Here is a 144,179-nt window from a genome sequence, read left to right as displayed (position 1 = left end):
ATTTGTTTGTCGCACTTACAGCTAAACATTGGAATCTACGTAAAATTAAGTCAAATTTTAAAAAAAGATAAGAAAAAGAAAAAAAAATAAATGGAATAAAGGCATCCACCGTCACACTAAAATGGAAAAGAAGAAGAAACGAAGAAGAGAAAGAAAAAGAAAAACATGAAGACGAAATTACAAGACCATAAGGACAGACGGAAACAGAAGGTAAAGACACAAGACTCGCAAACACATCTACATACGCACATATACACACAAAACACGCACACACACACGCAAACATACACATACACACACACACACAAAACACAAATAATAGCAACTACACAAGCGAGAGGAAGCAGGTATTCGACGACGGAGCAATGGAAAAGAAGAAGAAACGAACAAGAGAAGGATCAAGGAAAACAAGAAGATAAAATTATGACACTAAGGAAAATAAGTGAGGTTGAGAAAATGAAAGGCAGAGGAGCAATAAGAAATGAGAAAAATGTGTCAAAGCCCTAACAAGGAGAAAGACAAGAGAAATGATTAGTAAGAAGGAGAGCTAAATCAAAAGAAAGGCAAAGGTAAAAATTACAGTAACCCGTGTAAGAATTGCCATGACTGCAAAAACGGCCCAATACTGTTGGAGCACTGGAAACCGAACCTAGTTTTGTCAAGCACTGGACCGGCTTTGAGTCAACATTGAATTGATAAGAATGGTCCGAGCACCAGCAGCCAATACTGTACCAATAATCTATTTTTGAATGATTTTAATATTTTTTGTTTTCCGGCGCTGGCCCAATACTAATCGTTAATCATGATGCGCATGTTTATAAAGAATATTAATAATAACATTTTAACCTAAAATATATGATAAGTATCGTGTTTTCCGAGTAGCTTTCATTATACCACGCAATGCTGAACAGTTATTCATATCTCAAAAAATCAAGATCCTTGAAAAGGAAAATTCTCTGTTCATCGTCGAGCAGCAGTTGTAGCGACAATGGCAATATTTTTATAAAAAAACTTGATGCGCTTGACTTATCCCAAACACGTAATGATCGATGCTCGAGGTAAATTTTATAAGATAATTGACATTTTTTATCTATGTGTTTACTTTAATTAGGTTGAGTGCACATACTATTGTTCGTTACGTTTTACCTCTTAGTATTAACATAAATGTTGTATAAATATTGTTGTTACCTAATTTGTTACTCGTCATACTTATCTTGAAAATGTTAGTAATTAAATTTTAAATAAATAGTTACATGAGTATGTAGTATGTAAAATAATTCAATAATAAATAAAGAAAACGTTGACGCTAAAAAATGCGTTCTTATTTATTAGCTTGATAGTGTGCTTGTCCGAGAATGACAACAAATATTGCGTTACCAGTACTGAACCATGGTCAATGCGTCGGCAATGGCTCACTACTGAAAATATAACCTTGGCCCATTCTTATCATTTCGTTACCCGGATGACGTTGGACCAGCACTGGCGCCCTGTACCGGAAGTCTTGGTTAACGTTGCTGTGCCAATGTTGGGCCGTTTTGACTTTCTTACACGGGAATGCCGAATTATGCATCATTTTGTATTTAAAACATTAAGTAACCATTGTCGACGAATAATATTTAAATTAGCAAATTTTTTTTTAATGTTTGAAGTATATAACACCTTCCATGGTAGTATGTCTGGATTAACGATCAATTGAGGGCTTGGGTAGATGTTAATAAATACAAAAAAACAAGTGATTTTTTCTATTTAGCGACGTTTTGTTAGCGGATTTGCTAATCTCATCAGGCTTTTATTTAAATAAATAGAATACAAAATGTATTAATATAAATTAATACATATAAATTGAAACGTATATTCAAATAACAAATCTTACCGAGAAAAAATAAAATAAAGACTATATTATTTTGAAAACTAAGAGAAAGACCGGCTTAAGAGTGCAGCTTTCCACAGCGATTTATTATATTTTTGAGAAATACAGTCCACTTTTAATTATCTGCCTTTCCTCGGCTGTAGCTCGAACTTCACGCAGAGTTGCAGTCAACACCACGTGTTTGTCAGGCTCCTCAAATCCTTTAGGCGCGCCTATATAGAGTTCGATACACGATACACTTTTCGCTTTTCTTAAAACAAGGGAGCAAACCCATGCGATTATTGTTCAGTCAAAGTCAGTTGACTAAGGGCATTCGACGAGCTTGCACGCTCTCAGTACTTTTGGTCATACAATATACAAATCACTTTACCTTATGCTTTGTACCTTCAGTTATTTAAAAAATATTACCTTATATAAATTAAGTTTTATATGAGCGCACAGAAGTAGTGCGATGAAACAACTATCTTTTCTGTAACTTGCCGTTGTCGCTTGATAATTTTTTATCTATGTTCAACAAAAAAAAGTGATTTACCGTGAAACACACGTGCGAATAAAATTAATAAATCTGCAATTTTAGAATCTCTTGATTCTCGAATCAGTGCTTACGTTCGAAAAAAATAGGAAAAAATCGTAATTGGCCAAACCATCAAACTCTCTTTCTTACTGCGGCAGGAATAGAGTGGCCGCTTGCCATAATATGCTTTATTTTTACACGCGACTATGTATAAAACGCTCTATTTCAGTAATTACGTATCAAATCGATTTCAAACATTGCAAGAATCTTCATTAAGGTCTGCAGTTTTCAACTTCCCTGCATCTTTTTCGTTTCTAAACATACTAAAACAAAGTGAGTATAATATTATTCACTTATGAAACATTAAATTTGAAGCAGATTTAACGGTTAGAAAAATTTTTACAGCTATTTCTCAACAAAATTGCTCAACTATGGTAAATAAGTCAATCTGAACTTGTACGCGTAAATTTCTATAACTTTTGATTGAAATTGAATTTTTTAACGTTGTGTGACTGATCGTTTCAAAGCTTCTGAAGCAGATTTTAAAAGGGTTCAGGTTGCCGTACACTGAATTTCGTAATATCTAGCTTAAAATATCGTTTTATATATTGGTTTCTGAAATGAGGTTGTTTATCTTATATAAAATTAAAAATTCATATGCGTAAATTGGTGCTATTTTCGGTTATAAATGAATTTTGTGACTTATGACAACTTGTTTTACAGTTAATGAGAAGAGCTTTCAAACAGTATTTAAATAAATTGTCTTATTATAAATTTGATAATATATATCTTGAAATATAAGAATTTAAAAATCTCTATTATTCGAGTATATACATAAAACCAAGTGATTAAATTCACACACTAATGCGCATAAATTTAAACATGTAAGTGTTTAAAACTAAATAATACGTGTAAGGTGTTTAAATTCAAACAGGTTAGATTTTTATTCGTATAGAGCGTTTAATTTTACACAGATAAAGCGTTTATTAGTTTTACACATATAAAATGTTTAATATTCAATATTTAAAGTGTGCAATTGTAAGCTTCATAATTCCAAATATTGATAATGTCTTAGTTAATAAAATTCAACGTGTTCATGGTTTATCAATGGGATATAAGTTCTATTCAACGCTCTGAATGAAGACAATGGGCGTAAAAAAATTAAATCTCTTGTATTTAAGATGATTGTGTTTTGGTCCCCTATGATTTTTTTTACGTAGTATGCATTCAGCATTTCATTGATGTTACAGTTTTTAATCGTGAAATCAAAAGAATTTTTTCGTTATTTAAAATATAAAGGTTTTCGACTTCTCCGAAAGCAGTTAAGTGCTCTTTCGTAAGTTCAAGTAGTACAATACTTTTTTGTATAAAATGAGTTTCATGAATAGTAATTTTGGAGGTACACTTAATTTTTTGGGTTTTCCATAGATCTTTATTGACAAGTTCACGAAATAAATAACCATAGGGTAAATTTTGTAGAAGTATAGTTGGACCAGGGGAAATAAAATCACCGTTATACAAAAATTTTGGAGACGGCATGCCAGGATTTGCTGTTAACCTGGAGCACATCCGTGCTTGATATCGATAGCAAAAAGTTGATGCAATATTTTTAAAATTCTTGACTATTGGAAGAAGACTTTTAAAGTAGGCATGTGTAGCTTCACATCGAAAACACCATTGCTGTCTAGCTGGACCAAATAACCGGACATATTTTGGAACGCGTACCATAAAATTATCTTTCGGTATTGCATAATTAGGATATAAACGTGTAAATGTCTCAAAATACCTCGCTATCATCACTTCTAAAAGATTGATACTATCTTCATGATTTTTGAATGCCAAACTTACATTCATAATTTGCAATAAAACAACAAAGTTTTGTATTCGTTCATTTAATTCTCCATGATCAAAATTACTCGACCATTCGGCAATTAAGAATAAAAGAGTATAAGCTAATGTAATCATCTGCCCTGCACTTTGTCTCAAAATGTTATTGCCATCCAAATATTCGGCTAGTACAGGTGCAGATTTATCCTTGTCAAAATGACCAAAATTGAAGTGCTTTATTCTATTATTCAATTCATCTAATGTAAATAATTCAATTTCTTCAATGCAGTATTTTAAAAATAATTTACATGTTAATTCCAAAGGCCCTTCAATTAATATGTGCATTAAATCTTGAGGTAAACACTGAGTTACGTCAATGATCTCTGTAAGTGGACTTCTGCTGTTTACACCATATCTACGTTTCCAGTATTCTCGAGCGCTTTTTGTAAGCGTCATATCAGTGATAATTGAAAGCTGGCGTTCGTGTTCTAATTTATTTCGAGACTGAAAATCATTTTCACGAAAGTTGTGTTACCAATCTTCGTTTGTCGCCATACACGATCGACATAAATGATAAGCTGCAACTGATTCTTTATATCCTCCCAACATAGCAGCTGCAGGTGTATCACCGGAACAAAAAAGTAATCAGCCTATACGGTATAATTATTATAAAGTTTTTCTAGTTTGATCATTAGATTTTTCACAAACAAAGAGTAAAAATATTTTATAAACCTTTATAATTTTTTTTAACGTTATCAATCTCAATATCTATGCCGACAGTTTTTAGTTGCTGGATGCTGTCTATAAATGGTTTTAATACTTTTGTTAGAACTCCAGGCTTTTTTACTGAACTTGGTTTTTACAATAACATATAATTGCACACTGTTAGGAGATGACTGATGTTCAGGATAAATATTAGCTAACATCCAATAAAATATTGATACTTTATAGTCTTTGGAAACGCCAGAAAAAAAATTTGTCATGCCAACATCATCTTGATAAAAGATTATCGCTATTGCATTTTGGTTATTTTTAAAAAATTCATCTGTATTATAATAATTACTATCCAGCACAGTTTGATAAATAGTATTATGATGAGCTCGAGGATTGTTTATGTTTGAGCGAACATCTTCATTTTTTAGAAGATTTTCTAAATTTCTTAGAAAAGGTATGATATAAGCATTTTCTTCTACTGTACATAACATTGGTTGGATTTTACCATGAAATTTTTTCTTTTTCCATTTATACTCAATATCTATAACTAAATACTCTGCTGAGACCATATTTAAATTTTCAATTAAAAATTTATCCATTGATTTTTTTGTCTGTACAAAATAGAATATTGAAGTAGGAGAATTTGTTTCTAGTAACATAGCTTCGACTTCTATATTAATCAAATTCGTTTCTTGATCTTTTTTGTTTTGTAATTCCCTCTAAGAATTGTATAGGTTAGGAAATGTATTGCTTTTGAATAAATTATGAATAGTATTTAACCCATTAACGTGCAAAATCGCATTTTTGTGCACACAATTTCAAGCGCCCGACTCATACAGAAAAGATGGTTTCTTTTTCCCAAAATACTACCTAGGGGGTTTTCGAGGGTGTTCTTTCAGAATCTGGTATCAGTTTTATGTCAAATTGTCAACAACCCTATTTATTTTGCGTTTTAATAAAAAAAGACCCATTTTTTCCGGTTTTTTAAAAATGTTTTCTCGATTATTTTTTTGTTGCGGCATTCAAATCAATATTCTATTAACAGAAATCGCGATCCCGATGTTTGAGCTTTCAGAAACCGCCCGAGGACATTTTTTTTTCTTCCAGCATTTTTACAAAATGGCTGTTTTTTATGGCAGTGCTCTATGAAAGTTTATAATTTTTTTACTCCAAAAGTATCAACTTTACAAAAAAAGTTAGTACTATAATAAATACTTTTAATTAATCAAAGAATATGTGTGAATTTTTTCAGAGCTGATTAAAAAAATTTTGAATTTTTTTATTTTGACCATATTTTAAAAAATAAAAAATTTACGTAAAAATTCTGGAAAAAATCCTATGAGTTTTCTGACTAATTTTAAGCATATTTTTGTAGAAGAAATTTTTTCAGTTCAGTTCATTTTTTTCAATAAAAAAAATTCTGAAATTTTTTCCATACTTTCATACACGTTGTTCGAAATCACTTTTTTCCAAAATATCTGATGGTTTCATTATATCAGCTTGAAAAATACTAACTGGCTTTTGTTAAAATACATAAATGATGCTTGTAATGTAAAGCAAAATCTCAGTAAGTCATTCATATTATTAGGCCATTTTTGGAGTAGATTACGGAGAGATAAATACATTGATGGATTATAACTAATATTATCGGACTGAAAAGAATTGTCCAATTTTTTACTTTTTAGTTTTTGATTAATGACCGACGCGGGCCATAAAATCGCTGATTTCGGATTTGCCCACAGGGAATGGGCCCAGAGAGTAGGGAGGAGTTTTCCGTGCTTCCCTCGGTTCCCTCGATGCCAAATTGAGTATTATGAGTAAGTTCGATTTGAACACTCAACAGTTAAGCACGGCTAACTCCGCTTATCCTTGCCAGTTCGTAGATCGCTTAGTTCCGCGCCGCGCCTGCATCAACTAGAAGGTGTGTGGTTGAGAATCATCGGACAACGAAAACTGTGTGATCTGAGAGTGATCGAGCGTGTTTTGTCATCAAAGGCGTAGAGTGTAATCGTCATTGTGAGTAAGGGCCAATTGCGTTGGCTGATGACGTCTGCGCGTCCCTGAGGTGTTGCCCGGTATTCAACTCCGCCCATCAGCTCGGCAACCTAGGTGTTACCGCAGTTCGTGTATGTACCCGAGACGTCGGGACTGCGGTGCGCCCGTGTGTGTGTGGGGTAACACCTTCCTTCCTAATCACCTGCGAGGACGAGTGAGTGTAAGAACTACCTGAATGGCCATTCAAGCGTGCGAGGCGACATAGGCTTTGCGAGCCTCAATTGACCATCGTATGTACCTATATTTATCAGTTGAGGGCTGCATTTCTTGTGCTAATGTAATTCCGTCCGCAAAATTCACTTGTAGGTGTTAATAGTTTACCAACGTAACAACTATTTTGTCCGGTTTGCATCTATGTAATTGTTATATCATTAGTTGTACTTGTGGCTTGTATTTAAATGGCTTTTCCCCCACTCATGACTGGGGTTTTTTATGCCGGCTAAATATAACGCATTCATGCATTTTCTCTTTTTTCGTTAAATAAATTACAATCATTAGTTAAACTAAATCTCAGCGTATCTATTATAAATTGCACATGCCTTCTCATCCTGATCTGAATTCCCTTTTGTTTGTTATTTATGAGACTTTTAATTAACATCTCATTTATTAGCATTGATAATAAACATAGATTCATGCGCTCACTTTGCAAGGCTAGAAGTGAATGCTAGCCTGTGCAATAGTGGGCGTATTTATACACAGATTTTTCCGCCTATTTTCGCAGGAGCGTTTTCTTCGAGAATTTTTCGATTATTCGAGAAACATTCGCGAATTTTGAGAAATGAGTTTTCTTAATTTACAAGTAAATAAACATTAATAATGGGCTTTCAACACATGTGAACTTTACAGAATTCGTTATTTGTTGATTTATTGTAATTTACAATTATCGCAAATAGTGTTGTCAAAAGTTATTCACTAATAAAGTTAATTAATGTAATATTACAATATTTACAATAGAAAATTATTAAATTTTTACATAACTTTATAGTTTATTAATTCTAGAAGTATTTTCTAAAAAGAAATATCCAAATTAGTTAATAACATTTAAATTATAACAAATTTTTATATTTGTAACGGTTTTTTCTATAATTTTATAACGCCATTATTAGATTAATTATCTAAGATTTATAAATTATAAAGCTGTCATTCTTAAGTATAAAATTAACACTTTCGTTCTATATACAACTTATTGTTTAAATAAATTATTAATTGTTTATTTATTAATAACAGTTATTATTAAGCTGTTATTAATGAAACCAAATCTTACTCATGTTCTATGATTATTCATTTTGCATATGGACTATTTACATTTTGCTAATAATTCATATTTTTAGTGTAATAAATAAATTAACTTTGCATATTAAAATTCCTTATTATTTAATAATTAAACGCAATTCGTATTACTATATTCTAAATCTACGTACTAAAATCTATATAAGAAATACCTTGTTATATCAAAATTACATCTAATTAACATATTTTTCTCAAATAACAAAAATCATTATATCTATATCTATTACTTTGTGACGTCACGCTCATTATTTTAGTTATGAAATTAGACTATTGTACTAATACAATCGAATAATCGGTGAGGTGGCGCCTTTTAATGTGCTGATTTGAGTAAACAGATACATGCGTTTGACGGGTTGCAGTAATTCAGTAACATAATCACCTAGCTCATAGATAGGACCGTTATAACTAATAACAAACACGACAATGAAAATGCAGCACATAATTTGAGTAACGATTCGGAAAACCAAGTAGATAATTTTAAGACTGATATGGATAATTGCACTACAGCTGAAAGTAATATTGATATGGATGATTGCTCTACAACTAGCAATAATTCTTTAGATTCAAATCTCAGTGATGAGTTGTATTATAATAATTATAGTTACAATGATGATAATTGTTTGTCTGAAATAGACTTCGAAACGAATACAGATATTATTTTGGATTGATTTGAAGATTTGAAATCTTTTTTAACTTTTTGGAATGTCAATTTTAATGTATCAGAAGCTGCTTTCTCTAGCCTTTTAAGAGGACTAAAAAAGTTTGGACATAATGATTTGTCAATTGATGCGAGAACAATTAAATCATCTGCTAAAAAATTAAATGTTTTTAATGTAGAAAAACTTTGGTCAGGGACGTATGCTCACTACGATTTAGAAAAAGCTCTTTTAAATCCTTTAAATTTTCTTGATATAAAATATTATAACGGCCGGGGTCGTTTTCGCGGAAAGTTGCCCGCGCGCGAAGCCGAGCACGGCCAAGCGGGCAAGCGAGCGCGAAGCGAAGCAGAGAGAGAGAGAGAGAGCGAGACTCGATGAGGCGCGTGCCGCAGCGGTAGAGTGGGGAGAGGAGACGATTTTCGGAGACTTGGACTGAGACCGGCGAGCTCGAGTGGTTGTCACGTGCGCGCGCGAACGAAAGAAAAAGAGAAACAAGAGGAAAATAAGAGTGAAAGTGCGCAAGGAAGTTGAAGATCATCCCCGAAGATCGCCGGGGCCTGCGGATCGTCATCTCGAGTGGGCGATTACCAAGGTCAGAACTTGCCCGCCCGAGCAAGGGCGGTAACGAGGGCGATTAGCGAGGAGTAGTCCGTCTGCAGCAGCTACTTCCCGGTGAGTTTCTCTCTGATTGTAAGCGACAACTTAGCGTGCGTAAGCTGCGCGAGCGAGCGTCTCTCTCTCTCTAAATTGGTACGCGAAGCGAAATCTCGGCATGCGGTATTGTATGAAAAGTTCGTTTAAGTAAATAAAGCCCGATTTAACCTGTTCAAGCATTGACATTGTGTTGGGCGTACCCAGGAAGGCACCTCTGTCCCTTCCCACGCCCGTGATTAAAACCCACGCACGCTCTCGTGCTTGGCCGCGCTTTCGCGATCCCTTTTCAGGGCAGCGCGTGTCCGCCCGTATTCGGCGGAACGCCAGGAAACGGCTAGCTGATCGGGGTGGCGGTGAGCCCCGCACCGACCAGTGAAAACAAAACTCTTAACGGGTCGCGAGAATAATTTGATTATTTTCCGGGCCGTTACAAGATATACCAATTAACATTGATTTAAATATACATATTGATGGACTATCGGTCGCTAAAAGTTCAAATAGCCAAGTGTGGCCTAGTTTGGGTAAAATGATTAATTCTAAAGTTGTTTGTGAACCTTTTTTGTGATAGGAGCGTACCATGGAATTGGAAAATCCCAAAATGCCAATACTTTTATGCAAAGTTTTATTGACGAATATTTAAATTTGCACTTTGAAGGGTTTATCTATAATAATAAATTGTATAAAGTTAATATAAATGCAGTTATAGCTGACACCGTTGCTAGAAATTTTATCATGTGCTTTCCAGCTCATAATAGTAGATGTGGAAAGTGTTTGCAAGAAGGTGAAACAGTGGATAGAAGAAGAATTTTTTTAGATAATTTTTCAGCTCCACGTACTGATCAAAATTTTAGAGAGAATGTAGCCGTAAAATTAAAAAATTGTATTTCACCTTTGGAGGGAGTTATTAATTTGCAGTTTCAGTATTTTCAGTAAGTTAATTTAATTTGTTACTATGTTTTTTAGATTATATCGTGAAGCTGCAGAGGACGAATTCTATACTAACGAAAAGTGAACAAAAGTCAGTCCATGAAAGGTCATTAATAATTTGGAAAATAGTACTCACTTAGCAATTAACAATTCAAATATTCATTCAAAAATTAGAAATTACGGTATCTTAAATGAAACTTTTTAATAATTGTTTGAAATCATTTCATTAATGTAATTATATGCTTTTGTGTCTTTTAGAAAATACGGATTGTTTTAAACTATAAGTTAATGTTACGAATATTATTATTATTAACAATGTATTATACTCCGGACGGGCAAGCTGAAGGTGCCGAGGAGATAATACGTGGCACTAAATAAGTTCGGAGTTAGGAATAGATGATTGCGTGTGACAAATGATAAGTCTTAATTAATGAAAATACACAAATATGACTTTAATGAGATTATTAAAGAAGGGGATACTCATCCGGCATAAAAACCCCAGTCGTAAGTGGGGGAAAAGCCATCGAGTTCCGAGCCAATAATTACAGAGCTTTTCCAGTTATTAGTTTCTATAAATAATGTGGAACTGAATCATAAAATAGAAAACTACAATACTAATACAAAAAAATAGAGAGAGAAATATTGGATGCGCTCACAATAAGTTACCTGAGGCTCGCTAAGCCTGTACAATTCGCACGGTTGAATGGCCATTCAAAGCAAGAACGTGTGTTCGCTTACCAGTCGACGCTAACATAGGTATAGGGAGGGAAGGTGCTACCACACATATACATACATCGACGCACCGCAGCCCCAATGTCTTGGGCACACAAAGCTGCGATACCACCTGGTTTGCCGACTGATGGGCAGGAAAGACCTGGTAGCACCCCGGAGACGTGAGAGCGTCCTCCACTGACGTAGTCAGTCCCCTTGAAATGCGTCACTGGGATCACGAGACACTGGCGAGTCAGTCGCACACAAACACTCTCACCCAGTTAAGCGCGCACAGTTTCTTTTGGCTCGGTGTCGCGGACACGCACCTGCCGTAGGTGAAAAGAACGCGTCTCATACAACCTTTCGAGATATACAGAATACACGATAGAGAGCAGAGAGTGTCGACCGTAACTGTCGGGTTTTTCAAGTAACTAACTCTTCGTCGTACCATTCGAAGACGCGAAAAAGAATAGGCGGAAAAAATTCTCCCTACTCTTGAGGCCCTCCGAGAAGGGCCTAATGACTACATTGGGACATGTGGTGCGCAGATGTGGGAAATGCGCGCTGCAATTGGCGACATGCAATAAACAACAGACGCGCGCGTATTCCCGTCTGTAAACATGACCGAACGCTGACGTCGATGATTTATTGCCCGTGCTTCGTTCCTTGTATTCTATTACCGGTCGCTTTCTCCCTTTTTTTTTTTTTGTCTCTTTTATTCTCGAAGCGCAAATGACGCGAACACGGATAAGACTATTTAATTAGCTGAAAATGTACAACCAGTTATTAATCCACATTTATTGTATATGCCAAGAGGTGATATATAATTGTTATCCTTTGTAAAAAATAACTATCTATACATTGAAGAAATAGAAAAGACTCCCAAAAAATAATTGAAAAAAATCAAAATTAATTGAATAATTATTTTTTCACGCGTTAGTCCAGATAATAACACTCATGTTGATGAAACTAATCTGCAGTCACCGTTGAACAGTGATGATAATATGAATGATGATGAGGAACTTTCCAAAGTTGATTATTCCAAAGATTATAGTTTTCATGAGAAAGAAGACTTTTTAGATGAGGAAAAGATTAATACTGATGATGGTGGTGATGATACAGAAATTGAAGCAATTGATAATACCATTTTTATTGAAGAAAATAACAATTTTATTAGAATAATTAAAAATAATGATAAATTAAGAGATTTATTAAATAAACGCGAGGAGCTGCATGATGATTATAAATGTTGTGGTAAATCAATTTCCTTGTAAATATATTAAAAGAAAATAATTATAATTATTAATTCACAATTATTAATAATTTGTTTATTAATTTTCTTGTTATTTAATAATTTTTCCTTTATCTTTTTAGCTCAATGCAGAAAAGATAGGCTATTACTTGAGAGAAAATGTAACGAATTGCTTATAGAAATAAGAGATATCAAATCTATACTACTAAATCAATATCGTGGTGGTTATGCTGTTCAACACGTGGAAGATATTCACTTTGATAATTTACCTTAGTTTGCATTCAATAATGTTCATAAATTCATTGCCTTTAGCGAGTCATTAAAAGAAGATTTTGTTAAAAAAGAATTTGTAAGTTGAAATGTAATTTGTATAAACGAGTATTTTTATAATATTTATAATTTCTTTTTATTTTTTTTCCAGGAAATCAAATTATCTTATTTAAAATGAAGTACGTTGCAAAATACAGTGAACTGTATTATGTCAACTTTAATCACCGATGAATTGGCTGATGTTTTGACTTGGAGTATTAAAAAAAAAAGCAAAGAGAAGATTTGCGACTGGTTGTTTATTAAAATAATTACCGGTAAGCATAATCAATGTAAAAGTTAAACAAAATTATAATAATTCCAAAAGTTAATGAATTAATTTTTGTTTTTTTCAGAATATTTACAAAAGATACCTGACGATAATACTTACAAAGATGTGGATAAAATAACTGTCTATATGAAAGAATGGATACGAAGATCTTCTAACCGTATTAATAATAAAAAGAAGAAACTGGAAAAATCTTATAATAATCCATCAGAGTTTGCGAATTTATAATTTAACTATATTGTTAGCTTTTTATTTTGTAGTTTATAAAATTGCTGCATTGTACGTATAATAGATGCGTAAAAAAGTATTATACATATATAAGAATTAGTGACTCAGTTTATATAGACTGATGTAATGATTAATATAAATCGTCTGTGTTATATATATATTGTGACGGTAAACGTCAAATTAGCGCTGATAACCTAATTTAATTGCTGTCTGGGAGGGCAGCACCTGCCGGGGGGACGAAATTGGTAGCGAAGGAATTCGGCACGCGAGCAGACGGAACGCGCGCGATTGAAACCGAACTAGTGAAGCTTCGACTATCATTGAGTCCGCCCGCTTTCGCTATCGCTATCGCCGATCCACGAGCCGTCAACATCAACACGCTAAAGCAGCAACAGCCAGTTATCCGTGATTGTAGCCGCCAAGGTGCCATCCAGCTACCAGTTCGAGGCCAGGACGAGAGTGTGTGTGTGAGGTTTCGCCATCGAGGGCGAAACCATAACGTGCGTGAACTCGCGACCCGCGAAATAAACAGTACAACTGTTCCGCTCTGTGCGATTTGTCTGTGTTTCCTTCGATCGCCTGCAACAATAAGGTAAGCTGGCCAGTTTAATTTCGCGATCGCGGATGCATGATTAATTATTAATTTCCGACATTCGAAGCGTGCATGCGACGGCTCCAATAACAAAGAGCAGCGAGCGTCCCGGCAATACGTGTTGTCGATGAGCGAGCGCCAATGTAAACAAACGCGCGGGCCGAACTTGTATAGTATTTGAGGAATAATAAAAGGTTTAGTTCGTATTGCTAACAAGTGTTTTTCAACTCACTTACACCTCATAGCTTCCACTCAATTTATTATAGGTTATTTACAATTACTGGTTGACTGACGCACGTTTCCACGTGCTCTCCGATTTATGTATTGAGCATAAATAATTACGCGCGTCCTTTTAGTATAATTGCGCGAATAAAATATAATTAAACGGTTTTACCCCGTTACAATATATATATAGAAAAACATGCTACTATTATACGTACAGTGCCGGTCAGCCACTTTTACCCCCCCACGGGCAAAATCAGTCTAACTTCAAAGTTTTATATCTCTGGTAGAAATTAACGTACAGAGACGCGCGTGGGTGCGTTTGAAAGGTCTTTCGGAGAGCTTTCAAATGATATGACTCACAGTTGCCATCGATTGTTTTTTTAAATTTTGCAACAATTATGCAAAATTGAAAATTCTGAAATTTTTTTATTATTTTTGACAATTAGCCAATTTTGGAAAAAAAATCGTACGAAAATTTGAAGTTCACCATTTTTTAGCTATTACCAAGCCCTATCTGAATCACTCATCAAAAATTTATTTTCGTCAAATATGACGCGCGCACAGGCATTTTTTCCTGGAAGTGACAGTTTTTTTCAACATTTTTTATCTCCGTCAAATTGTAACAATCGAAAAAAATTTATAGGAGAAAAAATGTTTGTTTTTTCACGTAGAATACTGCAATAATTTTTTTTTCGGTTTTTCGAAAAATTTTTTATTTCGGTTTAAATTATTTTTCAAGGTCGAAAAAAAAAAAGATTTTTTTTTGATGTAATTTACGATACTTGTTATGTAGTATTATTGAATGGGTGAAAAAAAATTTTTTTTTGTGGTTTCTCATCTTTTTAGCGTACCGACTGTGAGAAAAAAAAATTGTCACTTCCAGGAAAAAATGCCCGTGCGCGCGTCATATTTGACGATTTGTTGTTGTTCGGAGGACATTTTGTAAGAATACAAATTTTTGTTTATTAATCTTAAGCCAATAACTTTTAGTTGAGGGTCCATAAACGCGATATATATCGGTCTTTAGTATTTAAAAAATGCAAAAGCAAAAAAAAAATTATCTCCAAAAGATTCTATTCCAAAAACTGTTATTTCTTTTAATTTGAAATTTTCACAGGAACCTATTTAAGAGACTTCTAAATATCACCATTCAAACAAACGACCTTCAAAACATATGGTACAGTGGTTCGGAAATTTTTTTTCGATCGAATTCATTGAACAGTGAATCTCTGAACTGTAATGTCGAAAAGTATCCTTTCAGACGTTAATTGGTTGAACATTATGTAATAAAAGTAATTTCTATTGAAGGTATTGCTGATACAAAGGTCCTACCCCAGTTTCGCTATTCGGAATCCATAAAAAACGGTCTATATACGAGGTCTGTCCGGAAAGTATCGGGCCTACCTTTATATTTTCGTGCTAGCGTTATTCTTTATCATCTGGTAGGTGGCATCCTTCAAAGTAATCCCCACTTGATTGAATAACACGGTTCCATAGATGTTTCATCTTTTCAAAACAGTCCTGGAACTCACTTTTAGGGAGAGCCTTAAGTACACTCGTCGCATTATTTTCAACCGTTGTTTTGTCATTAAATTGGTGTCCTTTGAGTGGTTTTTTTAGTTTTGGAAACAGCCAAAAGTCACAAGAGGCTATGTCGGGACTGTATGGAGGTTGTCGAAGCAATGCGATATTATGTTTGCTCAAAAACTGCTGCACAAGATTGGATGAATGCGCTGGCGCATTATCGTGATGGAGAAGCCAGTCACCACTTTCCCAAAAGTGCGGCCGTTTTCTTCTTACTGCATCACGCAAACGTTTCAAAATTTGAACGTAGTATTTTTTATTGATTGTCTGACCTGTTAGTGCATATTCGTGATATACAACACCTTCACAATCGAAAAAAACAATCAACATTGACTTAACATTGCTCCGACTTTGACGTGCTTTTTTTGGTATTGGCGATTCAGAATGCTTCCACTGTGAAGATTGTTGTTTTGTTTCAGGATTATAACCAAAAACCCATGATTCATCACCTGTAATAACTTTTCTAAGCACATTATCATCATTATTGACCATTTCCAGATTGTCCAAAGCGATTTCTAAGCGAATGTTCTTCTGCTCTGCTGTGATCAATTTTGGGATGAATTTCGCACACACGCGTTTCATTCCTAAATTTTCGGTTAAAATTTCTGAAATGATAGCTTTGATATCCCAAGGTCTTCTTCTAGTTCTCGCACAGTCATACGACGATCTTGTTCGGTTGCAAGTCGCACCCGCTCAATATTATCTGCGGTTTTTGTTGTCGAAGGTTAGCCGAAACGAGAATCACTACCGACAGAAGTGCGACCATCCTTGAACCGTTTATACCACTCTTTTATTCGTGTTTTGCTCATACACTCGCTTCCGAAGGCCTTTTGCATCATTTCAATAGTTTCCGAACTCGTTTTTCCGAGTTGAAAGCAAAATTTGATGCAAATTCGTTGATCTCGTCTTTCAGTCATTTTTGACAATATCAAAATCCGACGAACGCGAAAAAGCCACTGTAAACAAAGACATGCTGCGCATGAACTATACGTCCGGCAGGTGTGAGTAAGTAGCCAATAAATTCGTGAGGCTTTACTGTTGACGTTTCTGTCCGGTAGAGGTCGCTCGAACACTATAGCGCGAAGATATAAACGTAGGCCCGATACTTTCCGGACAGACCTCGTAACCGCTTGAAATACAGGATTTTGTGAAAAAAGTTTAATAATTGTCGTTTATTATTACGCTGAGACGTGTTTTCGAGTACACACACGTCGTTAGTGTACTTTTAGCAAACGAGTGACACTACAACTCGTTGTGGTGAATTGCTGCATGTATGAGACCCCGCTCACTCAACGCTCGCAAGTTATTTGATAAATATAACTTATATATATGTATATTTATGGGACATAAATAGTAATTAAATAAAATCAAATAAATAAAATATATTTATATAGGGGTCCTTCTATTACTATCGCAAATATAGGCACAATTATTCATACATATAATAAAATAATGATATAGATCGAAACTCTTATTAGTCTCGACTGCACTGGTTAAAGACAAAGATATAAAAGGTAGTAATGGCTGGGTTTGACGAGCGATTTGAAATTAAGTTCTTTTAAATATAATCAAAATATTGCAGACATACTATTTATCCTATACACATGCATATCATATTATCCGGCAACGCGCTTAATTGTTAAACACTTCGTCAGCGTAAGCTATTATACGACGTTTTCGTAGAGGTCGTATGACGCTAATCCGACCGGTCGGCGCGAGCGGTATTTATAACAATAAAATAAAAAGAGTCGCGAGAATAAAATGCCAAAGCCAAAATAGTTAAGAATTTATCAATCACGCATATATATATATATGTGTTCACAAATATATATATATGTAGTTATACACAAAATGAATACGTGGAATTTGCAAAATGGTAATTACTCCAAGAATAATTATTATTATAGAAAAATAAGTAAGAAGAAGACAGTTTTACGAGGTGTGTTCAAAAAGTAACGAGAATTTTTAAATTTCGCGGGTTTGGAGAGTCCGCTTGTATAAAAGTTTTTTTTATTATGTTGGTACACATGCCCCTGAAGTACGATAAAATTTTCAGCAATATTCATTGCTTACTTTTTAAGTGTCAGCCGCTAACGTTAGACGTGTTTTTCGAGCTCGGCGATTTTCGTTTGTGAAAAAAAATGGATCAAAGAATTTGTATTAAATTTTGCGTAAAAAATGAAATAAAGTGTAGTAAAGTTTGTCAAATGTTAACAAAGGCATATAGTGAGTCTGCTATGAGTAAAGCAAGGATTTATGAGTGGTATAAGCGTTTCCAAGATGGCCACGAAAACGTTGAAGATGACGAACGACCCGGACGCCCAAGCACATCAACAACCGATGAAAACGTGAAAAAAGTGAAAGAAATGGTTATGAACGATCGCCGAATCACAATCAGAGAAGTCGCTGATGATGTTGGCATATCAGTTGGCTCATGCCATCAAATTTTTTCGAATGTTTTGGGTATGAAACGTGTGGCAGCAAAATTCGTTCCAAAATTGTTGAATTTCGAACAAAAACAGCGGCGAATGGAAGTTGCTCAAGAGTCGCTAAATGAAGTCAATAACGATGCAGAACTACTAAAACGTGTTATAATAGGTGACGAAACATGGGTTTACGGATATAATGTCGAAACTAAGGCTCAATCGTCCCAGTGGAGGCATTCTGGATCGCCAAGACCGAAAAAGGCTCGACAAGTGCGGTCGAATGTGAAGGTTATGCTCACTGTGTTCTTCGATTTTAATGGCATAGTGCATTATGAATTCTTGCCACAAGGTCAAACAATCAATAAGCAGTACTACCTACAAGTTCAACGTCGTTTGCGTGAAGCAATCCGAAAAAAACGCCCGGATTTGTGGCAAAACAATTCATGGCTTTTGCACCACGATAATGCGCCTGCTCACACTTCATTGCTTGTTCGTGAATTTTTGGCCAAAAACGAAACTGTAACGATGCCTCAGCCTCCATATTCGCCAGATATGGCTCCATGTGACTTTTTTCTATTTCCAAAAATAAAGAGAACATTAAAAGGCCGTCGTTTTACAAGCATAGATGACATTAAAAGCGAATCGCTGAAAGAGCTAAAAGCTATTACAAAGATCGAGTTTCAAAAGTGTTTCGAGGATTGGAAAAAGCGTTGGCATAAGTGTATTGTATCCGAAGGGGACTACTTTCAAGGCGACAACATTAATGTAGATGAATAAATAAATATTTTTTTCATAAAACGAAAATTCTCGTTATTTTTTGAACACACCTCGTATATAATAAATCTTGAGTTACTTACTTGTTAAATGGTTATTTGTTATTATTAATTGGTATCAATTATATCGCTATGTTTATATATGTATTAATGGACTTATCCTTGCATTTATATTGCTATATATGTGTATATGTTGTTAGAATGTTTGTCCAAAGGTATAACCATTTATCTCGACTGGTCCTTATAATAATTCTTGTCCTTACAATAAGTAATTATGCTTGAATTTTGCCGCACGTAAGCCGTATACGTATATATATATATATATATATATATATATATATATATATATATATATATATATATATATATATATTTTTTTTTTGATTTTAGAAATTAATGACAAAAACTAATTGATAAGAAAACTGAGATAAAAACCGATTACAAACAAGAAAGACAAATTTACAAAAGATCTGAATATAATCTGTGTAACGTAATTCTGAAGAGAACAAAGTTGTGGCACGACTGTCCGTGATTAACTCTCGCACGGGAATGAATTATTGGGCGTGGGTGCTACAGTAATGCAGTGCGGGAGCGCCACCACGCGCGCCCAATGCGTACAACTAATACGCGCGGCGCAATTATACATAATACTAATACACAATATTAATCAGGATTAAGAAAATTTAAAAGTTGTCACTTAACATACGCAAAAATTTCCAACTCAAATGAAGTTTATCTTATCATTTAATGATTGATATCATAGTAAAAAATGTATCCTGACTCTGAATGACTGGAAACTACTCTCAAGCTATATATTTCTGCATTCTAATTCAGCTAGAATAGGTGTCAGCTTATGATTTCATCTTATTAAAAGATTATGCGTTCAACAGTGATTCATATTTTTGTTTAATAAATGATTAAACTTTAAGCAAAATAAGTCTGCTCGTTAAATTTACCTAGTACCTTTAGAGACCTTTACAAAAAATGATAATTAGCAAAGATTTTAGTTTCAGACCCCTGCAGTGGATTATAGTATTATTGATACTATACAAAATTATCTTTTATTCAACGTATGTCATAAGTAGTAATATTCATAGTTATTACATTAAAACAATTTCATGTAAAGGTTTTCATGTAATTCATTGCATTGTAAAAATCGTATAAAAAAATTCGAACTGGCCGTAAAAATCCAGTAGTCATCAACGCTTATGAATACGACTTGATGAAATAATTGATTTATACGAACCGGCTAGTTATAAAAAAACGTATTTTATACGTATACGAGGGGAGTCAATAAGTCTTTACAAAATCCAAGAGATGGCGCTCGTCACGCTTAAATTATGATGTTTTTGGCAAGCAATAATACTAACTAGATATCGTACAAAGTTTCAGCTCGGTTTATTAAGTCGTTTTTTTGTGAGCATTGGTTGAACAAAAAGTTATTGGTTTATTTGAAAAATGGAAAAAATAGAGGTTCGAGCGGTGATAAAACATTTTCATTTAAAAGGCCTTACACCAAAAGAAATCACAGTTGAGTTGAACGCCGTTCATGGCAAGTCTGCTCCTGTGTTTAATTCTTAGGGTACGGACTGGGTTAGCCACACCCGAGCGAATTTTGAAAGTGGCGGCAATTCGGAATAAACGATGGGACGGAATCCGGACCGGGGGGGGGGGGGGGAGTTTGAGGTAGGGAGAGTCCGAGAGTCACTTGGCAGCATCAGTCGATGCCTACCGGCTAACCTGTGTGGTTATAAAATTTGCTGTCGGGTGTATTTCACCCAGACCGTACGGAACGTTACAAAATCCAGTGTTTTAAAAATAAAATAATCATCCTAAAGGTTTGTAAATGTACAGTAATTTCAATAAGTTCAACGATTATAAATGAAAATCTAATGTTTGGTGCAATTGATTCTTTTTATAAAGATGATGACGCGTCGGGGAGTTCGGAATGTTGCGAATCTGGAAAATTTGTATGACGAAAATGAAGATATTTCAGATGAGACAGATCACGGCAGTGACACGAATGACGCCGAGGATATAGAAGCTGAGAGTTTCCACGCTTCGGAAACCGACGCTGATGGTAGTGACATAGATCATGAATCGGGGGAAGAGGCGGCGGAGCTAGAAACAGCCCCATCACCTGGCGGCTCTACGCGTAAACGCGGCCGTCCGGCTTACCTGCACTCCAGAAGCGGACACAAATGGTCTCTACATGGACCCGAGTCGCGAGGTAGACGATCACGTGTTGAGTATGAGCCAGCTGCTAAAGGTAACGCATTGAATGCCAAATCACCAGTTGAAGCATAGAGCGTTTTATTAACTGATGATATTTTAGACATAATTTTTAAACATATAAATGAAGAAATAAACAGAAGGATTGATCAACTAATAGAAAAAGAAGTAAATATTGATAAAACTGTATACAAAATTACAGATTTAGTTGAATAAAAAGCTGTTTTTGGTTTATTATATTATGCTGGAGTACATAAAATAAACAAAAGCAAAGCAATCAACTGGTGGGGCATTCATTGCATGCCTTTATTCAAAGCAACGATGCAGCGAAACTGATTTTTTAGTAGACTGTATGGGCTTCGATGACAAAAACACTCGAAATGAAAGAAAAGCTACTGATCGTTTTACACATGTCAGAGAGATTTGGGATTTGTTCGTAGACAATTGTATGAAGAATTACGAACCAAGTACAAACATTACTATAGATGAACAATTGCTTTCTTATCGTGGCAGATGTATTTTCAAAATGTACATTCCGTTTAAACCGGATAAATATGGTTTGAAAATTGTATCAATGAATGATGCAGATACGCATTATATGATAAATGCAATGCCTTATTATGGAACTGTCACTGCTAGATTAGAAGGTGAACCTAGACCTTACATACTATGTGAGAAAACTTAGTACACCCATTCATCACACAGAACGCAATATTACTTGTGATAATTGGTTTTCATCATATCCACTTTTTGAAATGATGAAAACAGAATTTTCTCTCACACTAGTAGGAACGATGAAGAAAAACAAAAGAGAAATACCAGCTTGCTTTACAACTGCATCGAAGGATGGTCCTAAAATTCAGTTTGGTTACTGTGATAACAAAACTTTGCTATCATACAAAGAAGAAGAAAATTGTATTGGTTTTATCGACGTTGCATCAATCTGGTAAAATAGACGAAGAAACAGGCAAGTCAGAAATAATACTTTTTTACAATAAAACGAAGGGCGGAACAGACAGTTTCGATCAGAAGTGCCATGAGTACAGAACTGCTAGGAAAACATCTAGATAGCCATTGAGATTGTTTTTTGGTATACTGGATCAAGCTAGTATGAACTCTTTCATTCTGTATAATTTAAACGAAGGTAATGTCGCTATGCGAAGAATGGCGTACATAATGGAATTGTCGATGCAGCTTGTGAAGCTGTTATTGATAAAAAGATTAGCTGTTCCCACTTTACGTGTCACTCTCTCCGTACGTTGATAAAAAAGTTTCTGCATACTGGCGATGTGCCAGAAGTCATGAATATTAGGGATGAATTTGTTGATAATAAAATGTCTAAACATAAACGCTGTAGTTTGTGTCCTAGCTCTCTTGATCGCAAGACATTTTATAAATGTTTACGATGCAACAAACCTATGTGTAAGGAACATGTAGCAAAGTTATGCTGCGAATGCGGGAACTGAGTTGCACTAGCTTTTAAGTTTATATTCATTATAAAACTAAAATTATATTCAGTTTTTTTGTATGAGAATTCGATTGTATTAATTTAGAATCTTTTGTACCATTTTTTTTTCTAACTCTTGTAATTTTTATAATAAATTAATAAAAAAAATTTTTGTAAACAATTTCCATCAGTTAATAGCATTATCCTCACCTATACCATCCATTATCTAAGTACTTTTTGCTTTATAAATTTTTTTTACTACATTTACGATACACTTTTCAAAGAACTTTTTTTTTTTAAGTACAAAAAACCCTTACTTTCAAATCTTCAAAAAAATATACTTTTTGAAGTAAATGGAAAAACTAACCACACAGTTTTAAAGTACAACTCTTTAGCTATCCAGCGGTCACCTACAAAATGTTTTTATCCTATTTTTTCATAAAAATATAAGTCATAGAAAAAAATAATTTTTTTTAGCAAATTTTTTGAAACTTGTTTAAATTTTTAGCTACAGCTTTTATTATTGCAAAAATATCACAAATCTAATAAAACCTTCGTATTCCTGAGAAAATTTACGATAGATTTAAAAAAAAAAAGTCTAAATTGAACTATTACAGACTGATCTACAGTCGATCAAAGATACCGGGTTAGGCTGACCCATGTTCGTAAGGATCAAGACTTTTTTATAGTCCGTACCCTGAGGGTTAGGACTGTTTATAACTGGGTAAATGAATTTGAACGCGGTCGTACAACAACAAAAGATGAACCTCGTTCAGGACGCCCCATAGAGGATAGAAGTGAGTATGCCCGAAATGGTCAACAAAATCCACGATATGGTGTCGAGTGATAGAAGATTAAAATTGCGAGAATTAGTTGAGGCCACAGGGGTATCAGAGGGTACAATCATTTCAATTTTGCATGAAAAATTGGGGATGAAAAAAATATCAGCAAGATGGGTGCCGCGTTTGCTCACTGTTGAAAACAGAAGAACCCACGTGGTCACCTCTGAGGCTCTTTTGGCACGCATACGTCGTAATCCGGAAGACTTTTGGCGTCGACTCGTACGTGTAGACGAAACATGGGTACACCACTACACTCCTGAAACTAAAGAACAGTCCAAACAATGGATTACCGCAGGAGAACCCGCCCCAAAGAAGGCAAAGTCAGTAAAGTCAGCTGGCAAGATTATGGCCACGGTTTTCTAGGATGCGTATGGAATCATCTACATCGACTACTTGGAAAAGGACCAGACGATCACTGGACAATATTATGCGTCATTATTAGGTCAGATGAAAGAAAATATCAGAGAAAAACGTACTGACTTGAACAAAAAAAATGCCTCTTTCTTCAAGACAATTCTTGAGTTCACACGTGTGCAGTTTCGATGGCAAAAATTAACGATTTAAAGTTCGAATAATTTGATCGTCCACCATATTCGGCTGATTTGGCTCCCAGTGACTTTTTCTTATTTCCTATCCTCAAAAAACGGCTTGCAAAGAAAAAAAAGAAAAGAAGGATACCACGGGGTTCGAACCCACGAACGCAAAATTAGTACGCAGAGACGCTACCGACTCAATCGCCGATGTATCTAGAAAGAATAGTTTGGAGGTATAATATAAAAACTTGTAGCCTCAGGGGCTTGGAATATACTACCTAGTATTACATAATTGGCGTGTAAATGTGCGAGACGATAGAGATAAATTAATTAAATAAAATATTAGAGCGAGGTAAAACAGCTAACGGGCAAATAAATGCTGACGAAGCAAGGAGACGGGTCGTCAGCACAGCTCTTGAATGTCTGCGTAAAAGGGCCTAGCCGGATAAGATGATCCAACCCCCCCCCCCCCCCCTCCACTCCCAAAGGTTTCGGCAACGGAATAGTAGCTTCTGGTAGGGCTTGATAAAAGACTCTTCTAGCCAAAATTTCAGACCCCTAGGTGCCCAGGGGGGCCCTATAGACCCAAAAACCTGACAAATAGTTTTTTGATGATATCTTAGTCAATTTTCGAGCTAGAAAAAAAATTAAAAAAAAGCAAATTATAGGATTTTTTAAGTTATACAAATCTATCGGGTCGAAAAAAATTTTTGGCGCGTAATTCAAATTTTTAAATCAGTTTGAAATATTTAAAATTCATTTAAAAGAAAACAAAAAAAGACAACGGACTGGAAAAAATATATTTTGTTTATTTTACGTTATTCTATATGTCTAAATTTTTTCAGATTTTCAGAAGAGGTGAAGCATCGATAAAAAAATTAAAAATCCATTTTCCATGTATTTTTCCGGTTATAAGGAAAATGAACAACAGAGGATCCTCGTGCATGACTGATTCTTTTGCATTTTCTTGAAGTGCCGTTCCAGCAACTACTCTCGGGCTACTTTGCGATTACACATAAACAGCTTGACCTATATCAAGCGCTGGTCGAATCAATCATTTAGGTACCTACACTTAATATTGTGACGGCGGGCCATATATGAATTTCGCTGAACGTTCCTGTCGTCAAGCACGTATTGTACAGGTCGAGAAGTATCTCCGGCCGTAGACGAGCCACGAGCCGGAGGATCTCGGATGGTACTCCGTTTGGTCCCGGTGCCTTACCCGTCTTCATCGCATTCGTTGCTCTGATGAGCTCCTCAGCGGCAAAAGCGGGGGGCATTTGTGCGTCCACGTCATCCATCACGTTTGTCCTAATCGGGTGCGTCGGAAACAATCTGTCAACAATCCGTCCTGCTGTTTCGGCATCTTTAAGTTCCGGTGAGACTCGGGCCCCTAGTTTCCCGGTCACAATCTTGTAGCCGGTTCTCCAGGGATCCTCGTTCACCTCCTCGCAGAGCTTCCTCCAGCATCGCGTCTTGCTGTCCCGTATTGCTTTCGTCAGCGTCTTCCGTGCTGTTTTGTATATAGCTTGGAGGTTTTCCCTATTGGGTCCGCCCCCTGCCCTTGTCATTCGTCGCTGATTTGCCAGACATATCTTGCGTAGCTCGGCTATTTCGTCCGTCCACCAGTATTGTGGCCGTCTTTTTTGTATCTGTCGTCGTTTCGTCATTGTGCTGGTGCTGTGATGTTCGTATCACTTATAAATAAAATAATTCGAACTCTCGTAATCTAGCTAATGAGTAAGAATTTGTTTCCAATGATTTTACTCTAATTGTCAAGAAAATAGATAAATGAATCAAATATAATAAATAAGTAAATCAAATATACATAAGTAAGTGCAATATATCGAGGAAAGTCAGACAATGCCCTTGTTTCTTATGGTGCGAATTGTCCCATAAGCAGAGCTAAAGTCTTTCTTTGATAGGATATAATTCGGCCCAAGTTTCTTATAGCGCGAGATGTTCTATAAGTCGAGCTCAAATTATAAGGAAGGAACAGTCTTACTCAGTTAATTACAATGAGAGAAAGAACTTAGGTATTAATCCAAGTTTATTCAGACTCATGCGCTCACTTTGCAAGGCTAGAAGTGAATGCTAGCCTGTGCAAAGGTAGGCCTATTTATACATAGATTTTCCCGCTTATTATTGCAGGAGAGATTTCATCGAAAATTCGAGAGACATTCGCGAATTTTGAGAAATAAGTTTTCTTAATTTACAAGTAAATAACCATTAATATTAAGTTTTTAACACATGTAAATTTTACAGAATTTGTTATTTGTTGATTTTATACAATATACAATTATCGCTAATAGTGTCGTAAAAAGTTATTAACTAATAAAGTTAATTAACGTGATATTACATTATTTACAATAGAAAATTATTAAAATTTCATATAACTTTATAGTTGATTAATTTTGGAAGTATTTTCCAAAATTAATTATTTAAATTAATTAATAACATTTGAATTATGACTATTTTTTCATATTTGTAACGGTTTTTTCTAATCTTAATATGCAATTATTAGATTAATTATCTAAGATTTCTAAATCATAAAGTTATCATTATCAAGTATTAACTTAATATTTTCGTTCTATATATGGCTTATTGTTTAAATAAATTATTAATTGTTTATTTACTAATAACAGTTATTATACAGCTGTTATTAATGAAACCAATTCTTACTCTTGTTCTATGTTTATTCACTTTGCGTATAACTTATTTACATTTTTGTAATATTTCATATGTTAATAAATAAATCAACTTTGCATATTGATATTCATTATTATTTCATAGTTGAATGAGATTTTTGTTATAATATTATTAATCTACATGCTAAAATCTATATAATCGATACTTTGTTATATTAAAATTATCTATAATTAACATATTTTTCTTAATATCATGAATCATTATATCTATGTCTATTATTTTGTGACGTCACGCTGTTTATTTTGATTCGACTTTTATTTGTATACAGTCGCGTAAACAGTGAGGTAGCGCCACTTAATGTATTGTTTTGACTAAACAGATAGATACGTTAGACTAGTTGCAGTCATTCAGTGATTTAATAAATAGCTCATATATAGGACCGTTACAGTGCACAAGTTGTTTATTAATTTCGCCGTCTCGTCTGTCAGTCTTTCCGTTCTTCGCCGGCCCGTTAGCTCAGGAGGAATCTTCGACCCCGGGGCTGATGCCGCCATCAACTCCTCCGAAAATTTTTGTCGGTCAAGTTTGTTAAGGTTCCACCGCGGGGGTTGGTGGATTCTCGTTTGTCTCGTTTCTGTCCGTCCCGCCACTTCGAAGACGATGTATTGATGGTCGCTGGCTGTATAGTCCTCGACCACCCGCCACCCCCTCAGCCGTGGCAGGATTCTGTCCGACGTCATCGTCACGTCAGGGATGGAGTCTCCAATCCCTGGTCGTCTGTACGTCGGCGTATGTCCCGTATTTACTACTGCTAGGTCCAACCTTGCGGCCATTTCCAGCAGCAGTCGTCCACGTCGGTTCGTTTCGTTCATTCCCCACTCGATCGCCCTCGCATTAAGATCCCCCGCAACGATGACATCTCCGGGCAGGTCCCTGATCCCGTCTTCTAACAGCGTCGCCTTCCTTTCAAACTCCGCCGCGGTGCAGTTGGGTGTCAGGTAGACGCTGACATAAGTGACAGCGCCGACTGTAGCCCAGACCTAGTCGTCCCCGACTCCGCGGTTGGAGACTCTAAATTGAGCGGCGCCCCTTACCCAGATAGCAGTGGTCTCTGTCTTGTTTGTAATGTATGTCTGGGACATCCTTTTCCTGTATGGTTCACACAGGATCAAAATATCCGCGTCATGTTCGTCGGCTATCTACGGTAGGAGCATGTCTGCAGTCTTACTTCTGTTCAGATTTCCTTGTACTACTCTGTCCGTCTTCCGGCACGCCTCCTGCACTCCTCCAGCGCGGCCCGGAACACGGCACACCTGCCGTTTCCGGCGAGGTAGGCGACGCTTCCATGCCCGGCCTCGGAGCACAGTGGGCAGACCGGTTCTCCTTTGCATTCCGTCGCGTAATGTCGCATTTGTGGCAGCATTTCGTCCTGTCCTTGCCTGTGCATTGAGCTTTTATATGGCCGAAGCCCAGGCATCTGAAACATTTTGTCACCGTCAGTCGTTTCCGAACGCGGCAATGCACCCAGCCAATTCCGATCCGACCACGCCGAAGCAATGCGTCGGCTTCCCGCGATTCTAATTCGCAGACCGCCATATACTGCTCAGCGCTGTTTGGACAGAAAATGTGGACTCGAAAGTCCGTGTCTCGTCCCGTCTCTCGTCTGAGCGCGTCCGTCACGTCTTTCGGAGTCGCAACGCAATCCAGATCCAAGATCTCCAATTGGACCTTGGAGGTCACTGCCCGCTTCCCCGATCGTGTCTTGGATCTGTCGTCCAAACATCTCACGTCCGTCCGGCTTGTCGGCGTCTACCTGTAGCTTCAGAAGACATAAGTCGTTCTTCGTCTTCCTCAGGGTTGTCACCTGCACGTGGTTCTCCTTCGGGTCGATCGTCGTCCGTATTTTCCGTACTATGTCAGAGTACGTCGCGTCCGTGCCCGGCCTGATCAGGACAGCCAGACCCCTTTTCCGGTGGGCCTGTCCCCCTCTATCAGGCCGATTCTTTACGTCCGTTTTCTTTTTTGTCTTGTCTGATCGTTTTCGTGTTACCGTCTGCCAGTCCTTGGTCGGTTCGATCGTCGGTGGCCTCTTTTGTGAGGGCTCCGGCGTGGTTCCAACCGGCGAACGTTTTCGTTTCGTCCGTGGTGTTTCTTCGTTATTCACCGCTGTCCTGTCTGTATTGTTGTTGTCTTGGAAACGTCTTTCCGAAACTGTGTCCGATCGTTTGTGCAGCGCGATGTCCACAGTCTCAAGAATTGTCTTAATTCCCGTCTTCACGGTCATGTTCATGTTCTTTTGTATGTTTGCTGCCTTGGCCATTTTCGTCACGGTCTCTTGTATGAGCCGCAGCAGTTCCGTCACGTCTCGTGTATCGTTTGTTATTGTCGGTGTTCGTCCTTTCGTTGGTTCTTGGCTGTCAGCGGCAGAGGCATAGCTCACCCCGCTGACGCCGCTTGACACACTGTCCGTCCTCTGTTGTCTCGGTAAGTTCAGTAGGTTCGTGTCGTTTTTCCGTGTCTTTCTCCCCATTCCCATGCACAAAGTGCGGCCCTCAAAATCCGTGCCGCTGCCCGTGGCCACCGGGGCTTTCACCCGATCGGAACCCGGGGTGGATTCCTCCTGAGAAGGAGTTACCACTTGAGGTACATTAGTGTTTTCATTGTGCATTTTTCATATTTATTGTTTTGTCCCGTTGTGCTGAAGGTCCCTCGTGGTCGCGACTCCACGAACCGCGCTGGGACAACGCACGGCCCTTGAGGTCCCCCCCCTGCATGTTTACCCTGTATGTTCAGTGTTCCCCCCTGTGGTGTGTGCGTGTATGTAAGTGCCCATAGGCAAAACCGGGCTTCGTTCACGGGGAGAGCCCATTTAGAGAGATCCCCTTCACTCGCTTTCGGGCGGCTCCGTTTATAGGAGTCCCCTACCATTCGCTTTTCGGTAAGACCCGTTTATAGGGTTGCCGAGCATTCACTTCCCCGTTTTGCCAGAAGGCGTGTGTGTGAGTGTTTGCGTAGTGTGTGTGTGTGTATGTGTATAAGTGATTAATGGTTGGACACATCGGCAGAATACCATTATCTTTTGCGTCATTTGTGAGCCATATCTTCCTCTTGGTCGTGTCCGTTATGGCGTTGCTGCTCAGAGCATTGACGCGACGGACAACGTTTCCACCGGGCACGTCGTGGACGTTGGAAGCTAGCATTTGCCCAGTGAGGTGTTACCACTCACTGAACCAGCCCGGCATTATTATTATTATTATTATTATTATTGACCATTTATTGTGGGTGTCTTTAATTTGTGAGTTGAACGAACAATTTACGTTTGTTGCAACGATTGCCGAAAATCGTTAGGCCTCGCGTAGACTGTCGAGCGTGGCTAAGTGTTATAGCCGTGATCGGCTTAGGTTAGAAAGAGAGAGAGGGCGCGTTAGGGGTAATGACCGGGAGGGGAGAGGTAGCGAGCCAGTATGACTGTATTCTTCAGTTTGGCGACATCGTACTTTTTTCTCCTTGAGTCTAACAACGTGTAAAGCCGTGCCGAATGACCAATTGGGATATTTGATAGATACTTTGTGCTACGAGTGGAGTGACGAGTGCGCACACTGCTTAACGTGTGCAGCATCGGCGGCAGCGACCACAACCTCAGTTGCACCCACGGCGTAACGCAATAACAGCAGTGAAGGGCGGTTGCAAAGGCAGTTTGTCGCCTGCGTAAGTGGATACGGTTGGCCACCGTATCCTCATCAGATCAGCGGTAAGTGCGCTGCACTTTGTAATACGTTTGCGTGCGATCCCGCGCAGCGTCCGCGGTGAGTTTTTAGGTAGCGTGCGTGCGATTAGTCAGACTCTCGGCAAATCGTCCCTTGTACAGGATTAAGTTCGTCCAGTAAAGTGGTTAGATATCAATAAGAGACGATCTTATTATTTCATCTCCCCTTTGTCCGGTGTCGGTGTTTATGTTTTCATTTTGATTCGAACGCGCCGGTAATCCAACACAGATCGCAAAAGCTATAGAAGGAGCTGTTCGTCGACCGAGTTGTCTGCAGTGGCCGACGGAGCACTGGTAAGCAAGCGCATCAGCGCCTCTTGCGGAGAGTTTGCACATCTAACAAGTTAGATAATAAAGTCAAAAATAAATTGTTAAACTCATCTTATAACTTAACATTCGTTCAAATACTCAAAATTCAAATCAGACAACGACTATGAAATAATGCAAATCAAACAGTGTCTGCTACCTTTTATACCAAAACAAATCACAGGTAGACACACAATCAAATGTATCCCCTCTACTATGCCAAGAAAACCGGTACATTAAGCATCATTATACATCAAAACAAAATTTTTAAAAAATATTATAAATAAATGTGAGATCAGTTAGCTAAAACATCAAATAAACCTTTATATTGTTTACTCAATGAACCAGTGTCCTCTTGTCTATTTATAGTGTTATCAGACAAATTAATATATATCATTTCCGAAATTAATCTCTTACAATAATTAGACTCTCTATCTAAAATTATTGTGTTGTCCCAGTCAAACGAATGTGTAGGATAATTTTTCAAATGCATAGGCACAGGAAGAGATTTATCTATGTATATCTATTTTTATATGTAGATTTATTTATAGATATATATTTATATGTAGATATATCTATTTTTATATGTGCATATTCCATTTATGAATTGATCTTTTCCCTAAAAGTTCAGTAACTTTGACTTTAGTTTCATTAAATCTGCATTCATAATTGATACTATTTTCAATAGTCCCTTCATAAGCCAGAATCCAAATATTGAATGTAAGTTGTGTTGAATATTGTATTGAATGTAAATGTTAAGATTATTTCATGTCTAAGCCATTAGCAGATATTATGCTAGCATAAATATACTACAAACATGATCAATATTGAGTTCTGATATATGAACATTACAATTAAAAAAAGTTTGCTACAATCAATGTAATTTTCCATTACTGTAATCACTTGTTTCACAAATACTGCTCAAATATTTTCTTTAAATAAGAAAATTAATTCCATAAGTTTGAAAATAAATAAATATTTTTTCATTACAAAGAGTTCATTATTATATTTTAAAAAATATTCTTCGGTCTGATAATAATCTTTAATCATTTTAATTCATTTGAGTTTGACATAATAAAATATGCATTTGAATTCAAAAGTCAATTTTACTTCATTACATATTTATTTGCTTGAAAAACTTATTTTTCTATTACAGCATTCATGATTATAAAATATCTACAGTTTTTTTATGAAATCAACTTTAATGTATAAATTATTCCAATGTCTTATTGAACTCGTCTATATTTATAGACAATTGTATTGAACATTTAGCCTCAGCAATGTTTTGGTTGCAATGGGATTTGAACTTCAAACATATCAGTGAATGAAATACTTTTTTTTAGAAATGGATTGGTACGGACTTATGATACCACAATATTTAATAACAAACAGTAATTTGTCATCTAAGAAAACATGTTTACATTTGATTTATATAAGTATTAATATCTATTCAAATAAATATTTATTCAAGTTGAACGGTTTGACAGAATAAATTCATAAATAATGAAACTATTTCATGGTTATTAAGAATGATGTAATTAAAATTGGAAATTATTAAGTATTATATGGAATAAGTTTAACTAGTTTTCAACATTGATTAATTGAAATTGAAGAAGCTGTTAAATGCCTTATAGAATACATTATTTTTTTCAATTTAAGATATTAGATTTTTTAATATTTTTTTTATACGATAATTTTTCAAATAATATTTATGTGCGACAACTTGTTGATAGAACTTTTTTTTATAATGTTGAGTGAGGTTTGTTTGCACGTCCATAGAACCGCGGGAATTCAAATGTGCCTTTTCGAGACGTATCTCCCTGGCGGATTTTTTTCACAGATGATTACAAACCGCTCAATGCTGAAAGGTGGTCCTTCAAACCACCTTCTTTTCTTACACCATGCTACAGTCGGTTATAGGGAAACGCTGTACTCGGCGTACGAAACTGTACACCTCGGTTCATCCTGATTAATACGCCTGACTAACAGCTCGCTTGACGAGCAGCGCCGAGTTACACTGCTGACCTTTCTATGCCGAGTGCTCCGATAGCCGAGCGACTGGTCTTTTTGTGACCGTACTTGCTCTTTTATTCATTTACCAATTTTGTTAATATTTTTTAAGCTGCACTGTTTATTATTTTATTAAACAGCGTATTGCAAAAATAATCCAGCAAAGCTGTAATCGTAAAAATCCGACAATTTCAACTTGATTGCATGGGCATGTCCGGCGTAGTGTACGTACGAGAGTTGTGCGAGCGCGAGCCTGAAGTGTGGGTGGGGGGCACATGACCGTTCACACCCCCCACCGACACGTTTTTTATTAGTTAAAAATCTGACTATTTCAAGTTCATTACATGCCAGTTTAGCAACTCAGAAGAGCCAGAAAACTCAAAATTCGAGTTGAGGACTTGTTCACTTGCCAATTCCACGTGCTCCGCCCCTATTTTTCAGCCACGCGCTTTCTCTTTTCACTCTCTGACTACAAAACGTTTTTCTCGTCTATCTGAGCGCCATTCCATAGTTCGAAAATTCTTGACCTTATACATTGGCCTGCTCATCTATAAGCGTCTATCTTCGTTGATAATACCAAATAATGAAATAAGTTATTTTCATGAAAATAAATATTGTAGGTGAAATAAGGATAGTGTTTTATAATAATGGATTCCTTTATTTAATATAAAACACGTAGCGTTATTGTTCAATATATTGTATATGAATAAGAAAATAGTAAAGGGAGACACCATTGAGACGTGAGCTGCACTCGCCGGTTATCGCTCTTAAGCTGATGACCGTTTGTGTGGGTTGAGCGTCCTTTCCTTCGGGGCAATAAAAACCAGGTCAGAAAAGAGATCCAATAGGTTGAACTGCTTCTGTGTATAGTTTGCTTATGATATGTGCATATTATCGTTGTATTCTAACACATATCATCGATGTTTCCATGTAATACAAAGTTTTGATACCGACACTCCGCTTTCGTTATTATAATGATCCGCGATGTACAATGTATCAAAATCTAATTGAAAAAACCTAATTTTTTATTTCTTTTCCTAGTCTCTTTTGAGAATCAAGTTCTTCCTGATAGTGCCATATTTTTATTTGCTTCTAGCTATCGACTCAAAATTCTCATTATGAATAATTTCTATTTGTATCCAATTTCAGATTCAGCATGTCGTCGGAAACTACAAAACAGTATAAAAATTGTATTAAATGTAACTTGAACGAGAAAAAAGTATCTGGATATAAAAGGTACATTAAAACAGAAACCATAGTTGATGACTTGAAGGAATGTTTAAACTTAGATGCTAAAGTGGGAGATTATTTATGCAAAACCTGCCACACAGTTTTTGCGTTCAGAAGACAAACTCTGCATCCAACAGTAGAAAATGTATCTGATGCAATGCTATCGTTATCTCTCAATCATCCATCTTACTCTTCCTCTGCAAGTTCCTCTTAAAATACTGATCCAACAGACCCACTTATTTCATATCCTATAAAAAATATAGAAGAGGAAGAAACAGTGGAGTTACCTATACAAAGGTGTGTTGCCACACATAAATATTGTTGTCTATGCGGAAAACGTCAAAAACTTATTACAGTACCATTTCAAGCCCGGTTGCAAGTCTTCACTGAGAGAAATATCTTAGTTCCCGCTGGTAATCTATGTTATAAAGAGCATCTTATCAAGAAACGTTTCTACGAGGAAGATATGCATAGTATTACAATAGCATCTAATATCAGCAGGATGAAGGTTTCCGACGTTTCAAATATTTTACAAAAACTCAGAATAGATGTTGACAAGGGTGTGACTGATAAGGAGATTTCTCCTTACCCGAAAGTCGTCTTATTATTTTGTCGGTTTTGACGTGGGAAAATCTTTTCATGCTACGCGAAATGATAACATCGCTTCAAAATTCAGATTCTTGAAATGTTACTCAAGCCATTGTTCCATTTTTATTCAGAATGCGGACAGGAAACTCTAATAACTTGATTTGTTCTATACTCGGATTAGAACGTCCTCAACAAGTATCAGATTTTTCGATTTCTGTATTAGAATTATTTGAGAGAGATGTGCTACCAACTTGTTTTGGAATAGAAGCAACGAATCGTGACTACTAGATTAAAAATCACACAGCCCCAGTCGTCAAATTATTACATGGTGTAAGCGATGAATAGTTAGCTTTAGTATGTGATGGCACATATCTCAAGCATGAAAAAAGTAAGAACAATCAATATCAACGCAAGTCTTATTCAGGACAAAAAACGGCACCACTATGCAAATTATTCACAATTTGCACAACAAATGGGTAAATAGTGGACGTGTTGGGGCCCCATTATGCAAACGATAATGATGCTAAAATTCTTGAAGAAATTCTTAAAGATCCTGAAGATTTAGTTACACTTTTGCGACCAGGTGATAAGTTTTTTGTTGATAGGGGTTTCAGAAATATTATTGATAAGTTGAATGAACTGCAATATGAGGCACTCATGCCTACGTTGAGAGGTAAACGAAAGCAACTGACAGCCGCGGAAGCGAATGAGTCACGCTTGGTGACAATAGTACGTTGGGTCGTTGAAGCAGTGCATGGTGTAAATAGTCAAAAATTCAGACTGCTACACAATCAATCTGATAACAAAATGATTCCGCACGCAAGGAACTACCGTCGAATTGCTTGCTTTCTTATTAACACATTTATGAAGAGATTCGTCTCTAACGTCTGTAGTAGTGAAGAAATACTAGCTTCCATAAGAAGTCGTAAAGAATTAGGCAATAGCTTGGCAGAAGCAGCAGAATCTGTACGGTGGGGTAGACGAAAAACTGAATTTGAAGAACTTACTTCAAATAACCTTCTAGATTTACCAGAGATGGCTGACCAGGATTTAAAGATTTTTTTCACTGGGACTTATCAGTTAGGCCAAGCATGTTCCTATTTAGACGAATTGATGGATGATGACGGAAAATTGCACGTAGATTATCTAAAGGAAACAAAGACTATAATTAAGATTCAAGTTCGTTCTCGTCACATATCTGCAAAAAAATATAGCTGCTATGTCGAGTATACACCAGAGTCAATAGGAGCTGCCGGAATCAAACGATATTGTTGTGAATGTGCGAATGGGTTGAGAACTATTGGCTGATGCTCACATATAGCTGCAATAATTTATTTTCTATCTCGTGCAAGGTACTTCTCAAAAATTATAAGGCCAGCTGAGAAATGGACAAACATTTATGAAAGAAAAGAGATGGTTCCAATCACCAATGATGACAGTGATGAAGACTAAAATTTGATACATTGTAATTTAATAATTATATTATTAATAAATGATTGCTCTTGAAAATAATGTCTTAATGATTTCCATCTTTCTGGGTTTGAAATAGGCGATGTCAAACATTTTATATTTCACTTTGAAACAGCGATGTATCTTTTTTACTGTTTAAAACTACCATCAAAGATGAGGCTTGACTTTTTGAATATTACGTCATAAATATATACATACAGTGCCTGTTATTCGTTGTGAAAAATATTGAATGATAAAGAAATTATTTCGAAATGGTTTTTCGATACTTCCTGATGAAAAGTTTCTTCAACTATACGTCAAGTCTATTTCTAAAGAAAATAAAAACAGAGTTTCCATTGATTTTGTGATCATATTGTGACGTCGTGGCAACGACACATCTCAGGTGCACCTGAGGCTTGGCGCAGTCTCAGGGTTCTGTTGTTGCTAGTCTGCGATTTCTCGCATAAACTAGCGGGATCAATATTCAAAAATTAAGAATACCGAAGGGGACAGTGCCACTAAATCTGTATTTCTGCTCTTGGATTCAAATCAATAGTTATAATCCGGGAGCGCGAAATACCCTGGGTCCTATCAATAGTAGAACCCGGTTTTCCTAATATAAATTGTATTTGGAGCCTATCAAAAGTAGTTTCCAAATACGACAAGTGGAAATTTTGATTTACGACCTACTTCTAAAAGAGAAGAGAGATAGATAAGTAAAATAATTAAAAATTTGAATGCTTACTCTTTTTTTTTATTTTATAATTCACTCTTTCGGCGTGCTCGTATTTATTTTACATTAACTTATTTTTTTTGTTTTTCTTGTTCCGCTGCTTGGCTGCTTTGCTCTTTAACTGACTTTTTGACTGAATATTGCTAACTTCTTGACTGACTACTTGACACTACTGATTTCTGTGCTTCCTTCAATCTCTGCTTTGCACAGTCACTACAATCACTGACTGGAACTAATACAACTCTTGCAACTAACTCTAATTCTAACAACTTTTCTAGCACTTCTCTAACAGCTTGAGCTTTCTCTAATAACTTTTAGGACTTAAACTTGCTCTCTGGGTCTTGTGCAGCCATTTTATATTAGGTGGGTGTTTGGGTGATGAGTACCTCTCTCAGCGTCTCGGTTTTGGTTTGTTTCTTACTAAAGTCCCTCTCTCAGCGTCCGTTTGTTTCTTCTGATTTTTCTCGTTGGATTTTCGGGCTCTGATTGGAGCGGGGGCGTGGAGAAAATCGGGAGCGCGGACGCAAGGGTAACAGGCCTTAGCTCCTAAGATGGCTCTTCAAGTATCATTCGCAGCCAAGATTAATTAAAAATTTCGTAATTATTAATTAATTGATGTTGGAACAAGCATAATCGAGCAATACATAACTTATGCACTACTTATATTTTATATTAACAATCAATATTATAATTAAATTCGCCGCAAAATATAGTTATCAATAATTATCTAATAATAAAATATAATAAAAATAGAGCGATGCTTGTTATCTCGCACGCCACGTTGTATAAATTCGTAGATTAATTTAGTAAAATAACAGTGAATTCATTAAAATTAACATATTTTTTTATTTTTGTTCTATTTTCTGCTTAAACTAAGCTCCGGAGCGAAAACTCGATAAGATGTTTTGAGAGGCCAAAATTACTTTTGATATATTGTTGAAATCAAAATATTCAAGTTCAAAAAATATTATTTCATAATTTCTAATGCCTAATTTCTAATTGGAAAGGGAAAAATTCTTATCATTAGTTATGATGTGAATAGGATGCAGACGCGATCCCATGGCCCTCTTCTCTCATCGGCATTTTAGCACTCGCGTGTTTGGAGATTGATATGTAAGTGCGAAGGTACGAGGGGCAGAAGAGCGTAATGAAAGGAATCTACGCTTGTATAAATTTAGACTATATAGATTCTATTGCTTGGAGACTATCAAGAAGAATTTCCGTGCGACACTCGGCTCGGTTCCCACAGCTCATGGGGAATTGTTTCAACTCTGCTGTTGGTCTTAGAAAAATTATTCTTGTGAAATTAAAAAATTTTAATCATATATGGCCCGCCGTCACAATATTAAGTGTAGGTACCTAAATGATTGATTCGACCAGCGCTTGATATAGGTCAAGCTGTTTATGTGTAATCGCAAAGTAGCCCGAGAGTAGTTGCTGGAACGGCACTTCAAGAAAATGCAAAAGAATCAGTCATGCACGAGGATCCTCTGTTGTTCATTTTCCTTATAACCGGAAAAATACATGGAAAATGGATTTTTAATTTTTTTTTTCGATGCTTCACCTCTTCTGAAAATCTGAAAAAATTTAGGCGTATAGAATAACGTAAAATAAACAAAATATATTTTTTCCAGTCCGTTGTTTTTTTTTGTTTTCTTTTAAATAAATTTTAAATATTTCAAACTGATTTAAAAATTTGAATTACGCGCCAAAAATTTTTTTCGTCCCGATAGATTTGTATAACTTCAAAAATCTTATAATTTGCTTTTTTTTTAATTTTTTTTTCTAGCTCGAAAATTGACTGAGATATCATCAAAAAACAATTTGTCAGGTTTTGAGGTCTATAGGGCCCCCCTGGGCACCTAGGGGTCTGAAATTTTGGGTAGAAGAGTCTTTTATCAAACCCTACCAGAAGCTACTATTCCGTTGCCGAAATCTTTGGGAGTGGAGGGGGGGGGGGGGGGGGGTTGGATCATCTTATCCGGCTAGGCCCTTTATTATGGCCTTATCCATCGTTTGTGCATAATAATTAATTTTTATAAAAGACAGACTTTTTAATCTACGTAATTTATCATGGATATACTAAGTACATTTTCAAATGTGCTAGCTGAACGCGTCATAAGTATACTGGAGTGAGACGTACCACGTGACGGCGCTAGAAAGAGACAGAGAGCCTCACTCAGCTTGCTCTGTCTCTCTCTCTCAGCTAGAACGTCGGCACATTAAAGGTACTGATAGTCTATACTTTATATGTCTATGATCGCACATGTATTTCTTGTTTACTCCTCACATAAATACAAAGTATTATTCCAATAGTGACAAAAATTGAAGCAGTTAATTTTCTTGAAAGGTTCATTGTATCACAAATAGATAAATAATTTCACAATCTAATTTTTTATAATAATAATATAATAAGTGCATATTTTACAGTAGTGTTCAATGAGTTTTACAATGTCAACTCATTACAGTTCACTTTTCAATAAAACAGTCATTTTCTTAACATATAAATGTACTATTATTTTATTATATTCTTTATCCATATATATTATATGTATTTTCAATTTCTTAACGATGTCTAATTTTTTTAAATTATATTATTTTGTATCTAATACTATAACGAGTTTATTACTAAACTCGTTACGTCTCTCTCTACCTTCATATCATCCATATCATTTATATAAATTATGTCAATATCCTTTATATGCAATCACATAGGTATTCGACGTAGCAGCAGCCGACACAGCCAAAAGATGAGAGAGAGAGAGCAACAGAGAGTCGCGTTAGAGAAAAAGAGAGAGAGAGAGCGATATGCCCTAACATACGTCGCGCTGAGAGCTTTTCGACAGGTCAGAACGCGCACGACTGAGACTGAAGTGAGAGAAGGGACACCGCGAGTGACAATTAGCCGTTCGACTCGAAGTTGCGAACACGTGTCGATTGACGCGCTGCATTTGAGGCTTTGCCGATTTCATGTGGGTTTTCTATTAAGGACAGCAATTTAGGCCTTGCCATTGATACCGGCTTCCGACAGCCTCTAGGTAGATAGAGTGAGCGTCTGCGGTGTGCCGAGAGTACAATTAACACGGGTTTAACGTGAGGATAGCAAGTCGTTGTTGCATCAACGAATTTTGATGCTCAAGCATTCGAAGAAGGCATGGCCGATGAAAATGTAAGTACCTCCTCGTACTTTCTCTCTCTCTCGGTTTACTTGCTTTCTCTCTCTTACCCTGCGCTGCTTCATTAAACTGCATTGTAATAATTTTACATTTGTACCATTTAAAATTTTACTTATATAAATAGCAGTTACGAAGGTCGTTTGAAAAGTCCGTGCAAAGTCAGAGAGATGGCGCTACTAGGGCGTATCAAGGTTATTTTTAGTTAGTGGCATATTTTGGAAGAGCACACACCAAGTTTCAGCTAGATCGGCCAATTACTTTGCGTTTTACATTTGTTTCAATCAAAGAAATCGAGTGGTTGTAAAAAAATGGACGAAAAAGAATTTCGTGTATTGATTAAAAATTACTTTTTCAAAGGCAAAACGCCTCAGGAGATTAAACAGAAGCTTGATAAACATTATGGTGAAGTGCACCTTCGACTAGAATTGTTTATAAGTGGTTTCAAAATTTTCGGAGTGGCCATATGAGCACAAAAGACGCTGAACGTTCTGGACGCCCTGTTGAGGTTACCACTTCAGAAATCATTGATAAAATCCATGATATAGTGATGGCTGACAGAAGAGTGAAGGTGCATGAGATTGCTAGTACTGTAAGCATCTCGAGCGAACGGGTATATAATATTTTGCACCAACATTTGGACATGAAAAAGCTATCCGCTAGATGGGTGCCGCGATTACTCACGATTGACCAAAAACGAGATCGTGTGAAGTGTTGCAAGAATGGTTTGCAGCTGTTCCAGCAAAATTCGCAAGACTTTAAGCGTCGTCTTATCACTGTAGATGAAACATGGATATATCACTACACTCCTGAGACCAAAGAATAGTCTAAACAGTAGGTTACCAAGGAGGAATCTGCTCCGAAAAAGGCGAAGACAATTTCTTCGACCGGGAAGGTTATGGCGACTGTCTTTTGGGATTCGCAAGGAATAATCTTCATCGACTATCTGGAAAAGGGTAAAACCATTACAGGCGAATATTATTCATCGTTATTGGATCTTTTGAAAACCGAGTTGCTAGAGAAACGTCCACGATTGGCCCACAAAAAAGTCCTCTTCCATCACGACAATGCGCCAGCTCACGCCTCAGCAATTGTGGCCGCAAAACTGATGGAGATAGGGTTCCAACTCGTTTCACATCCCCCCTATTCTCCAGACTTGGCTCCGTCGGACTACTATTTGTTCCCTGATATGAAAAAATGGCTGGCGGGGAAAAGATTTTATTCAAACGAGGAGGTGATTGCAGAAACGAATGCCTATTTTACAGACTTGGACAAATCCTAATATTTGGAAGGAATTAACAAAATAGAGCAGCGTTGGATGAAGTGTATAAGCCTAAAAGGAGACTATGTTGAAAAATAAAAAAGATTTATTAAAAAAAATCAAGCAGTTTTTATTTTTGCACGGACTTTTCAAACGACCCTCGTATACTAGTTATGCATTCTTTTGTCTCGCCTAACTCTTGCCCCTTTCCTGTACTAATTCCCTTCGTATTTATTATTCGCGATTTCTCTTACATTTACCGACGACGCTCTACGCTGGCCATGAGGTAGTTTTGATGCAAACAACTAGGCTCGGCCGAGTACGAGCCATTGCATAAACCCGATGGCAAATCGAGCATAGTATAGCCAAGACTAATATCTTATAATAATTCATAATAATTTCCTCTATAAACGTATTGAAATTTATAAACCGTTATAATACATTCTGATACGTGAAGTAAAAAAACCGTATAATATTTATAGCTAATATAATAACTTAACAAATAATTGTGTGGTAATAAATAAATTTTATAATTTAAATAAATTACTTAGGTGATTTGACTGTTGACAAACAAGAATTGTATGAAGAATTTAACTTAGAATGCTTTTTTAAATTAGAAATTCACTTTTATACATTATAGAATTTAAACAAAGACTGTATATTTAATAAATATGATCTCATAAAACACCTGAAGAGTTCACAGCTCATCAAACATTAGTAACTTTAATCTCAACATAAATATAACTCAAGAAAAAGCGAATATTGTCTACAACAATCTAATAAATTGGAAATACTATCAAATAGAATTTCTTTTTATGGCAGACTGTACCTATTCTTGAATAATTTTTACAGGTATATTAGATTTGGATGGAGAACCAGCAATAAATTTAATGCACATTTTTAATGAAGAGATATTTTTGTAGCTTTTAAAACTAGAATAAATATAGCTTAGGATGTTATTTCTTTGGAATACTTTAGTGTTGCTCGTTCTTTTTCTCTGGATATACACTACCGTCCATAAAGATTTGCCATCCCCTTGCTGAAATCATCAAAACTTTAGAGTTTTATGGCTCAGTTTCTATAAGAGCTAGAAAATCCTGCGGGGTCTCATTTGAAAGGTCTTGCCAAGACCTTTCAAATGTTGTAAAACATAATTGATTTTATTTGTTTTTTGTACAACTTGTGACGTCATAAACAAATTGTTTTTTTTAAATTTTTTCACATCAACTTCGACCCCGATTTATTTATATAACGGATTCTACGATGGAAAAACTGTATTAGCCATTCGATAGAGCTTTCAAAAAGCCACAAAATCCATATCCAGAAAATTTTTTTACCTTTATTTTTTATGAGCTATATGGTGTTTTATACAAAAACAAAGATTTTCAAAAAATGGGTTGTATTTTTTTTACTTTCAACTCTAAAGAAAAAACTCTTAGAAGAAAAAATGTAGTATTTTGCAAGAGCTATCAAATGCGCCACTCAGAATTAAAAAAAAGAAATTTTTTTTTTCACGTTTTTTAGAATTGAAATTTTTCTAGAAAAAAAACTGAAATTACATATATTTAATAAAATTAGTAAGTAACTATTATTTATAACTGAATGGGCTTACAAACAATGATAACAAGATACATTTATTGTATTCGACGTTTGTAACAGAGGAATTTGCATTGTTTTCATTTTTAATGACTTTCTACAGTATTGTGCTCACCGTTAATCACTGTGATAATCACTGAGTGTTTACGTGGTTTGATTTACTTGACTTTCATGAATGTATACATATAGCAGAGAATACGTATGGAAATTCAGTCTCTTATCAGCTTTAATGAGTGAAATATCAATGTGTCCAATCTAGTCAGTAAATTATGCATGTATTTTTTGTTCATTAAAAATGACGAAAAAAAAAAACTTAAACATTGAAGAGCGATCTGAGATAGTAGCCTTGCATAAAGTGAATAAAAGTAATAATGAAATTTCCAAAATTTTGAATATTCCAAGAAGAACAGTTGATTATAACATTAAAAAATTCATAACTCAAGGAAATATCAAAAACAAAAAAATTTCAGGAAGGCCTAAGAAAACTACGAGCGCTACTGATAAACACATTTGTAGTACAAGTACACATAATCCAAGACTCACGGCACCCGACCTTGCTGTTGAAACTCAAAAAGCGTATGATGTTAAACTTAGTGTTACTACGATAAAGAGACGACTTCATGAAGATGGACTATACGGTCGAATAGCAATTAAAAAGCCTTTACTAAAACTGATTAAGAAAAAGTAACGATTGAAAACATAAAATTTGGACCATTGATGATTGGAAAAAAGTTTTGTGGTCTGATGACAGCAAATTCGAGGTTATTGGTAGTAAACGCAGATGTTTTGTGCGGAGAAAAAATAAGCAAAAACATTTAGAGAAAAATATGTGTGCTTCGGTTAAACATGGTGGCGGCTTAGTAATGGTATGGGGTTGTTTTGGTGGTTCTAAGGTTGGTGACCTTCTTAAAATTGATGGCAAGTTGAAAAAAGAAGGTTACAAAAAAATTCTTGAAAAAAATGTTGTATCTTCCGGAACAAGAATAATTCGTCGCAAATTTACGTTCCAACAATATAACGACCCAAAGCATACTTCAAAGTTATGTAAAAGTTATCTTGCTCAATTGGAGAAGAAAAAAAAATTAGTTGTGATGGAATGGCCACCGTACTCTCCTGATCTTAACCCTATCTAACTGTTGTGGGATGATCTAGATAGAGCTGTAAGGAAGGTAGGACCTACTTCCCAGAAGGATCTTTGGAATATCTTAGAAAATGAGTGGAAAAATATAAGTGCAGAAACTTTAGAGAAACTTGTAGCACGAATGCCTCGAATTTGTAAAGTAGTTATAGCAAACAAAGGTGGACATTTCAATGAAAAAAACGTTTAAATAATTAGTATTGTTTCGTTTTTGTTTACAACTGAAATTTATATTTAGATTGTGATAATATATTAATTACAAGCGTTATTAGTATTATAAAAAATGAAATTATTATTGCTATGTTATTATCGAAACGTTGTAATAAATAAATTTTGTAGAAAAATTGTAACCAAAATATGTTAATCTATTCTGAGTAAAAAATAAATTATGGTTCAATAAATGTATCTTGTTATCATTGTTTGTAAGATCATTCAGTTATAAATACTATTTACTAACTAATTTTATTAAATATATGTAATTTCAGTTTTTTTTCTAGAAAAATTTCAATTCTAAAAAACGTGAAAAAAAAATTTTTTTTTTTAAATTCTTAGTGGCGCATTTGATAGCTCTTGCAAAATACTACATTTTTTCTTCTGAGAGTTTTTTTCTTTAGAGTTGAAAATAAAAAAAATACAGCCCATTTTTTAAAAATCTTTGTTTTTGTATAAAACACCATATAGCTCATAAAAAATAAAGGTAAAAAAATTTTCCGGATATGGATTTTGTGGCTTTTTGAAAGCTCTATCGAATGGCTAATACAGTTTTTCCATCGTAGAATCCGTTATATAAATAAATCGAGGTCGAAGTTGATGTGAAAAAATTTAAAAAAAACAATTTGTTTATGACGTCACAAGTTGTACAAAAAACAAATAAAATCAATTATGTTTTACAACATTTGAAAGGTCTTGGCAAGACCTTTCAAATGAGACCCCGCAGGATTTTCTAGCTCTTATAGAAACTGAGCCATAAAACTCTAAAGTTTTGATGATTTCAGCAAGGGGATGGCAAATCTTTATGGACGGTAGTGTATATCCAGAACCTCACCTGGGGCTCTTCCTCAATTTCAAGATGGAATCATTGGTTGTTCGATGGAGGGTAAATAAGTCTTTATAAAAAGAAGGAAAAAAAGTTTTGCATATGTAATTTTTTTTAATTTTTCAACATAATCTCCTTCATGGTCGATACATTTTATTAAATGGCCTTCCAGTATTTTAAGCCATCAGAAAAATATGATTTTTGAAAACCCTCAAAATAGGCATTTGTTTCGGCGATGACTTCTTCATTCGACGTGAATCGTTGCCCGGCAAGCCATTTTTTGAGGTTAAAAAATAAGAAAAAGGTACTGGGTGCCAAATCAGGCAAATATGGTGGACGGTCAATTAATTCGAACTTTAAATCGTTAATTTTTGCCATCGAAACTGCACACGTGTGAACTCAAGAATTGTCTTGAAGAAAGAGGCATTTTTTTTGTTCAAGTGAGGACGTGTTTCTCTGATATTTTCTTTCATCTGACCTAAAAATGACGCATAATATTGCCTAGTGATCGTCTGGCCCTTTTCCAAGTAGTCGATGTAGATGATTCCATACGCATCCCAGAAAACCATGGCCATAATCTTGCCAGCTGACTTTACTGTCTTTGCCTTCTTTGGGGCGGGTTCTCCTGCGGTAATCCATTGTTTGGACTGTTCTTTGATTTCAGGAGTGTAGTGGTGTACCTATGTTTCGTCTACAGTTATGAGTCGACGCCAAAAGTCTTCCGAATTACGACGTATGTGTGCCAAAAGAGCCTCAGAGGACCACGCGGGTTCGTTTGTTTTCAACAGTGAGCAAACGCGGTATCCATCTTATTGATATTTTTTTCATCCCTAATTTTTCATGCAACATTGATATGATTGTACCCTTTGATACCCCTGTGGCCTCAACTGATTCTCGCAATTTTAATCCTCTATCACTCAACACCATATCCTGGATTTTGTTGACCATTTCGGGCGTACTCACTTCTACGGGGCGTCCTGAACGAGGTTCATCTTTTGTTGTCGTACGGCCGCGTTTAAATTCATTTACCCAGTTATAAACAGTCTTAAATACAGGGGCAGACTTACCATGAACGGCGTTTAACTCAACTGTGATTTCTTTTGGTGTAAGGCTTTCAAACGAAAATGTTTTATCACCGCTCGAAACTGTTTTTTCCATTTTTCAAATAAACCAATAACTTTTTGTTCAACCAATGCTCACAAAAAAACGACTTAATAAACCGAGCTGAAACTTTGTACGATATCTAGTTAGTAGTATTGCTTGCCAAAAACATCATAATTTAAGCGTGACGAGCGCCATCTCTTGGATTTTGTAAAGACTTATAAATCTCCCCTCCTACGTATAAAATTCTTAACAACTACTGCATCTGGAAAAAGATATCTGTTATATAGTGCATTTGGAAACTTTGATAACAGTAGTTTCATTAATTAGCCTGTCCATGACAGTCTATGATGGCGTTCTAGGATTACAGGTTTTGAAACAGGACCTATAAAATTAAGACATAAAAGCTTATAACTATATGAATCAGTACGAATGTAAAAGTTAGCTATTCATAATTTTTATTACCAGTAGAAGATATTTTTTTTTAGTTTAGTTTTTTGTACTGAAGTAGTAAAGTTGAAGCTTTCATTTTTTTCTATTTCGTGATTATTATTTTCTAAATTTTCAGAATTTATATGTACATCTTCAATATTAATATTTATATTATCTATATCTGTAAGTGCGTCATTTTTCAATCCTTGAGCCTCTCTGACAGTTTTAGAAATAGCAACGTCTCTATTAAAAACTCTTTGTCTATAGTTCTGTTTGTGAATAACAGGAGTATGTCCTAAATAGTCTGCTAATTTTTAAATTTCATTCTCATTTATACCACTTTCCTTGCCATCTATAGCGACTCTCATGCGTATCCTAGTTCCTCTAAGTTTCAAGATTTCCAACATTACATGTTTCAGCATATTTTTTCATGACTACACAAGCTGACACAAAAGAAAAAGGGTTATCCGATACATCATGGATATTTATAAATAAGTATGGGTTTTTATCTTAAATTTTTGCTTGAATCCTGTACGATACAAGTTGTTCCAAGTGTGCATTTATAGTGTAATAAAAACATAAAGGAATTTATCAGTCGACATCATCTTATAGTCTTTTAACACTATCCTCTCTACTTCTCTAGGTCGTCTTGCATTTGTAGATTGTACAAAAAATAAAAATAATATTTCTTAGTTTCTCATAGTCAATATCAGAATAATTTAGTTTTAATCTGAAGTATGCATTACTCATATCTTGTTCCAGTCAAGCATTAAATTTGACAGTGTCCTCATTTTTTGGTAATTCAATAAATTTCTGTCTTCTCGTTAGTGCATGTATTTCAGCAATGATGTTGCCTATACTTATGTGCCATAATCTGCACAATTTTTTTATTCCATTTCTCTTACATTATTATTAGAGTACTTTGTTACTTATATATAGTATACTAGATACTAGTGGGATTTAATTGAACATTGTGTTAGCAGTAGCTAGAGATTCCATAAATTTCGTGTTTGGGTTTGGTTTACCTATAATCTTGACAGTCTTTGTGAAAACCTCATACATATCTTCATGTAATATATCTTTGACCTCCTTGACATCTTGATTAAGCTTTTCCATCTCCATCAACAATGTTCCAAGACGACTGTGATTTGCTCTAACTCGTTTATGATTATATGGAGTTGTTTCATACTTTGACGCTTCTCCATTCAACCATACGAAAACAGCTTCGTCATATCTAGTTTACTGCAGAGCATCAGATTCGCATATTTTGAAAATAATATTTATAGCAATTTTACTGTCTGTTTCGTGATATTCGCCATTTGTTGCTCTACCTCTGGCTTGAACTATATGCTTTTTTGTGAAGGATAATTTAGTGCACTGTCTTACATGTTTGCGTAAAGATGTTAATGAAAATGATTGAGTACAGTTGTAGCAAAGTAAGTAAAATGAAATATTTTTTCCTAACATTTTAGGTCTTCGACGTAAAACATATTGACTTCCATCAGTTGCATTCAAATTATTCATATGATTGGCTTTGATTCTCAATTGGTCAAAATAAATTTTCTTTTTAAAGCAGCACTACCATTTTTTTTTCATGGAATAATCTTTTTCTTTAAATGTTTTAGCTTTTCAACTAATTTTTTTTTATGAATCTTTACATAATGATCAGACAATTACGTATACAGAATTTATATATTAGGATCCTTTTTTTAATTTTTTTCTTTACAAAAAAAGCAGCAGTTTTTTGCAGCCAACAGAACTTTATAAAACAGCTTCAACTGTTTTGTTACGTAAAGCAGATCCAACTGAATTTAAATTGATATTAACTAATGAGTTATCTAAAATGCTAAGTCCACATTTGAAGAATTATTGAATATGTTATCTGGAAGGTTACTGAATGTATTTGCACCACCAGTCTTTCCCACTTTTTTATTCCTATCTAATATTTTACTTGAAACGTTAAATAAAATTTTGAGTCCTTCTAATTCTACGTCTGATTCATACATTTTTTTTAGATTTTTCTTCTGGTTCTGTAACGGGGTGGATTAGCTGGTATAAAATGGGTTTATTAAAGAGCAAACTCGCACGATGTAGAGCTAACCGCCGCTCCGTTAAACACGTATGAGTATACGTGTATTCGCCTTTATGTTTGATACTTTCGTACCGATGTCTTCCTTCCAACAGAGTTGAACTCACCTTAAGTCACCTGACTTGTGACACTCGATCTATCTTTGTGAGTGACCTAATGTTTACTCAAACTATCCCCTAGATAAAATCGGTTTAAAAATTAATCGGTGACGGATCCGTTAAACTAAAAGGGAACGAAATAATGTAATATGGTGAATAAAATTAATTTCATTAATTTTATTAATAATAAAGAAAGGGAGAGAGAGAGAGAGAAAGAAAGAGAGAATTCAAAATTCTACCGCGAAAACTAACGCTTGGCGCGAACACACAAACGGTTGCGATAGACAAAATACTTTCGTCAGTATTTTATCGCGCAAAAAAGGGAGGTGCACCTACCCTGCGGTGTAATTACGGTGATCAGTCGTAATTGTTGAAGAAAATCAAATTTTGGTGCTCCTCTGGAACCAGCTACGCTGCCTCGGTCACGAAGATCGGTGCCTGCAATTAATCTATGTTACTGTTCGCTGCTGCTGTATTTTGCTGCTACTTTTATTGTCCGTGTTTACTCGCGCACGTATTCAAAAAAATCAAGTAAACTTTCGAATGGAAATAACGACAAATTACAGTGGAAATCTATTTCGCAGTACTATATCGCACAACAGTTGAGGGTTAACTGAAAACTTTGAACTCTCGCGCGCCCCCTCTCTCTCTCTCTTAGACGTTCGCTCTATAGGCCAAGCAACAGGGATTTTTTCATGACAAAAATACTACCTGGAAACCGAGTGTGCAATCGTGTGCAGATAAGTTGAGATATCATTGGTGTTATGTTTTGGACACGCAACTCCTGTCACCCTATTTGTTATAAACATTTTAAACGAAAAAAAGGCATTTTTTTTAGTTTTTTGTTAATAACTCTGCGAATAATGTAGCGATGTTAATGATATAGGTACACAAAATGTAGGTAAAACAATTACGAACAAAACTAGACCTCGAGCGACAAAATCGGATAATTAGGAACCGAGGAAAACCCGGAAAAGTGGCGAAATTTAACATTTATTTAAAAATTCATATCTCCGTCACTTTTTATTTTGTAGGACTGAGTCTTTGCGAAAATGTAGTATTATTTATGTACTTCATGTGTGCCAAAAGCTGACGCTGTGAAGTAAATAGTTTTCATGTAATCGTAATTTCAGTTTTTCTAAGCGATATTTTTCATCATCTCTCCTTGCGACAGTGATTTTTTCATCTTAAATTTGAAAACGGTTTTAAAAAATGCAGATTCCACCCAACAAAACGAATATTCTAGTTTTTCACTTAAATTTTTGTAAGTGTGTGATAAATGCCGGGAAAGTCGACTAAAAACGGCTGAGCGCACGGAAACTTTCGAGTGGTGGGGGGAGCAGCAGCCGAAGAGAGGCACACATATATAGTAATAGAGGCGCGCTGCGCCCTTTTATAATTTTTCCATCTCAATATCTCTGCAACCATAAATGTTATCTTAACAATTTTTTTTTTATTTCGGATCTACTGAACTCCGGGAAATCAATTATTTATTTAGAATTTATAAATAATCAATAAATTAATTACTTTCCGATGTTCTTCAAAATAAATGTTGTCATTATGTTTACGAAGCTGGATTTTGGTCCAGCCCCCATTCCCTTTTCTTTTCATCTATCTCTCTCCTCTCTTTCTCTGTCTCTCTCTCTCTCTCTGTCTCTTTCTTTCTTCCAATGGAATACTATTTCTTCTCTCTCTTTCTCGCTCTGTCTCTTTCTCTATTTCTCTCTTCATCTTTATTGTACTGAGGCTGCGACCGTTGGGCATTCAAACGAGAAGAGAAAGTGACGCCACGCGCTCAGTTAACGTACAGCTGTAAACAACGCTTCTGCATATTTTCACAATCATTTATTTCTTTACCAATAAAATTGGGTTAAATTTTTTTTTAATTTCAACAATTTATGCTTAGCCTTTTATTATTTACGAATTCTAAATAAATATTTGATTTCCCGGAGTTCAGTAGATCCGAAATAAAAAAAAATTGTTAAGATAACATTTATGGTTGCAGAGATATTGAGATGGAAAAATTATAAGAGGGCGCAGCGCGCCTCTATTACTATATATGTGTGCCTCTCCTCGGCTGCTGCTCCCCCCACCACTCGAACGTTTCCGTGCGCTCAGCCGTTTTTAGTCGACTTTCCCGGCATTTATCACACACTTGCAAAAATTTAAGTGAAAAACTAGAATATACGTTTTGTTGGGTGGAATCTGCATTTTTTAAAACCGTTTTCAAATTTAAGATGAAAAAATCACTGTCGCAAGGAGAGATGATGAAAAATATCGCTTAGAAAAACTGAAATTACGATTACATGAAAACTATTTACTTCACAGCGTCAGCTTTTGGCACACATGAAGTACATAAATAATACTACATTTTCGCAAAGACTCAGTCCTACAAAATAAAAAGTGACGGAGATATGAATTTTTAAATAAATGTTAAATTTCGCCACTTTTCCGGGTTTTCCTCGGTTCCTAATTATCCGATTTTGTCGCTCGAGGTCTAGTTTTGTTCGTAATTGTTTTACCTACATTTTGTGTACCTATATCATTAACATCGCTACATTATTCGCAGAGTTATTAACAAAAAACTAAAAAAAATGCCTTTTTTTCGTTTAAAATGTTTATAACAAATAGGGTGACAGGAGTTGCGTGTCCAAAACATAACACCAATGATATCTCAACTTATCTGCACACGATTGCACACTCGGTTTCCAGGTAGTATTTTTGTCACGAAATCACTCTTTTCAAGCCCTGTTGCTTGGCCTACTAGCATCGCGAGTGCTACCGAATCGCGAACGTATCGATTGATCGAATCGACTACCAATGCAGTTCATATATGCTCTCATCTATTGATTCTGCTGATTTTTCTGATTTTTGTAGTAAATATTCTAAATCAGATGTTACTGTGAGGACTAAGCTTTCCAATACGAGTTTTCTTATGCAAAGATTGATTATTTAAATTAGAATCATCTAGCTTTTCAGGTGTATTAATAAGGGATTTTATTTTAATGTTTTACTTTGATTTACTTTAATTTACTTTGTTGTTTGTTTTACTTTGATTAATTTTTGCAATTCCTGTTTCATCAATTTCATTTGCCTCTCCATCAAAAAATGATTCAAATTCTTCGAGTATTGTGTTATCATCGTCAGTTATTCCACCTTAAAGATATCGTTAATTTCAAATTTTTAAAGATTGCAAATGTAAATGATTGAAATTGATAATGTGGGAAAAAACTTTACCATCTAACACGTGGCTGGAGTTCAACTCCATGATATCAGGATATATCTCAGGTTATATGAAGACAAATTTTTTAGATTACATCAGGGAGAGATTTTTTTTAAATTACAGGTAGACCCTTTTTATAGATGAATTGTTAGAATGAAAGTTTATTCTTTGAGCAAAATCTAATTTTCTATCTGAAAATAAAAAAGTTATTAATTTGGTAGAGCAAAATATCTTCATAGATGATTTGAAACTTATTTCAAATGTTTTATGCTTTGAAAATCACAAAGTATGACACTTGTGCTACCTCGGGTGGAACAAATAATTGTTCGAATAATATTTTAATATAGATTATAACGGTTTGTTTAATAAAGCATTATTTATTTAACGCTATTACAAAATTCCTGTTCCTTTTTGTGAAGCTAACTACCGCCTCAATCAGCTACTTGGTAAATGGGTGATGCAACGTATGCGTTTCACGCGACTGAAAATTGGAAGAAACGGGTGAAACAAAGTAACAGACAGCAAATTAAATACAGATTCTTACTGTGGGTGAGGGTTGAGATTACATCAACACCGGGCTAAACATCAAGTATGCACTAAAATAAAAATCTAAGAGGAATTTATTGCAGTTAACTGCAAAAATACGCTTGCACAATGTGGCCAAGAGGTTCTGACCACGCGGGATGAAAGTCTATAAGCACTCAACGATTACTGCAACGATTATTGATTAATGTAATATTAATTGGTATATCATGTATCATTTTGTTTAGTCAGAATAATAACTCGCTAACTTGTGATACCTAAACTCAAAAGTGTATTTCATTCAATTTTTAATCACTTTAATAAATTTAATAATTTTAAATACGTATTTTCAATTTTAAACTTACTTTATACAATAGCATATAACCAATATTTAATAATGCAGTATAAAACAACCTTAAAATGATCTTTGAAATCGTAACAGATAAAATAATAAATATTGTATCTTAACTTACTATTTTTCGCACTTTTAGAATCGGCAGTCATAATTTCTTTTTTAGCACAATATGCATGTTTGATTTTAAAATGATCTTGATTCAGACATGATGTCTCAACTGATAACGGCTAAAAAGGGAACGTTCCCAACCGTCCGCCTTCAATTTCGTTGCAATTGAGATAAGTTATACTTGATAAAAAAATAAGAGACACGTTTTTTTTTTTTATTGGCGGAAAAAGCTGCCAAGGGGGTGAAAACCACCCTCAAAAAGTCAACCCTAAAAACAGTTAAACAGCAGTAACTTTGGTTGTATTGAATCTTATTTGATGAAACAAATTGAAAAAAATTTCTTACTTAAAAAACAACAAAACCGCATAGTTTCAGACTCAGGGAGTGAATAAATGCAATATTACCTGCCGAAGAGAAAATGGAGTGAGTGTGTATTAGATAGGTCCAAGGAAGTGGATGCTGTTCAGAGGTTCAATATACAAGAAGTCGCGGTTTCTTTTTATTCCCTAGATTAGGGACGAGACTGCACCTAGCCGGCATAAAAACCCCAGTCATAGGTGGGGAAAAGCCCTTTAGATGCAGCAACTTTATTAATAATAATTTACAATGAGTAGAACGCAAGCATCAAATTGGACGTCGCTCGCCTCTAGGCTCTCGCCTTTACAATCTTTGTCGTATGTGCGCACGCAAATCGGTGGATCATCCGGTCCACTTACCGCATGATGTAGGACTCGTGAGAGTGGGAGAGGAATCGAGAAAGTGCCTCCGAAATTAAAGGGACGGTGTAGCCCCGACGTCTCGGGAACGGGAACAGCCCTCGCTACAGCGTCACCTGAGGAAGCTGATGGGCACAGAGCCGCGTAGTTGGAGGCACTTCTGAGGGCTGGTCGCGCCCTCACCTACGGCAGCAGGTCTCCCTGTCCGTGGCTCAGCAGCCACGAGTCACTGGTCGCGATGTCGGACGATGCTTTCGCCGTGGTCACAACAATTACTTCGCTCGTGTACAAAATCGAACCGCAGCGCACAGAATAAGAACGTTCGGATCCGTCAAAGAGGGCAACAAAACTAAAACTAAACTTGGGGAAAGCGATGCCCGTCTTATATTGGGCGAAGCATTCCCACTCCACCCCCGCATTCAGGACCCGTAGCGTAATAGAGAGGCCCAGAGCGCGTCGCACGGTCGGACCCCGTAGCATATCGCACCGCTTTCGATTGTCCAACACGTGTCGATAATGACGTGCAGATGCAACGCACATGCGTCACAGCTTACCGCGAGGTCAGCTGCGACGCATGTGCGATGCAGCCGCGCTGCACGAGGCCCACAAACGAATCGGATACCCAAGCGCAGATACCGTAAACATTCCGCCCGCCTTCGTCCTTAAGGACGAACCTTCTATCGCGACTTAGTTTTACGCGTCGATCTCTCCCACTTGGACGGCTCCTCTTGATCCTTTCGATGATCCAGCGTCAGCGGTGCGAGACAAGCGACATGTCGTCTGAAGGTGTTGTTGGGTCGCTCACCAGTTCCAGATGTATCGCCTTGGTGGCAAAACAAACAAATAAGGCGATATATCCTTTGAAAGCGCGTTGGCCACGGCCCTTGGAGGTACGCACTTGGAACGGTCCGGCGTAGTCCAAGCCGGTGGTGGTGAAAGGGCGAGCAGGCGTCACTCGCTCGGCTGGTAGGTTGCCCATTAGTTGATGGGCCAAGCGGGGTTTGTGGCGTTGGCACTTTACGCATTTGCGGATCGCGGACTTGATAAGCGCACGCATACCTATGATCCATGCGAATCGCAACAGAACACTTGTGGTTAGAGTAGGTCCACCATGTAGGGCTTTACAGTGCGCATGAGCGACGAATAATCGACTAAGGGCCGATTGACGAGGTAGAATCGGCGGATTTCGCACGTGAGAAGGTAGCGGCGCGTTACTTAAGCGGCCTCCCACCCGCAAGACTCCGTCGCTATCGAGGAACGGCCTCAATGAGTGCAAAGCGTGTCGTCTGGGCAGGCCCTTACCGTCCCGTAAAAGCTCGATCTCACAGGCGAATACGTGCGACTGAGCAAGCTTCAAGATCGCCTGCCGGGCGTTGTCGAGCTCTGCCGTCGAGAGGAACGGGGTGTATAAACCCTCTTGCGCCTTGCGCCGCGTATATTGTAAAAACGGTCGCAAACACCAAGCTGTCACGCGTGTCAATCTGGTTAAGGTCGAATACCGCGACAACATCTCTGGTTCGTCATTTCTCGACTTTGTGTGCAAGATTTGCACCGTTTCTGGCGACTGAGGCCATGCTTGTGAGTGAGAAGCGAGCCAGGGTGGACCCTGCCACCATAGATCGAGCGATTTTAGTTCGGCGGGGGTAGCGCCGCGAGAAGCTATGTCAGCCGGGTTCTGTTTCGTGGGTACATGATCCCACGTCGCAGAAGGTAACTCGGTCTGTATGAGCGAGACGCGGTTAGCGACGAACGTCTTCCAGTGGCACGGATGTTTTTTAAGCCACATGAGGACGATTCGGCTGTCTGACCATAGGCGCACCGGCGCGGACCTCACGAACTCGAGCCCCTGCAGGTGGCGGACGAGCTTAACTGTCAACACTGCGCCGAGCAACTCAAGGTTAGGTATGCTAACAGTTTTCACGGGCGCGACCTTTGTTTTAGCCGCGAGTAGCGAAACGGCAAAGGTACCGTCACCGTTATCAATCCGCAGGTAGACAACGGCAGCGTACGCACGTTTGGAGGCATCCGAAAAGCCATGTACCTCGTATGACTTACGCTGCGAGAGGCCTAACCAACGAGGCACGGATAACGACGAGAGAAGGCCTAAGGAGCGGCAGTAGGTGAGCCATCTATCAAAAACTTCACCTGACACGCGGGCGTCCCAGTCTACCTTTTCGAGCCATAAATCTTGCAGGATGGTCTTTGCGGTCATGGTGATTGGCGCGAGCCAGCCTAGTGGGTCGAATAAGCGCGCGATATCGGAGGAGATAGTTCGCTTGGTCAGTTTTTCGCGACGGCACTCGATCTCACCGATGGTGAAACTGAAGCAGTCCAGCGAAGGCGACCAGTGCACACCGAGGGTTTTCACTGCCTTCTCGCTGTCGATTTCCTTCGACACGCAGCCGTTGCCTTGCGTCGTGCTTGAAGGTAGTAGCTCGGGGTGCGTAGCCGCCCATTTGTCCAACTTGACGCCGGCCGATCTCAGGATGGCTATCAATTCGTCGCGTTTCTGTATGGCGCTTGCGAGGTCGTCCGCGCCGGCGAAAGTATCATCGACATACGTTTCTGACTCGAGACAGGCCGCGCCGAGTGGGAAGCGTTTCTCTTCGTCGCGAGCTAGCTGTAGAAGAGTACGAATAGCTAGGTATGGCGCGCAGGAAGTACCGTAGGTTACCGTCGTCAGTCTATAGTGAATGGGGGGTGACTCGGCGACAGGTGACCATACGATGCGCTGGAGGTCCTGATCTTCGCGCGCTACACGAATTTGTCGAAACATTTTCACTATGTCGGCAGTGAAGCCATAGCGATATCTACGCCAATTGAGTAAAATGAGGTCAAGCTCACTTTGAAGCGGGGGCCCGGCCATGAGAAAGTCGTTCAAGCTGTGCTTGTCCCGAGTTTGACGCGACGCATCGAAAACAACGCGTATCTTCGGCGGTATCGCGGCAGCCTGCATAACCGCGTGGTGTGGCAGGTACCACGCGTAGGGATTGTTTCTCTCATGGTCGGGGACCCGCTCCATGTGGCCGAGGTCATAGTAGGTCTGCATGAATTCCGTGTACGCGCGGTTGAGCTGCGGATCACGAGCCAAGCGCTTGTGCTGATACGTCAACGAGAACAAGGCCATACGCTGCGTTTCCATACCGACGCGCGGTATCTCTTCTACACGCGGAAGGCGTACCTGGTAACGACCATCGCTTCCTCGCTTATGCGTTTCAGTAAAAAACTTCTCGCACGCTTTATCGTCCGGTTTTAGTGAATCGGTGACGGCCGGCACCTCCTCAAGCGTCCAGAAGCGTTGTAGCAGCTCGCTCAGGTCACTATTGACTACGCACCGAAGGACTTTGATCGATGCACAGTTTGCGTGTACCGCCCGCCGTGACGAGGGTTTGTAAGTGGGGCCCGATATTATCCACCCGAATGCAGTGTTTTGCGCGACCAAGCCCGAGCTCGAAACCTGCTTGAGGCCCGGGCGCAGCAGCTGACCGTAGAGGTCGGCTCCGATCATCAGATCGATCCGACCCGACGTATTAAAGAAAGGATCGGCCAAAGGTAAAACCTCAAGCTGCGTGAGGTCCTGTTTCGTGGAGGCGCGCGATGGCAAATCAGAGGTAAGTCGTGGTAAGATAAACGCGTTGACCTGCTTTTGAAAACTCGCGTCCGATCGTGATCGTAATGTGAAGCGAGTTGCGGATTTTACTAATCCAGCCGCGCACCCTCCCACACCGGTTAAATTAGTGTGTACGCGATCCCTCGAGAGTCCGAGCAGTTGAACAAGCGACTCGGACACGAAGGTCGCCTCAGAACCCTGGTCTAGGAGTGCCCGAGCACCGACTTCCCTTCCATCGGGGCTTGCGACTTTCACCAAGGCGGTGGCTAGGAGAACTGGGCAGTCATCTTCGGGCACACTCCTGTTGCATGCATGCGCCGCGATGCCGCGGTGTGCGCCTATTCGTGCGACATTCGCTCGGACTTCCGATTCGGTACTCGCATTCGTGCCATTCTGCGTGCTTTTGGGCGCGGCGCTACTAGGGTTGTTACTCGGTCGATGGAGCGTCGAGTGATGTTTTTCACGACAGACCTTGCATGTGTACGTCGACCTGCACTTATTGAACTTATGCTGGCCGAGGCAATTAAAGCAGAGCTTCAATTGACGCACGTCGCTCTGACGTTCGTGGACCTTTTTAGCAAGGTAAGTCGGGCAACGCGAAATGAAGTGCTCTCCCGCACATAGAGCGCACCTAGACGTTCTCGCTGGCAAGGATGCGTTAGCGTGATGAACGCGGCGCGAGTTATGGTTCGAGCTGTTGGTAGACGGTCCTTTTTTCTCGTCCTTATCTGCATGAATCGCGAGTAGTGATTGAGCCCTTCGTTCTAAGAACGCGACTAGATCCACGAACTTGGCGAAGCGCCATGGGTTTCCATCTGATCCTTCGATCGTGATTGTGGTCGTCTGCCGTTCGCGATAGATTAATTCGCTCTCCCAGATCTTTCTCGACTCAGGATCTAGACGTATCTCCATTGCGTGCACAAGCCAAATGTCCCAGTGCTGTACGGGTGTTCGTAGATTGGTGAGTGCACGGATGATTCGCTGAACTTCGTCGACGAACGCGCTCAAATCCACAGCAGACTCTTTCTTTAAGTACGGCATGTTGAACAGCGAGTCGAGCAACTTATTAATGGTTAAGCGCGGGTTGTGGAAACGATCATGAAGCGCTTTCCAGGTAGAAATATAGTTGACTCCAATGATCGCTACATCTTTCACGAGTTCCCCTGCAGCGCCTGTCAAACACGACTTAAGGTATTGAAGCTTCGCCGTGTCGGCGAGACGTGGAGCATTGTGCACAAGAGTGCGGAATATGTCCGCGAAACTGTCCCAATCCTCATAATTTCCCGAGAACGACGGTAGGTCTAAGCGTGGGAGTTTCGCGAGTTGGTCATCTATCTCATCGTCCTCGCGTGTACGTCTGCGCGGATTGTGATTGTCCTCCGACGGGAGGTTAGCGAGGGTCGTGATGAGCCAGTCAGAAGCGTCCTCGTAAGCACAGCGCATCGCTTGAAACTCGTTTTCGACAGTGTACGGATGCTCCTCTGATTCAGCACGTAAGGTAATGTCGTGGTGCGTCTTGCGGGCTTCGGCCCAGATCTCCCTGATAGTATCTACACGAGTTTGCACGATGACACGGTTGAGCGTGTCGGGCGCGCGCTCCCTCATTCGAGACCCGATTTGCTCGATCTCGGCCTTCCGATGGGCCTGCAACGCGACCAAACGCGCTAACGCAATAGGCGCCATTGTTTTTATATATATACGTGTACGTAACTAACACGATTCGCGAACCCTTAGCAAGGTGGACCTTTATCGTAACTTTACTCTATAACAACACAACAAACTAGCGATTGAACCTCTTTACATCATACACTCCTCACTCGGGGCACCATGAATAAATGCAATATTACCTGCCGAAGAGAAAATGGAGTGAGTGTGTATTAGATAGGTCCAAGGAAGTGGATGCTGTTCAGAGGTTCAATATACAAGAAGTCGCGGTTTCTTTTTATTCCCTAGATTAGGGACGAGACTGCACCTAGCCGGCATAAAAACCCCAGTCATAGGTGGGGAAAAGCCCTTTAGATGCAGCAACTTTATTAATAATAATTTACAATGAGTAGAACGCAAGCATCAAATTGGACGTCGCTCGCCTCTAGGCTCTCGCCTTTACAATCTTTGTCGTATGTGCGCACGCAAATCGGTGGATCATCCGGTCCACTTACCGCATGATGTAGGACTCGTGAGAGTGGGAGAGGAATCGAGAAAGTGCCTCCGAAATTAAAGGGACGGTGTAGCCCCGACGTCTCGGGAACGGGAACAGCCCTCGCTACAGCGTCACCTGAGGAAGCTGATGGGCACAGAGCCGCGTAGTTGGAGGCACTTCTGAGGGCTGGTCGCGCCCTCACCTACGGCAGCAGGTCTCCCTGTCCGTGGCTCAGCAGCCACGAGTCACTGGTCGCGATGTCGGACGATGCTTTCGCCGTGGTCACAACAATTACTTCGCTCGTGTACAAAATCGAACCGCAGCGCACAGAATAAGAACGTTCGGATCCGTCAAAGAGGGCAACAAAACTAAAACTAAACTTGGGGAAAGCGATGCCCGTCTTATATTGGGCGAAGCATTCCCACTCCACCCCCGCATTCAGGACCCGTAGCGTAATAGAGAGGCCCACAGCGCGTCGCACGGTCGGACCCCGTAGCATATCGCACCGCTTTCGATTGTCCAACACGTGTCGATAATGACGTGCAGATGCAACGCACATGCGTCACAGCTTACCGCGAGGTCAGCTGCGACGCATGTGCGATGCAGCCGCGCTGCACGAGGCCCACAAACGAATCGGATACCCAAGCGCAGATACCGTAAACAGGGAGGTTGAAACCCCTACGATGTACAGGGGAAAAACTACATTTTTGAGTGGATTTTTCGTCTACAGAATCACAAAATTATCATAAAAAAATTGAAACATACATTTTCATCTAGGAAATGATAAAATAAAATTTACGTATTTCGGCGTTTTTTCATTTTTATGTATTTCCAGGGTGAACTACCCCTAAACCCTATTAATACTATATGAATAGTTGTCGATCACCAATTTTGCTGATTTTCCATATGCTATGATGTTTAAAAGTGAGCTAGATAATGACACTGTTGGTCTGTAGGAAAATAAATTTAAAGGCTGAAGACCACCATCAAAAACTACTTCGAAAACACTATTACAGCAATATCTTCAGTTTATATTAATATTTTTCGACAACAAAAAATTTCAAAAATTCGTTATAAAAAAGTGGATATAACTATATAGGTTTTTTCTTTGGGGGTTACAACCCATACGATATAAGGGGAAAGAACAACCTTTTTGATTGGATTTTTCGCGTAAAAAATCACGAAATTACCATAAAAATTAAAAAATAAATTTTCATCTAGAAAATGATAAAATAATATTGATCAGCTTCGGAGTTTTTCGTTATTTAATATTTCGAGGGTGAACCACCCCCAAACCCTACTATTGCTATATGAATAGTTGCCAATCACCAATTTCGCTGATTTTTCATTTGCTATGACACTTAAAAATTGATGAGAGGATTACGCTATTGTTGTGCTAGAAAAGGAATTTGGAGTCTGGAAACCACCCTCAAAAGCCACCCCCAAAACCCTGTTACAGCAATATCTTGGGTATTTATGACTATTTTTCGACAAAAAAAAATTGAAAAAATCTATATAAAAGAAAACGTATCCATACAGGTTTTTTCATTGGGGGTTACGAGCCTTACGTTGTACAGGGGTGAAACTGTATTTAGAGTATCTATTTTTACCATCCGAATTCAAAAACGGATCATAACAAAATTATAAAAACGATCTATTTTGTGAAAAATAATACGGATAAATCTAAAGCGTTCCGGTATATCATCTAAACACTCAGTGATTAATATCCTCCAATCAACTTCCTGATAAACCCCTGATTAGCCTCACTCCCATAAAACCTAATCAACCTCAGCCTCTGATCAACCACACTCGCATACCCCATGATCAACCTCACTCCCAGATCAATCCCACTCTCATACCCACTGATCAACCTCATGCTCTGATTAACCCTACTTGCATACCCACTGATCTACCCCACTCGCATACCCCTGAATACTCCCTCATTAACTTCACCCCGTGAATACCCCTAATCAACTTCACTCGCGTAGTTATTGATTAACCCCACGGGGAATCTCCGATAGTCTCAATGAATAAAAATGTATTCCTAATCTGTAAAGTGGATTTCGAAGGGTAGGAGTATTATTTTATGGTGTATGGTCCGTTTATGAAAATGAAATTCGTTCACGATGTCACTTAACTTTGAATATAGGTAAAAATCTAGCCTAAAGGCTTTAGCATGTTTACGTTAGGATATCTCGAAAGCGTGACGTGATGGCTCAATTCTGAGGATGAATTCAAATTTTACGCAGAAAATTGCTTTAGAGATTACTTACAGTCTTACTAGAATATCCACAATCCCGTTTTTTACTATTCATGTAGTTCTAGCTGCAAAACTTGTTTTGTTCACTCAAATTACGAATGTTATCGTATTCTGTCGGCCTATTTTACTGAATAGGAAGAAACTGTTATGATAGAATTTCAATCTTGGTTTGCCTCGTTAACCGCAATCAAACCGAATTTTAATGACGTTCACCACGTTAACCGCAATGATATGCGGCACGAATAAATATACAGGGTGGGCCATTTTAAGTGGACCAGTAGGTTTCCTCGGAAACTATGAGAAATAGCGAAATATTTTTCAGACAGAAGTTGCTCAATTTCGAGGGGCTCAAATTCTCATGATCTTACATTTGACCTTGGAGGTCACGTTCAAGGTCATTTGAAGGTCAACTTTGTTTTCTTAAATGAGAACTCCTATTTTTGATCCCGGATTCAGAAAGAGCGGGAAATTCTACGTTAAGATGATGTAACGAATGTGGGGTCCGATTCACCACTCAAGGTCATGTGAAGGTCAATTTATTTTTTTTCTTAATTTTTCCTCCCGAATGACCGGGTAAGGGTGATGTTAAGCGAAAAATATTTTAGACAAAAGTTGCTCAACTTCGACGGGGCCACATTCCTATGACCGTACCTTTGATCTTGGAGGTTATGTTAAAATACTTTAATCACTTACCTTCTTCATTTATGACCTTGAATAAATAGGGCAAAATAGACCGCAGACATGACGCCTAAACAAAAAATTGGGTAGAATTTTCCGCTCTTTCCGAATCCGGGGTCAAAATAGGGGTTCTCATGTAAGAAAACAAAGTTGACCTTCAAATGACCTTGAACATGACCTCCAAGGTCAAAGGTAATGTCATGAGAATTTGACCCCCTCGAAATTGAGCAACTTTTGTCTGAAAAATATTTCGCTATCTGTCATAGTTTCCGAGAAAACCTACTGGTCAACTTAAAATGGCCCACCCTACACATACACACTCACACACACGCACGCACGCACACACACACACACACTTCAGAACAACTCCGCCACCGCCGGTCCCAAGCCCGGGACCCTGCTACTCAAGAAGCAGGGAAGGAGGAGGGGGAGGAGTATCAACCTCGTTAAACAACCAAGGCTCATCTGGCCCGGATGATAGCACCCTGTTAAAGGGTCCCCGTCCAGGGTAACGGACTCCCCAAGCTGAAGGTGTGAAACGACCCGTGCCGATGTAGCCTGGTTGGCTCTCAGGGGTAACAGAGAGTCCCAAATGGAGCCTTGGGAGCACCTGGCGAAACTCCCTCGTATCTAGCCTTGTCCCACACACGCGGGGCTCTGCGTGGGATCGACGACAACTTCCCTAGCTACTCGTGGGACCAACATGAAGAATAATCAATCAAATCAAAATGAAAAATACCGCAGTGAAGCTGATAAATGCTTCAAGAGCCTGGAGAGAAAGGTCAAAAAGCTGGTGGAGTTTATTCTAGAAAAGAAGAACCTCCACGCAGAACTGAAGACCATGGCCAGAACGGCAGACTGTATGATAGAGGAGTACGCGAAGCTGCGCGTGCTCTCCTACCAGGGGGCCAAAAGAAGTACAGAAAAACTGACGGTAAGGGACGATGAGACCCAAACATCGCCCATCTTTAGAGAAAAAGCGAAAAAGCGTGAACATTTAGAAACGCAATCGCCGACGATCCCGCCAGCAATGAAGAAGGCCAAAAGCGACCAGGAAAAAACCCTGCTCACAAGGGAGAGTGAAGAAAGAAAGGAGATTGCCGAGAAAAAAGCCTCCGAATGGAAAGAGGTAAGAAGAAAGGGCAAAGCCAAGAAGAAAGAAAAGAAGAGAAAAGAGACCAATAAAAAAGAAGGCAGTAAAGAGGGTAAAACCACTAAGACCACGAGCAGGAAGCCTCGCCCAGAAGCTATTAAGATCAAAGCACTGGGCGAGACTTCGTATGCCGACATCTTGAGGAAGGTCAAGGCAGCACCCAACATGAAGGAGATAGGTGAAAGAGTCACCCGAATACGGCGTACTAGAGCAGGAGAACTACCCCTCGAACTGGGGAAACCGGGAACCGGGTCCCCAAACATAGAAGAGATGGTCCTGGCCACACCTGAGGAGTCAGCAGAAGTCCACTTATGACCGATAAAGAAACCCTCAGGATCAAAGACATGGATGAGACAACCACACCTGAGGAAGTGATAGAAGCTGTAGCTGCAGTTATCGGACCAGAGGCAGCTGCAAGTAGCAGCATAAAAATCAGAGGACTATACAACGGCACACAAGCGGCATATATCCAGCTCCCGGTAGCAGCGGCCAGAAAGCTACTTGAAAACGGGAAGCTGAGAATAGGATGGGTGAACTGTAGAGTTCAGCCTTACACACCGACACAAAGATGCTACCGGTGCTTGGAGAATGGTCACATCGCAAAGGACTGCAAAAGCGATGAAGACCGCTCCAAGCAGTGTTTCAGGTGCAGAAAGGAGGGGCATAAGGCAGCGGACTGCACGGACGCAAAGACGGAGGGATCTCACGCTAAAAATGACTAAAGTCCTCCAAATCAACCTCAACCACTGTGCAGCGGCTCAGGACCTGCTGCACCAGTTGGTAAGGGAGGAAAAGGCCGACATCGTCATAGTTAGTGAAAAGTACCGTGATCTCGATCAGCCGAACTGGGTGAAAGATACGACTGGTAGGGCGGCTGTCTGGGTATGCGGACACCTACACGTATCGGCAAGGATGACCGATCCAACCTCAAACTTTACGTGGATAGAAGTGGCTGGCATGCGTATATATAGTTGCTATCTCCCACCTATCGAAGAGATAAGCGAGTTTAAGAAATCCCTGGATGACATTGTTACCAGCGCAATGACATCACGCCTACCGGTGGTCATCGCAGGCGATTTTAATGCATGGGCCGTAAACTGGGGAAGCGCGAAAACAAATGCTCGCGGGCATGCACTTCTAGAGGCGTTCGGAGTATTGGAGCTCGAGGTAGCCAATAGAGGAACGACCCCGACCTATTCCAAGGCGGAGAAATCGTCCATAGTGGATGTTACCTTCATAGATGCCAAACTATTGACGGAGGAGCTCAACTGGAGAGTCAGCGATCGGTACACGGGCAGTGACCATCAAGCCATAACGTACCGGCTCCAGTTGATCAAAAAAGCGGTATCCACCAGGACAACGGAAAACAAGAGGAGATGGGCACCAAATACCTTCGACAGAGAATCATTTCTCTACTCCCTTGAAGGAATATCAGTATCCGGAACCGCGGAGGAAAAGGCGCAGGGTCTCACACGAGCTCTCAACACTGCATGTGATGCATCCATGGCTGTCAAGAGCAACGCAAGGGGTAGATTACCGGTTTACTGGTGGAATGAAGACATCGCAAGCCTGAGGCATAAATGTCTTACAGCCAGAGGGCGCCATCAAAGAGCAAGGAACAAGCCCAACTTCCGAGCTCTGACCGAAAAATTTGAAGAGCTAAGATCACCGCTCAAGGTCACCATCAAAGCAGCTAAGAGACAGTGCTGGCGAAACTTCTGCGAGGAAGTAGATAAGGACCCCTGGGGCCGGCCGTATAAAACGGTCATGCGCAAGATCAAGCCCAGGAGTGGCGCAACACCATCTTGCCCATTATTCCTCGACAGAGTAGTGCGACATCTGTTCCCAAGACATCGGGAGAGACCAGAACAAACAGGCCTAATGGAAAGAGACGATGAAATCGAGTTTACAGAAGTAACCCAAGCAGAACTGATAGTAGCCGCAAAGAAAATTCGAACCCGGAAAGCGCCAGGGCCGGATGGGATACCGGGAATTGCCATCAAGACGGCAGCACTGAATGCCCCGGAAATAATTCGCGATACATTTAGTGCGTGCCTGCGAGAAGGACATTTTCCAAACTCGTGGAAGCTGTAAAGACTGGTGCTGCTACCCAAGGGAAATAAGCCTCCCGAGCAGCCTTCGTCCTACAGACCACTGTGCATGTTGGACATTATAGGAAAACTGCTGGAAAGAGTAATCCATGCCAGATTGGAGGCAGCTATAGCCGAAGCAGGGGACCTGTCTGGAAACCAGTTCGGCTTCAGAAAAGGCCGTTCAACCTTAGGCGCTATTGATCGAGTTGTGGACCTGGCCAAAGATGCCATTAGCGGAGGACGGAGCGCAAGACGCATGTGCGCTGTGATCGCATTAGACATCCGAAATGCGCTTAACTCGGCAAGATGGGACATCATTATGACAGCCATGAAAGGACTGAAGGTGCCGCTGTATTTGCGTAGAGCCCTATCGAGCTACTTAAGCAACCGAATCCTGCACTATAACACCGACGATGGCACACACTCATACAACATCACGGGAGGAGTGCCGCAGGGATCGGTGCTTGGCCCCTTGCTATGGAATGTCCTATATGACGGACTAATAAGACAGCAGTTGCCAAGGGGAATAGAGATAATAGCTTTTGCCGATGATGTAGCACTAGTGGTCACGGCAAAGAGCGTTGAGGAGATAGAATATATAGGAAACGTCTCCATCGAGGTGGTGTCTCGATGGCTAAAAGGGCATGGGCTCAGTCTCGCTGCGGAAAAGACAGAAGCGGTGCTCATCTCCCGCACGAAAGCTCGGAAGTACGCCACATTCACGGTGGAAAATAAGCGAGTACAGTCGACTGACACGGTGAGGTACCTGGGAGTTATACTAGATGCGCGGCTATCGTTTGAGGAACACTCTCGAAAACAGGTGTCAAAGCCACTAACGTTGCTAGAGCGTTGGCAGGTATCATATCAAACGTCGGGGGCCAAAGCAACCACGCAGAACCCTCCTATCGTCGGTCGTAAGCTCGGTAATTCTCTACGGAGCTCCTATATGGGCGGATGCGCTAAGAAATAATGCAAGCTACGGAGGGACGTGTCGAAGAGCCTGCAGAGCAGCAGCGCTACGAGTTGCCCGTGCATACCGAACTGTATCAGACATAGCAGTCTCGGTAATCGCTGGAATAGCGCCTATCGACCTACTAGCATGCGACAGAGCAGAAATATACCGTGAAGGAGGTCGTAACGAAGAGAACAATGCTGATAGACATGTCCACAGCAAACGGTGGACGCAAAATTTAATGCGAGAATGGCAGAGAAAATGGGACAACGCAGTGATAGGTCGCTGGACTCATCGCATCATCCCGAACATTGACAAGTGGACAGGCAGGCGCCACGGACACCTCACCTTCCAACTAACACAGGTGCTCACCGGTCATGGCTGCTTCCGCATTTATCTCCAACACATCGGTGTATATGCGAGTGCCGAATGCCCATCCTGTCCAGGCAATGACGAGGACGTAAAACATGTCTTATTTGTGTGTCCCCGCTTCGCCGAAGAGCAGATGCATTTCCGCACGGAGTGGAATGATCCAATGAGTCCCGAAGGGCTCGGAGCTTGCCTGCTCGGCTCGCCAGAGGGATGGGAAACGGTAGTGACCTTTGCCACGTCAGTGGTAAACCGGCTGACCGAAGTAAGAAAGGAGGAAGAGAGAAGACGCGACAGGTCTATCATGCATAGATAGAGCGAGGTGCCAGACTATGGGACTAAAAAGCGCTCCTAAACTACCACAGAGTAGTTGGTAGAGCGCGGTTACCCCATCCGATGCAGAGGAACGTAGGCTCTGAGGTCACCTAAGTCCATAGGATAACAAGGCGCCAGCCTATCCAAAGCGCTCCCCTGCCTTTGCGGGAGAGCAAAGGACATTGGGTTGAGCCCAGACTCCCTCACCCGATGCAGAGGAACGTAGGTGTCGAGGTAGAGTCTGTCCAGAGGATGACCGGATGATGCCGATAGAAGAAGATGACCGGACGATGCCGAAGAAGACGTGTAAATCGATGCCGTAAGAAGAAGACGAGGCTAACATAGCCGAAGACGATGAAGATCGAAGAAAGCGACACAGCCGAAAGGTAATGAAGAAGACAAGGCTAATATAGCAGAAGCCCCCCCGCGAAGTAATGCCTAGCGGCGGTTCCCGCGGGGGATACAGGCAGGACATAGAGAGATGGGAGTTTAGTGGGTATACCATGCTTAGGGATTCCCACACAGGACGAGCCGGAAGGCCGTTACGTGCATAAAGCATTCTCCAACTCTCTTCAAAAAAAAAAAAAAAAACACACTTCAGAACATGTTTTGTTAACTTAATACATACAGTGCCCGTAAATTGCTTTTGCCCACCCAAAGAGAGATTTCTTAAAACTTTAAAATTTAATATCTCAGTGAAAAATTGATACAGAGACCAACCCGGGACGCGTTTGAAAGGTCTTTTTAAGACCTTTTATATGATATGTATAGCAAATATAATTAGTTCATTCTCTAATTGTTTTTAATGATAATTCGTCGTTGAAAATTCGATTTTTTTATTCATCTTTCACTTCTGTCTATACCGGAAGGAAAACCCGTAGAAAAATTGGAAGTAGACTATTTTTTAGCTCTTTCCAAGGGCTATACAAGAAGCTTATTAAAAGTTTGAATTCCCCAAGTATATTGCGTGCAAACGAGTTTTTACCAAAAAATGACCGTTTTTGTCAATTCAAAATGTCAATGGCAATAAAATTGAAGGTGGACGGTTGGGAATGTTCCCTTGTAAGTTAAAAACGAAGAGAGAGAGAGAGAGAGTGAGAGAGAGGAGAGAGTACCATCGATGCCGCTCGATGGCGTGAGAGTTAAAAGATTTGTCGAGATAGAGACGATACAGAAAACTCACTTCCTTTTAACGGACGTGTTTTTTGTTCCACTGACATTTTGTTTAAAATTTATTTATTTGAAGTTTACTCGTTCGCACGCATAAACATATCATGCGATTGCTTGATCATAATCCAGTATCATCGGTATTCTTTATAAAGCGTAACGCTAATCAAAACGTGGTTTTAACGACCCATAAGAGATAACGAAAGATTTTCCTTATACCAGCGTTACCCGAATTTAAAGTTGTATTTCAATTATATTGTATTTATTGTATTTCAAGAAATTTCACACCTCAATTTTCATAATAACATCAATTTTTCTTAATAACAACAGCAACAATTTATAACATTTTTTCATCATTATTTTAAGATAATAAAAACGAATGAAATACTTGAATAAAATCATTTGATTCAACCATAAATTATTTTATTACTTAAAATATCAAGAGTTTTCCTTATGGGAATGCCCTTGACTAAAAATACACGATAAAATCAAACAGACTCCAAATTCAGATTCAGCAACCCTCAACACAGTAGAAATTTTTTAACACATCTGTTTACATTTGCTTGGCACATTTGTTTACATCGTTACTGAGGCTAAACTGATTGCAAATTTGAATTTAATGTGTCAAGATACATAAGAATATGTGTATGTCATTTTCGATATAGACCACCGTTTTTATATATCTATGTAATTTAAATTACAATAGGTTCATTTTTAAATGAAAAAAGACAAAATTATGATAACATTTATCATAGACTATATATATATATATATATGTATATATGTATTTGTGATAGGCTATGATTATGATAAAATTTATTAAATTTGAATAATGATTAATACGTACCTTTCTGGGGAATATACAGCTTATGCTATATTAAAATTAGACTGTAGATCAATTAGTGTTTGAAATCAGATTATCCAACGAAGGAGAGCATTAATAACCGAGAAAGTTAGCAAGTTGTACAGTCGACTTCTCAATACCGAATCTTAATTCCTTACTATACAACCTACTACCTCACCCAGGCATTACTGCTATTTTTTCTCTATTAAACATTTTTTGTTATTTCATACGATGTTCTGATATTTGTTTGCTTTTGTCTAAGTAATTGTGTTCTTTAAGATTTCATGAAGCTTATAATTCATTCATAATATTTTATATAGATAGTTATTTTTAAGTTTTAGATTATAATTTTTAAACATTGCTATTTATTACTATAATAACAATTCGCAATAATTTAAATATTTTCAAAAATCAACTATTTGTTATTCTTTTACTATTTCTTCTAACAGAATATTTTTCTTTTCCTTTCTTCAATATTTGACATAATACAGCAAGTCTACAATTACGAAAAAAGATTTATAGTTTATTGTATATGTACAATAAACTATAAATATTACAGTTTGTTTATACTGAACGATTTCGGTATAATATGAGCCATGGTTACTAATACGTTCATACGACCAAAACTCGTTGCACCGATTTTATTACTATAGATATAAATACATGAATAATAATAATATGATACATAATTGTGAATTTATCATAAAATAAACAGTTCGAAAATATGCTCCATATATGATTGCACACACCATTTATGAAAAGTAAAAACCAGGCAATGAGGTATCGAAATCTCATTAATATGTACATGCTTTTTGAAGTACCATAATAGAACTATTTATTTATAGGCTACTATATTTATTAATATAACTACTGATTGAAACAAATTGATCTGTTAGAAAACATAAAAATAATCATTTATCTTTAATAGTAAACTAGAGAAGATTATAAAATCAGTTTTATACAGGCAATTAAATTAATGTGATTTTATTTTTGTTTAACATTGAGAAATTAAAACTCATATTTTCGAGTAGATAATATTTCGTTTGAAACAGATTTTATTTGCAATTGCTAACTTTACAAAAAACGTGATGAAACACTTGCCAAGTCCGTGACTAAGTGACTAACAAAATCATGAGAATAAATTTTGTCATGTTTGTTATAAATTTGCAGAAAGACAAAAGAGGACATTTTGACTATCTGATCGGTTTATTAAATCTATTTATTAGTAAAACTCTAGTACTTTTAAATTAGTTAATTATTTCACTTGTTATTTAATGAATACCATTTCTTAAAAGGTAAAAAATTGAGATGTTAATTTATCTTACGCAGGCATGAAAATCCATATAAATTTGAGGTTATTAATATTGAGAATCAATTAATGCCGGCCTGACTACATGTACCGGTAGATAGGAGCTTGCGGTATGCATATAAAAAAACTCACAAGTTCGGATCTACGGGTTAGTGTCATCAAGTAACTCTTTACTTTGTATATTTTATTCCAGTTGTTTACGATTTCTTTGTCAAGTATTTTTCAATTGCTGGTATGCATCCTTTATCTATTACGTTGAATCTGTAAAATTAAAATAAATACTATAATATTTACAAAAATGCTATTGATTGCAAAGTTGTTTTTATAAAACGAATAAAGAAAAAAAAACATGTTCATATAGGAAAGCAATGGAGTCCAGTTGAAAAAAAATCCATATCCTACACATGAATCCGTCTTTATTCATAAAATTGGTTAATGTTTTGGAGATATCAAAAATCCCTCGTTAGATTTAAAGAGGATTCCACATTTTCGTTAGAATACATTTATAAAACCATAACTATTTGTTACGTCAAAGTTTACCTCCGAGTAAAGATTTAGTTGGATTCAAAGTGGATAATAACCATTCTGATAAAAAATGGAAATTTCTTTTTTCATAATGTATGTATAATATTATCATATGACATGGTCCGATAAATTATATTTATAATAGAATAGGAGTTGAATTATTTTTTAGATTTTGATTAAGCCACTGGACACTCCTGTCAGATGTAACTATGAAGGTGAGTTTGAGAAAAAGGAGTTCATAATATTTATTTCTCTATTCCAAGAGACTCACTACAATGTTTAGGTAAAGAAGTTTTTTAAGTGATCGACCAAGTCTTTCCTTTTTGGATCCTTCTGAGCCAATCTTTAGTATTAATTTCGCCAACGTTTTGATGACATTTTTACATCATCCTTCTCAAAGCTAGAATGGTCAAATAAACATATTAATTTATATTTATTAAACACATTTGGCTACTTTTTACCGCAAATATTACGCAAAAGTTACATTCTTATGAAAACAATTTTTGTGCGTCATTTCTAATAAGAATCATCATAAGAATCGGTAAGCTTTATACATATTAAACGAGAATATTGAAATGTACCTCAGTTTGTACTGGTATTTATGCCAAACAAATTTTTGAAATATGTATCTAGAAGGAATAAGGTAGGTATAGTAAAGAAGACAATCTTATGCAAAACTAGTCGGTAGAACGTCACATAGGATATAAGCTTGCCAATTCAACAATGTAAATGTTAATCATTCATCTCACTCATGTTTGCTTACATAGTTCTGTACATAGTTATTTATGTTATTTTTTCGCTATAAATGTCTAGAATTCCGAAAAATAGGCGCTTTGGTCTCTATGGCTAGCATTCAATAACTTAGACGTTATTGAAATCAAACTTATGTTTATATATTTCAGTCAATCTTTGATCTTTGAAAACAGCTGGTGTGCTTACATTGCGTTCTACTCGGAAAACTAAGATATTAATAGCCAATCAAGTGAAGTGACAGATAATTCAAATTTATCGTTTAACAACAAAACAAAATTAAAGTAACGGCCAAAATGGCTACTCATTAGGAAACATAGGCTACTCATCAGGAAACATTTCTAGCTAGAAGATCTGGACGTCCAAAATAGTAAATTAATTGTAGCAGTTAAAATAACGAAGGTATTACACTTAATCGAAAATATTATTACTATAATTTTTTCGCTTATTATTTTTATTATCATCAAAATTAGTTTTCCTACCTGAATTAATAATTTATCTCTATCATTTAACTCTTCTATATACAATATCGCTTAATTCTTTGGACTAATGCATTTTTTTCATATCAATAAGTACAAAAAAAGACTAGTTTTCAATTAAAAAATAAGAGATACCACCCTCGTGATCGGATTTACATGTTTTACTTGTATTTTAACACTAGAAGTAATGCGCAGTGCAATCTACAGTAAAATATCAATTAAAATCTGTAGAATATTGAAAATTTTTTTCGGGGTTGATTTTGTTTTTTTGGGGGAGTTTGAAAGATAAGCTCGAATAGGTTAACCATATTTTAGTATTCAATCAACGAATATATTTTTTCTAATATTTTGATTTGATTTTTTTTTCATGAAAACAGGCACAAAGAGAGAAATTTCGATGGAAAAAATAGAGGTTGCAAGTCTCATGGTCGAAGCTCGATGCATTAGTTTTATTTATACATTAGAAGTAATACACAACAGACATCTTAGTAAGTTAACATTTTAAACCTGTAGAATATTAAAAAAAATTTTATTGGGGTGGTTTCTTCATTTTCAGGATATTTTGAAAAGTCATCTCAAATGGATCAACTTTATTATTATTTAATATTTTTTCCAGTTTTCTTTTGGTCTCATTTAAAATTTTTTTTTCACAAAAATACTATATGTACAAAAACGGTAGAATTGTCAATAAAAAAATGAAGGTTGCATTTCTTATAATCGGAACTGCTTGCACTAGTTCTGAATTTACATAACAAGTGAAATGAAATTTATTTTATTGTAAAATATTAATTAAGACTTGAGATTAATTGCAAAATTCATTTTTGAGGGCGGACATATGAGGGCGGATTTCTCCCATTCAATGTGTTCAAATCGATAAGATCGTGTTGGAAGATTTTAATATTATTATTATTAATACATTAGAGATTATACGTAAACTTAGAGTAAAAAAAAACTTCATCGTGGTGATTGCGTGCAAATTGAGTGAACTTTACTGGAGCTCTGTCATGCATAATATAATATTTTCCTGCTCTTCTGGTGCCAAAACTTCATCTTAGAAACCTCATAGATCACATTATATAAAGTCAAGGTACACTTCAGCATTCAATTTTCTCGGCAGACGGAATGGCCCCATAATTTGATCGCGAATAACTTCAGTTGATATATTGACGGCATGACGATGTGATGAACGGTCTAAATTATGATAAAAATATGTGAATATTGTGAAAAATTTTTTTTAACGGAAAGAATAAATCGTGTATAACTTTTCCCCTTCATAATTATCGATATATTATTTTCAAATTTTGATAAAACTTATTTTTCATGTTTCTACTAATAATCAACAGATGTGCTCGATTATGTGGATAATTTTTTGTTTTCATTTCTATATTATTTTAATTTTTATTATTAAATTCTATTGAATAAAACTTGTACTTTGTCGCGAAAGATATGCTATTATTGTATTGATAAACTATTTTAGAGCTTTTAAAAAATATCATTTTTTTCCAGTTTGATTGTACGAGCAAAAATTCTTATAATAATGTCATAATACGTACCTCCTTGCACCGCTAACGAACTGTTATGAGCCCACTCATGGGCTGATTCAACATGTCATAAAATTCGGTCCAAAATGTTAGAATCTTGTTCGATCGCGCTCACTAACCGATGGATCTACTTTAACCCCGGTGAATTTCCGGATATTATCGAAAATATTATTTTATTTATACATCGGTTTAAAGTACTTATATTTTGTTGCGATCATATCATAATAAACCACTATTCCGAATTTCATCAGGACAAATTGAAATTAAAACTGTGATGTACACACACAAAGATCAAGATCAGATACAATACATCCGGTCTTAGCGCGTAATTGAAATTTCGATTTTTTAATGAAGTTTTATTCTAAGCGCACAATTGGAAAATTCAATTGAGAAAATATGTCTGGTCTTGGCGCGCAATTTAAAGTACCATTTGTTTAATAAAATTTTATTGTAGGTGCACGATTTTAATTTTCAATTAACCCATTAACGTCCAAAATGTCAAAATTTCTTGCACGTTTTCAAAGTGATTTTTTCCTATGTAATTGGCGTTGAAAAAATTCTTGAACCACATATTCTGATGTAAAATTGCATGCTCTTTCAGAATCCGTTGCCAGAATCATGATAAAACTCACAGGAAAAGAGATATGTTCGATTGAAACATAAAAAACACCTAAATTTTCGAAAAAAAAAATTTTTAGGATTTTTTTTCAAAGTGTTACGGTGAAGATATCACCTTGCGACCGTGATCAAAGGTTATCATGGGATTTGAAGTTTAACAGGAAATTTTTTTGTTTACCTTGAACAATCGCTTCTTTACAAAATGGCGGAAAAAACGAATTTTTTTTTTTTCAATCTTCATCAACTTTTTTCTCAAAATCTATGGTCTTTAGAAAAAAATTCATAAAAACAAAAATGCCTTAGAATCGCTCGAGGAACATTCTCAAATTTTTTCAGAATTTTTTGAGACAATTTTTGATTTTCCGGGAAACTTGGGAAATGGAATTTTCAAAAATGTCTCCAAAAATTCTGAAAAAATTTTAGGATGTTTCTCGAGTGATTCTAAGACATTTTTGTTCTTATGAATTTTTTTCTAAAGTCCATAGATTTCGAGAAAAAAATTTTTTTTTTCGAAAATTTAGGTGTTTTTTATGTTTCAATCGAGCATATATCTTTTCCTGTGAGTTTTATCATGATTCTGGCAACGGATTCTGAAAGAGCATGCAATTTTACATCAGAATATGTGGTTCAAGAATTTTTTCAACGCCAATTACATAGGAAAAAATCACTTTGAAAACGTGCAAGAAATTTTGACATTTTGGACGTTAATGGGTTAAGAAAATACGCCCGATCTTGGCGCGTAATTAAAATTTCGATTTTTTAATGAAGTTTTATTTTGGGCGCATGATTCAAAAATTCATTTGTCATAAAATGTCCGGTTTTAATACGTAATTTGAAATTCGATTATTTAATAGAGTTTTATCGTAGGCGCATGATTTGAAAATTTATTTACGAAAATATGTGTGGTATTGGCGCGAAAGGCAAATTCGATTTTTTAATGAAGTTTTATTCTAAGCGCACAATTGAAAAATTCATTTTAGAAAGTATGTCTGATTTTGGTATGCCATTTAAATTTCGATTTTTAATGAGGTTTTATCATAGACGCATGATTTGAACATTTATTCACGAAAATATGTCCGGTGTGGGCGCGCAAGGCAAATTCGATGTTTATTGAATGGTAGGTTATTGTAGGCGCGCGATTGGGATTTTCATTTTTGATAATATGTCTAGTCTTGACGAATAATATAAAATTCGATTTTTTAAATGGATTTTATTATAGGATTAACAAGACTTGGGAAGCTGGTATTGACAGACTTAGTAATAGGATTATGTATAAATATAAATAAAGCAAGCGTATGAAAAACGTATATACAATTATATATACAGGGTGTCCCATTTTAAAGGAACCACCCCGAAATTTTCGATGGTTGGCGTTGTACAAAAAAATTGTTCAGACAACAGTTGTTTGGGACAATGGGGGCAAACTTTCTGTGAAATCCGATTAAACCTTGAGATTCATTTTAAGGTCATTTGAAGGTCAAAGTCATTTTTTGAATAGGAACCCATATTTTTGATCCCGGATTCGGAAAGAGCGGAAAATTCTACATTCCTATAACCTATTATATGTGGGGTGCGGTTACCCCCCCCCCCCCCCCCGCCTAAGGTCATGTAGGGGTCAAATTTATAATTTTCTTGATCTATGCACAGGGATGATCGGGCAAGAGTAAGGTTAATTGTAATAACCCAATAACTCGATAACCCAAATAACCCAATAATCCAATAACCCGATAACCCCAATATCCCAAAAAAATTGCAGTGTCAAACAACAGTGACCTTGAGCTTAAACTTCAGGTTAATTTTCAAAGTCGACTTCATGTATTCAAAGCCTTCATGAGAAGTGTCATTTTCCATTTTGTGGGATAATATGTTATTTCCATTCTTCTTTCTGGTGTGATTCCGGATAAGCCTACAAAGTTTCAACTAAATTGTTTAATAACACTTTTTTAGTATTGTTTATGACAATAGTGATTCGCGAACAGTCCTTCTCAGGATAGCTCAAGTGTAATTTTCTTAGTCGACTTAAAAGGAGGGAATATGCCGGATTATTCGAGAAACGAAATTGTTGATATCCTGTTGTCTCTCGGGGCATGTCAAGGCCGATATCGTGCTGCGGCAAGGTATTACCGCCAAAATTACCCAGGGACGCTTCACTACCCGAACCACGTTAAAACTCCGAATCATCGAGCAAAGAGAGAGACGTCGACCCCGAATACGCAGAAATCGTCGTCGCATTATGATGCCGAACAACGATGATCCACGAATTCTCGTCGTTTTAGCAATGGTTGATTTGAATCATCATTATCTCGTTGCGTGAAATTCAGAGACGTACTGGAATCCCAAGATCAACAGCCGCTAGATTTTTGCGGCTGTACAGATTTCATCCTTATCACATAACTTAAACTCAAGCTTTGATGCCAGATGATCGCCGCAGACTCGAATTCTGCAATTGGGCACAAGCAAGGATTCGTGAAGATCCTGAATTTTTCAGATACGTCATGTTTTCGGACGAAGCTACATTTCATGGTAATAGGCAACTCAATCGCTATAATAGTCATTATTGGTCTCTCCAGAACCCTCATTGGGTACGTCATGTTGATAATCAGCATAGATGGAGCCTCGTAGTTTGGTGCGGTATAATAAATGGTTATCTGATAGGACCTTATTTTTTCGATGGGAATGTCAACGGCGCCGCATATCTTGATTTCCTGCAGAATGAATTACCAGAATTATTGGAAGATGTGGACTTCGAAACCAGAAAACGATTATGACTTCAACAGGATGGTGCACCGTGTCATCCCTCACTAATGGTTCGTCACTTCTTGAACCAACGATACCGAAGACGATAAATAGGCATTGGTAGTGACATTACTGAGTGGTGTCCAAGATCACCAGATCTGACAAGTCCAGATTTCTTTTTATGTGGCTATTTGAAAAATGTTGTTTATGCACAGCAACCAACAATAAGCTTGCAGAGCTATTCCGCGTCACGTTTTGATGTAGACACTTGAAAATTTTGAATGTAGAATTCAACACTGCATAAATTTGAACAGGGGTATTTTTGAACATCTTATGAGATAAATGTTTGTGTTACAATCTTGACCATAACTCTATCTGTAGTCAACGTCTTGTCTTGATCGGCTGAGCATTCCCACCTTGCCTTCATTGGCTGGGTAATCAATACCTTGCCTTCATTGGCTGGGTAATCAATACCTTGCTTTCACTGGCTGGGTAATCAATACCTTATTAACCTTACCCTTGCCCCGGTGGGGGGGGGGGGTGAACCGCTCTCCCAACATAATACTTTATTTAAACGTAGAATTTCCCGCTCTTTTCGAATCCGGGATAAAAAATGGGGGTCCTTATACAAAATATCTCTTGGTTATTGGGTTATTGGGGTTATTGGGGTTATCGAGTTATTGGGTATTGGAGTTATTGGGTTATTACAATTAACCTCACTCTTGCCCGATCATCCCTGTGCATAGATCAAAAATATCATAAATTTGACCCCTACATGACCTTAGGCGAGGGAGGGGGGTTAATCGCACCCCACATATAATACGTTATAGGAACGTAGAATTCTCCGCTCTTTCCGAATCCGGGATCAAAAATATGGGTTCCTATTCAAAAAATGACTTTGACCTTCAAATGACCTTTAAATGAATCTCAAGGTCAAATCGGATTTCACAGAAAGTTTGCCCCCATTGTCCCAAACAACTGTTGTCTGAACAATTTTTATGTACAACGCCAACCGTTGAAAATTTCGGGGTGGTTCCTTTAAAATGGGACACCCTGTATTGTAACGGGGTTGATATCCGTTTATGTAATTATGCGCGCGATTACGTCGAAGAGCGCGCGGGATTATCTACACGTTTAAATTCGAAAACTGGAGAGCAGGAGGGAACGGGTGTCAGTCAACCAACTTTCTACTGTTGTGAAATAATAACATCGAAATTACAGTCAAGATCACATGCGAGATCGTTTATTACCTCTTATTTCTACAATGTACTCGCCGGGTTAATACATGCACGCTTCTTATGGAGTACGAGAGATTAGTTATCGGCAATTATATGGCAATCGCGAAATTAAGCTGGCCAGCTTACCTTATTATCGAGCGCACTTCTCGCAACGGAAAAAGGAGACAAGTCAGGTAGCGTCAGTCTTTGACAGGAACGGGCTGTTCTTGGTTTCGCCCTCAATGGCGAAACCTCCACTCACACTCACTCACACACACACTCGCTACCCTAGCGACGACAAAAGCACAGTTCTCGGTTCAGGAGGTTTTTCAGCTGGTTCGCTTCAGCACTCGGAAACTCTCATTCTTCTTAACTACGGCTGGAGATATCGATAGCTAATCCTCGACTCGTCTTAGCACTCCAAGAAAACTCGGGAAAAACTCTAATTGTTACTAGCAGCAGCTGAGTGTGCGGGTTCTAATCTTCAAATGGTTCATTTTCATACGCGCGCGTTCCGTCTCGTCTAGTGCCGAATTCCCTCGTCACATCTTTCCCCAACCGATAGGTGCTGCCTCCGCAGGCAGCCGCATGGTTGGGCTGTCAGCGCTAATAAGACGTTTACCGTCACAATATAAACGTATATAAATTTATATATACAAAAAATATGTATAAATATATATATATATATTTAACATATATATATCTATATATGTTAAACGTATACAGGGTGAGTCATTTTAATTTCCCCAGTCTAATAACTTTTGAAACAAGCAAATTACGCAAAAATGTTTCAGACCAAAGTTGTTGGAGTTCAAGGGGGACGTCTAGGGGTGACTTTGAAATTGACCTTGAGCTTGACCTTGACGGCTTTCTCAAGGTCAAGTCTATTTTTTTATTGGGAACCCTTATTTCTGACCTCGGAATCGGAAAGAGCAGGAAATTTTACAAGATTTAAATTTTTTAAATTTAAAAATTTTTTAAATTTAATTTTTTTAAATTTTACGGGACTATTCTTGTTTCCGTTCCCTATCCTTTTTTATTTTTCACCGGACTGTATGATTATTATTAATAAATTTCAAATATTGGAAGTTGTTGCTAATAATTTGCTATTACAAGTCTATTAAATTAATGAAACTATTTCAGTATCAATCTGATGTTCTGCAAAGAAATAAGAGTAAAAGTTAAATACATAAGGATAAATTTCATGTTCAATGAAGAATCTATTACATTTGGAAGTCGTTTAGAAAGTAATCGCAATACGTTCAGTCGTGATTTCAATTTTGAAAAAGCTTTAAATATTACTTTTGTTTTAACCATGCTTGTGTTCATTGTATCACTATCATTATTTCTTCATATTTGAATAAGAGACCTTTCTTATTGCCATCGATCATATGAAATCTAATTTGGACAATATTGCCTCTGTTTTCAGTAATATTTAATTTGTATCATCTTTCTATGATCTTTGCCTTTGTTGATTTGTATTGAGGTTTTTTGAAAAAATCTTTTAAATATGGCTGATTTTACCCCAACAGAGATAGTTGATATGATTTGGATTTTAGGAGAATGTAGAGGTAATTACCGTGAAGCGTCAAGGTTGTATCGAATTCGATACCCACAAAGGCGCCATCCTGATCACCGTACCATTCATCGTCTTGAAGAAAGAGCTCGACAAGGGCATCTATGAAGAAGTCGACCAAGACATGAGTATGATGATAGAGATGCTAGGGTTTTGGTTGTCTTAGGATTGGTTCACCTAAATCCTCATATCAGCAGCCGACAAATAGAGAGAGAAACAGGAATACCTCAGAGAACCGTTATTAGAATTTTAAGAAGTAATAGATATCATCCGTATCATATTACCTTAACGCAAGCATTAAACGCTAATGATATGAGAAACAGAGTAAATTTCTGTCGGTGGGCTCTACAGATGATTTTGCAGGATCCGAATTTTTTTAATTATGTCCTTTTTCCTGATGAAGCTACGTTTCATAGTACTGGCCAATTGAATCGTCACAACAGTCATTATTGGTCTGATCAGAATCCTCACTGGTACAGACCAGTCGATAATCAACATCGTTGGAGTGTAAATGTATGGTGTGGTTAATGGTCATCTCATCGGGCCATTCTTTTTTGAAGAAAACGTCAACGGCAATGCTATTTTAGAACTTTTAAGGGATCATCTCCCACTTTTACTTGAAGACGTAGATCTTGAGACTAGACGTCGAATGTGGATACAACTGGATGGTGCAGGACCGCATTTCGCTTTAATTGTACGAGAGTTTTTAAATAGAAATTTCCAACAAAGGTGGATTGGAAGAGGTGGTCCAGTTGCTTGGCCTGCACGATCACCGGACTTAACTTCCCCAGATTTCTTCCATTGGGGATACTTAAAAAATACTGTGTTCGCCGAAGCGCCCACAACAAGGGAGAATATGATAGAAAGGATTAGAGTTGCATGTAGACAAATCTCTAGAGATATCTTACTGCGCACTATTGAAAGCTTCGAACAGAGGCTCAGGCAATGCATCGACGTAAATGGTAATAATTTCGAGCAAAACCGATAGGAAATAAGTTTATTCTAGTTTCATCACGAATTGTGAGAGGCAAGGGGACTCACATTAATAAAGCACCCCAAATCGTGAGAGGCAAGGGGATTCACGTTAATAAAGCACCCCGAATCATGAGAGGCAAGAGGACTCACGTTAATAAAGCACCCCAGAGGGAACATAATCCTATTACGTCCACGTCGTTGTTCCTGGGTAGTGCTAAAGATAGGAAGTTTATGATCTTAAACATCAGCATCGTTAGTACATGGCCAGTCCCTTATTCTTTGGAAGTTTATTTAACAACGGTCATATGCGATAAAAGCTTCGCCTCGAAATGTAACAAAAATAAGAGAATTTTCAAGAATTTGACCTTTGCTTCACATTGAGAATAGAAGTACGACAAAGGTCTTCGATGCTCGTTAAACCTTTTGATGTTTGAAAGCGGCTTCAATTTCTTAAGTAAAAACTGAAATATTGTTTATGTTCTTATGAAAAAAAAACTAAATAGATACTTGAACGTAAAATTTCCCGCTCTTTCTGATCCTGAGATCAGAAATAGGGGTTTCCATTAAAAAAATAGAAATGACCTTGAGAAAACCGTCAAGGTCAAGCTCAAGGTCAATTTCAAAGTCACCCCTAGATGTCCCCCTTGAACCCCTACAACTTTGGTCTGAAACATTTTTGCGTAATTTGCTTGTTTCAAAAGTTATTAGACTGGGGAAATTAAAATGACTCACCCTGTATATCGTATAAGTGCGAGCAAATTTGGACGTGCACTATTACTCTGGCTTTCCGAATTGCTTGATGTGACTATCACCGCTAGTGACTAATTTACCTAATTACCAAACGAGAGAAACCACGCAAGAATTCTGAAGTATTTTCTTTTCGACCAGAATGGAGGCAGCTAGGATATTGGTGCTCCGCCGAGCTTCTTTGACCGTTTGAACGAACGAGCTCAATAAATAAAATCCAAACACATTCCTCTTTTTAAGTCATTTGAGAAGTCCCGCGGCAGTGCGAAAAAGCTATTCGTGCGCACAACGGAAACTCAATTGGTTATCCTTATACTTATATTACTTATATTTCCCGATGAGCAATTATAATCAGGCCTAAAGAATCGCGACTTGCCCGAAAGGCCACAAAACGATAGATATGGGCAAAGAGACCAGCACAAAATTTTTGTCATATGCGAAATCAAGTGGTTTTCAATATTATTATCAGGAATTAAGACAGAGAACATCATGTAATAGTGAAGCGTGTCCTTTGAGAAGTACTAGATTCTACATCGATTGCAACAAATATTACTACATATAATGTTATTTTCAATTATACTTTGAAGATTCTTGAATATATTCAAAAATATTAAAAAAATTCAAACAAATATATAAAATAAATTTTAAAAAATATATATAAAATAACAAAACACTAAATACAAATGAAAGAGACTATATACATTCGTCGTCTTACACGTAGATAATAGTTGGGCAACGTAAATTTTGTTGGCGGCAGATAGATGGTCAATGTGGAATTTATTAAATCACTGTACTTTAGAATTTTTTTTCTCAAAAACAATGATCTTTTTAAGAAAGTTGCAAAGAATAACAAATTCTTAGAATTGTCCAAAAAATATGTATAATTTTTTCCGCAACATTTCAAGAAATTTAAAAATTTTGCAAATATAATTTACAAAATATAAGTGTTGTAATTTGCAAAATGAAAAAATTAATCCAAACTTTTTGTAAAAATTCTAATGCATTCTTTCAGCAATTTAAAAAAACTTTTTATTCTTGGTTATTTTTCGAAAAGTTCATATTTTTCAAAAAAAAAAATTCATTTGTTTATAGAAAAATTTTTATCCTTGACGCCATTGTGAAAACAAGGAAAAATCAATTTCTTAATGATGATTTTTTAAAGTTTGAACTTTTATATGCCATGGATTAATCAAACTCCAGGTTGACTCTAAAGGAAAAACACATTACAAAGTCGATTTGAAAAAAAAGTGTAAATAAATCACTTTTTTTTTGTTCAAATTGAATTTTCTCATAGTTAATAAATTTGTAGAAAAATTTTGATTAAACTGTTAGAAAGAACATATCTTAAGCTGTAAAAATATGCCCTGTCGAAATTTTTTAAATACGAATAGCCATAATATAGATTCTTAAGACGGTTAGATTTCACTCGAGGGGAGTGTAGACGTGTCTTGGATGTGAGCGCGAGTTTTGGTGAGAAAGTCAAAGAGGAAAAGTGTTTGAGGAGAGAAATAGAGGTGAAAAGAGCGTGGAGGTGGAGGAGGAGTGGAGAAGAGAGAGAGAGAGAGAGGCCTGGAGAGGAGCAGGAAAAAGCAGAAGGAAAGGAATAAAGAAAAAAAATAAAAGTTGAGGTTAAGAGAGAAAAGCAGAAAGCGGGAAAGGCAGGCAGAGAGGAGGGGCGGTAAGAAGTAAAGGCAGAGACAGAAAAGGTAAGACAGGGAATAAAGGTGGGATCACGGGTAGTTATAGAGAGTCGAATTAAGGCGTACGGGATAGGATGGAAAGATTTGTGACAACAGAAAAATTAAGAGATAAAGGTCGAAGGTTGGATAAGAAAGGCCTAAACAATATAGTAGTAACAGACTTAGAGGGTGAGTTAAGATGGGAAAAGAAGGGAGAGGCAGAGGTCTGGTTAAGGGAGGTACTAGAAATGAAAGGAGAGATAGTGAATCTGAGAAGAATAGGAGGAACAGCGGAGAGAGCAATAGGGATAAAGGAGAGAGAGAGAAGAGAAGGGAGAGAGAGGGAAGAAAGGCAGTAAAAATACTATTCTGGAACGTGGCGGGGGTGAGGAGCATGGAGGAAGACGACTGGGAATATGTTAGGAAATTCGACATAATAGGGCTAACGGAAACCTGGGTGAAGAGGCAAGGGGCAAGAACTGGTGTGGTCAAACAACTGAAAGGGTACAGCATAGAGTGGAGAGACTCAAGAAGAGAAGGAAGAAGGGGGAGAGAAATAGAGGGAGGAATAATGGCGATAAGAGAGAGGAAAGGGATGAATAAGGTTCAATGGAAGAAAGAAAGGAGAAGTGAGGTAATAGTAGGAGAAATAAAGATCGGAGGGAGGGAATACATGATAGCATCGGTGTATATGCAACATGAGAAGAAGGAAAACTATGAATACCTAAGTGAAGAGATAGAGGAGAACAGAGGAAAAACAATAATTATAGGAGGACACTTCAACGCAAGAACAGGAAACGAAGGAAGGGAATGGGAGACAGAAGAAAACCTAGAAGAAATTAAGGTCAAGGATAAAGTGTTAAACGCAGAGGGAGAAGAAATGATAAAATGGCTAGGAGAAATAGGCTTAGTGATAACGAATGGGAGAAAAGAAGGAGATGAAGAGGGAGAAATAACATATACAGGAGCGAGAGGAATGTCAACGATAGACTATGTAGTAGGTAACGAGGAAGGTGATGAGGCGATAAAAAAGGTTCAAATAAAGGAGAGGGTAAAGTCGGACCACTTACCAATAGAGGTGGAACTGGGAGAAAAAATAGCGGAAGAAAGAAAAGAAGAGGAAAAAAGAATGATAGACGACTGGAGTGAAAAAGGTATAAGGGAGTATGAGAGATGGATAGACGCAATAGAGGGAACAGATAAATGGAAAGATATAAAAAATAGAGTGAAGAACGCAGTTGTAAAAAAGAAGATAAGGAAAAAAATAGGATCAAAAAAAAGCTGGTGGAGAAAAGAATGTAAGGCAAAAAGGGATAGGGTGATAGCAGAGTTAAATAAGGTAAGAAAAGGGGAAGGAGACAGAGGCAAATACTTAGAAGCAACGAGAGAATACAGAGAGGAAATAAGAAAAGCAAAAGAAGATGAAGGGAAAAGAGTGGCAGAAGAAATAAGAACAGATAAGACGAGAAGAAAATTCTGGGAGAAAGTGAATAGCAATAGGAAGAAAAGAATTGGATTAGACGAAAATATAGGAAAAGAAGAATGGATAAAGCACTTCAAGGAACAATTGGGAGAGAAAGAACAGGAAGAAAGTAAAGGGGAAGAAACCGAAGACAGCGAAGGAGAGGAAGGTGAAAAAATCAAAAAAAGAGAAGTAAAAGCGGTAATAAGAAAAATGAAAAAGAAAAAAGCGACAGGAGAAGATGGTATAGCAAATGAAGCGTGGGTGGAAGGCACGGAAGGCTTGATAAAAGATATGACAAAATGCTTAAATGGAATATGGAATGGAGAAGGATATCCGGAAGAATGGAGGAAGGGAATAATAATACCAATATATAAGAAAGGGAGGAAAGAAGAAGTAGGAAACTATAGAGGAATAACGCTGATGGATACGGGATATAAAATATATGCGGAAATACTGAGAAAAAAGCTGCAAAGAGAACTAGAAGCTAAAGAAACGCTAAGTGATCCGCAGATGGGATTTAGAAAGAAAAGAGGAAATTTAGGGAAAAAGGAGGAAAACTGTTCGTATTCTTTGCAGACATGAAGGCCGCTTTTGATAAAATAAAGAGGAAGAAAATATGGGAAACAATGAAAGAGAAAGGGATAAATAGAAAAATTAGGAAAAGAATAGAAGAAATATACAAGAAAACAGGGAGTAAGGTAAAAGTTGAAGGAGAAATAATTGTGGAGTTTCAGACTTACAAAGGCGTAAGGCAAGGGTGCCCTTTGAGCACCACGCTATTTAATGTTGCCTTCGCCGACCTGGAAGTGAAGATCAAGCAGGTGCAGGAAGGAGGGGTAGTGATAGGAAGGAAGAAAATATGAACATTAGGATACGCAGATGATATAGTGATCATGGCAAAGAGTGAAAGTGGAATGAAAGCAATATTGAAAAAATTAAAAAGATACTTGGAAGAAAGGGGATTAGAGTTAAATGTAGGAAAATCAAAGATGATGAAATGCAGGAGAGGAGGAGGAAGGGAGAAGGAAGAAGAATTCGAATGGGAAGATGAAAAGGTAAAAGAGTACAACTACTTAGGATATGTGATAAGCAGAAATAACGGAAATAAAAAGCAGATAAAGAAGGTAGAAGGGAAAATAAATATGGGACTTGGAAAGTTATGGGGGCTAGGAGAAAAGCTATTTAGAGAAAACTGGGAGCTAAGGATGAACCTGTTCGATGCTCTGGCGAAAAGCGTGATTATGTATGGAGCAGAAATCTGGGGATGGAAGAGATATGAGGAAATAGAGAGACTACAACTAAAATACATAAAGTAGGTATTAGGATTAGATAGAAACACGCCAACTTACCTAATACGATGGGAAACAGGAAGACAAGAAATGAAAGAAACAGCATTAGAAAGAGCAATGAAGTATGAAAACAAAATAAGAGAAGAATGAAATGGCTCAATAAGAACAGAAGCATGGAGAGAATTAAAGATAAGGGAAAGAAATGAAAAAGATAAAAAGGGTAAGAGGGAGGAGAGAGAGGAAAGGCTGGAAAAAAGTAAAATATACAGAGAGAGAGAAGAGGGAGATGAAATGAGGGAGGAGTTTTGGGAGGAAAGAAGAGATGAGCTGAAGAAAAAAGATGAAAAAGAACTAGAAGAAAAGCTAGAAAAATCAAGATACATAAACGAGTGGAAAGAGCTGAAAGAAGAAATGAAAAGGTATAGGTTAAAGGAAATTCAAGGAGAGGGAAGAATAAAAGGCCTGCAAATAAGGGAAAGGTTTAGGTTAGGTAATAAAACGAGAGGAAGCAAGTATTGGGAAAAAGAAGAAAATAAGAGATGCAGAATGTGTATGAAAGAGGAAGAAAATTGGAAGCACATGGTAGAAAAATGTGAAAAAAGCAGAAAGGAAGGGGAAGAATGGGAAAAAATAATAATAAGAAGCAAAGAAAAGATAGCGTGGATGATGGAGATAAAATGGAAAAGAAGAAGAAATGAAGAGAAGAAAGAAAAAGAAAAGCAAGAAGAAGAAGCTACAAGACCCTAAGGAGAGACGGAAACAGAAGACAGAGAAGCAAGACTCGCAGACACATCTACACACACATACATACACACACATACACACAAAACACAAACATACGCGCAAATATAAACATACTCATGCACACACACACACACAAGACACAAGTAAAAGCAACTACACAAGCGAGAGGAAGCAGGTATTGGAGGATGGAGCAAAATGGAAAAGAAGAAGAATCGAAGAGAAAGAAAAAGGTAAACTAGAAGGCAAATCATAAGATACTAAGGAAAAATAAGTGAGGTTGAGGAAAGGAAAGGCAGAGGGAGCAATAGGAAACAAGAAAAAGGTGTCAAAGCCTTAATAAGGAGAAAGATAGATGAAATGATTAGCAAGAAGGAGAGCAAAAGCAAAGGAAAGGCAAAGGTGAAAAGGGAAAAGAAAGTAATAAAGGAAAAGCTGAAAAGAAAACAGAAGAGCGGAAAAGGCAGATCTTGGAGAGAGAAAGAGGAAGAGAAGATTAATCAGAAGAAAAATGAGAAGAAAAGAGAAACAGGCAGGCGCAGAAGACAGGGACACAAGAGTTGCAGACACACCTACAAAGGCACATATTTACACAACACATACACACACACGCACGCGCGCGCGCACACACACACACACACACACACACACACACACACACACACACACACACACACACACACACACACACACACACAATCAACTACACAAACTGGATACGAGACACAAATAGTAATTTAAGAAATGTAAACCAAATGTAAACTATAAGTTGTAAATAAATAAACTAACTAACATAATATAGATCCTTAAAAGGCGTCAAGCCACGAGCCGCATGCTTAACTGAAACGTGTTAATTTATCTCCGAGATAAATTACTTCTCGTTTTTATCTTTCTAATTTTTGTTGTTCGATTTCTGACTTATATTTTCTTAATTTATTTATTGATTTCTTAACTAATTCTGTGTACTCTTCTAATGTTCTGGAATAAATGACAATTTCATCCACATGTACACCCGACGGATATTGATTCTTGTAGATAGGAAACATGGAATTGAGAAACAAGTGTCTCCCTCATCTACTACAGCGAACGTGAGAGTAAAATACCATCTGAAATATTATAGTTGAAACTATATACTATAACATTGTATTTAGGGATCCTTCTATCCATCTGCACCTTGTCGAAGGTTGATGGCTTTACCATCTTAGCAGCCAATCGGGTGAAGGGCTTACAGAAATAGTATTCCTGCCTCGCGCCACGTTAGTGAAGATGAATGTGAAAATTGAATGCATGGCGTGTGTGTGTAGCTCAGATATAAATGAATCGATGGTTTACTTAATTGGTAACCCCGAGGATTTTACACGCACACAGCGGAGTTGTGCTGCACGGACCTGAAAGGGCGACCGAATAAGGAACATGCATTCTACCATGAACTCCGTAAAGGGGCCTAAATCAGTTATGCCAAGACGCAAAGACTCTTGACAATCCTTAAACAAGTGATCTCCTCGACTGTGCAATCATACACGGAGTGCAAGCAGAGATGATTAGCCGTAAATCGGGTCACCTAGACGGAGTGAATGTATAGCCGTGAACTACCAAAAGAAGATCGCAAGCAAGAGCTACTCATAGTATGTTCGCAACGCGTTGGAATAACGTTTCTCCGATGGTAATTGCTATTTTGATTAATTATTACTTACATTTTGTTTCTTTTTATTATTTTAATTGCCCTTGAAAGGTGCAGTACAATTTGTCAAACTTTTTGCTTAATTTCTTTTTATCAATTCTTTATTTTACGATTTATTTTGTGATTATTAATTTCATTTCCCGCATTGCATTAATTTCCCCTGTTATTATTCCCTCCATTTGAAATTTCAAATTCTATAACAACGCAATTTTTAGACCAGAGATCAGACATAGTGTACCCAAAGGAATTTAATGCGCTGAATTCGAATCTGACCTCCGAATTCATCCATCACCCTTAGTTTCTAAGATATTCTAACCTAAAAGTACAACATAAACTATTTTTCGCTATTTTTGAACACTTCTCACATCACTAATTCCTATTTTAGTCAAAAACTGAAAAGAGCACACGAAAGACCAAGTAGTCTACTTTAAATACACTACCAAATTTTTTCAATTGAAATTTTTGAAGTGAAGATATCGTTCTTTGAAATAGAGAAAATTTGAATTTTCAATTGTACTATAAAGTAAATAAAAAATTATCTAAGGTATGTGAAAATAGATTAATAATTCATATACGATCTGTAAATTCTAGTTAATAATAGAGTTATAATATTTACTCAGATAACACTAATAACCTTAAACAATCAATAAACAATCAAAATGTCTTTGGCGTTAAATCACGAACCCGAAGAACCCTCCACTCCTTACAACTATGGAAAGTTACCCTCAAAATCAATAATACAAAGAACCCTAGAATTCTTACGCTCATGACAGATTAACCTTCAACCTCAAGAACCTTAAGCTCCTAATACCCACGATAAGCTAACCTTAAACCCTAAGAACTCTAAGCTCTTTTCTAACTCTTTACACCTAAGACAGGCTAACCTCCAACCCCAAGAACCCTAGGCTCCTACCACCCACGATAGGTTGACCTCAAACCTCAAGAATCCTAGGTTTCTTACACCCACGACAGGTTATCCTCAAACCCCAAGAACCCTAGGCTACTAACATCCACGAAAAACTAATCTCAAACCCTAAGTTCCTTATACCCACGACAGGTTACTCTCAAACGCCAGAAACGCTAGACTCGACCGGTGAACTTCCAACGTGAAAGTTTATCATAAATATGCTATCCGTTGGTGTAATTAAAGGTAAGTAGTACTTTCAGTAAATCTTTAGTCTGCATTAAGATTTTTTCCTACGAGGGTTGCTACTTATATTTTGAGCCTAATAATGAAAAGACAGTAATTTATTATCTAAAATGGCTTTATTGTTTTTCGAAGTATTCTCCATGATGATAAATGCACTTTTGCATGCGCTCGAACCAATTTTCGTAACACTTTTTCCACTCTGATTGAGGTACCTCCGAAACATGGTTTTTGAATGCATCAACGGCTTCTTCAGGCGCCGAAAAACGTTGTCCACGCAATTTATTCTTGATATGCGGGAATAAAAAGAAATCATTTGGTGCTAAATCAGGGCTGTATGGAGGATGACCCATCAATTCAACGTTTTGACCAGTCAAATAGGAGGTTGTTTTAGCTGATGTGTGAGAGCTTGCATTGTCATGATGAAGAATGATCCTTCGTTGTCGCTTCTTTTATCGTATTTCACCAAGCACTTCTGGCAAACAAATGGTTGTGTACCATTCAGAATTTACTGTTCTACGATGCTCTAACGGTACAGTTGCCACATGTCCAGTTATTCCAAAGAAACAGGCGATCATTTGCTTCGAAGTGCTTCGCGCACGAATCACTTTTGTTGGATTCGGCTCGTCTTGGAAGACCCATACAGTGGATTGCTGTTTTGTTTCGGGCTCATATGCATAGATCCAAGATTCGTCACCTGTGTAGATGTTATACACAGCGTTTGATGCACCGCGATTGTATTTTTTGAGCATTTCTTTGCACCAATTGATGCGAGCATCTTTTTGAGCTTTTGTCAAATTATGGGGGATCCAACGCGAACAAATCTTTTTTACAGCTAAATGTTCATGCAATATCTTATTGATGCTCGTCATACTAATGCCCAAAGATGCCTCAATCTCACGATATGTTACATGCCGATCTTGCTTTATTAGTTCGTGCACAGCATCAATGTTTTCTGGCACAACAACTGATTTTGGACGACCTTCACGACTTTCATCCCCGAGCGAACTACGGCCACGATTAAATTCGTTATACCAGCGTTTCACAGTGGCAAGGGATGGGGCTTCATCGCGAAAAGTCGAAATAAGTTCATCGATGCACTCCTGTCTTGATAGCCCTCGAGCAATTTCTCGACGGATCGTGGAAACCCTTAGCGTTTTTTTCGCGCAAATTTAGTAAAACCCAACTTAATTACGACACGTACGATCGCGAATTAACAGCGATATACGAAACAATTAAGTATTTCAAGGATTTCCTCGAGGGAAGAGAGTTTGAAATTGTGACAGACCACAAAACGCTGATTTTCGCTTTCGCTCAACGCTCCGATAAAGCGTCACCGCGTCGACGACGGCAACTCGGTTATATCTCGCAATTCACAACCAAAATCAAACACCTACCAGGCTCCCAGAACGTCGTGGCCGACTGTCTCTCCCGAGTCGAATCAGTCCGTCTACCCCTCGAGATTGACATGCTCGAACTAGCAAAAGCTCAGGCTGACGATCCCGAACTTAAGGACCTGCGTCATAATGCACAGAAACACTCCCTAAAACTGGTTTTTCTGGAGTGGGGTCAAGACCACAACCGCATCTGTGTCGACCAGACCGGTACCGCCCTTCGACCCTACATTCCCAAGCCCTTGCGTAAGCGCGTGTTCAACCTCTTTCATTCACTTGCTCACAGCGGCCCGAAGGTCACCGACCAGGTCATAAGACAACGTTACGTCTGGCCTGGTATGCACAAAGACGTAAAGCTTTGGTGCAAAACGTGCTTAGATTGCCAAGCGTCAAAAGTGTCACGTCACGTTAAAAATAACCCTTAACCGTTCGTTGCACCGGACGCTCGTTTCCAACACGTCCACCTGGACCTCGTTGGCGAGCTCAAACAATCGGAAGGCTTCGTTTACTGTCTTACGATGATCGATCGATTCTCGCGTTGGATAGAAGCGGTACCAATCCGCGACAAAACAGCGCAAACAGTCGGTCGAGCTTTTTACGACCACTGGGTATCCAGATTCGAAGCCCCTGAACTGGTCACTACCGACCAAGGCTCCGAATTTGAGGCACAACTCACTAAAGCACTACTCTCACTAATCGGTTGTCAGCGCGTACGTACCACAGCCTGGCATCCAAAAGCGAACGGCATGATTGAACGGTGGCATCGCACCGTTAAAGCGGCTATTATGTGCCACAACGATGCGAATTGGGTTCGCACACTCTCGACCGTCCTCCTTGGATTACGCACACATGTTCGCGAGGAAACAGGCGCTTCTCCCGCGGAATATGTGTACGGCACAGCACTACGCGTACCCGGCGAATTTTTCCTCGAAGGAGAATTCACCCCCGATCCGCAAGTATTCCTCGAAGAATTCCGCGACCACATGCACAAAGTAAGGCCTATACCAGTCGCTCAAAAGTACAAGCCCCGCGCGTTTTTCTTCAAAGACTTGCACACCTGTACGCATGTGTTTTTGCGTACTGCGTCAGTCAAGAAACCTCTTAAACGCCCATACACTGGTCCCTACAAAATTCTCGAGCGTATCAGCGACCTTGACTTTAAAATAGAAGTGAAGGGCGCTCCCAAAGTCGTGTCAACAGAATTACTGAAACCAGCACATTTCCTCGCTGAACCTGAAACTCCACCGACACCTGCGTTTTTACAGCGCCCGACTAATACTACGACACAACCCTCCTCCACTGACGATTCCCATATCACCCGATCACTGCTAATCCACCCGCTTCCGAGTGCTTCAAACTCACCTGCCACACAGCGTCCTGTAATAGGTCAAACAAAACCGCCTCAAAGTGAGGTACCGGCACAGAATCTCGCTACCGAACCCGCCGCCCCAGGCAGCCAACCCGCGCGAGCTCCTGCGCCACCGCTACAACCAGCCCTAAAAACCTACCCTTCAAAGAAAACATCACATAAAACCGTCACCTTTAACCCCGCGGCGAACGAGATTTACTTAGTACCAAAGCGTAATTTTAGAGACTCTAGTTTTTAAGACTACTCCTAAGTTTGTTAGTAAGGTACATACATACATAAATTTCGTATTATGAAGCTATCTCCTCCGTGTGATTCAATAAGGGGGGAAACGTGTAGGGATCTACACAGTCGACCGATGCTAAGCGAGCATTTCCATTCGACTACTAACGCCGCCGCGTTGCTGCGGCCGACTTGGATATTCAACCAGTACCGCTCTACCCGTCTGTTCGGCAGGTTGCTCCTTCCTACGCTCGTGTACCTGTGTTGAATAAAGTGTTAACCTTTTTCTGATCAAGTACTGGCTATGGCTACATTCATTCCTCTCCGGAACACCTCAATCTCTATCTTTGGACGACGCTACCCAACATTAGTATTGCCAAGGCTCAAAATATAAGTAGCAACCCTCGTATGAATATTTTATTTATGAATAGTATATTTCAAATAATCGTTGTAATGATTTATGTTTGTGACTCGCATGGTCATTATCTTCTCTCTTCAAAGACCAACAATAATCTACCATTATTTTTTCGTCACATCTACCTTGATAATATTTGTCTTTTTGATGGAAGCCTTGATGAAACCATTTACCCATCTCTTCGCTGAAAGCGCCAACGTTTTTGGGAAAGTAATGTAAATGAGACTTGATAAAATGCAATGTGAGACTTAATAGATATTTCAGTCGTGCAAAGTTTTTTTACATAGTTGCCTTTATAGTTCTGAATTTTGAATCTCGATTGTTTCTTAAAAATTTCTCCGTAATGACTTTGAAGTTTCTCCAAGCATTCTTTTCTAGCGGCTTCATAGTTTTTTCGAAATCGACATCATTCATAAGTTTTCTTATATCAGGTCCACAAAAATGCCTTCTTTTACTTTGACATCACTTAGTTTCGGGAATGCGGATTTAATATATTGAAAGCATTCACTGTCGGGATCTGGAGCTTTCACAAATTGCTTCATTAAACCTAATTTGATATGAAGCAGTGGTAATAATATCTTGTTTCTATGAATAAGGCTTTCATGATCAACGTTATAAAAATGAACTTTCTACTCTTTCCTTGCTGACCATTTTAGTCTAACAGATAGCTACATGGGATGTGACATGCCTCGGTGCATGAAATGTTTTACGTGAAAAAGGATCGATTGATAAGAGCAAAGCGAAAGCTTGAGCATCAAAAGGCGCACTGGAAGATGAGTACATGGGTGGACGATCAAATGTGCCAAATTTAAAACTATAAAAACTGTCGAAGTACAAGGCTGAAAATTTATATAAATGTCGAGAATAGTGAGAAAAAATAGTAACAGAATTGTCAGAAGGGTAAATGAAAGATAAAGGATTGTCAGAAGTTGCTAAATTCGTGAAAAATATCGGGAAATTTACATTAAAAAAAATCTTCTAACAATTTAAATTTACATTATTTATACATAGAGTAAGTGATGTACAAAGCGTCAGAAGTTAAAATGGAAGAGATCATGATAAAGTCGCATTTTGACGCGCGGCGCAGCTACCACCGCTTTTCTGTTCATTTTTACATCGTACATATTTTAGTAAATTTTTGACAATTCATCTGAATAAAAAAGGGATACACAAAAATCTATTAACAAAAAGTTATAATTTAATTAAGAAGAATTTATAAATATAATTAATAATTAATTGTTACATTTGAAATATTCAGCATGATGTTCACAGTTAATTTATTCTCGATTGGTGTAGGCAATTAATAAAAACAACACTTTAACGGTAACTGGTTGACTGGTTCGTTGACTGGTTTGTCAACCTCTTCAGAACTAACAAATTCACTGTTAAAGCATGTTGTCAGGACAAATGAAACTTGTTGACTAACAACATACTTTAATAGCTGTTTTATACGTTGCGTAAAATTTGTGCATTATTGACATAAATATAACTCAAAAAGAATCGAACGAGACGTCGATGAGCATTGTATGGTATATATCGAGAAAGTTATGGCAATTTGCAATCAAGCTTTATTTATGTAAACAATGTCACAGCTTATTCAATATTCAAAATTTCGAAAAATAAAAAAATTACACTTACTTCTATGGCAAGAACGCAATGTATGAAGTTATTTGAGTATTATTATCTTTTTTATTGCAAATGAAAAGAATTATTGAAAAACATGTCATTTTTGGTGTTTTTTTGTTAATAACTTATTATCTTATTTACCAATTTTGACGAGCGACCTCTCATTCGATGTGGATTTTTATTAGAAAAAAAGGATTTGAATTATTCTTATCTAAATTTACAACCGGTTGAGATATTGCGAAAAAAAAATAATTTTTCAAACAAAACGTATTATTTAAACAAATTTCCACACCTCTGCGATCGAGAATAAATTGGCAGTGTGAGCACCAACATTAGAACTGTTTCATGAAATAAAATCGACTCTGAAAATTTGTTCGAAAATAACATTGTACGAATCTAGATAACCTACACTTACGTACTCATTAATCAACAATAGGCTGTATATACGATAATATCGTGCAAATTTTGTTACTTTCCAGTGTATTTCACTCCCTATTTTTTCCTTTAGCGTGAATGTTTTTACGTCTTGGCATCATTATTTTGCAGTTACTGTAAAAGTCCTTACCTACAATTTCAAAGTGCTATAACTTTTGAATTTCATGTATAGCGCCACTACCGTCCATACGCCCAAACCTCCCTTAAATAGTACGTAGATCACCACCGTTAATAGAGTGCTATAGCACACAAACGTAGACAGTACCATGATTGAATAGAACGGCAGATATATATACAGACCGAGCGGACGGTGGGAGGGGATACGTAAATCGGAGACAGCGCGCAGCAACGATGGAAAGTTGCATTAAGTGTGTAAGCTTTTGTACATTTTGGTATTGTAATTAGCGTAAAACAATGGGTTATTCATGCTGTGTAATGAATTGTAAAAATACAAGTAGCAATAGCGATTGCAAATTGTATTCGTTTCCGCGTATCAATCACAAATTAAAGCAAAGATCTTTGGGGATATCTGCTGTTCGACGAAGACAATGAGTAGACAACATAACCTTGATTATGCTATTTGAGCATCGTAAACACTTGCAACAGTAACGTAGAAAGAGATGTTTTTTATCTTATTTTCATAATTTTTTTTAGTCCAGATGGTTCGCGTTGGTTGCCAAATGAACACAGTAGAATATGTAGTGAGCATTTTGTCGGTAGGGAAAAGTCGGATGCAAAATTAAGTCCGAGCTATGCGCCCAATATTTTTCCTCTTGTATACAAGAAATGTAAAGTGAATGAGAAAAGTGTATTAAAAGGGTAAGAGAAATATTAAATTGTAGCAGACATATTTTTGAAAAATAAATAATTATTATCTAAATTTACAGGCATCAACGCTTCATGATTCACAGAAAGAAAAAAGTAGTTAACAGTAAAAAAACAAAACGGAAAAGAAAAATGACGGTAGAACCTATGGATAATGAATGGGAGCACATAAATGTTAATAATCAAGAAATGGTTCCTGTTTCAGAGTACGCAGATCAAGAGTGTCAAGTAGATGAATGTCAGTTCAATAAGGAGCCTTTGCATACTCAAGAGCCTGGCAAAAAATTTATTTGCAACAGAGTAGTTACTGTTTCTATTGAGAGTGTATCCAAGAATTGTACAGTACGTAATGATGCAGAGATTTAGACTCATATAGTGTTAACAAAAACTATCATGGTACCTAGTCAGAAGCAATTTCACAGTGTTGTATGTAATACGATCAACTAAGCTTACATTGACAGTACAGTGAACGTTAAACGTCAAGATTTTCGTATGATAGGTAGTAGTTTCAATAGGTATGAATCTTTGAAGAAAGAAGAACAGATTCTGGATGTAGCTGGTGTGAATTGTGATACTTTTGAATTCTTGCTTGATAGAGTACCAGAACCAGCAGATGACTACAAATGATGTCAACAAGATAGATTATTAATTTTATTGATGAAACTAAAAACTGGTTTAACTTTTTCTACTCTGAGTGTTTTGTTTGGCGTGCACAAAACTACAGTGTCAAATGTAGTTTTATCATTGCTCCAACATTTAGCATCATCAACTTCAAATTTAGTGTTTTGATCGAGCAAAGATGTGGTTCGAGGGACAATGCACTGTGTTTTCGTCCTGATTATAGTGGCACACGAGTCATTATTGACTGTACTGAATTTAAAATTGAAGCTCCTTCGAGTGTAGTTAAGAGAATTCATTCATTTTCTTGGTATAAACGAGGTCATACAGCTAAAATTTTGATTGGAATAACGCCAGGTGGATTTATTTCTTTAAAATCGGTTGCCGATGGACACAAATCAGATTCTCAAATTACTATAGAATATGGTTTGGTAGATTTATTAGAAAAAGGAGATGTTGTTTTTGTAGATAAAGGTTTTCCAGAGATTCGTAAAGTTATAGATGACAGTAGTAAAGGTGCTTTTATAGTTATGCCGCCTTTTCTTGAAAATAACAAGGAATTCACCAAAGAAAAGACAGAAGAAACTTATAAAATAGCCAGTGTGCGCATTCATGTGGAACAAGTAATACAAAGGATTAAGATATATCATATTTAAAATAAAGTACCAGCTGGTTTGTTTCACTACATGGACGACCTTCTATACAAAAAATGTGTATGCTTGTGAATTTGCAACCTCCTATTTTTTCAAATGAAAAAAAAAATGAACAAGTCAAGAAATAACATGATGCTTCGCTTCATTTTGTAAGAGTTTATCAACAATATCATTTTTACATACATACAGAAGTTATTTATATTACTATAATTTTGTTAATAGCAACTTTATTACAAATAATTTTTAACAATATACTGTTTGATTAAAATTAAATCACAATATTTTAAATCATTTCAGAATGCAGTTTTGATTGTGCATGTTACAAGTATTTTCTATTATAATAAAATTATCAAATCCTATTGACTATATTGACACCAGTGAAAGTACGTTTGACATCAGTAACAGTACGTTTTTGCTCGTCGTCCTCATTCGGTTCCAGTACCATTTTATAGTACAATTTACGCAAAACATGCTCAAAATAAAATTGTCCACACTTGGGTATTAAATCAGACAAATATATCTCTTTTAAGCTCTTTCAAGTGTAAAACAAGCAGAACCATTTGTAAACGGCGTCCAGATAAACAAATCACACATCTTTATTCCCGTTACGTACATCTGAACTTGGCACAGAGTATAATAAAGAGTTTTATCAACTACAATAGTCTTATTGTCATCTACAAGCTTTAAATAACTTACATTACACTTTTTTTTCGTAATCGACTACTGGCTGATCAATACACGAAGATGGACATTTGAATTCAACTAGGTTTTCAATGGAACTACTTGTCACTACAGTACCGTCAAGACTAGCACAAAGCCATGGCTCTTTTTGAGAAACAACTAAACCAAATTTTTGTACACGAACACCATATAACTTTTCATACAACTTGCAGGCATCTTTTTCGTATTTATTTCCATAACGTATAACTGGAGTATCTATTTTTTTGGGATACAGTATTTCATCTACAACTGACTCGATTGTTCTTGTTTTTCGAGTCTTAATATTATGTGCATTTTTGCTTGCAGTTATGCTCAGCCTCCTTGCAGCATACCATTTCTTATCATTAAATTGATTTGATGTATCACAACAAAATTCAACAATAATATCTTTTGATTTGATAAATAGTTTTTTGATAAAAATTTATAAAATCTTTCTGTAAACGTGCTTTTACTGGATAAAAAATTTCCTTTACGGATAAATTCAGCACAACTTTTACAAATTTAGCATACAACTCTTTTTCTTTTTGCAACTGTTTCTGCAATTACATTTCTGTTTTTTTTTTAATTTGGCTACGCTCTCTTCTTGACTCTTAGGATTGACTAGTAAAATATTTTTTAAAACCGATTAACATTTTATCTTGGGTACATCTATTGGCTTAGCTTTAATATAAACTTTCTTTGGCGGTGGAAACATATCCTCAAAATTACAACCTTTAGAATACTGTTCTTGCACAAATTGTCGAGCAGTAGGTATTCCCCATTTTTGCTCGAAGCTTGTTTTCGTTAGACTTTTATAATTATTAACAAAATATATTAAAGAAGCTACATCCTTGCATTTTTCCCTGCGGTTGTAAACACTGGTGCAATGCACAGCTGTAACTTTCCGCTCGTTATCAATCTGTATAAAATATATACATAATAAAATATTATGCAACCTCTTTAATAATTAAACAAGCTGTTGACATCTTACTTCTAATTTGACAGCGTATGTAGTTTCATTTATATTATAGTATATATATATATATATATATATATATATATATATATATATATATATATATATATATATTATGTAGTTTTATTTATATTGTAGTTTTATTTCATTTTATCTGGCGAACAATATTAGCTTTTATTAAATAGCTGACACCCTGACGCCTGTGTTCCTCATTATCTCGCACATGATAAGCATCTGCTAAACCTTTCCCTTTAGGTGGTGTTTGATTTTGAAATTTGATGTTATGATGAACTTTTAGAAAACCCGTTTTTATAATGTCATTATAGTAATAAATTTTACAAAAGCTTCTTATAAATTCTGCAAAAAACTTGTACATGTATATCGTATCATGTTGAAAAGATTTATGTACATTGTGACGGGGAATTTTGGGGGTTTTAACCGCGCTACGAGTTTCTTCCGCCACAAGGCCTGTCTGACTCTCTACCCCCGATTATTTAGGGCGCCAGACCGCCGGCTAATTAGGGCGATCGTCGGGGGTAGGGCCAAAATGGGGTTTCGTCGCGGGTATCCCGGTTTGCCTTCACGGCGACTGCGCAGGGTAGGCAAGCGGGTGAGTACTCGCGATTTCCTCAGTTCAGGCCTCGGTGTCCAACTACTAGTTTCCAATTTTTCCTCCTCAATTATGGTAAGCCGGCAGCTCAGATGATGGCTCCTTAATTCAGGTCGTAAGTCCGTTCGAATTCGCGCGTATGTTACCTATCGTGGGACCCGAAAATATAGCGAATCAGCGTTACCCGATTATAACCGCCCGCGACTGAAAATCACCAGCATGCAATTGAGGCAGGGTAACAGAAGTAAATTGTATGTAAAAAAAACAATTAATCACTTTATTGACGTATTTATTAATTTATAAGCAAGAAGTCGGAGTGATTAGGGTCAGTATAACTCTGAATAATTATGAAATAGCAAGGGTACAAATGATCGAAATATTAATAATTTTCCGGTCGGTCATCGATTAACAAAGATGGTGGAATGGTCAGCGCAATAACTTAATCGTGAATTTTCTTTGTCTGATCTTAACGCTCACGTTCGGTTTACGAAATGACGGAAAGGTCAGCACAATTAAATAAGCACGGTAATCTTATTCGGCTAATTCTACGTTCGTAATAAATTGTTAGCGAAAGGTCAGCGCGAATATCCTAAATCACAAATTTCTTTGTCTAATCTTAACGCTCACGCTCGGTCTACGAAATGGCGGAAAGGTCAGCACAATTAAATAAGCACGGTAAGTTTATTCGGCTAATTCTGCGTTCGCTATAAATTGTTAGCGAAAGGTCAGCGCGAATAAATTAATCACGGCTTTTAATTCGTATAATCCTAACACTCACGTTTAATCTACGAAATGGAGGGAAGCGCGATTCGATAGGCACCGGCATCGACGGATCCACGCGTCGCGACGACCTACGGCACTGAAAATCTCACTACCGTACTCCGCGATTAATATAAGTGAATGGCACTTTGCCTACTTATGAGTTTTCCTTATTGTTTCGGCGAACAAAATTAGCTAGTACAGAATGTCTACGTAATTAGTCCTGTGCGACGGGATTATCTGGCTCAATCACTCCTTCTAGCTAGAAGACCGGTAGCAAAATGAACGAGAATCGGCTTTTCGCGGTCAAAGATCGCTTTTCTTCTCCTCTTTCAGAGAAGAAATGTTATTATTGGTCGGTATGCTAATTCGGATATCGGTAGCGCCCTCCGAATATTTTATCATTTGTCCGTATGTAAATTAGAAGGATACAGCGCCCTCCTTAACTCTCCTACTTTTGTCGTTATTTACCCTCTCTCACCCCCCACTAAGGTAGGTATCATTAATTGTCGGAAAAGATCTACCCCTACTCTTATTTATTTTTCCATCCGGACGGAAATCAAATTTTAATCTAATTCGCTTATTGGTCGTGACGTCACTAATGAATTTCGTCAATGGTTCGAATTCTGTCGGTTAATTTATTGCTTAAACCTAACGGGGTAGTTGTCGCTCGCTATCATAATAGGGGTGTCAGTCACATGCGAATTTTACAATTCGGTATCTATTCCATGTTCATTCTTTTTCAATTATAATTTTAATTTCAATTTTAATTCGTCATGAATACGTATATAATATACGTCGTTTCAATTGTAGCGCCCTCATCCTCGCATTTGCATATTATTCTATTCATCATTTCATATCATCTGTCTCGCTCGCTCTTGTTTAGTCTATTTCGCTCGCTCTGTCTCGCTCGCTCTCAGTCTGTCTCGGCGTTTCAAAATGGCCGCTCGGTCTCTCGCGCGTACGTCTCGTGTTCCTGTATCGGTTGTTGGAGCGCCTCCTGGGGCGCTCCCATGTCGGTTAAGTGATGTGTTTCCGGGTGTTTGTGTGGTCGTTGTTGTGCTTGTGTGTGGCGCTCAGGATGTCGCCGATGGTGTTCGGCAGCCCGACACAGCTGATTGCCGGCTGCCACTTCATCGGCGATTTTCTGCTCGCCCCAGGAGTGTCAGTGCTTTGTGAGTGTTGGTGTTGGTGTCTGGGAGTGTAACGGATCTGCATATGTCATCAACATGCATTTCCGCTGCATTTCCCAGTCAAGTTTTCCGTTTTCTTTTGCCGGTCGGCAACACGTGGTCGGGAGTGAGTGTGTGCGTGCGCTCTCTTATTTCGTGGTGCGCTCCTTTTTTTTTCTCTTCTCTTTTGAGTGTCCGTCGGATCGCGTTTGTCGAGTTTGTTTCGCCAATATCTCCGGTGTGGTTGTTCGGGCATAAAAAAAGTAATCGTTTTTATATAGGGCACGTTTGTTTTTATTTTATTCAACCGGTTACGGGGCGGCAAGGGAAGGGAATGGCTTTTCTGAGATGTTGCAAATAATACAGCGCTCAGGAAAGGCCTTGTAATGTACCGCATTACAACATTTGTTGCTTAACCTTAAGCTTAAAGCCATGTTTCTAACTGGAAATTATGTTATGGATAAGTTTAATGTGTATACCAGCTAACATGCGAGGCTTTTTACATTGAATAATTCAAAATTGAAACTTGTTATACTTACTTTTTTAATCACAATATATTTTGAATTACGATCAACAACGCTTGATAGTGAAAATATGTGCTACACTATTGTTATATTTTATTACATACTTATTTCCTATAAGTATGCATTATATCTGTGCTTATATTTACACACGAAGTTCCATCTTTTAGTCACCAGAGGGTAGGAGGTTTTCTCGGTCCCTATAGTTGGACTCTTTGTATGTGTGGAGTGTATATATGTATGTGTTTTATACTTTTATCATTATAATTATTAATATTAAAAAATGCTGACGGACAACTAAATTATTGGAGCATTGATATTGTAACGGTGAATCTCGGCTAGGCTGATTTCGTCCGTTTGGCTCTCGCAAATGTCCGTGCGCCGCGCCAAGGTGAGAGTGTATGCGTGTGGTACACACACTCATGCTTGGATTTTTGTTTATGAGGTGCTAAACACGGGCTGAGCTGACAACTGGAGCGATAGAGATAGCGCGTGCGGATTAACCGAAAGTTGGCGGTTTTCGGACGTGCTGCAGTACCGAGCAATATAGAGGCGGCGGAGACAACAGCAATAGCAATCAACGAGCGGGTTACGGATTGCGGCAGTAGCATTGTAGAGCGAACGAGAGGACGAGAAAGGGGAAAGCAGCTACAACAAACACCAGCGAGACGGTCAGCGAGAAGGAGCGCACCAGTGATGTCACACTGCAGAGCGTTCCAGCCGTCGGAGAGGCTGAAGGTCGAGGTCGGTGCCGTGTTTTTCTCTTGTTTCTCTCTCTCTTGCATATTTGGGCGCCAGCTTATGGGTGGTCGCACGGCAAATCTGCTGGATATCCCATTGACAAAATAACGGTGAAAAGTATTTTGTCGGGCATTGATTGTAATATTTTGTTTTAACAAGGGAATCGGCAGGCTGTCCAGCCACCGATTCACCTTCGCGCTCGCGTTTGTTATTGTGCCGCTCGTAGTGTATAAGCGCGAGATCGCCGTCTTGTAATCGATTGTTGACAAGTAAAAGATTAGTGTGTTGATCCGTTGTTGTGTTTATTCGCCGCTGTATTACTCCTCATCCCGACTTCGAATCTGTGCGTTTAACGTGTTTATGCTCGACGCGTTATTCAGTCGTGGGAACGTCTTTTGCTTCCCGAATCCCCGAATAAATAATTTGTGTGGACGGCCGCGAGCTACCTAGATGGGAACGGTCGCTAATTCTCCGTTACAATATAGGTATAATCGTTACAATCAAAATTAGTTACAATTCTACAACTCCTAATTTTCATATATTAATCTATTCATTTATTGATTAGATTTATTATCTGTTCGTAAATAATTGTAAACATATTAACTTGGGCGCGCGCGCACGTATGTATGTGTATGATTTAGAAATTGATTAACATTATTTCTAATCTGATTATTAGTGATTTTATTATCCGATAATAAATAACAGCTTGATAATCTAAGATTGGTTAAAGGTGTTTAAAAAACATCGGTTACCCCATTGATTATAAACAAATACTTACATAAACGTATATTTAAACGCAGGAAAAAAACGATAGTTCAAAAAATTTGAATCAGGTAAAACAGCTTTTCATAGCTATTCCTCATGATAATAGAATCTTCTAGAAATGTGCGATCATTTAAAGAACCATAAAACTTCATCGATTCCATTATTGAAAAATCCACTATAAAAAATAATACGTCTAGGTTAAAATAAAACGAAAGCATTAAAAAGAACTGGTATTGTATATAAGTTCTAATGTAAAGAATGTCCAGTGAATTATATTAGTAAAACCAAAAAAATCTTTAAGAACAAGATTGAATGAACATAAGAACATCGGAAATTAAACTGTCGACACGACACACAATAATAACTTTTCTTATGACTTTGAATAGAATAATGCTAAAATATTGCGTTACGAACATAATTACAAAAAGCGCAAAATTCCCGAAATGTTACACATTGGCTTGTCAAATAATAGCCCAAATAAAAAAGAAGATGTATAATTTCTAAGTCATATACATAAATCACTGTTACATTTTATTAAAAGAGATTATAGTACCTAATCCAATTGTGTAATGAATGTAGCGGAATATCGACATTATATAGTATAGTTAGATATGATTTCTCAATTCAGTTTTAACTGGCAATAAGAAACATTCTCTAGCCTATATATAGTAAGTGAACAGATAAGAATTAACATTAATCTGATTGATTGCTATCTAATAATCTGTTTCAACTCGAGCAATATGAATTATTTGTTTTTGTTTAATAAAACCTGATTAGGTTAGCGAAATTGCTGACAAAAACTACAAAAATAAGGAGTTAACCCATTAAAGCCCATGCTAAGACTGGTTGAGATAGCGAGAAACAAACTGTGCTATCTTTTGCATAAGTGAAAAATAAAATATACGTATTTTTTTTTATGTTATTTTCAATTGTTTATAACAAATTATTTAAACAAATTACAAAAAAATTCATAATTATCAAAATCTAAATGCGGGAATCGATTCTGGAGGTGAAATCAAGACGAAAACCTATATAACACTTTTTTGTCAGAATTCAATTTGTTAGTGTAACGTAGGAATAAACAATTGCATGTTGGGGAGAAAAAGTGACCATGTCAAGTCCCAAGCAAAATCTATCTGGAATAGCAAAAAATAAACTGTGCTATCCTTTGCATAAGTGAAAAATAAAATATATATATTTTTTCTTATGTCATTTGCAATTGTTTATAACAAACTATTTAAACAAATTATAAAAAAATTTATAATTTTCAAAATCTGAATGCGGAAATCGATTCTGGGGGTAAAGTTTAGACGAAAACCTATATAACACTTTTCTGTCAGAGGCCAATTAGTTATTGTAATGAAGGAAGAAACATTCGGCCTCCTGAGAGTGTTTCAAAAAATCGTATAAAATGAAGCTAATTATTGTATTTATCCATCAATATTGGCATGAATTATTGTAAATATAATCGGTGGGATTGAATTATTGTTCATTGCCATGTCCTTCTTTATGACTTTTGCAAACAGGCATAGAACATTTCTCACAATACCATTCCGTTCTTGTCCGACATGTTGAAATTCCACATTTCCTAAGACTCCCATGTTTCATCACGTGTTCTTGGGATGAAGTTTCACTCTGTTTCTGTCGTTTGGGGGGACGTTTGGAAGATAACTTGTCAATATAATATTCACAAACTTCTTGAACAATATCTTTGGAACCTTTTCTTTCGTCTGGATGTAACTTATTGTAAATCACTGTAGCGTTTGCTAAGGATGCTTGGATGAGCCGTAATACAAGGCACCATGTCCATTTCTTACTTCGAATTGTAGGCATCAAAGCATTACAGTGTTGATCATGTAGATCGACGCCACCCATGTGTTCATTATACATAGAGAAACAATGAGGAAAAAGAATAGATTTTTTCGATGATTCCTGCCATCTCTGCATTTCAACTTTTGGTTCATTTCCATATTTCGAAGAGAGAATCGATACTGGCTTTGAGTCCATAACTGTAATATAATTCAATTTTGAATTCACTTCATGCATTGAAATAGTGTATCCTCTTTTAGCTTTTTTTGGCATTTCGACTTTCACTTTCACACGATTATGCCGAACAGTTCCTGTCGCCGATAAACCATTTTTTTTCAAATGAATCATAAGATCTGGGTTTGTGAAAAAGTTGTCAAAATAAATATGATACTTTTTCAGTTCTTCTCTCTGTGTTTTTTCTAATAAATTCGAAAGTAACTTTATCACCACTCTAGACCCTAAACCAACGGCAACTAAAGGATTTCGTTCATCGATTCCTGATTTACCAGTGTAAATATCAAGATCATATATATACCCATCAGAAGAACAGACTGCCCATTCTTTTATTCCAAATCTAATGGGTTTATTCCTTATACATTGCTTGATACCAAACCTACCAAAGTATTTTACCATTATCTCATCTATTGATAAATTATAGTCAAAGAAACCAAATTGCATACAATTCTCACGAAATATATCATACAGAGTTCTAACCTTCCAGACTTTATCATTTTGATCAGTTTCTTGAAGTTTATAGAATCGTATGTTCTTTTTTATGGCAACGAAATTATTTCTAGACATAAGTTCCGCAATTACTGGACACTGAAGTATTCGCTTTTTTGACCAGTAATCACGAATACTTTTTCTAGAATTGAAGATAGTAATCATTATGATTGTAATAAATTTTTCTAGATCATCCATACATAAATCAAAATGATTTTCAGAAGTGGCTTCAATGATATGGTTTTTCATTGATTTCGAAAAGAAAACCTCAAACAACTCAAAAGCATTTTTGGATTGCAATGATGAAATAGGTGAAATATTGAAGTTGCTCTCGACATGCGGAGAAATATCATTCAAAGCATCATTTTTCCAACTGTACTTATGATTCGGTTCCAACAATTTCTGAGTACTTGTGTATGTACTTTTAACATGTTCGTAAGAACCTGATGGTAATTCATTTGATAATGTATCTTCATTTGGATCACCGTCCGAATCTCCATCTGAACTTTCATATTCATTAGGAATGAATGCTATATCAATATGTTGACCTTCATCACTATCAGAATCTTCAACTAAATTTGGTAGATCGCTAATTCTCCGTCTCGGCATTATCAGTAACGTTACCAATTTAGAACAAAATAAAAACTAAAAGTTTTCCGAAATTATTATTTCAAAGAATAGATCCAATGTATAAATGTTTTCAACCGTTAGCCCGCCACTCAAACGTGATCTCTAACACGGAAGGATTTACGAAATGAAATAAACTTATCCAATTACAGTATAAGATCTCAAAATTTATCAGTAAAAAATACTGATATGATTCCAGATACCATGTGTGAGAATGAAAACACTTATTTGTCAATAGTTTATTTCTACATAAAGATATCAAATTGAACTCTGACAAAAAAGTGTTATATAGGTTTTCATCTCAATTTTATCCCCCGAATCGATTTCCGCATTCAGATTTTGAAAATTATGAATTTTTTTGTAATTTGTTTAAATAATTTGTTATAAACAATTGCAAATGACATAAGAAAAAATATATATATTTTATTTTTCACTTATGCAAAGGATAGCACAGTTTATTTTTTGCTATTCCAGATAGATTTTGCTTGGGACTTGACATGGTCACTTTTTCTCCCCAACATGCAATTGTTTATTCCTACGTTACACTAACAAATTGAATTCTGACAAAAAAGTGTTATATAGGTTTTCGTCTTGATTTCACCTCCAGAATCGATTCCCGCATTTAGATTTTGATAATTATGAATTTTTTTGTAATTTGTTTAAATAATTTGTTATAAACAATTGAAAATAACATAAAAAAAAATACGTATATTTTATTTTTCACTTATGCAAAAGATAGCACAGTTTGTTTGTCGCTATCTCAACCAGTCTTAGCGTGGGCTTTAATGGGTTAATTTATTTCCTAAAAATGTTAATACCTAATCTTATACAAAAATGTCCTAAAAACATAATAGTGTAAAAATTCTCAAAATTCGTACGGAAGCTCTTAGAAAAAATAAAAATATTTATACAAAGGAGAATATCTTCAAAAATTAAAAGTTATTATTTTATTTAAACATCATGTTCAACCCTGCTAAAAATTTAAATGGAAAAACTTCAAATTTAATAAATTTTGATAAAATCCAATAAATTTTAATAATAGTACTGGTTTTCGATAAACATGAGCATTAAACTTGAATTTAAATTTCAATTCATTTATAATAAATTTGAATAACAATTACATTAAATGTGAAAATATATAAATGATTTCAATAATTTTAAATTATTTGAAATATATACCCAATCACTTTCAATCCAATGTTTTTCGATAAATTTCAATATTTTTCATTTACGTATACAACTGAATGACATTTAATATACATGGATCAAATAGAGTTCAATAATTTTAAATTACTTTGAATATAACTTCGATAAATATCTATGCAATCATTTTTATTCCACTGTGATACCGAAAATTCTAATAGTTTTCCATAACGTACACAATTGAATGACATTAATTGAATTGAATCAAACATGGTTCAAAAACTTGCAATATATATATATATTGCAACGGTAGTCGATTCGATTAATCGATCCGTTCGCGATTCAGTAGCACTCGCGATGCTAGAGCGAACGATTAAGAGAGAGAGGGGGTGCGCGAGAGTTCAAAGTTTTCAGTTAAGCCTCAGCTGTTACTTAGTAGAGTACCGCCAAATAGTTTTACTGTGTTTCGCCGTTTTGCAAATCAAAAGTTTCTCGATTTTTTTGGATACGTGCGTGAGTGATCGTAAGCAGCATCACCGCAGCAGCAAAACACAGCAGCAAGCGAGCAGCAGTATTTGTTGGAGCAATAATAGTTCATTAGCGAGTCAGCGCAGCTTGTTCCCGTAGAAGCACCTTTGATTTTGCTGGATAAACAATTACGGCTGATCACCGTAATTGCACCGCAGGGTAGGTGCACCTCCCTTTTTATGCGCGACAAAATACTAGCGAGAGTATTTTGTCTATCGCGACTGTTATTTTTGTATTCGCGCCGAGCGTTAGATTTCGCGGCAGAATTTCAAATTCTTTCTCTCTCACCGTATTATTGTTAATAATTGTAAATCCTATTCGCGAGCGTTAGTCTTTCGGCCCGTAAAAGACTGTAGTTTATTAGAATTAAACGTTATTAATTTTAGTCGCTGCATTACGTCATTTCTTTTCCTATTAGTTTAACGGATCTATCACGGATTAAATTTTAAACTAATTTTATCTAGGGGATTAGTTGGAATAAGCATTAGGTCACTCACACTTAAGATAGATCGAGTGTCATAAGTCAGGTGACTTAAGGTGAGTTCAACTCTATTGGAAAGAAGACATTGAAACGAAAGTATCAAATGTAAAGGCGAATACACGTATACTCATACGTGTTTAACGGAGCGGCGGTTAGCTCTGCATCGTGGGAACTTGTGCTGTAATAAATTTCTAATCTAATTCTATCTAAATATCTAATTCTACTAGCTAATCCACCCTGTTACTATATATATAATAGGATATAATTTCGAAGAACAGCTTTCATCCAAACACTTTTTTCCGAACGTTATTTGACACATTTTAATATTTTCCATAGCATGTACAAATGAATAATATTTAATTGACTTGATTCATATATGGTTCAGTAGTTTTTAATAATTGACTTGGATAAGTAAGTTTACAATATTATTGCATCTAATAATTTAAAATATATTTTAATATTCTATAATAGAATAAATATTCGATTATTTGAATTTGAATCACTTGTAGTGTGACGGCAGGCCGTAATTTAGTTTTTTTATCTTAATTCATTAACAAAAATCAATATTAAGAACAGAATTAGAACCTTCAAGATATATTAAAAGAGCAGGATTGGGAGTCGCTACTAATAAGATTTCCCATGAGGAAAGCACATCTGGAATAAGGTGTTGATATAAAACCTGATAATGGCCCAAACCTGTGTACTCGGCCTTACAATCGCTGTCTTATCCTGCTTTGTCTCACTCGCATGTATTGACAGGAGCCTACGATCATCGTGTATATATTTTAAAGTACTATCTCACCGATAAGAAGAGGGGTCATAAAAATACAATCTATCTTTTTTCCCATTGAATTTTCTCTTTGTAAGAAAGTTTGCAATTTACCATTGAAATCGATTAAAATGAAATTGTTAAGATTCGGAAATTTTTCTTATTAAAAGATAATTATAGCTTCTGAAACCTATAATCGAGTTCTCATTGTGAAAATCATTTTAGTCAGAAAACGCTAAGAGAATATCCGTAATATTAAATGGGTTTTAATCAAGTTTGTAAGTTACTATCAAATAGTGATTGTTCTAATAACTATCGTACCATAATGCGCATCTTTTAAAGATATATTATTTATCCAGTTCAACCCTCTTGCAAGAACTAAATAACTAATAAATAATTTCATATTTTAAGCGAAAACAACAATAGAACCGTAATGCATTTTATAATAACTCTTAGAAGTTTTTGGATTTTTCTAAATGTTTATAATAGTTAATTATTGAATCATTGTAATTTATAATTATTGAATAATCACTATGTATCGTTAAAATTAACTAAGTCTAGTACGATTTCGTGTAAGTAATTATAAACCATAGCGTCACTCTTGCTCTCGAAAGTGGTACTCCAAGAGCCATCTCTGGATAAAAAGGCCCAAGTTAAGAAAGGACCGCCCTATCTCTCTCTGAAAACTCACGCTCTCCGACCAATTACAAATACCAAATTGGATAAAAAAATTTTCCTACCAATACAGAAAATTTTAATCGTCATCATGGGCTGAAAGAAGGGGATTTCCATCCAACCACCCACTGCTTATAAAAAGCTCTGTACAAGACTGCGGGACCAGTGCTGGAGGAAACACAGTAGAATAGAAAATTTTTTTGAGAAGAATCAGTAGTGGAGTGTAGAGCCAAGAAATCAGCCAATAATTCAGCCAAGAAGTCAGCCAATAACTCAGCCAAGAAGTCATTCAAGTGGATCCAGAATTGAGAAAGAGAGAGATAGAGGTCAAAGAGCAGAGAGTACGCAGCCTACATATTAAGCAATCAAATAAAATAAAAAGTAAGTGAATTTTATATGTGGCTATCTTTCCTTTTCTTTTCGACCTTTTTTTTTCTCTCTAGTTCCCCTTTCTTTCTGGAAATTCATTAAGCGTGAGTTTGGCGAATTTCCCTTAGAGTTCCTTAAGAACACATTAAGTGAGAGTCTGGTGTGTTCAATAATAACACTCAGTTATTATTTTCCGGTTAGTAGTTTCTCTCCGCAACAATATTGCATGTCCCGGCTTATGCGTTATACGCAAGCAAATCGGAGTACCCCTGAGCTTACGCTTACTCCAAGCATACCTGAAAGTGACCCCGACGACGTCACATTAGTAAACTTCAATTATTATTACATTTATTGTCAAAATATATAATTTATTACAATAATTTTCAAAAATTTCGAATATAATTTGAAAGAACGGTTACCGCATTATTTTTATGCAATATTATATAATAAATTATATTTTCCATAACATACGAGGTGTGTTCAACAAGTAATGTGAATTTTTATTTTTATGAAAAAATATTTATTTATTCATCAATATTTATGTTGTCCCCTTTAAAGTAATCCCCCTCAGATATAATACACTTGTGCCAACGTTTTTTCCAATCCTCAAAGCACTTCTGGTAAGCACTTTCTGGTATAGCCTTGAGTTCTTCCAGCGATTTTTTCTTTCGCTCCTCAATTATTCCAAACCTCCGTCCTTTCATGGGTTTCTTGAGTTTTGGGAACAGGAAAAAGTCGCAGGGGGCCATATCCGGTGAATATGGTGCCTGAGGCATAATTGTAGTTTTATTTTTGACCAAAAAGTTCGACACAAGCAACGATGAGTTAGCAGATGCATTATCGTGATGCAAGATCTATGAATTGTTTTCCCACAATTCCGGACGTTTTTTTCGTATTGCTTCTCGAAAATGGCGCATAACTTCAAGGTAATACTCTTTATTGACCGTACGACCTTGTGGTAAGAACTCTTGATGTACTACGCTACGATAATCAAAGAAAACAGTGAGCAAAACCTTAACATTTAATCGAACTTGACATGCTTTTTTCGGTCTTGGCTCTTCTGGAGTCTTCCATTGGAACGATTGGGCTTTAATTTCGACGTCATAACCATAAACCCGTGATTCATTACCAGTTATGACTCTTTTGAGCATATCAGGATCTTAATTGACGTTGTTTAATAGCTCTTGAGCGATGCTCCTTCGACGGTCCTTTTATTCAAAATTAAGCAGTTTCGGAACAAATTTTGCTGCTACGTTTCATGCCCAAAACTTTGGAAAAAATTGCATGGCACAAGCCAACAGAGATGCCGACGTCTTCAGCCAGTTCTCTAATAGTGATTCGATAATTTTTTAACACCATTTGTTTCACTTCTTCAACACTTTCATCAGTTATTGAAGTGCTGGGGTGTCCAGAGCGAGGTTTGTCGTCGGCGTCTTCTCGGCTATCTTGAAAGAGCTTATAAGCTTATACCACTTGTAAACATTTTTTTCACTTAAAGTACTCACTATATGCCACTATCAACATTTCAAGTGTTTTGGAACACTTAATTCCATTTTTTAGACAACATTTTATGCAAACTCTTTTATCCATTGTTTTCGACAGCAGAAAATCGCCGAACAAAAAAAACACGCCTAACGTTTCTGTCTCGTAAAAAAAAAGTAAACATACAAACTGGCTGAAACTGTGAGCATGTGTGAGGGACATGTATACCAACATAATAAAATAAAATATCGATGATCGAATCTACGCACCCTCCCAATTTAAAAATTCATTTTACTTTTTGAACACACCTCGTACAGAACTAAAAATTTGATACAAATATAGCAAAATAATTTTTGAAAGATAACTTGGCGCATGACATTTTACGTTATACTATCTATATTTTTTAATATCGAGATGGAGAAAATAAATAACTCAATTTCAGTTCATCTAAATACCTTAATATGTTTGAGGCCTGCAATGGCTCGGTCAGTAGGGCAACGGACTCGCACCCAATAGACCCGGGTTCGATTCCCAGTCCCTGCTAATTGATACAAGCACCACTGAAAAAAGTTTCATGTGCTTTGTTCTCAAACACATTGCAAGTCTCCGTCGCTGATTAGCACTGATGGAGCATAAATAGAGCGACGTGAAACAAAATAAAAAAAAACCTTACTATGTATATATACTGTAGAAGGGACCCCCTGCTCGATTCGGTCGTCAAACAGATGATTTCAATTTCTATTACACTTAATTATTTTGATGAAAACATATATATTTATAATATAATTTCGTATCATGTGTGACAGGGCTGATAGCAATGTTCGCTAACCCTGTGCGCGGCACTCTCCTCGCACGGATGTAGCGGCCGAGCGTGGCTATGGTTAACATAGCATTCACGCGCTCGTGTCGTTGCAGGGGCTGGAGAGGGGAAAGCGCCGCTGGCGGAGAAGACGGCGCGAGAAGGAGCGAGAGCGCGAAGAGCGTGAGAGAGAGCGAGAGAGGAAGAGGAATGAGCGAAAACGCGGAAAGCGCGGCTCGCGCCGCGAGAATTCAGAGAGCGGGAGAGATTGAGCACAGTGAGAGAATGACCGTACGCTAATCAGGTCACGCTGCGAGATACGCTAGGACACGCTCCAGGAGAAAGACACTCCAGGACGAGAGATAGAGTTTTGTGGCGAGTCTCCGGCTGCTGTTCGAGCAGCCTTTCTCGGCGGTCACCATCCGACGCCTGAGGAGCTGATCCCGGCCGCCAGCTGCCAACCAGCCGCCGCCGGTGATCCAACGATCTCCTCTGCCGGCAGGACTGCGGTTTCGCCGTCGCCGGCTCTCCACCAGCGAGCCGCGGGAGGGGCCACCCGGTGGGTTTGTTACCTCTCTATTCCGCGACTCTCTCTCACGTTCCAGCTCTCGCCCAGTGCAACGCCGCGAATCGAATTGTCGCGATTGTTAGTTGAGCGAATTCGCTCCTAAATGTTATACACTCGCCGCGTATGATAGTTGAGCGATTACGCTCCTAGTCGCCGCCTGCTGTCGCGTTTGGAGGATTGAGCGAACGCGCTCACCACCTTTGTACTTATATTCGTAGATGTACTTTCGTTGGCGTAAATAAAAGGGATCGCCTCTTTGTACTCATACCGATTCTTTCTGTTCACCTTTCCCGTCATCGCGATAGGTTCGCTCCCGTGGAAGTCAGCGCCGGCTTCCTTCACCGGAAAAGGACCCTTCATTAATTCGCAGGGGGCATAGCAGTGGCGCACTAGGCTATGTTTCGAACATAAATCCCCCCCTTTTACATATGTATAATAAATATGGTAAATGAAAATAAATTTCTATTTTAATGTTGATTGTAATATATAAATATATTCATATATAAAAAGATATAAATTTACTAGAAAATTATTTGATAATATTAGTTATTTATGCACGTTGGACTGTAGCACGTTGTATTACGTCGAGGGACACTGAGAAGTGGAGGGGGCAGTGGAGAATTCGAGGCTGTGCAGCCTCGGATTCTCCACTGCCCCCTCCACTTCTCAGTGTCCCTCGACGTAATACAACGTGCTACAGTCCAAACTGCATTAACAATTTTTTAATTTTGGCGCCCGTAAGCCGATTTTTAACCCTAACCCGGTTATAATTAGAATTGATGTAATTATGGGAAACATTTAGGTTATCACTTGCTGAATCAACATTTTCCTTGTTTGCATTAAACATTTTCGTTAAATCCATTTTAAATCAATTTTCACTACGACTGACGTAACTCTTCAATACTTCACTATCCCCTTTGACCCTCCTCCTCCCCTCTCTAACATTTTCTAAGGCATGCATTATACTTTTTTCATAGTACAGAAAACTGCCACGTAGAGGGCTCTACTCGTCCTGCGACATAACAGCTGCTGTAATGTTGAGGGGCCAGGCTCCTGGACTATAATGGCTATTATAGTCCAGGACGCTAGACTATCATGAGTCATTATAGTCCAAGAGCCTCCTCCGCTATACTAGACTACTTTCTACACTGAGCATGCTCTACACGTAAAAAGCTGCTTACGGGCGCCTAAACTGAGAAGTACAGTCAAACCTCTGCTACTGCACCCTCCGCAACTGCCCGACCTCTGCCACTGCCCGTTACCTAGCCTCTCTAACTGCCCGATTTATGACTCGAGCGCAGTGTCGTACGCTCTCGGTCGCTTACCTGGCACCTGCCGGCGGCGCACTTTTATGGGTCTGACGCCGACGCGTCGCTCTTATATCTTGCATATCTTCAAGTATAAGATGACTCCTTGTAATTTGTGACTTATGATTTACACTCCTTGTAATTTATGACTCTTGTAATTTGTGGGGGGGGGGGGGGGGATATGTACCTAAATTTGTAACATTTTCTCCGGGCCCCCCTCGAGACCAGCGCGGCACGCCACTCAATACCCGTACCTGACGGAGCGCTCTTATTGGCTAATGCCAGAGAGCCCGTAGCGGGCAGTGGCGGAGGGCACCAACTCCCGAAAACGTGCAGTAGCAGAGGTCCGACTGTATATTATTTCATTAATCGTGTAATTTATGATTCTGGTTCAAAGAATCGACTTTGTAAGTCATCAGTGGTCTAATAGTAGTTTCTCTTCTATACAGAAGATCAAGGGTTCGAATTCCGGTATATACGCTGAAATTAGAAATCAAGAGGAAAGTTCGAATACACTTTATTGTAACTTGACTGAGCTACGATCTGTTCATTTTAGCCTATAATAATTTAATTACGAGAAAAATCAGCCTGAAGAGGTCAGCAAATGTGCTGACGAAACGTTGCTGAATATAATTAAAATTAAGTAATTTTCCATCTATCACTATTTCCTTTCTTTCCATCATTACAAAATTTATCATTCAAAAAATCATAAGGGAATCAAGACAATATTAGAAAGTTTAGAAAAGTTCGTTTAGAAAGTTCGAATAGCTTTTCATTTATTTTTATAATTTTTATTAAGGTTAGTTGGAGATGAATACTTATTCAATAATAATAATTTTACATTGATTTTCGATCTAATCAATTTGAATAATTTTTAATAATCTTGCTTCTTAATACGATTTCAATCGATTTTAATTGGATCATATGGGATTAAGATTCATTATTGAATATTATTGAAAACTGTTCTAATTTTTTCCAATAATTTTCAATAACACATTTTTAGCAGTGAAATAAAAATATTTTCCGCATATTGACAAAAAATTCATCTTGTGAACTTTGGTAGCAGTAGGGTTATTGAGTTTTGAAAAAAGTTTATCAATTTTATTTAAATATTAATAACTTTTAATCGATTGTTTTTTTTATTAAGCTTGATTAAACTGTTTATTTGGATGGTACTAACAAATGTGCAAAGTTTAAAAAAAATGGTCTATGTCCAGCTTGAAATATCCAAGACTGTACCATCTATACAATTAGGAAAATTTATTGAATATTAGGTAGAAAATCAAAACATTCAATTAATTATAAACTATGAATTTATTAGTGCATAATTAAACCAATATGCATTTGTGAAATCCAACTATAGGGCACAGCACCAAAATCAAACATTGATATTATTGAAAATGTTCAAAATAAAGACTTAAAATCCATCCTATATATAGAGTCATTAATTACAAATGAGATAATTGAAAGACATCAAGATGACAACTATATAAAAAGAAATAGATTTTATGTGCAGAATATACACAAATAGAATATCTGAATATTCAAATTGTCAAGCAAAGAATTTGCTTCAGGCAACATAAAGTCTTTCAAAATTCTTGAAATATAAAACACTTTTTATACAGACCTAATATTAGTAATTTTATCATTTTATTTATAAGCATAATATAAATTGTAATTATACATTAAGGATAATTGTAGAAGTACCTTCATTTACAGTTTTATCACTAATTGTATATTATAAAATTTATTTATTGTCGCTTTTGTAAATTTGTTGTAAATAATGATGGTTGAAAAAACAATTCTTGCTAAGAAATATTCACTAGATACTATATCCTGTATGTATCTTAATAGTAATACAGTCTCTTCATTAAACTTATGTTATGTATATGTTTAATAAAATGCATTTTTTAATAAATAGCAAAAATAAAATATTTTCATTTTATACAAAAAACAGATTGGAGTGTATAATAATTGAACGTGTATTTTGTACAAATGTTATATGAAGTATGTTCAAATTATATAAAAAATTTAGCATATATTTTTCAGAAAAATTTAAGGACTTGGAAATTTGTAGAAATTTAATATAAAATTTATTTTATATTAAATTCCTTATTATTTATTATTTAATATAAAATTTATAATATTATTATAAATTTATTTAATATTCTTTAATTATTATTATAATTATTATTTAATATCATTTAATATAAAATTTATTTTATATTAAATTATTGAATTATTGAATTTTATATGAACTTTGAAGACTTTGTTGTACAAATTATGCACAAAAATATTCTTATTAAAAAACATGAACTAAATACTTGATCCAAACAATAAAATCAGATGTCATAGTGAGTCAATTGATATTTATTAGATGACTACGTTATAAATATAAATATGTTATCTTATATTGTAGCTGACTCTTTATAACACTCATTACAAAACTCATGTTCAACATACATATTGCTGTCATGAAAAATAAAAACTTAAATATTTATAGTTTGGTGTTTAGTATATGATGTAAGGTATTATTATGTGTAATGATAATCCATCAATTTCAAAAGTCACTTCCAAAATTATTAAAACAACTTCAAATTTATATAGTAAATGGTTATCTAGTTTAGATTCATGAACCTTATCAAAACTATAAATACTAATTTTCTTTCAATCTTAACATTTCAATTTTACTATAATAAAATAATGTTTGAAATTATAATATAATAAAGTTTGGAATAATATAATATAATGTTAAATATTCTATATTAAATAAGTTTACATTATTGTTAACAGTTTACCTAAATTTTACTACATAAATTTTGTAAAAGAATTATTACATAATCTAAAATAACAAAGATTTATTTTTATTAGATTAATTCATTGAAATATATTGTTTGATATAAACTGATTCAATAATATAAATAAATTAAATATAGCTATGAACAATTGTTTTAATAATAAAAGGTTTATCATTAAAAGTTATATATAAAATTTTAAAATTTTAATTATAAATTATATATTTCACATATAACAATGAAAAATAATATTAAATTAAAAATTACATTCAAGATAGATCATGGTTTAGATTAATATTAAGAAATATTCTATGTAATTGTAACTGAATATCAATAAACTATATTGTTGCACATGTCATTAGGGATCATTAAACAAAGATTTGTAAATAAAATGCTTTTGAATGAATATTTCCTCATCAATATTTATGCATTATACTATTTTAATCAGCTGTTTATTTGTAGTTGCCAAGGTAAATATCTTAAATAAACTTCAAATAATTATTCACGATCATATAAATGTAACTTGTCATTTATATCATTGTTTTAACATTGTATTATCAGTAATATATTCTAAAAATATGGTATCTTATAAAGTCATGTTATAAATTATAATAAAATAAATTATTATTCAAGTAGACTATAGATTTCACTAATATATTTTTACTACATAAAGCTTCAAAAACATAAACATCACAATTAAAATTATCTTACAATAGTAACAAAAAAAAGCAAAAAGTTAAAAAGTTTATCACTAGTGGAAAGGAAGAGGATGTAGTATTACCTGAGTGAAGGCAAGAAGTTGAGTATCGCAATGGTCCAAGTACTAAGTATTGAATAACATATTAAAAGCCTAGGGTAAATAGGTATGCGCAGAGTCATTGATACTTCATGAAGCTGAAGAGTAAGCAAAGATTAATTGATAAATCTTTGTGGTTACTTTTGTGCCTTGATGTAAATACACACCTAGGTATAATGTAACAGAGCGATTCAGCAAGACATGATTAAGAGAGATAGTAAAGATGACCAATGATGCTGAATAGTAAGTTTTTACAAAACGTAGACCTGTTTCAGCATTTTACACTATGTTCACACTTACGAGCTTCGACCTTTGCATTCATAAATATAGTAAAACTTACGGGTCGATGCAACCAACAACTCATTTTATGTACTGCAATGGATCTTTCAGGACGCCTGAACAAGAGAGAAGCAGAGACAGAGAGAAGCAGAAAAAAAAGAGAGAGGGAGAGGGGAGAGACAGAGAGAGAGGGAGAGAGAGAGAGAGAAAGAGAAAGAAGTGGGGAGTAAGTAACAGAAAGTAAGAGTTTGAAAGAGTAAGAGAGAGAGAGAGAGAGAGAGAGAGAGAGAGAGAGAGAGAGAGAGAGAGAGAGAGAGAGAGAGATCAAGGGATGGAAAGAGAGAAAGAGAGTAAATAAAAGAAACAAAGAGAGAAATTTCTGCTCCAGCCTGTTGTATGAAGAAGTCAAAAGATTTGTCGTATAGCTCTACTGTAGGTGTTGTTCGTGTCAGGTCGGCGCTCCCTAAGAGATCACTGCCCTCTCATATCCGAACACCCAACTCCCTCTCTGTCTCTTTCACTTGCAAGTACAACATATATAGCAAGCAGGCAGATTTTTATCTCCTGCACCGTTTCCTTCTTCACTTTTTCTGCTCTCTATTCTTATAAGCCTTTTCTTATAATAATGAAACAAGTACACATTTCTGCACTATTATTAGATTTTCAAAATTATTATCGCTCTATATTTTGGCTCTTACTTTCACTTGAAGATGATCACTCGAAAACATGCCAAATATCAATAGTACTTCTCGTATCACTGTAAGTCTACTGATTTCTCCTCTGACTATCCTATCTCCCAACTGGATCTCGCGACAGCATCGCATCGACTCTCATTTCCCCTTCTGCCATTCTCTCTACATCACACACACACACACACATACACATACCAGACGCGCACACATAATAAATACTCTCTCCCGTTCGCTCACTCATTCGCTCTATTTTTGGGCTATGAAGATGACTTTCTGTGAACCATCAATTCAGTAGCTTTAATAAAGGCTGAACTTGATCCCTTAAAATAACCTAACGTAAGAAGTGACGTCGGATTAAATTAATAATCCTTAAACAATACTGGGAAACTGTTAAAAGCATCGATAGCACTTTCGTTTCGTCAATTTTCTTTCGTTATATACAAGAAATTGTTAACGTATGTGTATTTGCATTAATAATATGGAATACTTTAATACATGTATAAACTTCTTATGCATACTAAATACGATGCAAGAACATCATCATGGAAAATACAAAATTTATTAAAACTGAGGGTTTTTATAATGCAGACACGAGATTAGAAAATAATTGAAATATAAATAGTGTCAGTTGTAAATTAAGTCTAATAGTATTTACAGCAATGATAAATTTATTTATCCAATATTCTTATCAAACACCCCTTCCACTTCAGTAAAACCATCAACGAAGATAAAACTATCTATGCATATCAAAAGAGAAAAAAGCTGACAGTTGCGTATTTTATTTGTAACAATATGACTAGGAGTGACAATAATTTAAGATAAATTGAATTTTGGCCTTGAATCTGACCCTGTACTCTATGCGCTGATCTTTTAGATTTTTCATAAAAATTTCGAACCATTACCTGTACATTTGATGGTAACTGATCGGAAGCTGGTTAATTTTATTAAAAACATATGAACGGTCTAAACGCACTCTTCGTATAAGACAACAAATACAATACACATCGACTCGAGTAAATGAGCGCCATGCGCACTAATGCGCATGTTGGTTAACATTACTGCTAAATGCGATATGAAATATCAGAATTTGTGCAAAAGTTGCGACTACCAATCTGCAATAAAATAATTTATAAAATGCTTATTTAAACTGACATTGAATAGAGAAATTGAAATGCTAAAAAATGTTATACGATTTTTTCGTAAGCAATAATAAATTGTTAAATTGTTACCATTTCAAATCATTTATGCCATTAGTAAATATAAAATAAATGACTTTGACATAAGGCAGGAAAGAACGCATTAGAGCTGAGCGTAGCGCACGTCCACTTTATCATTTCGTGATCGTTCCTCTGAACCACATGGTAGATAAGAGTCTTATACAATAAACTTTCTTCATATGACAAGGTATCAGTGTGAATGAGTCTGATATAGGCAAACCCAACTATTCTATCTCGTTTGCACTTGCTTGCTCTTGTGTGAGAACTAATATACCAAATCGATCCGGCTTTATTAGTTAACTTAAAACAGTTAAGTCAGAGATTACAATTCAATATTTTCATTATAACAAGAAGGGTAGGTAGAGCTTGAAGTCGACGTGTTTTCGTTTACGGAGTACGTTAACGTTTATGGTCGTTCGTAATTAACTGTATCATGTTGGCATCTATTTCCGTAAGATGCTAATCGTTATATATACTATTGCCGGTCTTTAATTACGTCATCATATATTATGGAAAATATTATATCTTACTCTTGAATCTTTGTCTTGAACTTTAAAGTTCGGACATTAGAGCTGTCAGCATACAAGTCATTTTTATATAATTACGTTGGATCTTGGAAAACAAGTTCAACATAAGAAATAGGGTGCAAAAACATCTTTCAAGATCTATACGAAATAGTAACAAAAAGCTCGAGTAGACAGAGTCTCGTACTAAGATAAATTTTTGTAAAACCATACTAATAGGCATATGTTAACAACAACAATAATTTTAATCAATAATCAATGCTATATAATAGTATTCAAAAGTATGATTCAAAGACTGTACGCAAAACTATAGTCTGTCCCATCACTTCTAAAATATACTTTTAGGAGTGACTATATCCACACACACACATCAATGCTTTGTCTATGTATCGTACTTTATCCGCTTGAAAGTACCAACGTGGCAATACCGCAGCACTGTATATGGGTAATTCTTGGCTATTTCGATTGACTTGTAACCCTTAGGTTACGGATTTTTTTTTAATTTGGCACAATTGTTGTACACATAAAACTGAGATTTTTCCCAAATTTTGGAGACGATACATTAATTCTATCAAAAGTTATTAACAATTAAAGAAAAATGATAAAAAATTTTCAAACGGCTATATTTTAAAAACTAATAAAGATATCGAGGTCGGATTTTTTTCAAAATACTTATAATGCCTTAAAATTTCGAAATAATTACAACAATAAACAATAAACAATTTTTTTCGAAAGTTATTAACTTTTTGTTTAAACAATTGCTAATATCTCAAAAAGTATATATTTTTTTTGAAAAATTCTTGTTCCTACGTATTCCTGAGGATTTTTGCTATCGAAATCAATCATAAAATTCAAGGGCCCGACATATCGGAAAGCGTGGCCCTAATCAAAAGAAGACGCCTCGGCGTAAGGCTGCGGTAGCGCTCCAGCGGACTCACGGTCGAAAGGTACTTTAGCTTTAATCTAAAAAACTAATAAAGATATCGAAGTCGGATTTTTTTCAAAATACTTATAATGCCTTAAAATTTCGAAATAATTACAACAATAAACAATAAAAAATTTTTTTCGAAAGTTATTAACTTTTGGTTTAAACAATTGCTAATATCTCAAAAAGTATTTTTTTTTTGAAAAATTCTTGCTCCGACGTATTCCTGAGGATTTTTGCTATCGAAATCAATCATAAAATTCAAGGGCCCGACATATCGGAAAGCGTAGCCCTAATCAAAAGAAGACGCCTCGGCGTAAGGCTGCGGTAGCGCTCCAGCGGACTCACGGTCGAAAGGTACTTTAGCTTTAATCTAAAAAACTAATAAAGATATCGAAGTCGGATTTTTTTCAAAATAGTTATAATGCCTTAAAATTTCGAAATAATTACAACAATAAACAATAAAAAATTTTTTTCGAAAGTTATTAACTTTTTGTTTAAACAATTGCTAATATCTCATAAAGTATATATTTTTTTTGAAAAATTCTTGTTCCTACGTATTCCTGAGGATTTTTGCTATCGAAATCAATCATAAAATTCAAGGGCCCGACATATCGGAAAGCGTAGCCCTAATCAAAAGAAGACGCCTCGGCGTAAGGCTGCGGTAGCGCTCCAGCGGACTCACGGTCGAAAGGTACTTTAGCTTTAATCTAAAAAACTAATAAAGATATCGAAGTCGGATTTTTTTCAAAATACTTATAATGCCTTAAAATTTCGAAATAATTACAACAATAAACAATAAACAATTTTTTTCGAAAGTTATTAACTTTTTGTTTAAACAATTGCTAATATCTCAAAAAGTATTTTTTTTTGAAAAATTCTTGCTCCTACGTATTCCTGAGGATTTTTGCTATCGAAATCAATCATAAAATTCAAGGGCCCGACATATCGGAAAGCGTAGCCCTAATCAAAAGAAGACGCCTCGGCGTAAGGCTGCGGTACCGCTCCAGCGGACTCACGGTCGAAAGGTACTTTAGCTTTAATCTAAAAAACTAATAAAGATATCGAAGTCGGATTTTTTTCAAAATAGTTATAATGCCTTAAAATTTCGAAATAATTACAACAATAAACAATAAAAAATTTTTTTCGAAAGTTATTAACTTTTTGTTTAAACAATTGCTAATATCTCAAAAAGTATATTTTTTTTTTGAAAAATTCTTGTTCCTACGTATTCCTGAGGATTTTTGCTATCGAAATCAATCATAAAATTCAAGGGCCCGACATATCGGAAAGCGTAGCCCTAATCAAAAGAAGACGCCTCGGCGTAAGGCTGCGGTAGCGCTCCAGCGGACTCACGGTCGAAAGGTACTTTAGCTTTAATCTAAAAAACTAATAAAGATATCGAAGTCGGATTTTTTTCAAAATACTTATAATGCCTTAAAATTTCGAAATAATTACAACAATAAACAATAAACAATTTTTTTCGAAAGTTATTAACTTTTTGTTTAAACAATTGCTAATATCTCAAAAAGTATTTTTTTTTTTTGAAAAATTCTTGTTCCTACGTATTCCTGAGGATTTTTGCTATCGTAATCAATCATAAAATTCTCTGTCTCACTTTTGGTCCATCTCTCTCTAGTTCTCTCTCTAGATCTCGCTCTTTTTCCGTGTTTGCTCACGGTTGAAAACAAACGAACCCGCGTGGTCACCTCAGAGGCTCTTTTGACACGCATACGTCGTAATCCGGAAGACTTTTGGTGTCGACTCGTAACTGTAGACAAAACATGGGTACATCACTATACTCTTGAAACCAAAGAACAGTCCAAACAATGGATTACCGCAGGAGAACCAGCCCCAAGAAGGCAAAGACGGTAAAGTCAGTTGGCAAGATTATGGCCACGGTTTTCTGGGATGCGTATGGAATCATCTATATCGACTACTTGGAAAAGGGCCAGACGATCACTAGGCAATATTATGCGTCATTATTAGGTTAGCTGAAAGAAAAAAATCAAAGAAAAACGTCCTCACTTGAACAACAAAAAATGCCTCTTTCTTCAAGACAATGCTCGAGTTCATACGTGTGCAGTTTCGATGGCAAAAATTAACGATTTAAAGTTCGAATTAATTGACCATCCACCATATTCGCCTTATTTAGCTCCCAGTGACTTTTTCTTATTTCCTAACCTCAAAAAATGGCTTGCCGGACAACGATCTTGTAACTACGTTTTTACCTGTAAATTTGGAAAGATCTAGAAGTTTTATTATTTTGGTTGATCTCAGTTCATTACTGGACTTCGAAAAATACAAATTTCTTTTACACGCACTACACATTTCTTGAAACGTAGGCAAAGGTTCCATCGACTCAGCAGATTCAACACACCCCTACTGAAATAGATTTATTAAAAACAATTAAATGCCATTCAAACCCACATTAAACAGTATTACTAAATCCACTTCTATATGACTTTTGAATACCATTTTATTGTTTTTCAATTTCTTTTAATGAACTCGTTTCAGCAGGGCACGCGTGTGTTATCATATTAAGGTTGTATTTCTGTAAAGTCAACTCAGATAATTTTGGTATCGGTAATGAAGGCATCGTTTTCAAAATTAAGGGAATTCAACATTTAAATTCTTTTAAATCTCTTTATATATATACATATATATGTATATATAAGATTTAAAAATATATATACATGTATGTGCGTATGCATGCCTATGAACGAGGTGTGATCAAAAAATAAGGTGAATTTTTATTTTTCTCAAAAAATATTTATTTATTCATCAATTTTTATTTTATCTCCTTCAAAGTAATCCCCCTCGGATATAATGCACTTGTGCCAACGCTTTTTCCAATCCTCAAAGCATTTCAAAAAATCATTTTTTGTGATCTTGTTTAGTTCATCCTTCAATGCCGTCTTTATCTCCTCAATCGTGGCAAAACGCCGTCCTTCCCTGGGCCTCTTCAGTTTGGGGAACAAGAAGAAGTCACAGGGGGCCAGATCTGGGGAATACGGTGCCTGTGGCATCGTTACTGTGTTGGTTTTAGCCAAAAATTCGCGCACAAGCAACGATGTGTGAGCAGGGGCGTTATCATGGTGCAATAGCCAATTTTTATTTTTCCACAAATTCGGACGATTCTGGCGGATTGCTTCGCGGAAATTGCGCATAACTTGCAGGTAATATTCCTTATTTACTGTTCTACCCTGTAGCAAGAACTCATGATGCACCACGCCCCTGCAGTCAAAGAAAACTGTAAGCAAAACCTTTACATTTGATCGAACTTGGCGTGCTTTTTTTGGTCTTGGTGATCCAGAATGCCTCCACTGGGACGATTGAGTCTTAGTCTCGACGTCATAACCGTATACCCATGTTTCGTCACCTGTTATAACCCTGTTGAGTAAATCTGGATCATCGTTGACGTCATTCAGTAGCTCTTGGGCGATGCTCATGCGACGTTTCTTTTGGTCGAAATTGAGCAATTTCGGAACAAACTTCGCTGACACACGTCTCATGTCTAAAACACTCGTCAAAATTGATTGGTACGAACCAAATGAGATGCCAATATCATCAGCAATTTCTCTAATGGTAAATCGACGATTTCCCAACACTATTTTCTTCACTTCTTCAACATTCTCATCAGTTGTTGATGTGCCGGGGCGTCCAGAACGAGGTTCGTCGTCGGTGTCTTCTCGGCCTTCTTGGAAGAGTTTATACCACTTGTAAACATTTTTTTGGCTTAAAGTAGACTCACCGTATGCCACTTTCAGCATTTCAAGTGTTTTGGAACATTTGATTCCATTTTTCACACAAAATTTAATGCAAACTCTTTGATCAATGTTTTTAGACAGCAGCAAATCGTGGAGCACGCAAAACACTTCTAACCTTGATGCCTCTCACAAACAAAGCAAACATACTACAAATCTGAAATTTGGAACGTATGTTCTAGACGAGTGTACCGACATAACCAAATAAAAAAGTCGAAGATCGAACGGACGTAGCCCGCTAAATTTCAAAATTCACCTTACTTTTTTATCACACCTCGTATGTACTTCTTCCAATACGTTGATACATATACCTTGACATACTTCATTGTAACTTTGAATCAACACCGATATTCATTTTTGGAGATGACTGCACGGAGCAGGAGGTCTGATTGTATTATAATTCGTTTTCAGGTATCCGCTAATATTTATAATTTCACCCTGCACTCTGTGGATCTTGTTTTCGCACAATAGTCTCCCATAATCGAGTGTGATTTGGTTGATTGGATATTAGTTGAACAGTTTCGAATCAATAGGCAGTGTTGTTGGACTAAAGACTCATTGTGAGATGCGATTCTTTTGCATCTTTCCCATATTTCAATAGTGTTTCAATGTACGCTCTATGTAGATATCCATTCGATGATGAGCTAATTTTTTATTAAAAAGTACATCTACCTAGTTAAATATTCAACATAGAAAATTATTAACTGGTCCGCATTGAGTATTCTCGTTGAACATTGGCAAAATGTTATCCTGAATATAGAACATGTTGTGTTTAATCCAGGTAATATTGGCTGTCAATAGGGACTATAAATTCTAACGGGACATCGTTTTTTCAGTTAGGATAAAATTTGTTTGAAACACATTAAATTACTACTTTCTACATCCATTTACATAAACAGGAGTGTGAATAAATCAAGTTTGCTCATTATGTACTCAGACGAGTACGATTATAAAAAAAAACCATTTTTATTTAGTTCAGAAAATATCTGCGATATCTTTCAAAGATGATTTTTTCTTTGTAGATTTACTTTTCTTCGATCCGGGTCTTTTATTCCCTTGCATGTAGATTTTTTATAGCCAGTGCCATTCAGCATTTTGTGACGGGAGCAAATAAGGTGCTTGCTTCCGTCTACTCTCTGTCTTTCTCTTCTTTTTGCTCGGCAAGGCAGAGAGCCAGCGTTGGGCGCATTTTAGTATAGCGCCTAACTATTGGGCTTTGTACTTTTCCAGCCTTTGAAGATTGTCGAGGTCGGCCGAGATGGCCCGAAAAAGAAGAGAGTTGAAAAGAGATAGAGAGTTAGCAAGTGAGAGAGAAAGTTAGAAAGAGAGAGAGATAGAGAAAGCTCACGCCCGTATGCAGGTTGAGACAGGCGTGTGACGTGCGACCAATTAGCGTTTTCGTCACATACCGCCTATTAAGTGAATGATTAAACGAAAAAATACCGGTCATCAGAAGGCATAGAGAAACGGCCGTTTCATCCCTCGACGGGTACACTGTCGACTCTAATAGCGGGGGGGGGGGGGGGGGCGAGATGTCGTCGCATCACAGGACAGTTTCTTTATCGAACACGTAGAACTCGCGTTAAAGAATATCGAAAATTTATATCTTAGTAATAACACTGAACAAATAGGCGAGTACGATTGAACATATATAATTACCAATAATTTCCAAATCTCCGCAAAAAGCCTAGATTATAAAAACAAAGATTAAGCTTTATTGTGCAAGCAATCGACAATTATGTTAGCGAAAATTTCAACGCGACAGAATTAAGTCACATTTTAGCTAAAGTAAACAATATATTAACTAGAACCAGAACTTTTATAAAAGAATTACGTAGATTTCTGCAAATTAATCATTTCTCTTTTCAAACTAACCATTTACACAATACATTCGGCTCTATTAACACAATTTCAAAACTAAACGTACCTATATCAACTGCAAATGTTAACATTTATATATAATAACCATTCCACAAATTACAAAAATCAACGTAATTTATTTTAAAAAGAAATTGATGATGAAAGTAATTTTTTCTTTTGTAGCAAACCAGGTTTCAACAAGTTATAAAATCTAGTATAAAAACTATGCCGTACATATCAAACCTCAGAAAGAATATATTGTCACTACTAAAGGAAAGAATACATACGCTCTTCTATGTCTGAATAATATGAATACACTCTGTAAAAATATCAATTCTTTTCTACTATGGAAGCAACCGCGTAAACTGAATAATAATGAACAGTAATAACGACTTATGTGAGAATGTGCTATTAACCGAACCCAATCATGAAGCATTTAAAAAATGTCAAATTCAACTGTACGGGAAATTCTCATAGTTCTTTATTGCTACCTTGCAAGGCAATATATTTTTATATTTAACTCTCAGTAATAACAAAATACCCTGTGAGTGCAACAACTATATTTGTTTGGCGGAATTGACGATGGAGAACACTTCATTAAATTTGGCTAAGGAAAGGAGGGCGCTCTCTACGCTTTTTTCCTGCTGAACGCGCTTCGCCTCTGTCCGCGCACTGTTCCTCTTTTGTTTTTTTTTTGTTGTTTTAGTTTATGAAAAAAGCCGAAACTGCGTCAATTCTCTTTTACTCTTCGTCGACTACAAAACGACATTACTTCTTTTATTTAATTATTAAAGTAAACTCTCAATTGACCCTGAGCTTTATTTTCATTACCTTCCGATCCATTTGGTCCTTCGAGCCGGATTTGCCAGCGGAAAGAAGACGAATTCAGGGTGAGTTGAAGGTGGTGCGAATTATGACGGACGGGTTATGTGCGATGCGGGCGCGACTCCTTGACGGATAAAGGGTGAACGGGACTGGGTCGGCCGCGGAAGCTGGTGTTTAGGCTGCAGCCTCGAACGATCGCTGGGATTCGTGAGAGCTCAGCTTCATTGTAAATGACGGGCGTCGACGGCGGGCGGCCGCCGCCGATGATGGCATCATCTCCGATCGGCGGGCGTCAGAGCATGCGATCGCTGCAGACGAATACTCGGACGCTCAGCAAGTCGCACTGCACCAGGACCTGTCTGGTGATAAGCGGGCAATGTAGCAGAACAGCTCATCACACTCCACCCGCCACAACGATGGGACCATTTGAGCCTCCTATCTCACAGGTCGCTTCCAGTCCAATGAAGAGGTGCTGGGCCAAGGGGAACTTCTCGCTTTCACTGGCTCGCAGAACCTCCTGCAGCGACGGTCGGCACGACAGAGCAAGCAATACTATGCAAATGACGAGGCTCCGCGAGCGGCGAGGCGCCGCGAGCGGCTGAATTATTTTGCAGGCAGGTCGTTAAGTGCGCGACAAGCCGTCGGACCGCTGAACCGAGCTTTCTTTGTCGACCACATTTAATCGACCTAAAACTCAGGGTTGAATTCGCTCGGCTTAGCGCTCTGGCAGCTTGAGCCGAGAGGTCGGTATCAAGTTTCAGCTGGTTGACCGAGTGAATTGACCCAACCACGGCTCCCACACTGAATTTTAATCGCATCTCGGCAGTTGGAGCTTGCAGACATCCAACAAGAGTTGAAGAGGGCCATCCAGCGGACTGCGGAAAAGGTTGCTAGCACGCCCACAACAAATTGGACACTCGGATCCATTGAGTCAAGACTTGAGCTCCTGGACGGTTATTGGCGAGACCTCCACCGCAATCATGGACAACTTCTCACCCTCGGCGATGCGTCAGCCGTAGACTATCGGTTGAGCGGCACCTTTGCATCGGCAGAAGAGCTTTACGTGGAAAGCCGCGGCGTCTTGCTGGATCATCAAGTTCGCTGCACGATATCCGAGGACCGCACGTCAACATCAGGCGCATTCATCACCGCGGCAGACCACGGCACGGATTTTCCTCTTTCGAAGCTGCCTCGCCTGGAACTGCCCACTTTCAGCGGAAAGCCAGAAGACTGGGAAGCCTTTCGAGATCTTTTCGTTGACCTGGTCCACGACAACGCTACACTAGGAGAGACGACGAAGATAAATTACCTCAAAACGAATGTCAAGGGAGCAGCCGAGGAGGCACTGCGAAGTTTTCGTTCCATTGCAATCAACTACAAGCAGGCGTGGGAAGCACTCTGCCGACGCTATGACCAGCCGAAGTTACGAGTGAGGGACCACTTAGCCGCGCTTGTGAATCTGAGGCCCCTCATAGAAGAAACACCCGAAGGACTACAGACCCTCATGGACGAATTGAATAGATGCCGCACTCAACTCGAACGACTGAATCAACCTGTCCAAACGTGGGATGTCTGGTTTGTCTTCATGGGTGTGCGCGCCCTTGACCCGGTCACGAAGAGAGCTTGGGAGGAAGAGCCTGAGCCCAGCATGCCGTTCGACACCTCATCGATGACCGGAGAGGCTTCGTTTCGCCAATTCACGGAGTTCCTGCAGCGACGATACTGCACTCTGCGCGCTCTCGGTCAGATGGCCACCGCCCCCTCAATCGACTACATGAGCGGCCGAAGGAAAACGGCTCAACCCATAGTTCCAAGGACTATACGAACCCATGCCACGGGTACGGTTCGTACTAGAGGAGGGTGCCCAGCTTGCAAGGAGGCACATTATGTCGGCCACTGTATAACCTTCCGGGGACTCGAGCCAGAAGAGCGACGGAAGCTTGTGGCCGCACGAGGCCTCTGCTACAACTGCCTTGGTAGTAGTCACACTGCCAGAAACTGCCCTTCCAACAATACTTGTCGGAGTTGCGCCGGTGACCACCACACTTTAATCCACGAGGGCGCTGGAAGAGTACAACGCCAGACAAACGAGGAGTCACAACCAACCTCACCTCGTGATGTTCGACCAGCAATACTCCAGGCTGCTGCGACCAGCGCAAAATCAACTGGAGAGGACGGGACAGCATGACTAGTCGTACTCCCCACGGCCATCGTCTCTTTAAGCAGTGGCGGAGACCGTAAGGATACGGCAAGGGCACTGCTTGACCCATGCTCGGAAGCGACCATCATAAGCCTCGACTTCGCTCGCAGACTGGGCTGCCAACTGCGCCGTACCAACGTGGGAGTGACCGGAGTGACTGGGCCTGCCATGGACTCAACCAAATTTCAAGCAGTAATTTATATCGCAGACGTCGGCCGACGTTCACCCATCCGGGCAGAGGCCGTTGTTCTTCGGACAATCGGCATTGTTACGCCGTCAAGGATTCCCGGCTCTGAGGTGTCCAACCTCCGTCGCCGACTACTACTAGCTGATCCTACCTTTGATCAGCCCGGGAGGATCGACATCGTTATCGGAGCGGACGTTTACCATCGTGTCATTCTAGCGGGCACTCGGAGAATTGGTTCCTTGTTGGCCCAGAATACGACATTCGGCTGGATCTTGACAGGATCCACTGCGATTTTAGAGTCATCAACGAGTCACACCACCCGAGCTCTCGCCACCGCAGTACATGTGTGCGACGAAGGAAGTCACGAGAAGCTTCTAGCACTAGTGCAACGTTTTTGGGCTCTCGAGGAAGTTCCGTCGGTCCGACGAATCTCAGCTGCCGACCGTGAATGTGAGGCACTTTTCACTCAAGGAGTCCGACGAACATCTGACGGACGATACACTGTGAGACTCCCTCTGAAGTCGGAGAAGAAGGCCCTCCTAGGAAGCAGTCTACCCCACGCGCGCTCAGCTCTCGTTTCTATGCAGCGACGAATGCGCTCTGACCTCGTTTTACGTGACAGTTACTGCCAGTTCATGGAGGAGTATGAGCAGTTAGGTCATATGAGAGCACTGACCGCCGAGGAAATTCGAGAGGACTCAGGGACAGTATTCTACATCCCACACCACGGCATCTGGCAGCGCAGCGACGGAGAAAACAAACTAAGAGTAGTTTTTAATGCCTCTCGCGACACCTCTACAGGTCTCAGTCTCAATGACTCACTCCATTCGGGCCCAAAGTTACAAGGACATATAGCGACGATCATCACACGCTGGCGAAGACACCGATATGTTTTTTGTGCAGATGTTCAAAAAATGTTTCGACAGATCTTAATGGATGAGAGAGACTGTCATCTTCAGCGTATCGTCTGGAGCCCATCATCCGACTTGCCAGCTAAACATTTCGTTCTCAGGACTGTCACCTACGGCACGGCTTGCGCCCCCTATCTCGCACTTCGCACCCTGCAGCAACTCGGCGAGGACGAAGGACATCGGTTTCCACTGGCCCGCGAATTACTTAAGAGAGACCTTTACATGGATGATTTTTTGAGTGGTAGCCATGACCTCGAGACAGCAAGGAGCCTTAGAGATCAGCTTATCGGTCTGCTTAGGGCGGGCGGCTTTCATCTACGCAAGTGGGTGGCCAACGAGCCTGGACTGCTTGAAGACATACCCGCTGAGGACCGTTTACGGGCAGACTGGGTTCAACTCTCTACCGATGGACCAGTGTGCGAATTAGGCGTCATTTGGGATCCAGTGACGGATCGTTTCAAGTTTCGCCCTGGAGTCGTTGATCCGCCTCCAAGTCTTACCAAGAGAACTGCTCTGGCAGAGCTCGCTGCCTTTTTTGACCCAGCAGGTTGGTTGACCCCGCTGACTCTCGTGGCCAAGATCATAATACAAGATCTTTAGAGAGCGAAATTCGATTGGGACGAGAAACTCCCGGCCAGCTGGCTAAATAGATGGCTGACATTTCGCGACAGCATCCAAGAGGCTGCAGAATTCACCATTGACCGCTGGTTTGGTAGTATTCCCGGACCAGATATGCAGTTGCACGCCTTCGCAGACGCCAGCAGACGTGCTATTGCTGCTGTCGTTTACGTCAGAGCCACCCACAGTGATGGCAAAATCACTACCACCATCCTAGAAGCGAAGTCAAAGCTGGCTCCAGTCAAGAGTCTGCTCCCTACCACAGAGAGACGAGCGCGGATGACCATTCCGAGACTCGAGCTTCGCTCCACCTTGATCGCTGCGATGCTGCTGAAGAACACCGCCAGCGCACTGTCAGTGCTGCCAATGAGCTGCCATCTCTGGAGTGACTCGCAAGTTGCTCTTCATTGGCTCCGGTCGGACGAGCCCGTGGGACATGACATCATCGACAGTTATGTGTCTCACGTGCAGGAGATTTCCACGGGCGTCACGTTTCATCACGTCCCCACTAGCTGCAACCCAGCCGACGTCGCATCGCGTGGCACAGACTCCACTAAACTCGCACTGCACCCAATCTGGTGGCATGGCTCAGACTGGTTGACACAACCAGCAAGCGAGTGGCCACTCGAGGTCAACGACACCGACCGCCTGGAGTGCCAGCATGGCAGTCACGTGTCTTGTGCAACGGTGCAGATTGAGGACGAGCCACTGCATTCTGAGAAGAATCACATCGATCGATTCTCCACGCTCAACGGCCTATTACGAGCTACCACGCGTATCATTCGACTTCTGAGACGGCGAGAGACTGCATTACCAATGTCACCGATCACAGCAGCCGAGTTTCGCCATCAAGTCAGTCACTGGGCGCTCATTCAAGCCATGAGAGGACATTTCTGGTCCCGTTGGAGCCGAGAGTATTTAAATACCCTCATCCAGCGGCCCAAGTGGAGGAAGCCTCAGCCTAATCTATAGGTCGGGGATTTTGTCGTTATCGCAGATCCCTCATTACTTCGTCCAGATGGCCGCTGGCCACTTGGTAGGATCACTGCTGTACACCCGGGGCCAGACGGTTCGGTTTGTACCGCCACCATCACCACAACTTCAGGAGAGTACGTCCGACCCGTCGTCAAGATCGCCAGACTGCCCATTCCGAATACAGAAGGCCAGCTCAGCAAAGGAAGCGATTCTTTTTAGAGTCATTCACGGAATGAGGCGGGCGGGATGTTTGGCGGAAATGACGATGGAGAACACTTCATTAAATTTGGCTAAGGAAAGGAGGGCGCTCTCTACGCTTCTTTCCTGCTGAACGCGCTTCGCCTCTGTCCGCGCACTGTTCCTCTTTTGTTTTTTTTTTGTTGTTTTAGTTTATGAAAAAAGCCGAAACTGCGTCAGTTCTCTTTTACTCTTCGTCGACTACAAAACGACATTACTTCTTTTATTTAATTATTAAAGTAAACTCTCAATTGACCCTGAGCTTTATTTTCATTACCTTCCGATCCAATATTGCTTCTATTTACTTCATCGGTTCGGGCATATTACGTATCATACAACACTGCAGCGCACTAGTAAATGGTCACGTTTTCCGCTAGGCAATAGTAATAAGCTTAAATTCGATAATTTTATTATTCCAAAAATACCACTCATCTCATTGGAAGGAAAACAGAATCTATCAAAACTCAACAACTCTACTTATAACTTAACCGAACGAACTAAACCATTCATCTGATATATAAACTCTGTATTAATAGTAATCACTGTAACTACAATAATTACTAGCTGCTTTTTCTGCGTATGTGAGTACTGTAAAAAGCTAGGAAAATCCAACGGACTGACATAGAAATTTATACCTTTCTCACGACCCCTGTAGCATTTTAACAAGCTTTGCCTGTAAATCTACTCAAACGTTATATATTTAACGTTACTTTATGAGTAAGCCTGAATACGATACTCCTCGATAGTCAGCCGTCCCGGTCCAAAGCTTTGTCCCACTCTTATGGTCACGTAGCATGAACCACCTATAGCGCCAGCATATAGTGCGCTATACAGAGCGGAACCTTTAAAAAAAAAAGATATACGAGGTATTCAAAAAGTAACGAAAAACTCCAAAAACATACCTAGTAAAGTATTATTTCGAAAAGGTTAAGTCTATTCTATGGGTAACTATTAACGAGGAACCGATTGGTCGCCTTGATTTTGACCTTAAGCGTGTCTTTCATCGATATTTCAAGGTCAACTTTGCTTTATCATAGAAACCCCTATTTTGGACAACGATAATCGAAAGAGTGGGAAATTTTACGTTTAAAACTGTACCCAAGTTATTGGCTCATAGGGTCATATGGTCATTGGGTCACGGTAATCCAAACCTCTAGTTTTGAGAACGGCCATCGAGAGAGCGAGAAATTTTACGTTTAATATTGTACTGAGGTTTTGGATCAACGAAAACCTTCAAGATTAGCTAATGGTTTTTATGTTTGATCCAAGTATGAGCTGGGTACATTTGACTTTCAAGATCATTAGTTTTACATTCAGCGTTATTCAGGAACAACGACATGGTTATAGTGAAATCTGTTTTTCTTTCTGGAGTGCTTAATTTGTCTAAGGTCATTTACGCTTCACGATAAGGAGGCTAGATTTCTCTAAGTTCCTCAGAGTCAACTTTATAATATTAATATTGATTACCATATTCTCTGTGATGCCTCGTTTACAGATACCATTCATTTAATATCAACTCATGAAGTGATAACTCAAGAGTCAACTTTTAATTAAAAAATTCCATTTTCATGTATTTTCACGAGAAAGCATTGAATTTGAAATATTAATTTCAAAAGTCTAGAATGTTATTCAAAAAAGTCACGTGATCAATAAATAAAAAGCAAAATATTTTATTCAAAAAATAAAAATTAGCAAGTAAGATTTAAAAAATTGATAAAATAATAAATAAATAGATAAAAATTAAAGGACTAAATAGTTAATACTTGAAACTTTATCATTGCCACTTGGTACTAAAAGAAGCAACGAATTTCAGTTTCTTTAACCGTACAAACATTTTTATTCATTGTGAATGTACTAGTTTTCAAGTATAAATGAGGTACATTTTTTAAATCTAATTAACAGACTACGATTACCGGTTTTTCCAAATTTTATCTGCGTTTTAAGTTCAATCTTCTTGACTCAAAATGGAAATAAAGTACTGATTAGGCATTAAAGCCAAAATTAAATGCCTCACTGAAAGAGAAAGAGTAACACTTCTTATAAGAGGTTGGGGTCAAGTACAAAGATCTGTTAGAACAATGATGACGGCTTTCAATGCCACATTCAAGTTTGGAAGAACTTTAACCGCATTTTCGACTGTTTGGAGTACTGTTCATAGATTTATTAATTTCTGCCATGAGGAGAAGTGACTAGATGTTTTATTATAATTTACTGAAGATGCACATAGTTCCACCCGTAAATCCTCTCTAGAGCATGGAATTAGTAAATCTTCTGTATGCAACATACTCAGAAAAGTAAAATTTCATCCTTATAAAATAAAACTTTTTCACAAATTCAATGAAGATGATTTTGATCGTTGCATTGAATTTATGAAGATATGATGGCACTCATAGATAATGATCCTATCTTTCCATCCAATATAGCCTTTTCAGATGAAGCAACTTTCGAACTTGATGGAACATTGAATAGACATAATTTCAGATATTGGTTAGATGAAAATCCTCACTGGGTACTAAATCAGAAGATAAATCATAATATCATGATACTGGTGCACCAGTTCACTATGTAAGAGAGGTTCGTGTTTACTTAGATGAGATATTATTTGACGGTGGATACGACGAAAGGGCACAATTGAATGGCCGGCTAGTCACCTGACTTGACGCCTCTAAAATACTTTTATTGGGGTTATCTGAAGGATAGGGTATTCAAAACGAAACCTCGAGATTTAGATAAATTACGTCAAAAGATCGTAGATGAATTAGCCCTCTATTCTCATTCGAATGATTCAACGTGTTTTTGCTGCTTTTTATAATCGCTTAGCCTATTGTCAAATGGTAAATGAAGAACAATTAGAGCATTTTAAATAAAATGCTGTACTGATTAGTGCTAGTCATCAAATACGAAACAGGGGACCGACGTAAATCTAGCACTCGGAACGTAAGAGGCAAGGAGCCTCAAGCAAATTGAGTACCTCAAAAGGAACAGATTTTACTATGTTCACGTCATTCTTCCTGGATAACGGTAAATGTAAAACTAATGACCTCGAAGGTTACATGTATCCAGCCCCTATTGCAAAAATCCAGCTGGATATCTATGTGGAATCGTATAGATTCCAAGTGGATTTGAAGTGGCATTCCATGATGGATTTCCAAGTGGATTCCAGGTGGATTCCTAACAAAATCCAAGTGGATTTTTAACGAATTCCAGATGGATTTCCAGGTGGATTCCTAGCAAAATCCAAGTGGATTTTTAACGAATTCCAGGTGGATTTCTAGCAAAATCCAAGTGGATTTGTAATAAATTCCAGATGGATTTCTTGAAAAATCCAAGTGGATTTTTAATGCATTCCAGATGGATTTCTTGCATTATCCAAGTAGATATCTTGCAAAATCCAGGACATTTTTTGCAAAATCCAAGTGGATTTCTTAGAAAATTTAAGCCGTTTTAGATGTAATCCGAATGGACTCCTAGAAAAATCCAAATGAAATCTTAGCCAAATCGAAATAGATTTCTTTTAGAACATGGGTGGGTTTTTGGCAAAATCTAGAACATTTTTATTAAACTTCAAAAATAATGTGGATATTTTGGTCTTTCAAATTAATTTTTGTACAGAATATTTATATTATTAATTCTTTTGAAGATTGAATAATCCGATAAACTAATATAATGTAGATCGATAATAACTATTCTTCATGCTATTCAAGTATTTATAAAATTTATTTAGTTTCAAATCGTAATTTATTTAACAATCCATATTATAGAAATGTAGAGAATTTTCAATTGGGAAAATATAGGAATTATATTAATGGATGACCAGGAAATTCAAAAAAACTGGAGCAAAATTGATAAGTTGAGTTACTGGGAATGCTACAAACACATTAAAAGACAACTTGTACATTAGAAGACTACTGGAAATACCGGAATGTGACAATTGGGTTGAAAGAACAAATAGAGTAACGTTGAGATGTATCTGAACTTGTAAGAGGACTACCAAAACCCACTCTGCAGACTATGCATCGGTAAAGAAGAAACGTTATGGCATATCTGGCACTGCCCGGAAACCAGGAAGATTAATAGCAATGAAACACAGGAGATACTGGACCGATGAAAGGGTGAGACTTCCCATAACGAGCTAATCCAAAAAGTTATACAGCTATAAATATTGAGATACACTTACATAGTTATAACTATATTTTACTTTAATTTAAACTTTCATTTATTTTGTTATTTCCAAGCACAATTCTAATTTCATTATTCATTATTATGTTTTATTTAATTTCATTCTGGTAGTGTTTCAGGTATAACAATTATAGGAAATATATGAAATATAAAAATAAAATATATATATTTTTACTAATTCTAAAATAAATATAAACTTGATGATTTTCTTTTATGAAATAAATATTTTTGCGTTTATTAATCATTCAAAGTATCATACATTTTCAATCAATAATTTTATTTTTAATTTGCTTTATGCAAGCGTTAATGTCTTCACTGATAAAATTGTTTTTTTTTAATAGTACTTTTTTTATTTCTTCTTCGTTCTTTTTTAATATTTTTCGGCAAAAGTATTTCAAACATTCTAAAATAAAAAAATATGGTATATAAAATGCCAAAAAAAATATTTAAAGTGGATAATATAATATCCTTACTTTCTATAGTTAAATGTTCCAATTTGGATAGAGGAGTCCGACGATTTATACCATTTGGCGTATATGATGGCTTGTCTGCCTTTACGCATCTTTTGCTAAGGTTTTCTGTGTATAAACCATTTTCTGCTTTATACATTTGCCTTAAAATATTTTTTGTAAATTTCCTTTCGTCTTTGACTTTCATAATTAATTTCCAATCATCGTACAGAATTTAAAAATTTGTATTCAACCATATATAGGTTGTCTGAAAGTATAGTAAATACATTTTAATATAATATATTAATGATGAAAATAAGTATACTGACCGTTATACCATCATCATTAATGATGGATTGTTTTTTTCCAAAATTAGAAAAATAGGATTCTTCTAATTCGCTTTGCTCTTCAGAACATCTAGTACTTTCGGGATTAGAAATAATTTTTGATTTATCTTTACATTTATTTTTTAATACATTTTGTGATTGCATTGCTATTTCATGATTGTACAATGTAACTTTACAATTGTCATAGGAGGACTTAGTATCACAGATTGGTAAATCACTTATACCTGAATCAATCGTTTCTTCATTTTCCGAAAGGAAAGACTTTCTTTTTCGATTCAATAATGACGGAGAATACTCATCTTCAAAATCTAATCTCCCTAACAAATATTATTTAAAAATATTATAGTTGTATATACAAATTTGCGCGCGCGCGCGTGTATGTGTGTGTGCGTGTGCGTGTTTGTAATGTAAATATATAAGAATAGATTCAAAAATTAGAAAAGAAAAGAAAAATGTTTAAATTGGAAAAAAGTTAAAGAATTTAAAATAATCTAATTCCAGCTATTATCGGAGCAAAGAAATGTAAATTTTAATTTTTTACCTTTGTACGTAATTATTGAACAAATTTAAATGTAAGTTTATATAAAAGTTAAGTTAATAATAAGAAGAGCTATCATGAGTGCGTAGATATTAAATTATTTTTGTACTGTAATATGTAAGCAAATTATAATGAAAAATTAAATACATATACAGGGTGTCCCATTTTAACTTACCCAGTAGGATATCTCAAAACTGGGCAAGGTAATCGAAAAATGTTTCAAACCAAAGTTGTATGGTTCGGAGGAGGTCAGCTTATGATAACCTCAAACTTGACCTTGAACTTGATTTTCAAGGTCATTTCAAGGTCAACTTTGTTTTTTTGAATAGGAACCCCTATTTTTGACACGCCAGAAGTACTCAGAGCTGTCATGAACAATTATCGCCGTAGATTGGAATTGTGTTTAGAAAATAATGGAGGACCAGTTGAACAATTGTTATAATCAATTTAAAATTATTTTTATTTGAAAATAAATAATGTTACTCGCTATGACGAGCTGTATCCCAAATAAGTTGCTAGCTGAACTCTGTTCATTCGTACATTAATAAATTGAATCTGAGCTGAAAACTACCTTTGCTTTTTTACTTACCTGAATTACAAATTTGAAATCCTATTTTTGACTTTCAAATAACCTTGAGATGTTGAAAGAATTAGTGAGCGATAATTAATTTACTCTCAAAATTCTCGCTCTATCCGAATAGGGGTTCCTATTCAAAAAAACAAAGTTGACCTTGAAATGACCTTGAAAATCAAGTTCAAGGTCAAGTTTGAGGTTATCATAAGTTGACCCCCTCCGAACCATACAACTTTGGTTTGAAACATTTTTCGATTACCTTGCCCAGTTTTGAGATATCCTACTGGGCAAGTTAAAATGGGACACCCTGTATATATTCTATATATATATAGCTATAGAATATTTGTATTACTTTTTAATCTCGAGTTCGGCGTTTCCTGCACACGATCAACTTTGTCATGAATATACTCTGTTTCAGAATAATCATCTAGATGTTCCTGAACATCTATAAGTGATAAGGATTTTATCGGAGTCGATGAATTATCAGTTAGAGTCGTTTTATTCTTGAAAAAATAAAGTAATAAGATATATTAGGTACGAAATCTATAAAATGGGCTCGTTAGAACCTATTACATTAAAATTGATTAAAAGTATTATGGACTGCAATTTATTGAAATGTATTCAAAATTATTCGATTAAATACTATTTAAAAGCCCAATTTTTAAAAGCTATTAGAATATATTTTAATTTATCACATAAAATAGCATGGAATTGTAGTAGTTTCCAATGGAACATTTTTAACAAGGGTACAATGCATAATGCACAAATATAGACAATAACTAATTATATAATAAAGCAAAATATAAAAATTAAAAGATATAAATATAAACATAAATATGTTTTTCACTTATGCTCATTTATTTCTGTAGTATGCACATTCGTATAATAAAATTCTTACCTTTATTATAGATTCTGATTCCTCATCATGTCCCTTTTTTATTTCAAATGATTTAATTTTTTCTTCATAACAAAGGTTTTTGATTTGTAACCTTTCATTTATTATCCGATAGGTCTCTAACCGCTCTTGCATAATATCTAGATTATTTTTCAATTTAACGGTTTAATTCTTCAGAGCTAAACATTCACTTTCTAAGTTTAGAACCTTTTGCTGTAAGCAACGTACTTTTGAGTCACTTTTATCTATATTGTGTTCCTGTGAATCTTTCTGTGAAACAATGCCCTTGAAATTGGAATAATCATTTTCTCTATTATCTAATGACAAAGTTTTGGTATTGACAAATTTGCTTATTTTTGCTTTGAGTATTTCTTTTTGGGCTTCATTTTCATGTTTCTATAATCAGATTTAATGTTAAATATTATAATATAAAACAATTTCAATTTAATCCAATTTAAATTACAATTGAATTATAGTCAAACAAATACTTCTCAAACCTAGAAACATAAAATATAAAAATAATTTAAAGTAACCGATTTAAGAACATCTTTGTGTCCATGTTTTTCAGGTTTTTTAAGTATTTTAAAAAACCTGAACCACCACCGGCCGGCGTGCGCGCGACAACGAAGGAGGGAATGGGTAAAGTTAGTCAAGTCAGAACCTGCGGATAGGGAGAACGCAAGTGTTAAGTGATCAAGTCAGTGAAGTTCGAGGGGCAACCTGGCTGATAGCATACGAAGACCCAGTGGCCCAGAGGTTGACAAGAAATCATCTCTCAGACAAAGGTCGTTCACTGCCCACTATCAGTTGCCCAGAGCGATCTGAGGCAACGGTCGAGGGTCGCGGGCAACTGCAGATTCGGGCAGCGAAAGCCCCGACTGAGAGATCCCTCATCGAGAAGTGACAGGAGCCAACGCGATCCGTACACGCCGCCAGAGCTACTCGATCTTCAGCGACTTGTCCTCGCAGCGTAAGTTCCCGACTTTAAATGTAAATGCGTGCGAACGGAAAGTGCGATTAGATAGTGCGTCTTCTTTCTCTCTCTCGCCGCGTGCGCGGGACTCCCGACAAAACCTCTCGGCCGCGGTGTTACGATTGTAAGATTGAAGCGACAGACGTAAATAAAGATATTGATTCTTCCGACAACCGACTAAGAGTTCTTTCTTCCGAATCCCCACTGGCTGTTCCCTCCTGACGCCCACGACAGAACCTGCCCGACCTTGAGTCACTGGGCAACCCGGATCTCCGCACTAGCCCTGCACGCGCGAGTTTTCACGGGCTCTGGGGCGGAAGATCTGAAGACCGACGCCGTTCGAACGAGCTGAATTGAGGTGGCGGACAGCCTCGCGACGCTGGAGACAGTTTTTCCTTAACGGGTAAGATTCCTATTCGCGCCCCGAATGAAATATCCCGTTACAAAATATCGAATATCTTTGTTGCTTTAAAGATTTACTTTATAAGTATTATTCTTATTTATAATACTCATTGTGGCACACAGTGGTTTAATGCTATTCTGTCGGTTAGCAGTCTCTACCCTAGTGCTAGACTTGACTATATTTTGTTAAAATAATTTAAAAAAATAAAATAAATGAAATAAACATTCTCTTAGATTTTCAAATGCTATAATTAAATTTTGTAACAAAAAATAAGTTGGCAACTAAACCTTCCAAGGAATCTAATATTTAGTGAACAGAAATTGAAAGAGATATTCATTACAAAAATGCAGCATAACAGTGATTTGAAATACAATATATAGCATACATATTTTTTTATTATTTTTCACGGAAACTTACATTTGATTGAAGCAATTTGAATTGCTAGCTCAATAGGCTCTTCATTTTTTCTATCATTATACAAAACTGTGTAGATTGAATCTTTATCGAATTTGTCTAAAGCATCTTCTGGATTAGACTGAAATTCGACAATATCTTGCACTAGTATCGTGCTTCTAACGTTATCGTCTGTGTATTTAATTTTTGCATAAAATTCTGGCTTCATAATTATGCACTCAATGCAAATCACTTATAAAAGTCAAATAATATTACACTCAATGTAAATCACTTTGATAAAAGTCCAATAAAATAAGAAATCCGATTATATCCAATAAATAACATAATGTGTCTAATATATTTTAAATGATTTTTGAAATTTCTTGTTTGATTGGTATATTAACGTGGGTAGCATAAAAAATTTCAATTTTGTTTATTGTAACCACGTGACTTGATACCTGGAAATGGCGCAATGAACATAAAAGTTCATAACCATAAGCAAAGAAGAAGAATCAACCACGTGACCCGACACCTGGTAAAAACGAAACGAACGTAAATGGTTAAGACAATTCTGTCAGAAAACTGATTGATTTCTAGAAAAACAAATATCACTAGTTTTGTCTTAATTTGTACCGCCCGAAAACTCCTTTTTTGGAATTTGTACTCCCGCCCCTATTATGAAAATAATATTTTTGTAGGGGAGTTCAGGAATTGAAATTAACGTACAGTGTATGTGTGGCGGAAAATCTATCTTCTAGCAGATAAATATTCGATTTTTATAGAAAAAAATTATGAATAGTTTCTTCTTAATTTGTACCATCTAAAATAGTTTTATTGTCGTTTTTACATCTTAAAATTTAATTATATAGAAGTATAGGTACAAAGTCTTATATTAACGTGTATTCTTACAGCCCTGCATCCATAAAACAGCTGGTTACTCGGATAATAAAGTAGAAAGGTATGTTTATTTTCATGTTTTTACGATTTTTTCAACACTCGGGTAAGAAATTATTCAATAGGAATATTCAGGTAGTACAAATCGAAACGAAGCTAATGATGTAACATTTAGTAAGGATACAAATTTTTTATTGCCAGGGTTGAAAATCGTTTTTTTCTTCATATTTTGGGCGGTACAAGTTCCAAAACAACCTTTTTACGATAGTACCGAGTAAGGCGAAGCTGGTGGTTTTTTTTAAAAAATAAATAATTTTCCTATCAGCGTTATCTACTTTGTCATCCGAGTAACTAGCGATTCATAATTTTTTTTCTATCAAAAATATTTTTGTGCTGGTAGATATTCTTTCCGCTGTGCATGCGCTGTTATACGTTAATTTCAATTGCTGAACTCCCCTACGAAAATATATTTTCTCAATTTTTGAGGGGAGACAAATTCCAGAAAAGCAATTTTTGGGTGGTACAAATGTAGACGAAACTAGTGTTTTTTTTTTAAGAAAACAATAATTATTCTACCAGGATTGTCTCAACACATAAATGTTCATAGCCAGCTTACAAGAAGAAGAACCACGTGACTACCATTCTCACCAATACCGTACCAAAGTGTGTCGTACTTATTTTTTTGACATGATGCATAATTTTTTTGTTAAACAATGCGTTATATCATTTTCATTTTTGTTAAGCATATCGAAAGCAATTGTTTGAGCTATTGCTGGTTACTAATTTTCAATAGTACTTATTAACTTTTGCCGAGATTACTAATGTAAACTATGGTACTCGTGTACACATTGGAATGCATGCAGGAATTGGCCTGTTGTGTTATTATTTGTGAGTTGGCTTTTCAGCCGAGGATTAGTTGACACTCTATTCCTAGCTGGGGTGTATACCAGATTATATTTTGTACCACCTGTAAGATTAGTTACACCTTAGCCAGTTGGTGCAGATCAGTTATAAAAGTGGAATCTGTATACATTGGAAGTAAGTAACAAAGACTGTATATACCT

The 144,179-nt window shown here is 37.2% G+C and overlaps 3 protein-coding genes and 2 long non-coding RNA genes across 5 annotated transcripts; 3 read left to right on the top strand and 2 right to left on the bottom strand.

Moving 5' to 3' along the window:
- Positions 1-12,340: 12,340 nt before the first annotated feature.
- LOC131670335 (uncharacterized) lies at positions 12,341-13,029 on the top strand. Its single transcript, XR_009302449.1, has 3 exons — positions 12,341-12,475; positions 12,596-12,822; positions 12,895-13,029. It is a non-coding gene; the product is annotated as an uncharacterized LOC131670335 (long non-coding RNA).
- Positions 13,030-54,280: 41,251 nt separating this feature from the next.
- LOC131670431 (uncharacterized) lies at positions 54,281-58,822 on the bottom strand. Its single transcript, XM_058946032.1, has one exon. The coding sequence runs from the start codon at positions 58,820-58,822 to the stop codon at positions 54,281-54,283; it is 4,542 nt and encodes a 1,513-aa protein (XP_058802015.1).
- Positions 58,823-62,920: 4,098 nt separating this feature from the next.
- On the top strand, positions 62,921-63,685 carry LOC131670424 (uncharacterized). Its single transcript, XM_058946020.1, has one exon. It carries the CDS (start codon positions 62,921-62,923, stop codon positions 63,683-63,685), a length of 765 nt encoding a protein of 254 aa, XP_058802003.1.
- Positions 63,686-70,184: 6,499 nt separating this feature from the next.
- On the bottom strand, positions 70,185-119,017 carry LOC131669968 (uncharacterized). The gene is made up of 3 exons (XR_009302413.1): positions 118,421-119,017; positions 118,239-118,351; positions 70,185-70,680 (listed from the first exon to the last, which is right to left on the bottom strand). It is a non-coding gene; the product is annotated as an uncharacterized LOC131669968 (long non-coding RNA).
- Positions 119,018-130,710: 11,693 nt separating this feature from the next.
- LOC131670408 (uncharacterized) lies at positions 130,711-132,240 on the top strand. The gene has a single exon (XM_058945997.1). The coding sequence runs from the start codon at positions 130,711-130,713 to the stop codon at positions 132,238-132,240; it is 1,530 nt and encodes a 509-aa protein (XP_058801980.1).
- The last annotated feature ends 11,939 nt before the right edge of the window (positions 132,241-144,179 follow it).

This window comes from Phymastichus coffea, unplaced genomic scaffold, assembly GCF_024137745.1.
Source record: "Phymastichus coffea isolate CEN01 unplaced genomic scaffold, Cenicafe_Pcof_1.1 PCOF00008, whole genome shotgun sequence".
Taxonomy (NCBI): Eukaryota; Metazoa; Arthropoda; class Insecta; order Hymenoptera; family Eulophidae; genus Phymastichus; species Phymastichus coffea.
This window is presented reverse-complemented; position numbering and strand designations above follow the sequence as displayed.

Coding starts and splice junctions, on each gene's coding strand:
- LOC131670424 (XM_058946020.1), top strand. CDS start 62,921: ATGAAGAATAATCAATCAAATCAAAATGAAAAATACCGCAGTGAAGCT.
- LOC131670431 (XM_058946032.1), bottom strand. CDS start 58,822: ATGGCGCCTATTGCGTTAGCGCGTTTGGTCGCGTTGCAGGCCCATCGG.
- LOC131670408 (XM_058945997.1), top strand. CDS start 130,711: ATGGACTCAACCAAATTTCAAGCAGTAATTTATATCGCAGACGTCGGC.